The sequence below is a fragment of the Aythya marila genome (assembly GCF_965140915.1).
Source record: "Aythya marila genome assembly, chromosome: 7".
In the NCBI taxonomy this organism is placed as follows: Eukaryota; Metazoa; Chordata; class Aves; order Anseriformes; family Anatidae; genus Aythya; species Aythya marila.
Window position 1 is genome coordinate 32,072,302 of NC_139048.1, and position 120,414 is coordinate 32,192,715.

At 48.8% G+C, this 120,414-nt stretch overlaps 4 protein-coding genes across 8 annotated transcripts in view; 2 read left to right on the plus strand and 2 right to left on the minus strand.

Moving 5' to 3' along the window:
- MCU (mitochondrial calcium uniporter) overlaps positions 1–11,988 on the minus strand; it is a 71,984-nt gene extending 59,996 nt beyond the window's left edge. The window contains exon 1 of the mRNA XM_082765484.1: positions 11,779–11,988. Coding sequence (XP_082621610.1) covers positions 11,779–11,943 — 165 coding nt within the window. The 5' untranslated portion in view covers positions 11,944–11,988. The remainder of the gene's footprint in view (positions 1–11,778) is intronic.
- Positions 11,989–15,906: 3,918 nt separating this feature from the next.
- MICU1 (mitochondrial calcium uptake 1) lies at positions 15,907–103,669 on the plus strand. 4 transcript variants are annotated; one of them, XM_082765124.1, is made up of 15 exons: positions 15,907–15,921; positions 17,025–17,124; positions 19,525–19,613; positions 28,815–28,976; positions 40,926–41,109; positions 45,988–46,150; positions 54,348–54,391; positions 67,302–67,367; positions 68,579–68,693; positions 79,064–79,146; positions 83,410–83,607; positions 94,813–94,950; positions 99,718–99,826; positions 102,740–102,829; positions 103,448–103,669. In XM_082765124.1, the coding sequence occupies exons 4-15, from the start codon at positions 28,816–28,818 to the stop codon at positions 103,606–103,608; spliced, it is 1,512 nt and encodes a 503-aa protein (XP_082621250.1). In that variant the 5' UTR covers positions 15,907–15,921; positions 17,025–17,124; positions 19,525–19,613; position 28,815; the 3' UTR covers positions 103,609–103,669. The 4 variants fall into 4 exon arrangements, with proteins under 4 accessions (XP_082621250.1, XP_082621251.1, XP_082621249.1 ...); XM_082765125.1 differs by lacking the exon at positions 15,907–15,921 and adding an exon at positions 16,666–16,891 and having other exon boundaries at positions 17,025–17,141; XM_082765123.1 differs by lacking the exon at positions 15,907–15,921 and adding an exon at positions 16,666–16,891.
- A 211-nt stretch (positions 103,670–103,880) lies between these two features.
- DNAJB12 (DnaJ heat shock protein family (Hsp40) member B12) lies at positions 103,881–117,225 on the plus strand. Of its 2 annotated transcripts, XM_082765127.1 has the most exons (9): positions 103,883–104,107; positions 104,979–105,147; positions 105,759–105,904; positions 108,616–108,801; positions 109,506–109,585; positions 110,342–110,451; positions 112,089–112,261; positions 112,459–112,610; positions 113,878–117,225. In XM_082765127.1, the coding sequence occupies exons 1-8, from the start codon at positions 103,975–103,977 to the stop codon at positions 112,578–112,580; spliced, it is 1,119 nt and encodes a 372-aa protein (XP_082621253.1). In that variant the 5' UTR covers positions 103,883–103,974; the 3' UTR covers positions 112,581–112,610; positions 113,878–117,225. The 2 variants fall into 2 exon arrangements, with proteins under 2 accessions (XP_082621254.1, XP_082621253.1); XM_082765128.1 differs by having other exon boundaries at positions 103,881–104,107; positions 112,459–117,225.
- A 642-nt stretch (positions 117,226–117,867) lies between these two features.
- Positions 117,868–119,235, minus strand: DDIT4 (DNA damage inducible transcript 4). The gene is made up of 2 exons (XM_082765129.1): positions 119,075–119,235; positions 117,868–118,878 (listed from the first exon to the last, which is right to left on the minus strand). The coding sequence occupies exons 1-2, from the start codon at positions 119,169–119,171 to the stop codon at positions 118,385–118,387; spliced, it is 591 nt and encodes a 196-aa protein (XP_082621255.1). The 5' UTR covers positions 119,172–119,235; the 3' UTR covers positions 117,868–118,384.
- Positions 119,236–120,414: the final 1,179 nt, after the last annotated feature.

The window sequence follows — 120,414 nt, forward strand, 5'->3', positions numbered from 1 at the left end:
GTATTGCGGGAGCCTGCTGGATTACTGCTTTACTGACACTAAATCCATGTCATTTTTCTGAACTAGGATAATCTTAGCATAAGCACAGAATGACAAGAGGTATGGAAGCGCTTATCATCAACTTGGTATCCTAAAAATTGGTTTTAATGTATTTGGACAGAAAACTGCCCTCAGAAGTTATAGGCTCCTACTTCCCCCCCCAGCACTGCACTAAGAATTACAGCGCACATTTATTTCCTAAAATTATCAAAGCCCTAAACAATACGAGTCGATCAACAATGCTGTAAAACAGTTTGGTTGGTTGTGTTTTTTTTTTAACTTGTTTGTTTTAAAACAGCTCTTTGACAATTATTAATCAAAAATCAATTTGCAGAAACACTGATAACGGCAGCTATCTACAATGATCTTCACGTGCTGGTTACGCAGACATTGTGAACCACCACACGGACTGCTGGGGTTTCTCTGCCTTTCAGAAGCTAGAAGAAGAACTGTAAGTAGAAAACAGAAGAAAAGGGACAGGGAAAGGTGCAAGCAAGACATTTATCACTGCTGGCTCTGGAGCTTCAAGTCAGCACATTATATACAATTAGTCTTGCCAGCTACTGGTACTTAGCTTTTTCAGCAAGGCAGGTATTAGTCACAGCCGGCAGCTCCACAGATAGTCCTGGCAGCTCAGAAACCTCAGAACAAGTGGGAGAAAGGCAGAAGGACTGGTGCACAAGGTGAGATGTGCCTCGTTTGGCACGCACACGTTTAATAATGGCAGCCCCGAGGGTACCTGCAGCATCTCAGGGCTGGAAGGAGCTCCAAGAAACGGTGCTCAGTCAACCTCGTAGGCTGCAAGAGCATTGAGGAGCCTGTTTGGGAGGCAACTCTTAGTAGCAAAGTGTCACATTGCTCTGTCACATGTTTTTAGTTAGCTTTGCAATCCTAAATTATACCAAAGATGACTTAAAGTTGTTCCATACGTTAAATATTTATATTCATTCCTGCTGGAGCTAACAAAAAAGCGCACTGATTGCCCTGCCCCTCTTACCAGAAGTCACCATGAAGGCATGCCTCTCTCCTCTCCATGACACAATGGTTAACGTACTCAATCCTAATTGCTGTGTACAGAAAAGATAATTAATGGCTGATTGGACCTGTGGGTGGAAAAGCAGCAAGTGTCCAGCCCGAGTCCGGTTATTTTTCTCCTATCACATCATTTATCTGCAAAAGCCACATCACAATTAAACCTGAAACCAGCAATTGTAACGGCTGGAAGCTGAGGCATTTTATGTTGAGTTAGGTGCAAGGTTGTGCTCCTTCACGATTTATGTATTTATTTATTTTTTTTAAGTGCAACTTACAGCCCTGCAATGACTTGGTAGCCTCATTCTTACTGGAAGGAAGAGAAAAGCCTCCATCACTAGGCAATAGCCTCACTGCAGAAAAAGTGTTTCTCGTTATGAGTACGCTAGTAAACAGGGGGAAAAAAAATGATACTGCAGCAGCAGCACCAAAAAGACCAAGTCCCGGGTAACAACAGCATCTTTGCACAAAAGTTACAGAGTACAAGTCAAGAATATAACAGAAATTGCTGAAGCGCACTGACGTGCCATCAAAGTCTTGAACTATTATTATTATAATAGTTCTCAAAGTGGAATATGAACAGATGACAACAGTTCAACTGCATCCCATTCATCTTCTCTTCCATTATTACTGTTTTTTCTCTCTCTGGAGCTCTCCTTGCCCTGCAGCTTGGGACTTGGTGAGATTGATTTATACAGACCAGCAAGTTTTCAAGTTGACTTTCAGTGGTGCTCTACTCAGACTTCATTAACGGACTCGAAGAGGATGAAGGTATTACGCTTAAAATGTCCTTTCAGCATGCGTAATAGCTTTCAGTTCTGCAATCAATTATGTAGATATTTTTCACAGCAAGAAGTTGGAAGGTATCTACCTTCAGGTAATACATAACAAATAGAAATTTCTCTCGCAAGGAGCCATGCAGATTTCCAGCACTTATCTTGTGTCTACGCACCAGCAGTTCATGCATCTCAAGCAGCCTACAGGAGAAGTTGTAGGGCTCAGCAAAATACCACTGCAGTAGGAGAGAAGACACCGTAACAGCAGCAAGAAAATACAGCTTTTCCTCTAATTGGGAGAGTGCTGTTTCTGCAGACAACAGACAAGCTACACGCAGATTTGTTCATTCTTACAAGCTCCTGGCTGGAGAGCTTGGAGAGATTGCTAATGAGGAGGGGAAAGGCGCACACAACCCAGCGACTGGCGTGGCTGGCAGCTATATCAAGGTGCAAAGGTAAATCAGAGCTAAAGCTGTAAACACAGCCCATAAAACACAACTTTTAACCACTTTGGATTAAATAAGTCTCGTGTGGCATCAGAGCCGATCACTAGCGAGTAAATCTAACCATCTCCAAATGAAATGTTTCAGAGAATGCTTTTTTAAAGCAAATTATGGCCAAAGTAACTCATTTAATGTGTTTTCAACTACTTCACACTTACAAATGGAGGAAAACAGGGAAATACTTTTGAGAACTTAAGTACCATAAAATAAAAAAAAAACAATCAGGGTGATTTTTTTTGGTGTGCGTTCAGTGGAAGCGAGATAAGGACTTGCTTCATTTTTAAGCAAAGATAATTCAGTAATGACTGCTATAAGTACCAATAAGCACCTCATATTGTACAGCCTCTGTGGACTTCACGGCACCTGCAAGCCGTGTGCTTCCACGTCCCCAGGATTGCATGAAAACTCGTAAATATTCCTGAGTCAGAGCCCTCCTTGAAGCATCGTCGGCTCGAACGTGCAGCTCTAAAAATCACATCCCGAAGGAGGCAAGCAGAGCTCCGCTGCCCTCACGCCGTGCACTATCTAGTTTAGACACACAGCAGACACGGAGAGGCACCTATCAATTGTCACACAGCAATGCAGACTCACTCCATCCAGCAGAGAAATGCACACAAATTATGTAAATACTGCCTCGAGAAGGACCACGGCGCTTCGACACTAATTCCAAGAACAAACAGCCCTCTGCGGTGCACTCTGTTATATAAAATGTCAGTGTAATCACAGCCATTCTGCTTTGCGTGTTGCCAAATCTCCCAAATGAAAGTATAAACGTGGATAAAAGCGTTTAGGATGAGTCAATTACACACCTACCTCTCTTCAAAGGAGAAACTGAATTAATTACATCTGACTGACCACAGCAATGAAGTATTTGTTTTATATCCTGAAAGCAAAACTGACATACGCTTAGGTGTTCTTGTCTATTTCTCTTCTCCACCCATACTGGAATGATTTAGGAGACACCAGCTCCAAACCTCAAGGAGTAAGACTGTATGAACCTGATGGTTTTTAAGCCCAAGACCCAAAAAAGGGGCAGGATCTCTCATCTGTGTCACCAGGAGTGGTTTTTACTTTCATGCTTGCCCAAGAAGTAGGTCATGAAAGCAGCGGCTCCACCAACCTCACTGCTCTACATCCAAAGCCCTCAGTGTGTCCTCAACGTGCTTGGGACAGAAGAGAGGAGGATGTCCCGCAAGAGACAGGGATATCGCTGGCTGCAAACAGAGAAAGAAAATCATACTGCTCTAATTATAAGCAGACATTCAGCACAAGAACAGGAGCTGCTATACAGAGAAAGACTGAATTGTGTGCAAGAACAGTCAACAGAAACAGAGAACCCTTGGAGAAAGATTTTTAGAAAACCACACATCTGTTCAAAATGCTACTTACAAAACAATTTATTTCACGAGTGCCTGCATGGTATTAATGCTTTTCTCACAGTCCTTTCCTACAGCAGCCTTGCCAGCTCAGCAGACCATACCTGCGCAGCCTCACATCCTGCCCTACTCAATCGAGCTCCATAATGCAGAGGAGTACTTTGTGGAACTGTTTGTTTAAAATTACTCTCCTGAGCACTAAACGCCAAGAGGAAATATGGAAATGGTCACTCCTACACATCAGGGTGACTAGCTGATTCACAATTGTGATATCTTTTTAATAAATAACGTGTGCAAATCTGAGTCATGGTCTTTATCTTCGGATAAAATTATTCTGAAGATGAAATTAATCTTGGACTCCATAATTCTACTCAGCTTTGTGGTCAGAAACATCTCTGGCTTTCTGGCTTCCAACCAAAGCTCTGCTATGGACCCTCAGTTTCTCGTTTCTTGGCAGCCGGACTCGCATCACCCCATCCAGCAATTAGGAATGGACGTTTCTACCCATGCAAGTTTCCTTCAACCCCACTTTTCCAGGTGCTTTTCCCAGGCAGTTCATAAAGCACAAGAACAGCTCATTTTGAACTTGCAACAGGAAGGAAAAAATCTTGAATATATTCCTTTGATTCAGAGGGGAGTATTTAGAACTGGAATTATTATTAGCAATACATGTTGCTCGTAACACAACTCCCTGCCTAAGAGAGAGACCAGAGCAGGTTCTCTTGAATCACTTCTACCCAAGTCCAGATGAATAATCCCCTTCTCCTCTTCGCCCAGCCTTGGAAGAAACAACAGCACGCTGTATTAGGGTAATTACCACATCTACCAAATATTTGGACGACGGAATTTCTGTTACTGCTGCCTTCGAAACAAGTCCCTGGATAGGGGGAATAGCCTGGCAGCAGGCAGCAGCCTCCCTCGGGAGCCTTTTGCGCAGCAGATGCTGTTATGCATCACAGGCACGCCGTGCTCCATCATCCGGAGAAACGCTCGGCGGCTCCTCCTTCCCCCTCCGCAGGAAGCCAAGAGGATTTCCCAAGTAACGTGATGAATTAAAGCATTTTCATTCCAAAAAAGGAAACGCATTTTTCCCCCAGGAAATCTCTGCACTTTTCCCAGCTCGCCGTTATTTGAGGGACAAGCACTTTCTCCACTGCCCTTCACTCTCACTGCTCCGGCACAGAGGAACCTCTGCAACATGTCAGATGGGTCCCCGATTAATTTAAGTGACTTTAAGAAGGCTGCTGCTACCTTACATATTGCTTCTACCCACATTTTTTCTAGAAAACATAGATGGGAGAAGGTACGCAAACAGTTCCCAGTGGTAAGCATTGCATGCATAATGCCAACAGGGCCATCGTACATAATTAAGTCCCATACGGAAAAAACAAAAACATCCAGAGCTCAGCTCATGTTCCCTAATGCACAATTTGAGATATTCCTGTGTCACTCCTGTGCTGTCTTGAACAGCCTGTTTTCTCTAAAAAAAGTAAAAATCTTCATTTGTCACAAAATTCTTACTTTTGGAGGTACATTGCCTAGCAGAAAACTGTCATTTAATTCCAAATGTCCAAGAAAGATGACAAGTTATGAGAAGATAGTTTAAAAAAATGGTTTAAGTGGAGACATCAGCTATTTCCTTTTACAATAACCCATCACAATTCATCTCTTATTGCAGGACATACCTCAGAGCTCACTATTCTGATTAAATTTCTACAAACATCCAAATTCTGTCCAACAAAGACCCATTTGCTCTTCACTCTACAGGCATCACTTGCAAGAGGAACACAACATCATTAGGAGGCATTTTTGGCAAAAAGAAAATTAGGGTTTAAGACAATTATGTACAGTAATTTCCTGAGTCTTGAAATGCTTGCAGTGCCATGATGAGAAGAAACTGGAAGGAAATCCTGGAGAAATGAGCCTGGGAAAGCAGACCTGCAACAGAACAGCTACAACCATTGCTTCTCAAGAGGTTACTTGGGTGCGAACATGGGGCAGATTCTGACCAAAGTGTTCAGCAAGTTGCTGTTTGGGCCGTTTCTAAACACACACAAGTCTCAAGTGTGGAAACGAAACATTCCTGTTACTAAATTTAGGGAACGCATTTCCCCTTAGCAACTCCGAGGTACAGTAACAGTTAGCATGAGACCATCCAGATAAACTCACGACGCAGCTGAAGGAAACATGGCATTCTTCGTAACAAAATAAAACAATGAAAGATTCGCCTAGCTCGGTGCTTTTCAAGGTAATATGGTTATGTAGAACAGAGGAAAGATGGAGTAACTTCATCCTCCTTTCCAGCAGCAGGCCTAGAAATTAAAAGAGAGGCTGGAAGGCCTGCTCAGCCCTGAAGGAAAGGATGCTGTTTGCCAGCTGCTGGTGGCGATCACTTCTCTCAAGAGCCTATCGGGGAGTTTCCCTGTCTGAAATTAAATGTAGATTAATCCAATAAATCCAGTTATTTTGGGTTCCTCCCTGCAACCCATGTATAGCAATGAACTGAAGTGAAATCCTGCAGGAAAGGAGCCCTCGCCTACCTCCATACTCAGGTGCCGTGCAGCAAGAAGCACCTGCCTGTGGGGAGCTCAGATGTCCCCACCTCCTGCACGCATACAGAGAGATAAATCCTGCTCCCACCTACGTTTGTAAAGCGTTGGCTTTGCTCTTAGATCTGGAAACCCTTCTTCCTTGCTCCACTTCCGCAACCTCACATGTTTTGGGCCCTGCGCGATGTAAGCTGTGGACACCCTTACCACAGCGCGGCTCCAACCCAAATCTTCTCAGAACAGCCACCCCTTCCACAAGGCACTGCTGAACCACGGCCATCCTCCAGCCCATCCCCCAGAAGTTAGCCAACCAATTCCAGTTTTAATTACTCCAATAAACAGTTCCAGAGCTGTAACAGTTACCTCACTGCGTGGCAATCCCTTCCTCCCGGGGAAGCCAATAAAAGTGATTCACTGCAACGAGCTCGTCCTCCACATTTTTTCGTCTACTTATGCAAGTTGCTCTATGTTTCTTAATTCCTTAAGAGCTGCCAAGAATGCAGAAAGAGATAGCAGCCATGCTTCATATTTTACACGAGACACGAGCAATGTCCCGTAGGCTTGCCCTGCTGGAAAATAATTCCACGTCACATTCAAGTACTGCATATTTTTGTCTTCATTAAGATGACATATCATTTTGAGACCTTAATACCAGGAAGAAAACCCTTTGCCAAAACTTTAATGGAAAAAGAACAAGCCATTTTCTCTTTGTCGTTAACATGAAGTACTCAAGGACAGAACAGTCCTTAAAGCCAGCTCACTGGTTTGCCCTCAGAGAGTACGGAAACAGGATCAACACCACAACAGCAATATCAAAGGTGGTCTCTCACCTAGACAGCACTTATATTTGCTCAATAAACAAGTAATTAACACCAGAAAAAAAAAAAAAAAAGAAGCCACCTTAAACCTAAAAACGTTTCAACGCCTCCATGGACAGCAAGCGCTGACAAAGAGGAAAGTAATTTCGATCCCATGTTTGTCCCCTCTGCGTGCTATTTTATAGAAAGGCAAGCGGCTCGCAGAACGGGCCTGAAATCAAGTCATGGAAGTTCAGTTTCATCCTCAAGACCGCATGCAACCTAATCTCACAGAAAATCTTGAAGATGAGGCTAAAAACAGCCTCAGAAAATGAAAGCCCTGAACTTTTTTTTTTGTTTATATTTCTTTTTCAGGCCTGCCTCTCAGAAGCAGAGCTGTAGCCCTCCTATCTGAGGCTAGCTGAGAAACGCTCCCCATATGGAGAGAAATTTGTCCTGGCATTTTACATTAATGACTGGAGCAACCCAACCATGACCATAACGTCCCTTCCTACCACAGACCCTACATACACAGTCTCAATTATTCCCATACATTGGGCTATAAAAAAGTTATTAACATCACGTCATTGTCACAAAACAATCAAAAAACCTAACCCCTTTTTGAATACCACATCTTTTACATAAGCAGCCCCGGAAGGGTGTTCTCTGAACACGACCAACTAAAGCTTTTTTCCTATTCACTGAATGAACAGGATGCCACGGGCACATCAAAAGCTCTGAAATGCCTTTTTTTCTTTTTTTTTTCTTTTTTTTTTTTTTTCCTCCAGTTCAGCATCCCTTTAAAACCTATTTTGTTCCATAAGAATGAATGAGACTAAGAGAAGGTTTTCGCCACTTTCATACACTAAACAAGTCTCTCCGGTCATGCCCCTTTAACCTTTGGGTTGTGCAAAAAACCCCAAAGCAATCTAATAGAAAAGCTAAAGCAGTACAAGATTTCCAACTTAGCTCCACTGCTGTATAATTAACGACGGGCAGATTCCCTTTCCTCATTTGAGGTTAAAGTGCTGGGAAAGTTCTCTTGTACTTTTGTACCTTTCAAAATAGCATTTGGCCGTAGCCTCTGCTGTAACAGAGAATCTGGTATGAGGCAGCAGACCTCGGTTTGCCTTGCATTTTAATCAATTTAGGCAGCTCAGAAGTGGGCAAGTGGTAATGACAAGTATATGGAATTGTTACCTTTTAGCCACCCTCTGCCAGGGTGAGGAGAGCAGGGAATCAGCAGGACAACAAGTACACGTGTGTGGGAAGGAGGTGAGGAAAGAAGGAGAAAAGGGAGCTGTGGTGGAGAAACCCATTTTACAGTTCAGCCAACACTTGCTGGGGCTCTCTACTTCACCAAAGTGCTGCTGTGTTGGGATATATTCGTGTTTTAGTTCAAGCACATCCCATCTTGACTTCCAAAGTGATGCCAGATGCACCTCTCCTCTTGTCATACAGCACGCATGTCCCTGATGCTATGAAAACGAATGCATCACCCACCCAATGAGAAGGAAAAAATCAGAGACCACAGAAGCCAGTCAACACAAAACTGTTATCAAATCTCTACGTAGGCTTTTATAGTGAAGTCCTGGGGAAGGGTTTAATTTAGTGTTCTGCATCCCAGCATGGCAAACACTTGAGGTCAGGGTGGGCAACGATCCAGCGTCCATAATTGTTTTATGCCCCTCCAATCCATTGGACAGCCAACAGTTCCTCAGCTTTTTAATCTTTCATTTGAAAATTACGATCAGCAGTAGGCGAGATCAGGAAAACACGGGCCCAGTTAATTAACGAAGCCCTCTAGTTTCCCTCCTCAGCAAAAAACGCAGACACCACACCAAAATGTTCTTCCAGCTCTCACTATCCTGGCAGTCAGTCACCACCTCTGCATGCAGAGCCCCCAGCCTCACTCATTAATTAAATTGGTTCCAGGAGAGAGGGAAGCATGGCAATAAACCACGGCCTGTCACAGTGAGGGCACGAGGTGGTTACAGGGCCCACCAGGGACATTATGGTGAGCAACAGCTCCTCTGAAAGGGGATGCTGCAACAGTTTCAGCCACAGCATGGAAAATAGAGCCGAAAATTTTACCTACCAGCACCCATGGGGCCTGCTTCCCGAGACTTCCCACGCCCCAGGACACCTTTCCTTGGGATTTCCTCTGTGGGATTTCCCACAGGAGTGCCCGCACCGTGTAGGTGACCCCAGTCCTCATCTTGTGCAGATTTTGCAACCTGCCTGCTGTCTGCTAGCTCCTGGAAATCCAACTGCTGTTCAGTTCGGTCTCTATAGCCCCCCATGCTCCTTTTAAGGCCTCAGAGAAGTCACTGAGTCATTATTACTGAATAACGCTTACCCGCCCAGAGTCACTGGGATTAACTACCATAGGAACACCACATACAGCTGAGCCCTCGCCTCTCCACAGGTATTTTTCCTCCAGAACTGAAACAACTGATTACACACTAATCCAACACAGCCGAGCCACCTGGTTACATACCCTAAGAAACACAATGAAGATTAGTCCCTTGTTAGAGAAACAAAGCCACACGGATTAAGCGTTCAACATGCAAACACAGAGAATTTTATTTAAGCCCTTTGTCTACCGCCAGGTACCCGGAGAAAGCTTCCTAGCAGGCTTTTTTTTGGCACAAAAAGCTGCCTCCTACCCGCACTGCATCCCAGCCGTGCGGAGCTCGTACCTCCAGCAGCTGGCCCCCAGCACCCGCAGCGCTCGGAGCAAGCTTCTCTCACTTCACAGGGAGGTTTCCTCTCAGGAATATCCCCTTGGATTTTCCTGCCACGCTCCTGAGGGCAGGCAGGAAAGGAGCAGCGAGTTTTAAGCCGCAGAAGCTGGTGCAGGACAGCCGCCTTGTCAGCAGGGTGGACGTGGTCTGAATAGGGTCGTAATATCAGTCACCCTCAGCCCGCAAACCTTCCCCATCCCTCTCAGCTTCTAAAAGGCTCCAGCAAGCCCCAGTACTTCACCTGAGCCCCGTACCTCCCAGCACCACCATCACAAGCTTCACAACCAAGTATTTATCCAGGAGTTCAGACTTCTCTGCCGTTTGATGTTACCACCACCTCGTTCTTTACCCATGACACATTTAGTGAGGGTTTTCCCTTGGTTTGTCCCCTCACAGTGAAGTCATTTGGTGGCAGCTCTTCCAGCACAGAGTATGTTCCTTCTGAAGGGACTCTTCCATAAGGCCATTTACCATCCCCACCTTTTTACTAGAGAGCTCATTTATCTCTGCTAGAAACAAGCCTTTCTGAGAAGTAACTGAGCAGAATTTATTGTACTAAAAGCAACACTGCACAGACATACCCAGTAAAATCACTCTATTAATTATGCCCGTATTATACAAGTTCCTCATACCTATTTTCTAATATAACCTACAGACGCAGGAAGCTTACACGGCCCAGTCCTCTCACAGAGGAGGATCAATTCCTCATCATTCCTACCTGACTGCTGCTAGTCTGACCTGTCTGGTAACGGAGATTAAACAGCTTCCCCAGGAAATAATGCAGTCTTTCACTACTTTAAGCAATGAAAAGATCCGCAGCACCTAATAGAAGCCCTGTTCTTGCATTGCAAGCCCATTATCTCTTCTCTGACCCAACACAGAACTAAATTTTCTCCTCTGCTTTGCAGCAGCCTCCTGCTTTATTATGAAGTGCTCTGGTTGCTGTAATTCCTCCTCGGAGATCGTTTGTTGGACTGTGCAGCTCTCGGGTCTCTACCTTCTCCCAGTGCTCCACGAAAGCATAATTCATCTTCTCCAGGAGGAGATGAGCAGGCACGGTACAGCTGCTGTCAAAAGTCAGGGTTAATGCCCCAGTACCAACCTGCTCGGGGAAGCTTCCAGCTTACCACTACACAGCGGTGACTCCTGGACAAGCTCCCTGCTGAAAAGGGGCAAAAACCCCAAACCCCACCACCGCAACACCACGAACTGACAGCGGCAAAGCTGCCAAAAACCCACGACAAACACCTGGAGCAGTTTGTGATCAGTGAGCCACGGGACAGGAGCAAACCCTCCTCCTTCCCCCAGCACCTGCGGGAGGTGGCTTCGGGAGCACGATTGCTGCGCCCCCATACCCCGCGCTTCGGGCAGAGCCCTTGGGGCTGATGCTGAGCCCAGCAGCACCCCACACAAATCGGGGAGCCTTGGGGCGTTTTCACCGCTTACTTCTCAGCTGTATCGCCTGCACCCTGCGGTGCTGAGCCCCACCGCGGGGCCGGGCGTGCCTCCACACCTCCTCAACCAACCCCAGCGGCCGGGCGCGGAGGGGTCACTCGGCATTTTGGGGGGGTCCCCGCGTCCTTTCGGGGCCGGTACCCCCGGGAGGCTGCCGGGGCGCCACCTGGCGGCCCCGGGGCGGTGCCTGCCAGCGGGGCCAGGGAGCGGCACGGCCGGGGAGGGCTGGGCACGGCCGGGCACGGCTCGGCACGGCCCCCAGCACCGTCCCCGTAGGAGAAGCTGCCGGAGCCCGGAGCCGCCCGGCCGCCGCCCCGCTCAAGTTTCGCGGCGCTAAGAATAACGAGCAGCTGCCGCCGGGCCGGGCCGGGCCGGGCCGGGCAGGGCTGGAGGAAGGCGGCGGAGGAGGAAGAGGAGGAAAAAGGAGGAAGAGGAGGAGGAGGAGGAAGGCCGGGGGGCTCCTGAAGGGCACAGCCCCGCGGCGCCCACCCCCGCCCCACTCACCGTGCGGTGTCGCTGCTGCTGCCGGCGCCGCGCCAGGGCCGGGAAGCAGCAGGAGGAGGAGGAGGAGGAGGAAGAGGAGGAGGCGGCTGCAGGCGCGGCGGGGGAGGCGAGCGCGGCGCGGCGGCAGAGCAGCAGCGGCAGGGACCTGCCCGCCGCCGCCGCCATCGCGCACGGCCGGGCTCGCTGCGGCGGCGGCTGCACGCCCGGCGGGGCGGGGCCGGCGGCGGGGAGGGGCGGGGCGTTGGGGAGGCCGGCGGCCAATCGGGCGCCTCCCCTTCGGCGGCGGCCGCCGCGGGGAGAGAGGGGATTGGGTGGCGCCCGGCGGGGAGCCCCGCCCACTGCCCGCGGGAGGCTGGGCGGGGCCGGGAGGGGGCTGGAGGGCAGGGGGGAGGGCTCGGGGGGCGGGGCCAATTGAATGGGCGTGGCTTTGCAACAACATGGGCGTGGCTATTGTGTGGGTGGGCGTGGTCAGAAGGAGGGGGCGTGGCCTCGGCTCCCCGCGGGGCACCCTTGGGTGCTGCTGCCCTGCTCTGCCCCGCTCAGCACCCAGGCCTGGGGCTGGGTGGGGGCAGGGCACGCATCAGAGCAGCACGTGCGAGGCAAAGCAGCAGCGCCTCTGCCCCGAGCCTCCTCCATTTTGGCAAATATGCTCAGAATTTAACGTAGTTTTGTAAACGCACCCAAAGAACACGCTCAGAGCGGTTCCAAGAGTTCCCTGGGATGCGTTCTCCCTGCCCCGAGGGCCCCACGGGATCCTTCTCCTCCCATCTTTCAGGCTCCAGCATCTTCATTGCCTGTTTAGAGGCCCGTGCCCAGCACCAGTCTTCAGCCCCTGCACCACAGCAGCCACTTGAAGTCTCCCTGGCATCGCTGAAAGCCCTCCTCCAGGTTTGTCCTAGAAACTGCTGCCAGAGTTTCCTTACGAAAAGGGCTCGTTGGGATTTGGCAGCCTCCCGCATTCCTGAAGAGTCATCACTGCCTATTTATGCCTCTGGAAAATGTGTTTTTTAATGGGGGTTCATTAAAGTCTGAGGAGGACCAGCCTAAAGTGCATCTGGAAGCAACTAAAATTATCTTGAAGGCCTAAAATTAACCTCACCCACAGCAAGTCCTCCCTCCGACGGAGACGCCTGAGCACGCGCCGGGCTGAGTTTGCACATGAAGCAGTGTCACTGCCGCGAGCGCTGTGGAGAGTCACGGCTCTCCCCACGGCTGGTTTGCAAACAATTGCAAGTTGCAATTCCACACTCTGCCGGAGAAAGTGCCCCAAATGGGGTTTCCTGTTCAGGTACCTCCCTGGAGACTCTGCTGCGAAAGCATCGCTGCTCCAGCCACAGAGTGCAGCGCAGGTGCTCTATAAGTGCCACTCTATATAACTAGAGAGCCCAGCTGTGGTGCCACAGGAAGCATTTCTGCAGCAGCATTTCAGAGAGGGGCTGTGATTAGAGCAAAACTTGGCTTTTATTGCCCCCAAGTTCTCAAGAACACACCTCGTCGCCACTGCTCGTCTCCCAGGACAGCCACTGAAGAGCTTGCTGTGATGGAAAATGAAGCAAATAAGACCTGTGAGACACAAGCCTGCAGTTTCTCTGGTTACTTCTTGAGCCATGCTGAAGGACGTTCTGGTTTCCAAACTGTAGCAGCAGCATGGAGAGGCAAAGCCCATCTTGGGATGAAATCAGCTTCTGGGGGAAAAAGTCTATTTTTATAAATCAGCTTTTTTCCATCCAGGGTAGCAGGAAGCTTCAAAGACATGCCCTGGAGAAACACAGAAAATTATTAGATAAGGCTGAAAGGACAGAAAAAGGAAAAGAAAAAACTCCTCCTGCACCTTTCTGACCTAGTGGAGCAACGCCCACTTCCCCAGATCCTTGTCTCTGATGATTTATTTTCAATCTGCCTCATTTCCTTCCCAGCCAACAGGTAAAAGCTCCCCCTCCATGACATTTTTTGAATCATCAAGCTCACCATTGCTGGGGGAGGTTTCCAGGAGGTCCTGCCCTGCTGCTCCTGCTCTCCTCTGCATTGAGTTAAAGGTTTGGTTGATCAGAAAACATACAAAGATTTTAGCTGGTGTCCACAGTGCAAAAGCAGCCCGAATGTGCACAGGTCAACTAAACAACTTCAAATGCCTTTCTTCTTTCCAGGAAAAGAAAAGGGAGACTACAGAGCAGCAGCAGGAAAAAAAAATAAAAATGAAGAAATAGTAGGGTATCATTAATGTTGCACAGCCTGGCTTACCTCTGAGGGTGCAAGAGACTTGTAACGGGGCACAATTTCTATTTAATTCCTAATTCAGGAATTGCTGCACTGCAGTAGCATTGGCTCTCACTTCAGGTCTGGAGTAGAAGTACTCGTCTGGACCCTGAAGAGTTACCTGCTCGAGGGACACACCTCTCACTAGAAAACCACTTTATCTAAATTATTCTTGGAAACACATTGAAAGGCCCCATCAGATATGCCAGAAAAAGAAAAAAGCAAAAGAAAGCACTTTCACATACATTCACATACAACTAAAACTTTTGCACTTTAATTGAAAGTCAAATAAAAAAATATATATATATTTTAGATAGTACATAAAAATATAAAGATAAATTAATAAAAATTAAATGCTTGAAAACTAAACTTACACAAATGCTGAAGCCTCATCATGGACCTATGATTTGGTGTGGCAGTTCCAGTTACACACTTCTACAACAATGCAAGTGTTCAATTTCTCTTCACGGTATTATTCTTCTTTTTCTTTCTTGCTCTCGGATCATTTTTAAGCGCTGAGGCTACTCCTGTCATCCTTCTGGTCCAGGTGTGAATGCGTGTACATTAAAAATTCCTCCAGGAAAGGAAGGATTAGGGAGATGCATCATCTCAGGCAGGGATTTCTATTCTAAGAACACCAAAACAACAGATGCTCAGTCTGTTTTCTTTTCAAGAAGGTTGTTTCTAAACAAAATTCAACAAATTCTATCCCAATTTTAAAGATTTTTAATAGCCATTTGTCTAATGATTAAAAAAAACAAAGACTTCCACTGCAGTTTTTGGCACATTAACTAAATAGGTAGCAAATGGAGCAATAGTGGAGGCAGAATTTCCACACTTTTCACCACAACTAAGGAAAAAAGTTGCCCCAAATAAAGTGTTTTGAGACCAGGAGCACGATAAGCAGCTCAGGCACTGTCACACAACAAAATTGGGATTTTTCAGACTGCTTTCCCAGGAGCAGTTTTGGGGAGATTTAGGCCAATTCTCTCAGAAACGGACCAACTCTTTTGGGGGGCTGCTGCGACTTGGTACATATACACCTGAGGCCCTACACACAGGCTGTTTGGACCACGTGTACGGGTTCCTGAGATGCAACACACTGGCCTTTTAGGGCTGATATGTTAAAACTGTGTACACTATATAGTCCTTTAGGGGCTTATATACATACAGATATACACATAGCCCCTTTCAGGCCTTGTAACTATATATGTGTCCCTCAAAGCCTATACATTAGCTGCTTATATGACATTACTAGGCCTGTCAGGATCTATATGAAGTGGTTTAGACCTTATAGACACAGGGCATTATAAATATGCGTGCGTATATGTGTGTGTGTATATATGTATGTGTGTGTATATATATATATATATATGCCTCAGACCCCAGTGAGGGGTCTCTCAGGTCTTGGATATAAATCCCTCAGACCCTATATACAGTGACTTCACGGGATGTACGTAAATCCTTCAACCCCACACCCCCCCCTTTCCTACCCCACGTCTATAAAGATGCAGAATTAGCTGTATGTGTATATAAATGTATAAAAATACAGCCCTCAGGGCTCATGCACACGCCTTCCAGGACCTGCCCGTAGCCCCCTCCCCACATTCACCCGACGTTTTCAAGCACTCCCCCCTCCGCCCCCCCACACCCCTTCCCCACCAGCACCACCCAACCCTCCAAGCCCCCTCCCCAGCCCCTCAGCCTCCCTTTTCCCCCCTCCCACCCCCTCCATCCCCCCCCTTTCATACACCCCTTCCAGGACCTCCCCTACCTGAGGCGGGCGGGCGGGCGGGCGGGGGCGTGGCTTGGAGGCGGAGCCCCGCCCCCTGCGGAAGCGCGAGCGCGGGGTGGGCGGGGCCTGGCGGGGGGCGGGGCCGCGCTGAGGTGAGCGGGGCCCGGCGGGGCCGGGACCCGGGGTCTGGGGGGCGCAGCCCGGGCACGGGGCGCTGGGAGCCGCCCTCGGGCCGGGGCAGGGCTCTGGGGATGTGGCTGGGCCGTGCTGAGGGGAGTTGGGGGCGTTAGTGGGGTTAAAGGGGTTAATTGGGAGTGTTAATGGGGTTAATGGGGGGCGTTAATGGGGTATTTGGGGTGCTGGGGGGGTTCTCCCCATCCCCGCCCCTCATCGCGGCCCGGCGGCTGTTGGTGTGAGGGGGGATTTGGGGAGTGACGCCGGCACCCCGTGCTGTGGGGCGCTCCCATAGAGTGGGGTTTGTGGGCTCTGCAGCGAGCTTTTGGGTGCTTTTCCCCTTTTTTTCCTCGTTTTTTGCCCCGCTGAGATTCGTAGTTTTTAAAGTTTTGTGGTGCTTCGGGCATGTGGAGCTGCCTCCACCAAAATAGCAGAGGGTGAGAGCCTAGCGACACCCCTCTGCCTCAAAACAGGGCGAGCTGAAGCCCTAAGGAACTACAGCACCACTGAGACACCCCCAAACCCCCAGGGAACCGAGACCCGCCCTGAAACCCCGGGGAACTCAGACACCACCCCTTCAAACCCCAGGGAATTACCCCCACCCCCCAAAAAAACAACAAATAAAAAGCAACAGGACATCAAGATCCCCCCCCAAAGCCCCCAGGGCATTGAGACCCCCCCCCAAAACCCCAGGGACCTAAAGCCCCGGCCCCTTTAAAGCACATCTTATGAGGGGGGAGCCCCCTGAAGCCTCCTGTTTCCCCTCCTGACTCTGCAAAACGCTGTGGGTGGTGTCAGCCCTGGGCACAGCCTGGCTGTGGGCTCCAGGACGGTGTTTTCCTACTGAAAGTCCTCCAAGAGCACAAACTTTGTGTGTCAGTGAGCGTCTGGGTGCTGGATGGTAAAAAAAAGTTCCCCTGGGAGCCAGGCACTTGAGATTATTTTGCTGTGAGTTGGTGACTTGTGTCTCAAAAAGAGCCTGGGTGCCAGCAAGGAGGTTTTCTTCAAGTCCTTGCTGCTTCTAAAATTAGCTTACTTTCTCTCTCTCTTTTTTTTTTTTTTTTTTTTTTAATGTGATTAGGTATCCTGAAAGCTTTTAGCAGCCGAAACCTCGCTGCCTGCTTTTTGGCAGCTCCCGCTGTGCCATCGAGCTGGTAAATGCCTGTATCGACGGGCGAGAGGTAGGCGAAAGTGTGAGGTGAGCGGTTCTGGTGCTGGTGAGAGGCCTCTGGCACTGGTGCGTTCGGGGTGCATGGCTGCTGAGTGTTGTAGGGAAGCAGCTGGGTGCTGCGTGGGTGTTTATTGTGGATTTCCGCTGGTTTGAGGCCTTTAGGTGCAGTTGTAGAAGCAGCAGCTGGTGGTAGTGAAGTGACTCATCTTTGAGAGGTGGGAAAAAAGCTTTTTAATAGGGCTTTCAGTGTATTGGGGAGGTTTTATGGGATGGCAGCTGTGCTGGCGAAACGAGGCACTGGCACGCTGTGGCTTCTTCCCCTGTGCCCAGTTGCTAGTGCTGCTTGTAACTGTGATTGCGTCTTTATTAATAAACCATAGGGGTTATGCTTAGATAGAGTGCTCAGCTTCTCCTGCACGAAAAGCCTGTAGTGAAGCGAGCATCATGTCCCCGCAAGCGAGGAGAGGCTGGGAGATGCTTGTGGTGGGTGCTGGCTCAGGAGCCTGGCTCTTTGACTCTCCCACTTTGTCCCAAAGCATGACGTGAGGACATCCCGGCAGGCAGGACAGCTGGAAATCTCGTCTCCCTTTGAAGACACCGCGAGCTGGCTGGCTGAGGAGGAGTCAGGAGGTGTCCCCTTGCTGTCAGGTGGCTCCCAGCCCAGGCGGGCACGTTAAATGTGAGTGCAGCTCTCACGTGCTCAGCTGCTGGTGGCTTAGGAGCGACAGCTTGCTCAGAGAGTCACCTATCAGTGAATATCGACCTGTAGGGCCAGCTGAGGAACCAGGAATCCCTCTAAAAACCCCCCATCTGATGTGCATTTGGTGAAAAGCAAGGAACAGACAAAGTTTTTTGGGAGTTTGTCTGGTGACTTTGCTTTTCCCTACAGCCCCCTGCGGCAGAACTGTCTTAAAGCACCCTTGGTTAGCCCACAGCACTTGTGGACTCCTTTGTAGGGCGCTGGGTTGCCTCATCACTGCTGGGATTTGATTTTGTTCCACGTTGCGTGTGAGATTCTTAGAGAAAAAATAATTTTCGTATGGCAGCAGTCTTTGGGCTTCGCTGTGGGGAAGGGGCAGGGAGCAGAAGTAGCTCTGAATGCGCTGCGTCCTGCAAAGTGCGGCCTCTCTGCTCTCTAGTTTTGATTTATTTTTATTGTTGCTGTGAATAATTGCCAACGGGGTTGTTGCCAGGGCTACTGGAATTGTTGCTAATTTAGTTTTTAAAGCTCATGTCAAAATGTTTTCCTTAATACCTGTTCGTTAAACAGCTTCGATTTCACTGAACAGCCAAACTATTTGATGTGCACTTTGTCTTTTGAAGAACCTGCGAGGTGAATTTGGCTTAATAAACTGCTGAGAGCATAGAAAGGCTTGATTTTCATCGCAACATGATTTACCTGTGCTGTATTTCCCTTGAGTTTCATGAGCCACTTGGGAAAGGGGGTAAAACTGAGTGAGGGCAGCATCAAAGTCTATCCTGAGCTCCTTTGGAGGGGGTATACTGTGGCATACACCAACCAACTTTTTCTTTTTAGTATTTAATGATTAGGAAAAGTGTGTTCTGCTTTGTTTTGTTTTTCCCTGGAAGCAGTTGGCAGGATTTTCTATGCATCAGGGTGGAGGAAACAATTTTAGGTGCTGAGGTGTTGGAGCTATATGTAGGGAAGGGTTTTCTGTCTTTGGAGCCTTGTGGAGTGCCTGAACAGAATAGTGGGAGAGCATGCTGCAGACTAAGATCTTTAATACTGACTGCTTAATACGAATAAATAAGGCATGTCTGTTATATTTGAGAGATCTTCCTTAACACAGTGGGCTTCATGTTCCAAACAGTGTGTGGATTCCTTGCTCTGCAGGGCCCTGGCTCGTTGTTTGTACAGGGTTTATAGTCCTGACCATCAAAATACCTGTGTGTGTGGGGAAGCCATGTGTGTTTGGGCAACAAACATCCTGCCCAGTTACACCCAAAAAAGCCCAAGGTGTTGGGGAAGATCTCCAAGAAGGTCCTGATGTTGTTTTGGGGACTTTGCTGTGAGCTTCGTTAGCACTGATGAGATGGAAACTGCCGAGTGGCTCATCACAGAAAGTTGTCTTAGTCGGGTCTGCTGACTAGGGGTAGGGAGACCAGGCTAAGCAGGGCTTTGCTGGGCTTTCTCCTCTCGAAACCCAGGTGCCAGCTCAGACTTGAGCTAAAGCAAAGGCCTGGCTGGCTTTTTTTTTCAGCAGCATGACCATTTTTTCCTTTTCTGGCTTTGTTTGTCAGGCAGCGTGAGGTGCGAGCACTACAGCGGGAGTACTGGGGGTGATGTGTGTGAGCACTGCTATGCCGAGCACAACTGCCAGGAGGGAAACTACATGAAACCTGCTGCAGCAGAGAGTTTTAATCTTTACTGTGTTTCCTCTCTTTTTAGAACACAGCCCTACAGTTGCTGAGAGAACTTCCTGTGCTCTTAATGACTGCTTGACCCACCAACAGGGAGCGAATACGCTTACGAGACAGGTAAGGATGGTGCTGTTGCCTGTTGGGGCCCCTCTTTCCCTTACTTTTAATTGTGCTGAACTAATTATCTGGCTGACATTTACCCCTCAAGCTGCCCTGCTTGGAATTACTCCCATTCTGAGGGCTTGACCCAGAATTTTCCCCTGTGCTGCAGGAAGCAAGGTTTCCTTTCTGCAGGGTGAAGAGTTGTGCTGACATTTTTGTTGGATGCGGGAGGAGGAGCGAAGCAGACACAGGAGTGAGCGGTGGAAGAACTCTGCCTGGCGTTCCCTGCCAACCCAACCCCAGTTTTACCATCTTGATAAGACATAAAGGAGAAAAACAACTCTCTATTTGTACGTGCTCAGTTAAAACTTTGTGAGCATAGGGAGATACTTAAACACCTTCACTAAGCTTTTTTTTTTTTTTTTTTTTAAACCACATGCTCTGCAGCAAACACGTCCTGGCATCATCCCTGCCTGCTTCTTGGGGATCTGGAGGGGGTGGCCACTGGTTTCATGTGACACCTTTAGACTTGTAATCATCTGCTTGAATTTCTGCTGGTCAGTGGCATGCTAGTCTAATGAACATATTCAACAGTGTTTTTTATGCCTGTGTAACCCGTTGTCAACTCGTGTTTGCTCTCAGGACGAGGAGAGGTTCCTCTTGTACCTCTTAGGCTGGGAAGCCGACTTCCCCGATAAGCTGCTTGTTGTGGTTGCATTTTTGGAGGACAAATCAGACCGTTACCCTCAGGCAGTTTAACGGGACAAGCTGCAAAACCTGCGAACAGTTTGGACTCTCAGGAGGTCTGGGATAAGTGCTGCAGGTGTTTTTGGAGATTGGTGTCTTTTGGAAGGCATGTATCTGCCTTCTGCAGGGTTCGTACCAGTTCGTTCTGTTGTGCTTCTCCTCAACAGCCTATGAGTTGTTACAGGCTAGCAAAGTTGTTACAGGCTAGCGAAGTACTTCAGTGTTTGGTTTATTGGTACCTGTGGGCAGGTTTTTTGTCCATAAGAAGATAATAATATGTTTAGGGTGCAGGACCCTGTACTGAGCTTACAACCAACTCGATTCCACCTTCTGGCACACCCAGAGCCGTGGGGGACCCCACTGCGTGCGTTCAGGGCAGCCCCTACCAGCTGGCTTTCTTCCCCTTGGCAAGGGGTGTGCTCTGCCTAGAATAATCTTCAATTGCTAGCATTTAATATCACTACATTACTTTGAAAGGCCAGGATAAGCCTTGCTTTGAGGCACTATTCCATATGCACTACATTTTTCAGCTGATATTTGAGGGACCCGTCAGTTATGTTTAGATCCAGAATGTGCAAACAGCTATTCCTGTATTTCTCAAGCAAAATAACAGTCGTGCAGCAGTCGTGCTAGATCTGTTACAGAAATGTTGTTGGATGCTCTTCCATTTGCTGCAGTAACACTTCCTGAGATGGACTGGACCGGGATATAAAAATACTTATTTAATTCTTCCCAGTTTTCAGTGCCTTTGTTAGTGCACGGTGTTTTAACACAGTTCAGGGTGGTAGCTCTAGGAGAACACTTCTGCACCACAAAATGAGGCTGTAAAGTCTGAGCTGCAACAAGCTGTCTAAGCACATACCATCCAAAAGCCTTTGACAGGTTTGTCCTCAGTGGAAGAGATTTAAGGTGCTATAAAATGGAAAAAATAGGCAGTTGGATGGTTCAGATGATGTAGTGTTTCACTGCAACTTCTGCGAAACGGCCTGAAAAGTCCTTGGCTAGTAAATTTGGAGTTACCTTGGCCTGCTTCCTCATCTGTGACAGTGGTGACTATTTTTCCCCAAGGAAATCTGTTGTAGAGTTTTCCTTTGTGCGTTCTGGGTTGAACCTGTCGAGAGTAAAGGGGTAACTGGGCGTGCTGGGGTGGGAACGCACAGCCAGGGGCAGGCAAGCTGCTCGTGGTGGTGTGTGATAGCCATGGATGTGTAGCCTGCAAAGTCTTGTGTAAACGGCCTTTGTTTCACTGCAGGGCTTCCTCGCTGTCCCTGTGGCCTCTGACAGCTTGTCGCCCTTCTTCTGTCCCCCAGCAAACAAATCCAGGTGATGGGTTTCAGGTTTTGTGCTTTAAATAGGAGATAGCTGGCTTTTCTGGTGGTTTTAAGTCTCCATGGTCACGTAAGCTCAAACGCTTGGGATTTTCCTCTTACTGATAGAATTTATAGGCCTTTAGCACGAGACCCAAGACCATCAACTAGACAGTTTTGGTGGACTGTGAGGTCAAAGCCCTGCTGAGGGGTGCTAGGCTCGCCTGGATGTCATCCTGCAGTGCGGGATGTGGTGGGAACCTGTCTCCTTTTTCTCCTCTCATGTTTGGATTAATCCAATAACCTGTGTGATGTTTTTTTTCAGGAACTGAATGTGTGTCAGCAGGTATCTCATCTAAATTCACAGCATAGTGGAGCCTTAATTTTTTTCTGTTTCCTTTTTTTTTTTTTTTTTTTTTCTCCCAGCATCATTTTGTTTTGAAATGTTTATTCATGAAGAATTAACATCACTTTTCTTAGAGCCAAGCAAGCTGTAAACACCTCTTAAATCTCCTTTAGCTGCTCTGGGATTTGTTGTCCACGTGCTGTACAGGTAGGTGGCTGTCAGCAGCACAAGCTTCTGGGAGGGTCTCTCTGCTTGGTGTCAAAGTGAGGAATTCTCAGGAAAAAGGGGCAACAAGTGAAAAACAAGCAGTCCCCATGGGGTGCCTGGGGGACTGCTTCACTCTGTTCCAGTGTGTTTGCGTAGAGTTCACTTTCTCCCTGTCCCAAATATCACCTTTCTTGGTTGAAATTGCCAGCTCACATCCCATCAACACAAACTGCAAGGCAAGTTAAATCACTGGGGTCATTAAGCAGATGTTTTCCTGCTGGCTGTGATTTTCTGCAGGAAAATAAGGCACAAATGTTTCCTACCCCTGCACCAACAGCTCTCTGACAAACCTTTGCTCCTCTAAATCAGTTTGATTTTTTTCCTCCTGTGAAATGCCCCTACGCTGCCTGCTTCTGTGGCTGCTCAGGCATTTGCAGAGATGGCCTGATTATTTCAGAACAGTTATTTGGGAAAGAAAACCTCACTTTGGGCTGATAGAGGTAGAAGCAGCTCAATAAGCGGGGTCATTATTTTTAATAAGGGATGAGGTAAGATTGTTTTACAGCTCCAATAGTTACTAACTGGCTTCTGTGGAAAGGCTACTGAGAAGGCTTTCTTTTCTAGGGATTATAGTCATGTTTTCTGTGTAGAAAAGCCCCAGGAATGGGATAATTGGTTTATATGTGTCTCGGTGTGTTTTTCTTTCATTGCTTGGGAGTTGCAGTTCCTGGTGCCTGCCTCCATCTCCAAGTCCTCTTCAGCCAGGTTGGATGTTGCTGCTCAGCTCGCCAGGCAGCACTGCTCCTGCACTCTAAAATGGGGCCTAAACTAAACTTAGTTCAGTTTTTAATTAAACTAAAAGTTGGCACCGCGGCTTTTACCCTAAGGATGCCTTAGGTGTCTGAAGATGCCTGGGTAAAAATCTGTCCCCAGTGGGTAAATGCTCTTGCCTCCCTTCCCAAGGCAAGATCAGGACCTAGTTAATTACTGGATTACCTAATAAATAAACCTGTTGTGATTACTAATAATGCAGCATTAAAGCTAGATTGAAAATCTTGTGTGCTTCTCTACTCAGCACTAACAATCAATGAAATTATTTTCAGTTTTGTTGTTTTTTTAGAGCAGCTGATAGTGACAGAAACGTCCACTTCACTTAATTAACTGCTAACAGTGTGGATGTGCACATTAAATTGAGGGAGAATATGTGTAAAAGTGGTGGTAGTGTAGACTTGATTCCACCCAGCCATGGTTTTTTTTGCTGTTTTATTTTTTGCTTTGAGAACCTCTTAATGCTGAATGGATCCGTTTGACAGAATAAAAGCAACTTGTGAGACAGCGGTGCCGTAAATAATGGAATATTGATGGGTAAATGGGCGTGCTAAGTAAGCCATGTTAATGGCAGGGTGATTGCTGAATGCTCACATGTGTTCCAGTACAATGTTAGACTGAGATTTTAAACACCAAGAGCTTCATGATCAGCACCCAGGGCTTTCTGCATTAATTTTTGAGAGTTTAAAGCTACCAAGAGTTCTCTGTGCTGAAGCTAGAGGTTGGCCAGAGCAGGTTTGACGTGCACAAACAGCAAGACGTGGCCAGGAAGCCCTCGTCCTGTGCCTTTCCCACCATGGCAGGCTGCTCCAGAGTTCCTCCAGAAAGGAGTGCAGTCTTAAACAATAGCACAGGGGGAAATCTTTGAGCTCAGACCGTCTGATTTATTTCCTGACTGGTTCACTTTCAGGACCAAGGTGTTTAGGAAGAGGTGAGCCATTGCTGTAACGACAGTTAAAAAGAAATTGCCGAGCTGTGGTCTAGCTTTCTGTTAAAGATCTGGCAGTGTGAGGAATTGATGCTTTGTAGGCAATCGATCAGCCTGAACTGTGCTCTGAAGCAAGCGCAGTTCCCCTCCCTGCTGAAATGGATGTGATCAAGTGTTGCCCCAAACTCAAACCCAGGAAGAAATTACTTCTGCTATTAGATTTCATCTTCATTCTCAAAACTGATTTATGAGCCTTGGTAAGTTAATAACTTCAGTAACGTGAGTAATCCCTCATCTGAAAGGAGCACTAGGTAAGCTGGAAATTGGGAGTTGGAGGACGGAAAAAAGCAGGAGGAGTTGGGTCTGTCTTGGGGACAGGAGAAGAAATGGATCCAAACTCTTCTGTAGGTGGAGTTCACCTCTGGGGTGAACCTTTCTATGAGTTACACTTGTGCAGGTCTCTGAACAGTATGAGGGTCAAACGGGAAGTGAGGAGGAGTCAAAATAACTTGTGTTCAGGCTGACTTCATGCTGCAGAGTTTACAGAAACAGTGCTCATCAACAGGAGTGAAACATGCACACGCAGACAAGATTTTGAGAAACCTGCAGCTGAGGCCTGCTGCAAAAGTACAGAGCATGTTAATTTGCACCAAAGGCAACCAAAACGCCTTCAGCCTGAGTGGCCTTCCATATCCCGAGGGTGCCTTCGTATCTGGTTTTCCTGTTAGATTTTAATGCCACTCCCAGTTGGGCAGGTGCATGATTTGAGTGTTTGGGTGGGGACAAGTTTGGTCCTTCCTGTTTTTTGCATCTCAGACTCATCTAAGTATCTCAAGTCAGCACACTCGTGTTGTTAATTCTGTGATCTTAAGCTTAAATTGGTTAACACAGCTTCAGGGGACTGGCCATCCCTTCTGCCTGGCCCTTAGGATGAGAAGCATGGCACCTCCCCTGCTCCTTGTGACGCTGCTGAGCGATGGGCCTGCAGATCAAAGGCAGAGCTCGCTGCAGAGCTGTGGGCCCTGCCTTTAGCAGTATACCCAGAGGTGTTTTCAAGGCTTTTTGGACCCAGGTTTGCTATGCAGAAAGGTGCCTCCTGTGGGTCAGCTGCCCTGGCACAGCTCCCTGTAAGAGGAGGGAAGAGCTCGTCCTCCTGATGGCTTTGTGTGTTTTCTGCAGTGGGGCTGTTTCTTTAACACCACCCAAGTTGTGTGGTTTTTCCAAGTGCTGCCTGAAATCCTGCTGGGTTTTCTGCGTGAATCAGTTCTGGGTACCCAAAAACCCCGTCCCTTTGGGCTGTGCAAAAAAAAATAAATGGTAAAAGTGCCTGAGATGGAAATAGGTGAGGAACTCTCCTCTGGTGGCTGCTGGGTTGTCTTGGTGTGCTCTGACAATGTCAGATTTGGGTTTTTAATAAACACGTGGCTCAAGAAAGCCCTTCCAGTGGCTCTGTCTGTGCCAGTCCCTGCAGAAGACTTTGTGCTTAAGCAAAGCCTTGTAAATGCAAATCTTTTTTTTCGAGATGATCTTACTATGTAAATATTTTTCATTTAAATTTACAATTGACATTCTGCACCAACGCACAAGCTCGCCATGTCGTGGTGAAATTCTTCAAACACAAAGTGCCTGCGAACCCTTCCCTGATTAAAAATTAAACACCCATCAGCTTAGTCGGTTGCTGTTCTTCCTCTCACATGCTTGCACCACCGAGGCCAGCCTCAACACCAAGCAGTTGTTTGAAGCGTGCTCTGCCTTTCAAAAAGGACCACGCTCAGCTCCATGGAGCACACAAGTCCCCCTTCCCCAGGCTGGGCTCTCAGTCCTGAAGCCATCAGCTAACTGGAAAAGCAGCAGCAAGTCTTTTTGTTCTTTTCAGTATATATTAAAAAAAAAAAAAAAAAGAAGAGGTGAGATCCTGCATGCAAACATCCAGGGCTGGACTCCTGGTGCTCTAGACATGGCATGATGGGGAAAGCAGAGAGCCTGAGTTTCCATGCGAAACATGCTGACGGAGAGGGGGTTGTTTATGGAAAACAAAACATCCACGTTCAGCGGGAACGCATATAGCTGTTGAAATAATTTGCATTTCTTTTTTTAAAGCTATTTGCATGTCGTCCGCTTGAACGATGCCCGTTGTATCTGGGCTTGGAAGCGGTGCTTTTCTAGCGGGTTTGTGGGTTTCCTGAATTTCAGATGCCAGCACATTTCGTGTTACATTACAAATACAAGAGGATTCACTCTGCTGGAGCTGGGGCAGAAACCCGTTAGCTGCAGTGATGTGCGTGGGGACAGCCAGAGAGGGAGGTGCTTTGTCAGGTCTCTTAGCAAGGCAAATCCATTTCTGGCTCTGGGGTGTGGTGGTTTTGTTGGTTGGATTGGTTTGGGGCGTTTGGGAGTGGCTCTGAGGAGGGAGCTTTGAGGCATATTGAATGAAGTCACCAACAAACAACAAAATGACCTACATGTAGATCCAAAATAACCTGATTGTAGCAGTAATCTGAACAGGTTGCTAGCACATCAAGAAAACTTGTTTAATCCCACTTTTCATTGCTCTCAGGTTAAGGCTTTTCTGAGCTACTCTATACAAAAAAAAAAAAAAATCATTTCTTGTATTGAACCATGCAAAAACCGTGGGTCCATTTCTTACACCAAGCTGTAACCACATCAGTTCTTGGGGGTTTTGTTCTTTATCCCAGTTCTAGTCCTCATCCCACTGGAGATCGTGGTATTAAACTTCTGGCTGCTGTAGGGCAAGATGCTTCTTTTTAACCCCTTGGGAAGTTCTCACCTGCTTTTGAGTGATCTTGTCTTAAATGCCAGGAGGTTTTAAGAAAACCTACCTAATAGGATGGCGATCATGGTAAAAAATTGAGACTTCGTAAAATTACAGATGGGAAGCATGGAAAACTCAGCCTCCCAAGTGCTTTTTTGATCTACAGTAAGTATATTCTTCATTTTGGAGTTGTTAGGGAAGCTGTCTGCTGCGAGTCCCAGGCAGCTGCTACCACGTGGGCCCTGTCTGGGTGAATATCCCAGCACCAAGAGTGGGGATAACTTGGACAAAGCTGGTAATTCAGGGTTTCTTGGGGCTCAGTGCATTTATGGAAAATGAAAGCCACCAGGCTGAAAGCTTGTAAAATCTTTTACAGCTAAAGAGTCAGCACCGTGGGGCTCGGTTTCTCGTTTTGACTGATGAAATGATCCTGGCAGCGCTTCCTTATCCGTTACGTCTTGTGCATGTGGAGCTGTAATTAGGAAGGGGAACTCGAGCGAGGGCCACATTAGCTCCTCTGTGAAAATAACACTAGCAGATTTTTCTCTGCGTATGTAACAAATTCATCCCTGGAGAAGAGACGGGAACATCAGGTTTGTGTAGGATGGAAATAATCTGAAACAAGAGCTGGTTTTCATAACAAAATCTTCTATTGTTCCGAGCTGGAGAGGATTGGAGAACAGGCACTGCTGGCTTGCTGAATTCCATTAAAACTTTGATTTTAAGCCTATTTATTTTTAAAGGAATCAACAAAACGGTGATGCTGACTGCAGGCTTAGTCATTAACGTGTGCCCAGAGGAATACAAACTCTGCTGCTCAGAGAGGCCCAGCTGGGCGTAGCGTGCCCACGGGCTGGGACAGCGCAGACAGGGGAGCAGGGTGAATCTCTGCTAGCATTGTGTGTTGCACAAGCAGGTAGAAACCACCAGTTGTAACCTTATTTTTGTCTTCTGTGGTTATTTATTCACTGCCTGGCAATATTTGAGCAGAACAGCAAGAATGGGTAATGAAGGTGGAAAAAAAAAATCAGGCCACCGCTCTCCATTTCTGGTGTTTTCGCTGGCCCTGGGAATTCTTCCAAAATTCTGCTCGCAACTTTTTCTTACATCAAGGCCTTTCCATGCTTTGTCATGCATGGGTTGACCCCTGTGATCAGAAGACTGAATTTGCATCTGTTTAAAGTAAAGCCTTTTTTCCCCAAACAACCAGAAAAAAAAAAAAAAAAAAAAAAAAAAAGCAGCTTTCCTTTTTAAAATGAACATTTGCCCTCAGCCTTCAATTTTGTGAGCTAGCAAAAATTGCTTCGGCTCCTATAGCTCGGGTGTGTTACCAGGTCACATTTCTGCAGTTCAGATTTCTCCATTGTAATAATGTTTAGATTTGTGGGTCTGGTTTTTCATTCGTCTCCGAAGTGTTGTGTGTGTAACAGGGTACAGATTGTATTTTACGAGCTTTGACATTTTGAAAGTTGCCTGCTACTTAAAGTTGAATATAAATGTTTTGCTCCAGGCTAGCAAAAAAAAAAAAAAAAAAAAAAGTGGTTTAAGAACAGTAGGGTTTTCTTGGGGAAGCTTAAAATGAATGAGGTTTTTCCTACCGGGTTGGTTTGCTTGTTATTTGGTTTAACTTGCTTTCTAAAATCTGTCTGTCTTTCCCTCTGGCAAATAGCCATTACTCATTTAGTGTGGTTGCTTTCAAGATCTGCTTGGATCTTCTATGCCCTGGCAGTTGAACAGGGGCATACAAGTATTTCCTCCTGATGAAATCGGATGGGGAAAGGTTGAAGAGGAATTCAAAAAATGCTGTAAGGGCAGCTAAGTAGGATGCAACAGCAAGGTGTGTTAGCCAGGTGTGTGCCAAGATGTAATACTTCTAATTTGCTGCTTATTAGGCAGGTTACACCCCTATTTCTGAGCAGCTAATGATCAGCTGTGACAGTTATTTTGTGCCATTTTTCCTGTTTCAGGAAAACTCAGACTGCTGGTTGGGCGCTAGCATCCTTCCAGGCCGGGGGTCAGTGTGAGAGTGGGCTGCTGGAAGCTGTTTGTTCCTTAATAATGCATTGTTCTTGCTCGACAGGATGTTTCGTCTGCGATTTCTTCCTGTGGCAGCAGGGCTGGCAGCTGTTTCGCGGCGTTACCACGGGGCAGCACAACACCCCAGGACCAGGCGGAGGCTCGTGGTGGCGGCTTTCATAGGGACAACGGCGGTGACAGCAAGCGCCAGGCTCCTTTGGCAGAGGTAACATTTCTCTCCTTTCTTGCCTCGGGCTTCCTGCAGCTCTAGGTCCTGTGGTAAGTGCCTGCAGGCAGGCTTCAGATCTGCAGGAGACTTTGTGAAGTGTTGCTGCTGGTTCTGCGTCTGCTGCATGGAAGGAACAGGATGTGCTGCTGGTGACCCTCTGCAGAGCTTCTTGCTCTTCTGAGTCAGAGATAAAACAAAGCTCAGGGCTGCAGAGTTTCCTTCTGTAGCAGTCTCCCATGCAGGCTGTTTGCCCTTGGTGGGGTCTGCTGCCTGGTGATGCTGCCTGGGTCTGTGGTGCTGTGCAAACAAATTAGTTGCCTCAGCCAAGCTGGGTGACAACGCAGTGCTTTCAACTTCTGGCAGGGCTGCGAAGGGCGGTGTGCTGGGCCAGGGGATGCTACACTGCTTTTCTTTATATTCTGCTGGCTGCTTCACAAATAAAACAGCAAGGGGGAGCCGAAGGGGATGGCCCATCCTTCACTGGTAAGGTAGCTCTAAGCAAGACTTGTGGTTTATAAGGGGACAGTCTGGGTGTGCCTACTGCTTGGTTTCATAGCTGCAAGGAGAACGGTGAGCTCTGTGCCTGCCTGCGATGCCCCTCGCTGAACCCTGGGCCTGTGCCACATCTCAAGTAAATCAAGGACTCTTCACCTGTCTGGAAACATGAAAGCAGCGTAGCACCAGTCATGCCACTTGAGTTCTTGGCTGTAATTAGAGCCTGCAAGTGAAGTCACTGCTGAAAACCCACCTCGTTTTATTCCAGTATTAGGTGGTTTGTTGGCTCTCTGCAAGCCTCTTTGGCCAGAAGGCTCTAGTTCTAATGTAATGGGAAGAAGATGCTAATTGTTAATTGTTCTGGCCGTTCTTAGAGTTTTCAACAGTGATGTTGCCTTTTAAGAGCTGCTTGGATCAAGAAGAATGCTGCGATCCAGCAGCATCAGCTTATGCTACATTTTACAGGTAATCCACAGTTACCTCGCGCATCCTTATCTGCAGGACCTGAATGCGCAGCCGCGCAGCATGGAGGCTGAATGCCTCTGTGGTGATGGCCAAGATAACGCCCTTTGCAGGCAGGGAATCGAGCAGGTTTTCTGCTTGAAGCATCCTCTGTGTGATCATCATGTAGGTCGGGCGTAACATCCTACCTCAAGCTCTTCCAAAGACACTGAGGTGGCATCTCCCTCCTGCAGCAGCTTCACCCCTGCTTTTTGTACTCCCTGCAGGAGTGTTCTTAGCTCCAGGCTGCTCCTCTGGGCCCTGGGAGCTGTGACCAGGCGCAACCTTGCACAGGTGAGAGCGCCAATAAAATCAGATCAAGCAGACAGGCAGCATCTTTGCAGTGGCGTGGTCTGTGATCTCCCGAGTCCTGATCAGTCTGCAGCGACTTACTCTGAGTTTTTTTCCTTTCTTTGCTCTTTTTTTTTTTTTTTTTTTTTATTATAAATTTGTAAACCACTGAGCAGATCTGTATGGACTTTGAAGATCTTCTTTGAGCTATCAAGTAAACCCACAATGCCTGTAATTGTAAAACAGAAGTACGTCCAGGCACACGGTATTCATTTAATTACTCGACACACAGCTGTTAAATAAGGAAGAACAAAACTGATGCTTGTTATAGAAAATACTTCCTACTGGCACCCGTAGGACTTCTCACCAGACTTTCAAATAAGCATTTTAACACTTTAAATAAGTGGGAGATGATAATCTCTGTTTTCTTTCTTCCACGATATAAATCAGGCGATCACTAGAGATTAAGAATAAGTACAGGTGAATACAAAGCACTTATAATGATATCCTGGGATATTACAGTAAGGGGTAAGTATAATGAATTAGTTATAAAAGGCAAATACATAATACATCTAGCTGGGGCACAGGGATTAAATAAGCCAAATGTCAGTGAAAATGTTATTTATAAACTACAGAGCAAAACACGCATCCATCTGTTTGCTTGCCCATGGTTACATTAACGAAGGATTATGATTTATTAAGTGCTGAATTGGTGTGTAACAGAGGGGCAGGTTAGGGAGGATCTTTGTGTAACCTGGTGGGTTGGTGCAGTTAGTCTGCTAGACAGAGGTGACCTTGGTTTTCCTTCAGGTAGTTAAGCAACTCTGCTTTTGTTGTGAAACCTCTCTGCAGCACAGCTTGCCTCCCGAGGGCTTCCCCAGGCATTTCCTAAGCCTGGCTCTCTTAGCATCACAAAGAAGTAACGTCCCTCTGATGGTAGGTGACACTAATAGGGAGCATGTGCTTGCTAATACTCTGCATAGCCTGGGCTGGTCCCTTAATGGAGCTGGGTGCTTCCTTGCCCTTTGAGAGAGGAAGGTAGTAAGTGATGCTCCTCTGCAGGCTATCAGGGAATTTTCTTTACGATGACACTTTTGTGGGATGCTTCCCTCTTTTGGCTTTCCTTTATTATTTTTCTGAGCTAAAGCATTAGACATAGGCTAAATCAAGAAGCATCTGAGAATCTTATGCTTCTTGGACTAGGTAATTAGGAGGTAATGCAGTAGTAGAGGAGAGCAGTAATACAGGAAAGATGCTCTGTGACTTGTTCTTTTTGCTGCTCTGCGTGGAGCAGCGTGTCAGTGCCCTAACACTGCCCTACTGACCTGTGGGAAGCGGCGCTGCGACTGATCAGTACTGAAAGAAGCCACAGCTTCCTGCTTCAAAACATTTCTTGTACTTCTGGTGGTGAGGAACCTTGCAAAAAGGGATTAATAAGGCGGTGCCTGTACCTGAACTTGCCGTGCTATGAAGACAGATGGGACCCTTCAGGTGGTTCTTACGACAATCACGTGCAGCCTGAAACCTGTGTATGTCAGATTAATCACGCAGGATATGCTTGGAGCATCATCAGAAGCAAATGGTGGGATAAGCAGGCCCACACAGGGAGAAGTGAAGGGTGGAAAAGACAGACATAAACCCCAGCAGCTGCGGGACGTGAGACAGAGACTTCTTCTGTGTCCCCCTGGCTTGGTGGGATCTTCATGTTTGATCTGTGTCAGCCCAGGCACGCAGCGTGTAGCTTTCTGCGTAGCTGTCTGCTGCAGGCGTGGGGCTTGCTGTCCTCCAGGAGCTCTTGCAGCTGCTTTCCGTGGTAAACATCTCACCTAAATATCAACACGAGCGGCCAGTGCTGCTCGGCTCGGCCGTGGTGAAGCATAACCCAGCAGTGCAAATAACTACGCTTGGAAGACTAATGAAGTTTACCCTTTCTAAGCAATAACTTAGACCCAAAGGATTGCCAATTGGCAACAGAAGCAATTAAGCATCTGGGCATTAGCATAATGAACTGAATTAATGGGAATAAATCTTGGTGCAGTCAGTGGCTGATCTGAGGAAGGCATTAATGTATGGGAGCTACTGAGCCTTACAGTTTGTGGCATGCTCGGTGTTTGTAAGAGGATATTAGTGGTGCTCTTGTACAACTTGTATCTTCTATTTCAAGGTCCAAATACCCATTTGGCATGTTTTTAAATGGCCACAGATCTTCCTCTCATGAGCCATGCTGACTGAATTAATGGGCATCTGCAAGTGCTTAAGTTGGGATTTCGGTGTTGGAAGCTTGTCACTGATCAACCTGCCATTGAGCGACAGGAACGAGCGAAGGCACCTTCTGGGGATGCAGAGGGATCTCTGCAAGCAGCGTTACCAGTGCCGTTCCTCATTGACTGGAAGTATTTAGCTATGCTTGCTTTCTTCTCCTTCTCCAAACGAATTGGTGGTGAGGGTAAGGCACCTGCGTTGCCCTGGAACTTCAGCAGTGAGATCCTTTGCTTACCAGAGTGTTTGTTTAACGCATCCCCCTGGTTTTATTTGCTGCTCTTCTAGTTCTTTCCCTCATCCTGTGCATAAGTTGAAGCCACCAAGTGCGAGCTACCTGCCTCCCAGCTGTGAAGGTACATCCTCACGCTGCTGTAAGCTCTTGTTTTTCAGGTTCCGCTCCTTGTTGGCAAGTTGAGCTGTTTTGGTGCTGGCTGAAATAGGTTGAGAATTCATTTCATCCTCGCCATTCCTTCCTCCCTTCTTCCTCTGCCCTGTTCTCCTTGAGTTATCCCATATCAGTTCTCCAGTTGATTCCTGGAAGTTGCTGTGTAGGGGACACCCATTCCTCTTCCTTGCTTTGCTGACCTTCACAGCTTTTTGTCTTCCTCGCGTGGGTTTTTTCTTGATACTTCTGCAATTAATTTTGAAGCTTAGATCAGCCCTTAGCAAACTGTTTAAGAATGCATTGCTTTTTTTCCAGCAGAGTTGTGGGGACTTCAGAATAATTTGCTTAGAATACATTTTTAATGGCAGAATTGCTGGAAATAAGTTACGCCAGCTGAGACTGACTTTTATTGTTCTAGCAAAACAAAGGATACCACAACTCATCATCGAGAGGAGAGAGACCTGGTTTATAGCTGGATCAGGTGCTACTTGACATGGTGCAGGAGAGAAGATCGGGGGGGGAACAGATAATACCCACTTTAGGCTATTTATATTTTGAGCTCTGCTCCATTTTTTAATTCTCATTGTGAGAGGTGGCAGAATGAAGGGACTATCCTTGGGACTGCTGTGCTGAGGATTTTCCTCTCAGGCTGGAAGCCACATTGATCTATGAGTGGTGTGTTGAAAGAGCACTGTGTCCTTCCTGGTGGCTCTTGGCTTCGTATTATTTTTACCCATGAGTATCTCGGGAAAGGAAAGAATCTGATGCTGGGGAATGAGCCAAAGTCAGAGCTGGAGTCAATTAGGAAAACATCTGAACTGCTCCACGGGGAGTGACCTCGGCTGAACCACGAAGCTTGGAGCACAGGTATTGTCCTGAGCACGCAGCCGGGGAGTTGGATCAGGGCGTGAGCACGTTCACAGCAGCTTATTTAAAGCTTGCATCGCGAAACAGCTCTGGGCTTTGTGCAGAGAAGCCTGCTGGCAGTGCAAGAAGCTTCTCCCCGAACTGCCTTGGGACTTCGCTTCTCCTACAGGACCTCACTTTGAATCCTGTCTCATAACATGACGGGCACTGTTGGAGCCCAAGGTCTTTCATGCCACCCGAAATCGCGCTTTGAAATCTTTTTTTAAGCAATCTGGGTGCCCTTTGGTGGCCACGGCCCCACCTGCTGCCTCCCCCCCTTTAGACTGGAGACCTGGAAACGCCTGTTCACCGGGGGGAGGCAGCAAGAAAAGCTGGGGCTGGGCACATCGCTCGGGAACGGAGGCTTTAGAAGAAAAGTCAGGCTAACCTTGGGGTTTGTTATTTATTTATCTTTTACTCTGGCAAACTTCTACAGCTTCAGCAGTCTCCTGCAGTTGGCTGTGGCTGAGACTTGCTGGTGAAAGCTATAAGCTCTTTATTTGGCGACTGGACCACGTATGGGATGGCGTGGTGCTGCTCTTGGGGCCAGCTGAAGGGAGCAAAAGGCTGGTGAGGCCGAGGAGGCTGCGTCTGATGTGACACGGCCCCTCTGCCTCCAGCCTGCTCCAGCGGTCAGGGCTTTGCGAGAGGTGCTGCCTGGGAAGGGAGTAATGCTATGAAGTGCTCTGCAAAGATTTGTGCAGCAGCAGAGGAGTTGAATTGTTATTAACAGAGACGTGGTGGGAATTGCTCCCTCCTTGCATTGCAGTTGAAGTCGCTGCGACTTTGGTCCAGGGAGTGTGCGGCCGAACTGCCTGCAGGATGCAACTGAAGGTGTCACGAGCTGGGGAGCAAAAAGGGGTGCCAGGCCTGGCCTTCTAGATGTGCTAACCTCCTGTGGTCTTCCCAGGCTGTCTGCTTTCAGCCAAGAGCAAGAGAATGAAGCAACCTGAAGGGGTCTTGTCATCCCCAGCAGGGGATCTCGTGGCCCTCGCCCCTTTTCCAGTAAGTCAGTGAAAGATTTCACACTCCTTTAGGTACCCAAAGCAAGATTCCCTGCGTTTAAATAGCTCCATCTTGCAGTTAACTGTCACCGTCCAGATTCTTGAAGCGTTTTTCCTGTTATTCCCCACGGATTTGCTCCTCTTCTTGCTCCTTGGGGCTGTACCAGACGTTGGCACAGCAGAACCAGGAGCTGATGAGAATTCATATTCTGTACTGCCAACCAGGTGCTGTGGGGTCAGTCTCGCTTAAAACTTCTTCATGATGCTTAATTAGTAATGCAGGCTCATTAAGCTTGATGGAAAATAACGTGCTTGAGTTTAATCAGCTTGTGTTGACGTTTTTCCATCGTTATAGCAACCTGACTTGTCTGTCTGCAGAGAAACTCTGCTGTCAGGGAGCTATGATGAGTTTACTTCATCTGCATTTTGGTAGCCCGTGAGAAGTAAGCTCTCTGACTCTGGGAGAGAAAAAAAAAGCTAAATATTTGTTATTTCTGCCCTGATAAATATTTAATTTGTGGCTTTTGATTGGGTAAGATTTAAAAAAAAAAAAAAAAAAAAAAGATGCTGAGGAGGCTGATCAGTGACCTAGGAGGGGCTGCACTGGTGCTGTACAGGAGCAATGTTTAATATTGGGACTTTATCCTCTAGGTCGTTAATAAAAGGTGGCATACGGCCAGGAATTTGGCCTTGTCAGGGTTTGGGAGAAGCTCAGCCACTCATTGATGATCAAACGCTTGTATTTGGATTCCCAGTTTGTAATTGTTTGGCTGTGTCATGTTGGTTTTTGTTGCTCTGCTTTATTAATCACAGTATCACTTGGTAGCAAGAAGAATACCATATGGGAACTTGCATTTACGGCATGAATGTTACTGTGATTATCAAGAGCAGTGGTAATCTCATCCAGAAATGACATTTATTAATGTCGTTGTTTAGCATAAGGCTTATTTTCTGGATGCCCTTGTCACTAAATTCTTCTTTGCCCTCCTTTAATTACAAAGTCTATCAGGCCTGTCGTTACACCAGCAGCCCTGTTAACTTGGTGTTATTAATACCTGGAAAGAGGAGAGGATGACTGAACGCCAACAACAGCCGGGCAGGAGCTGGCAGCCAACTTTTATTAAAACTGAGCTTCATATTTTTGCAAAAGACTTTAGCAGTGACTCAAAGTGATGAGGTAGACAAATACGTGTCCGTAGTGTTGCTGTGCAATATAGTGAAGTGGAGAGAGCCTCTGGGATCTCTCTGGAGATGAGGATGTACAGAATATAAGCCATGATATTTCCGAGTGAACACTTCCTTTGTTTGTATAGCTCTGTTACTTCCAATAACCCAGCAAACCATCTCGATTCATTACGCATTCCTTGTTGCTTTTGCTAACTCTGGCAATAAAAGGCCCGTACTCTGCTGGTCCTTGCTTCCTGCTTGGGTTTTTGTGGCCCTTACCAGTCCTGCACGGTGTCTAGCTTGGAGTTCCTGTGGAGCACAGCCTTCCTGTGTCTTTTGTTTCCCTGTTTCTACGGGGGCTGCTTTTTCATGAACTGAAGTTTTGTTTTTTCACTTGTATCTCTTCGTAGTCTTGGCATCCTCTCACCCTTGCGTACAAGCTTTGAATATCCAACAAACCCATCTCAGCAGCTGGCGGTTGTCATTCCAAGTCTCACTTGTCTCTTCATCTGGCTCAGTCTGAGCTCTAAAAGCCAGGTTTGTGCAAGCCTCGAGTGTACTGCTTTGTGGTTATGAAGGCACCTGGAAAACTTGGCAGAACTGGAGTTGTCCTCCCTTACCTTCCCACCTAAGGTATTATTTTTCTTGAACGCGAAGGCTGGTGGCCGAAGGGTGACGAGCTTGCTGTCTTTAGGGAAGGCCAGGGATGGAGAATGGGATGCCAGCTCTGATCGTACTGAGCCCTCATGGTCGCCCCAGCTCGTGCTGCTTGCTGTCGCTGCCAGCCTTGCAGCCTTGCAGAATTGTCTTGCCTTGCTGGACCACGTTGCACCATCTGCGTGCCCAGGAGCAAACACGAGGGGAATTCTGCAGGTCGGCAGGAAGAGCTCTCTAAGGAGCAATGTTGTCCTGTGTGAGCCGAGTTAGCTGGGAAGACCGACCTAAAATGGTTCAGGTTTGCTTTCTTCAGAGCAGTCCACTCCAAGGGGCTCAGAGCAGAGGTGTCCTCGTGTCCTGTCCTGTCTTCCTGTGTCTGCGTGCTGGTACCAGTGCCTAAACTGGGCTGCGGTGGGGGGCAGTGGGAGGGAGAGTGAGGAATCAGCCAGCCTGCTGCCAAGGCAGGGCTGGGTGCCTCCTGCCTGCTCCTGGCAGGCAGCTGCCTCACCTATTTTTAGCAGTTAGGTGATGGAGAGAGCTGTGATGGAATAAATCCTCCCCAGCAGCTGATTTCAGTGCCTCCCTGTCCTCACATTAATCAGTCTCTGTGTGTGTGTACACAGGCTTCTCCCTCTTCCCCTTGGGTCCAAGTCTCCTCCCTTGTGTCCCGAAGCAAATCAGCTTCACATCGTGTCCTCACCAGTCCAAGCGAAGTCCTGCAGCAGCTGGTGTATGTCTGTTGTGCTTATCTCAGCTTCCTCTCCTCCAGCTTTCTCACAGCACGCTGACCTCCTTAGGTCAGCTTTCCTCACAGCATGTTCTGGACCCTGAACCAGCCCTGCTCTGTTTTTGTTCTGGCTGGTGCAGCTTTTCCTTGAAGGCACCTTCAGAGTTTTCTACAGGGCGTTTGTGCTGCTGGCTGGGTGGAAGGAAGGCCGTGCACATCTCACAGTTTATGCTGCTGTTTCCTTTTGTTCTTGGACCCGCTTTGGGCTGTGGCTAGTAACCACAGCTGTCTCCTCCATCTAAGTTTTTGTCTTAGTTTCTGGAATCTGCCTTAATTTGGGTGTGCTTTCCTTACAGCCCTGGCCACGAACTCTCTGTGCGAACTTATTTCAGGGCCAAGTTCTGCGAGAGTTAAGGAAGGACGGATGCAAGGGGCAAAGCCCTGAAAAACTGGGCTGCGGATCTTCATTTTAGGTTAATGTCTGACTAATCACTGATTGTGGTCGGGCTGAGGATGAGATGGAACTCCTTGTTCATCCTCCCCATCCTTGGAGGATGCGTAATTGTGCATCTTATCTCCAGACCAGACCAAATTTGCTCTCTCTTGCATTTCAGTATGAAAGCCTGAAGCTTTACATGGCTTTAAACCTCCCTGGGATGTCTCCAGAAGAGGTGTTTACATGCACGGAGCATTGCAGCTCCAGTCTACTGAAGAACACAGCTGTCAGAATTCCTCTCTCCTGCTTCTCGTTCGATGCAAGGTGTTAGACGACTCCTGGATGCCCAAGTCCTTGATAATTCCCTGTTTCCTTCTCAGAATAAATAGCATCTGGTAGTTAAATACTTGCTGCTGCCTTCAGGATTAGAATAACTAAGCACTGTGATCTCTGGCACAAAGCTTTGTTATTTTAGCACACTGTTCTGCTTCTCTCTCAAAGGAAAATACCTTAATGTGACGGATTGTGACTTCTTTAATGAGTAAAATCGTAGGCTATTTAGGCAGTCCATGGTATGAGTCCCAGGATGCTTCGTGGATGCGTGTCCTACGGTTGCACGTGTTTGGCTCTCTCAAAGACCAGTTAGCAAAGTGAGAAGCGAGCGCTGAGCAGCCAGCTGTGGGGGGTAAGTGGCTTTCTTTGGCAAGGATCAGTGCAGTCCTAGGCTCCGTTGTTGGCTTTCTGCAAGGATTAAAAGACGAGAGTTGGAAGTAGGTGGGAAATACTCTCTGCCTTCAACGCAGATCAGTATGGAGGAAAAACCTGAGGAGACCAGAAGGTTTGAGGCATGGCAGCTCGGATCCAGGGCAGGTGTTCTTCATGGCGAGAGGCTGGCAGCTTACCTTGGCATGCAGTGAAGCGAGTCCTTACTGTTTTCCTCTCCCTTTTGCCTAGAAGCTATAGCAGCAGGCACACCAGCCTCGGGGAGGGAACAGGGCTGGAAAACCCTTCTCCCTGCAAAGGGACGTGGAAAGCTTTCCCTTGGTGATGGAAGCCAAGAACTTAAACAGAGGGTGATTGTGCAGATGTGAAACACGTAGTTGTACGTGCAGAGCAGATCCTGCCGCGGTTAATTCAGCGAGGAGTTTGGAGTTGGGCCTGGAGGTGAGGAATAACATCCAGCTTAAAGCCTTGCTTGTGAAGTAGGCTCTGAATTCTGCTTTTATTCTCATCTCTCGTTTTGCTTGTGTGGTGGGAAGGTGTTCCATCTGCAGAGGAGAGTTAATTACCTGGATAAACTAAAGGGGGTGAAAAAAGCCAATTGTATCCACAAAGCCTGCGTCTGCGCCACAGCAGCCAACGGGTTTGACAGCATGATGAACTGAAGGAATGCGGAGGATTTGCTGGAAATGTTTGGTTTTGAAGTTTGATCTGTCCCTGCCCTGGTTTGCTGACTGTCAGTCAAGCACTGCAGGAGCAGATCTTCACCAAGACTCCAGCGTGTTTGATCCCGGGCAGTGTGGTTGTGTAGCCAAGCCACCTTTTCTACTGCTTTTCTGTCCCCAGGACCTTTTTTTGTGGGCCTCCTCGTGACTGGTGCCTCCCGTAGAGAAGGGCTTTCCTTGTCAGTGCTGCTGTGTTAGCCTCTGCTGGCAGCAGCTTCCTCGAGCAAACTGCCCTCAGCCCAAACCACAGCTCGGCGAGGATGTGCCAGTGCTGATTAAACTCCCAGGGAAGGCTTCAGGAGAAGTGCCAGCGTGGACTTCGTGCTCCAAGTGATGGATCAGCTGCCTGGCTCTTCTGGGGCGTTAATTTCTTTACTTCAGGGTGCTCACAGAGAGCACAGGCTTGGATCCTGTCTCTGAAAAAAGGGAGGTGGTTTGGTATTTGGTTGTTTTGGCCCTTAGCAGTTAATCCTGCAGTCGTGAGCTGGGGGTGAATTGCCAGGTGCTGGGGAGGAGCGAGTCCTGTTTGTCGTGGTGATGCGTAGGTTAACTGAAGGAGCTGGCTTAGCTTCTGGCTTTCTCTGAAGGCAGTTTTCCTGAATAAAGTCCCATGTTGACTTTGTGTTGTAAATACAACACAGGAGAACAAAGCATCAGCCCTCTCCGGAAGGCTGCTGAGCAGCGGGAGCCCTGTACGCTGTGACGGGCCCAAAATAAATCACCAGGAATGCAGAAGTGAAGGCACCTTAGCTGAAGTCAGAGGCAAGCCAGGATGATTGCCTGAGCTGTCAGAGGCCTTTAGCAAGCGAAATAATTTGTCAGTTAGCTTTGTGACATGTTAGCATATCCTTGGAGATGATAAATTCTCTGCTGGTGATGTCTGAGCTCTGTCTGCTCAGAAACTGCCTTACAATAAGACGCAGGAAAGCTGTGGCGTTGTTTGGCTGACGGGTTGATGGTGCTTTTAATTCAACCACCCCCCTGCTAGCTGGTTATTCTGCAAGTTGCGAGCAACTTCAAGTTTTGTCTTAGGCTATGGGTGGTTGCTGAAGGTTTTTGTATCTGAACAGCAGCAAGGGGTCCTTTGCTCTGCCCGCTGAGCCACGTGCCCAGGCGGGGGATAAGTAACCTCAGTTTTGGTGCTGCAAATCCTGAAGCATTGGGATTTAGAGAAGTCCCTGATGGAAGAGGGAGATAAGGAAATAAAACAGCCTGCCACCTGTTAGAAATTCCCCAAAAATTGCTGAAACAAAGAGCCTGTTGTGTTTGAACCCTGCAGTGCCGTGGTGGAACGCTTCTCTGTCATTTTTGTATAGGTCTTTTTTGGGGAAAAGTGGAATTGAAAGCTGGAGGGAGTACTGAATCCCCTTCCCAATCTCAATCTGTGTAGTTTTTGGGAGAGGGTACAGTAGAGGGAATTGCTCAAACTTTCTTGGACAGAGAAAACTTGCTGTGGCTATTAGGCTGGTTTTCAGTGTGCATGGGGGAAATCTGATCCGAGTGGGGAAATGCACTCAATAATCCAGGAAGATTGCTTTTTTTTTCTTTTTCTCTGCAGTCATCCACGCTGAACTGTAACAGGTTTCATTCAGGGAGAGCCGGGCAGGTTTCTGTAGCTTTATCACCCCTCTCAGCTTCCTAAACCACTGTTTTCTCTTTGCTTGTCACAGAGCCTATGCCGAAGACTCATCCTCTGTGAAACACGACACGAGGACGGAGCCGAGCGAGAAGGCGAAGCACCCTGAGGAGGAGGAGAGCAGCGGCGATGAGGGTGGAAAGGCCGTCACCTCGGGCAGCGAGGAGGCTCAGGCAGAGGGGAAGAAGAAGAAACGTTCGGGCTTCAGGGACCGCAAGGTGCGGGGCTTGGTGGTGCTCCACCTGCAGCTGCTGCTCTGCAGGGAGCGAAGGGAGAAAACGTGCACAACATGTTACTCGTGTTTGGTACAGCATGTGTTGAGCCTGGCTTGTGGTCTGTACCTGTCTTTATTTTCTGAGGGACCTTGGTATTTTGGGAACCTGCTTTCTTGGCATGGTACCTTGAGCTTCTTTGGGGCAAACCTTCTCTGTTGTTGAAATACATGCCCAGTTAACTTTCTGATCAGGCATGTTTTCAGGAGGAGAGAAGCCTGAGTAAGGAGTCGTACCATCAACTTGTGACCTGTGTTCACTCTTGGGTGATCCCGAGAGCTTTGGGCACTTCAGCAGTGCCCGACGACTCGTTTGGTGCTGTCTGTTATCCCTTATTACAAGATGTACAATTCAGCCTGATGGAGAGTCCTGTAACAGAGTTGGCAGGCCACAGTGTTTTATTTTTTTAAACCTGTCTGGACGTTGGTTTTATTGGGCTGTGCTTGATTTAGTATCTCTGCAGTGCCAGAGAGGAAAACAGGGAGTGTGTGCTCTTCCCAGTTCTTTTTCTGTATGGTTTGCTCCTGATGATTGTTTTTAAGACCGTATCCTGGAGGCAGCATCTCATTATGTGTTAAATTGTGGATTGTTGTAGGGTGGCTTAACAGCTTTGCATAAAAAGTAACTGTTTTGTTTGAAGTTGCTGAATCATATCCTGTTCTTAGATCACACAAGTTTCATTGTCTGGGGCTACGAACTTTCCCTGTTGGGACATTCTGGTGGCAACTCAGTGAAGTTATGTTGCAAGTTGCTACACTAAGAATTCAGAGTCGTCCAGGGAATGTGAGTTCTCAGCTTCTCATAATTTCCTTGGCAAAGGGGTGTCAGGCAGTCTGACGGCTTCAGCAAAACTTTGACTCTTGCCAGAAGTAGCCTGTTGTGTTTTTTTTTCAGCGTCAATGGATGGAGGCAGGCTGCAAGGAGCAAAGATACGATCCGCCTTCCTGCACGCTTCCATTTTTCAGAAAGAGCACTTGTTAATAGAGTGAGCATAATGATTGATTCGTCCTACATGGCTGGATGCTGTTGCTGGGGAAGCCAGGGAACATTTGTTTGCAAGCAAGGACTCTAACTCCAGTCGTTAGGAGACGTGCCTACACTGACCAGCTCTTTCCTTCCCATACTAGGCGGGGAGGAATGTGGCTGTGCTTCCCAAATAAGACACGAGCCAGGCGTGGAGGGTCCCTTCTAGTCCTTGCATGACTTGGGAGCAGCAGTTTCCACGGGAAGAACACAGATGAAAACAAATCTCCCCATCTTTTTCAAACAGAAGCCCGTCTCTCTCCAGCCCTAAGGCCAAATGTGCCTGTTCTGAACCAGGTGCTGGTCTTGCTTCTGCTTCATTTAAGGCAGGATGTGAGCGCTGGCCTGCCAGGTGCTGAGCTCTGGGTTTGAGCAGATCCGTTGCGGGTGGTGTTTAATCAGCAGCTGCCCTGGTGACTCAGCCCAGGAGGTATGTTTGCTCTCTGCTCTGCTGCAGAGCAAGGTGTGCCCTGGCTCCTGACTCAGAAGGGCGTGCTGCTTCCCCTGCCGTTCATGCGTGGCACCGAGGGAATTCCCGACTCTTCTCTGTTACCAAAAAAAGGAAAAAGACACAGCAAAACCCCTTCCAGATCTCCCTGTTACTAGCTGAAAACAGCGTGGGGTTTTCCTTGAGGACAAATACTTCCAATTAAGCTTAATTTTAACGCTTGTTTGTTATCCTAGTGTTGCTTTTAATGCAGTTGATCGGCGGTGAGGCAATAAATTAGATGTGACGTTGCTATTTTGGGCAGTGATTCAGCCAAGAGGAAGCCGAAATACAAATCACTGGCTGTCTGCAGGAGCTGGTGCTGGGCGGTGCATGGATGAGGCCGGGGCACGTGCTGTGACCCATGCTTGTATAGGACCTTGTATAGGACAGCCCGAGATCCCGTTCTCTTGTACAGTCAGGGAGCTGCTGCTCTGGCTGTGAACCGAGATGCTAATTAGAGCTTTATTTTTCATGTCTGCATGGGATTTTTTTCCTCTTAACACAAAGCTTAGCAGCAACACGACTGCAGCAGTGCCACACAACAGTGGCATCAGCTTTGTGTGGCAAAAGGGGTTCCTTGCTCATCTTCCTTCCCCAGCACGTGCTCTGTAAGAAATGCCATAATAATAATAACAATAATAATAAAACAAGTGATTGCTTGGTCAGGGAAGTGTCTTGGAGCCTCTTGAAGGCAAGAGGGCTGTGGAGGAGGGCTGCCCAGGATGGTTTTATCAAGGTTGGTTAGAATTAGCTTAAAAACCTTCCAAATGGGGGGGTGCTTAGCACTGGGTCTGAAACAGGCGAGCTGTTAGCACTCGGCGAGCCCCAGCCATCCCTTTCACGAGCTGCCCTTGTGTTCAGCTGGGTGCTGAAGTCAGGGGCTAGGTCGTGGGGTGGTTGCTAATTTCTGCCAGTTAGGAAGATGATGTTAGCAGAAATGAGGTAATTGTGAGTTCAGCTGTGGGCAAAAGGAGGCCGGATTGCTGTGTTTGCTCATCTCCCTGGGAAGTTTGGGAAAGTGTGATTTCAGTTGTGATGAGAGCAGCCTGCTAGAACAGGTGGTTTAGATCTGACTTCTTTCTTCCAGACTGAATTACTCAAGCTGCTGCTTCGTTATTGCTTTTGGGAGCCACCTCGTGCTGCCTGTGTTCCCTGCGGCTGGGGTGAGAGAATTGGCAGAGACCTTGCTGGCCCAGGAAGGGAAAACGGTTGGGCTTGGTACCTTTACTGGGAGAGGGACAAAAACCGAGAGCAGCACCTGACAGGCTGTCAAACAGCGTCGCAGCAAGATCTTGAAACAGAGGCAGAGCAGAGATCAGTTGTGGATGCCAAGTCAAGTGGGATGAAATGCAGTGTGCTTTTGCTGCCAGCAGTCCCAAGGGTAACGTTTCTGGTGCGAGAGCCGAGTTGTTGAGCAAAAGTGGTGCAACCCAGGTGCTAAATGAAAGCACTTGGTTGTGCCTTGCAGGAAATTATTCCTCAGGCTTGGGAAATCAGGAGTAATGTATGGTCCCAGGCAAACAGGAGAGCAGGCTGCATGGAAAGGGCGGCGTGGATGGAGGGAGCTGCCAGCCGTGTGCTGCCATGTCTGCTGCTGGCTCTGCCGTTGGCTTTGGGTGTCCTGCTGTGAGGCAGGAGCACTTCTCTGCGTTTGGGCTGATCAAGTCAGGTGTAGTTTTGCTCCTAGCAAGGTCAGGTCATGTTACGGGAAAGTCAGAGGCAGGCCTGGGAGCTCAAGTCTAAAGATCCCTTTGGTGTACGGAGGTAGCGCCCGTCAGGTGGGGATTTAAGCAAAAAGCTTTTGGAAGGAGCTGGGAAGGTTCATGGTGTCATTTACTGCCTCTGGCTGATAGGTGCTGTCTGGTAATTAGCGATAAAACAAGTGGTCTTTGCTCAGTCCCCATATCTTAGAGGACCTTGTGGACTGAGGCAATAAAAATGGGATTAGGTTTGTAGGTGCAAAGGCTGGGAACAGGAGGAAGAGATAACAAAAAAGTGTGAAAAAAGAAGAAGAGAGGAAAGAGGGAGCTGGCATAGGGGTTGATGCAAGGGTATTTATGTGGTCCTGATGGGCTTCATTATGAAATAAAAGCTACAGAGATGTTAGGAGGAGTGTGAGATGATGTCAAAGCCGTATCAGTGCCTCTACAGGTGCAGGTGGGACCTTTGACTCGTCCCCCAGCCACAAGCTGCCGGGGAGCGGAGCTGTACTGCGTGGTGGGAGGAAGGCTCTGTGTTCCCCCTGGAGGGATTAGAAGCCTCATTTCGTCCTAGAAATATGAAAAATGAGAGAGGGTGTTTTCTCCATGATAAACATCAGGGTGGAGGAGTTGTTCAAGTTAAAGGACAAGGCTGAAACAGGACCAAAGGAGTAAATTATTTACAGATGCCTTGGCAGCACCCTTGATCTTGCCTGGTCTCTTCCAGCTGATTGTTGTGTAGGGTTTTTTTTGTTGTTTTATTTTGTGGCTCTTGGCCAGGAGTACTGAAAGCTTCAAGAACAAGATGGACTGTTAAACAGGGCATGTAATAATGCAGAAACAACTAATAAGAGAAGTCGTCTGCTCTAACACATGATGAAGTGTAGGGCATGGTACCTTTTTCCCGCCTAGGTCGTGGTTTTGATTACAACAGCTTTGTTCTCTTTGATTAATTCTAGTCCTATGTTTTGGGGAAAATAGTTCTAGGTGCAAGATCACTGCTGGCAGAGGTAGCAAGTGGCAAATTAGCATGGAGAAGACTGGCTAACGAACACTTTTACAGAGTTTTGCCAAGGTGATAGGAAAGAGGACAGAAGAGGCTTGATGACTGAGCAACCAGCTGTGGCTCCAAGTTATTTTTTCCAAGGCCCAGCTTGAAGGGGAAGTACTTTCTCATCTCTTGATGGCTTTTTTTTTTCTTTCAATTCATATATTAGTCATGAACCAGACCGTTTGACACAGCGAATTTGGTTAGGAGCACTGAGACGCTTTAGATTAACCAATTTGATGTTAGTGCTTTTTTATGTTATACTTGGAAGCATCTTCAGGGTTTTTTCATTTGACTCTTCTTGGTGGCAGAGGAGAAACAAAACTCACCACCAGGGAAGGCTCGCAGTGTAATCCTGTGACACTGGGAGCCCTAATGCCAACTTTCGTGGTACCTCAAGGGCTGAGGATAGGGATTTTTGACCCTTTCAGCATTATTTGTGTTGCTGCTGCCCCCAGCCTTGTTGCAATGGGGCAAAACCTTCACAGACTAGTGGAGGCTCCTAGTTTAGGTGTCTGGGGTGGAACTGTGCACATCTCATGCTGGTTACGTTTGATTCCCAGGTGATGGAGTATGAGAACAGGATCAGAGCCTACTCCACGCCAGACAAAATCTTCAGATACTTCGCCACTCTGAAAGTGATAAATGAGCACGGCGAATCTGAGGTTTTTATGACGCCGCAGGATTTCGTGAGATCGATAACACCTAATGAAAAACAACCCGAAAGTAAGTGACGTATGTGTGTGCTGATTGCAGAAACTAACCCAGCAAAGGGGAGTAAACTCTGCAGTCTCTTTTTCCCTGATCCTCAAATTTCCCATCAAACACTTACGTTGTTGAGTATCATCTGTCTCTGTGTTGACCTGTACAGCACAAATTGGGGGGTTGCTCTCCAATTAGTGCCTGGGCTGCTGCCACAATAAAAAGGTGGTGTTCTCACCCCATGCATTATGCCAATGGGATGAAGCGCAAGAGGACAAGGGAGCTGCAATGAACAGAGGAGGAAGGCAGAAGGCTACTGATGTACGAGCCAAACTCATCTCTCCAGCAGAGTCTGCAGTGTGTCTGTGCAAGCTTATAAGTGGTTGTCTTGCAATGCTGCCAGATAATGTTGATAATTCAGGTTTGTAAGTGTTGCTCTGAGTTCTTGGGAGTTTTGAACCCAGGAGTGCTCGGGCTTAGAAAGCACCTCCTGAAGCTATCATGCATATTTAATAGAGAAAGGTTCCTTTCAACTGAAACACAGTAAGAACTGTTCCTAAACTTACAAAAGGAGGGTGCTCTGCCAAGGAAATTGAGGAATAGAGGAGTACAGGTAGCTTCATATGCCCAGCTGAGCCGTGATGCTGCTGGCCAGGGTGGGCCTCATCTCTACCTGCTTCAAATTCCCTGATGTCTGAGCTGGAGCACATCTGTCCTGGTACCTGGATGGGTCTGGGAGGCAACAGGCTGGAGAGCAGATGCTGCTTTTCTAGGATGAAAAACTGTCTTGAGCATTTGAGAGGCTGGGTTTTGCAGGGTGGTGGGAGGGGTTTGCATATCTTCTGTTTTGGAGGAGACTCGTATTGTGGGTGAGGTGTAGGGGATTGGATTTATTAGTCTCCCACAAAGTATCTCAAAGAACAAAGCACATTTTGTCAAACTAAAACTCCTCTTTGCAGGCATTGAGGAACCTCAACCCCCAAATGCCCACTTTCTGAGACTGAGGTTTATATACAAGCTAGGAAATGGTTTGATGTCTTGTGGCAGGTGCTGAATAAATACTGTGTACACTTGTGCTTAGAAAACAACCATGTGAAGGAGGGAAGGAAGAATAATCCCATCATTACCTTAGTGTTAAAACACGCTGGTGAATTGATATTAATGTCTTCAAGTCCTGAAAATGGCAGTAGTTCTTCATATTAATTACTTCATTTCACCTTCAGCGATGGAGTGGCTTGAGCAATGAACAGAAGGCAATGTTCAGAGATGCTGAAAACGCATTACTATTTTACACATGTGAAGCTCCTTGAGTTAGTACTTCCAGTAGCACCTGGCTGAGTGTGAGGCTTCCCATGTAAGTTATTTTTTTGTCAGCCTGCTTAAAAACAGAAACCATCCCATGCTTAATTTTAAGCCATTTGATTCTCCTCTTCTACGGTGTAATACCTCTAGTTGGTGCTTTTCAAAGTGTGCACAGAGAATGTGGAAGAGTGCCCAGCAATGTCTACTTCAGTGTCAAGCAAAGGTGAATAATTTCAGTCCTAGAAGCAGCTAACTTTCCCCCATAACTATTATTCAGGATAGGTGAGCTGCTTAAATGGCCCTGTGAAGCCCATCACGGCCTTTAAGTGCCTGCAAAAGCTACCAGTCAGTGCCACACAGCAACCTAAAAGGGAAATTACCTTCGTGATTGACGGAATCACTCTTGGAAAGTGGAGTGAGATGGAAGGCAGTGGGCCTTGGCTGGGTGTAGGCAGCGTTACAGCTTGTTGGCTTGAAAATCCAACCACCATTGCTGTTGTGGATTTGCTTGCGGACAAAACTAGCTTGTGTGTTCCTTATAAGCACTATAGATCATGCCAATCATGGTAAGTGATTTTTAAACACGTAATGAACTCAAAAGAATAAAACATTTAGTGCTACAGTAAAGTCAAACCAGCCATAACCTTGTTCCCAAATGTTTTAAAAGCTGGTAGTAAAAGAAGATAGGTCTAGCTTTAAAACCAGAAATTACATTAAGACAAAGACTGCTACCTGCTGGCTGATTTATCTGTGTACTTAACATCCGTTTTGTACTTTTGACTCATAGGAAAATCTGGATCATAGGTTATGGAGGAAGTGCTGGGGCTGCTTTCTCCCTTAGTCATGACTCGGGTGTGCCCTCCGCTGGGGCTGGAGCATCCTGCCTTCATCCCTGGGCGCTCCTTGGAAATCTCTGTCAGGTGGTGGCATGGCCTGCTGTGCTCACAGGTTAATGCTCAAACTGGCATACTGACTCCTCTGTAGCCCTACTGACCCCAAGGCTTTCTGCAAGAGGTATTACGTAGTGTTTTCCTACAGTAGACCTTAAATGTGGATTCATCTGTTCCTAATCCGTTCAGTTTTAAAGGACTCACAGCGCACAAGCTGCCACTCGTCAGCGAGTGCCTTCTCACTGATGTCTGTGCTATTTGATTGAGGGCAAATACCGTGGAATAAAAGTCACGTGGAATACCACAGTGCCTCTGAGTGCCTGCTGCACATAAGAAGTTTTAAACTGCTGATCTACAGAGAGGTCTTACACCTGACAAATTTCTACAGATTATGTATGGGAAAGTTTGGTTTATTGTCAATGAAGTGTCAATTTTAAATTCTCTTTTTTGTTTGGGGAAAATGAATTCTAACTCATTAGCTCGCGTAGGTTGCTTTCTCTTAATAGTTCAGAAAAACTTTCTGCCCTGGCTTTGGCTTCCTGTTTGCTCACAAGCAAGCAGAGAAGCTGTGCTTGACATGCTCCTGCCCAACTGGGAAGTGTCTGCCAGAACAGGCCAAAGAAGAATGGCATCTGTCTGGGAAGCTGCTTGAAGAAAAGTTGTTGTTGTGCTGTGAAGTCCAAGCGCCACTGAAGCGTGGGCAGTGATAGCTGCTCCCTGCAGTCCTGTTTTGTTTTTTTTTTCCTCCCACCTTCTCTTCTACCCAGGAGGTGGCTTGGCTCCCAGGCTGTGTGAGCATCCTGCCTGGTGCTTGTTCCAGACAGTACCAGGAGGTTTTGGTCTTTGTGAGAAGGATTAAAAGAAAAAAAGGCTTTGTGTCTTACAGCAGCACACTGTAACAAAGAGATGCTACACCCAAACTGGTTTTGTTCATCCATCCTTGTTAACGTCCTGAGTTAACCCAAACTCCTGCTGCATGAAAGGTCTTTCAGGATCCACCTTGCTTCGCAGTGGCTCAAAAATGTGAAGTCTTGGAAGTGCAGAACGTGGCAGGTTTCTCTCTTTTTGCTTGTAAGGAACCAGGAACACGCTGTCAAAGCTGTGCCAAAAGCAGCAGCTGTGCCCTGCAACCTCTGCGTGCAGAGCGGTGCTGGAGGAGAGGAGCTGCGAGGGATGGAGCTGATGTCTTCTGGCTGGATCTCTTCAAAGGAGTTGATTGAAGAGGCCACGTTGTTCAGGAGCAGGAGTGTGGCCCTGGCGTACATCTCTGTAGAGTGCAATCTGTGAAAAATATGTAGGTTTATGTAACAGTATGTAAAAATAACGATTTGATTTCAGCTTCATGCAGCAGCTCTTCAGGTATAGTAGCACTGGAGTACGCAGAGTCACCTTATGAAATGCTTGGTGCTGGACTTTAAAAAAAACTTCTGGTTTTGTATGACACATAGCAAAAATCTTGTGCTTCAGTGTGGATGCATAGGAGAGGACAGAGCTTCGGTGGCTGAACTGGAAGAATTCTGTGAAATTCTGCACAGAGCAAGGACAAAGGTGTTATTTGGACTGGGGAGCCTAATTCCAGGTTTTTAAGTGTTTTGCTTTTCCTACCTGGACTTAAAGAACAGCTGAGCACAAGGTGGCTTCTGAATTGCCACAATGCTGAGTAGTTTGGGGAACTCAGCTGTCTATGCTGTCCCTCTTGGGAAGCCAAGCAATGTCCCCGATTTCCCTCAGCATCGCTTACACTCAGCTGTGGTGGTTATTTATCTGGGGTTTGATTCCAGCCGGGGCACTTGGCTCCTAGCAGCCCTTTGCAAGAGTGGCGTGCTTGTTGTTTTTGCTGCAGAAATATCCTTCTTAGGCCAGGATCATCTCTGAGCCCTCATACTCATGCAAAACACAATGCTGGCGTACAGCTTCAGATGGGAAAACTCAGTCCAGTATTTTCCCCTTCCCTAACCTAGCGTGTTGTGTATGCATGGCCAGCAGGCTCCTCAGTCTTCTTAATTGGGCCTTTTGCTCATCTCCTTACAAGAAAAAGTCCATGCCCTAATAACCAGGGGGAAAGGAAAAGCAGTCGAGTAAATCTTACCCCAACTATGTGGAAAATCTGACAAAGGTATAAAGACTGGAGGGAGTTGGAAAGATTATTCCATCGCAGTGGAAAATCGTTGGCATCCCAGAGGAAATCATGATGGTTTCTAATTCATCTGAACTGTTTCCTTGGCATAACATTAATCGTTCTCCTGGAAGCTCGTTTGTTAAATAATTCTTAGACCTGCAATCTATAAACTGCTGCCTACAGCTTTCTTTCCCAGGTAACACGAGGAGCTTAGTAACTGGTACGTATTTAGCAGGCACGGTAATTAGTTAGCTTTGAGTGCATCTGTGGGACGCGCATTTTCGTTAATCAATAGAAATATAGCAAGCATTTGACTTCAGGTTTTTATTAGAGCTGAACAAGAGCAGCAGCAGGTTGTTCCGTGTTTTTTCCCTTTATATCTATTTCCTTTTCTCTAAACCATCCCTCCCGCCTCCAAATGAAAGAAGCAAGCACACAGAGCGAGGCTCTGCTATTGACCGGCCTCTTCCCCCTAGCATGGCAGGCAGTGAGTGTAAGTCATTTTGATTTATTCGGAAACTTTTTTTATTTTTAGTGCTGTGAAACTACCATCAAACAACTATGAATAGCATCCTGTATTCCTAATATTGGTGATGGAGGGGTGTCAATCTAACCTGAAGCACCACTTAATGGTGATGCCACGTCTTTGGCCTCTCCGTGGCAGCTCCTGATTGTATTTTAGGTACTGTCAATAATCGTAGCAGTAATACAACGTGGTACTTAAGGACCACAAATAAGCAGGCTATGGCAGGGAAATCTGGAAATCACTGCAAGTCGTTCAGGCTCCTGCAGAACCTGTGGCTGGGTAAGCAAAAGGAGCGCTGATAATCTGGGTGCGTGGTGAAAGGCGAGGCGTTGTGTGGTGTTTGATGGAAACAAAAGATGTGTTTCAGGATAGGTCATAGCTCTGGGTCTGTTTCCTTCAGGAGGCTGAAGGGGCTGTAATAAGATCACGCTGAGGAAGGCTGTGGTCTGGGCTTTGGCATGGGATGACTTTGCAGGAGAAATCTCAGCCTGCAAAATGAGTTTATACTGGGCTCGTGTTCAAGCGATACTGTGTGTTTCAGACAGTGTGCTAAGGAGCTGTTTCATTTCTCTTTGTAGAGTTCGAGTCCATTACCTCGGCTGAATGGCTTGCTGAAGGCTTCATACCAAAAAATTGTTCCCCATCTCGTGCCTTGGGTGCTCTTAGTGTTTTCTGTGTGTGGTGCAGGGGCTGTGTCACACCACAGTGAGCACCGGAGCCCAACTGGAGAGGCTCCCTCTACCGCGGGGAGCCTTTGTGGTGCACCTTGTGCCTTCCAGCAGCAGGGGCGTTTAATGACAGGCACTCCCCGAAACAATTTCTGGCTTTCATTGTCATCTCCTGGAAGAAATCCTTTAATCCTCTTCTGGGAGAATGGCACTTCAGCCCCTGCTTCGTAGCGTGTGCTGGAAAAGCACTTCTGCTGTGAAGTGTGCCTATTAGCTCGTGCTCCTGCAGCTCCTCAGTAACAGCCCAGCCGGGGGATACTTGCTTCGTGAACCCAGCCTGCATGTCGTTCACTGAATCCTGCAGAGGTCTTAACTTAGCACGCTGCCTTTTGAATAACAGAAATGTAATAAGTAATGTTCTTTGCTTTCCTTGTTCAGATTTGATTGTCGTCTTTCACACAGCGCTTCCATTTTGCTGGCTCCCACGTCGGCTTTCTAGCCTTATGCATACCTTGAGTTTCTGCTGTAAAAGTCTTTGAGGAAAAGCCCTTTTTTTTTTTTTTTGTATGTAATGTAAAGAAGGAAGAACACAGGTATCAGGAGTGTTTGGTTTCCTTTTGTTCACTTTTAAGATTAAGGACTTGCGGAAAAACACATAGCTAAACCTGTAAAAAAAAAAAAAAAAAGAAAAAGAAAAGGAAAAGGGGAAGTGTGTGCAGTAAAAGTGTGCCTTGGATGTATATATGCCTTTGTGGCTTAACTTTCACAGTTCTCATTAATTTGGTCAGGAGCTATTGCAAGGGGAATTTTATAGGTGAATTTAAGTGTGGGGCTTAGGTAATGCAGCAGAGAAGGGATATTGTGCATAGCCGCGAGTCAGGATGAGCATAAAACACCAACGCGAACTGACATTCCTGTGCCAGCAGTATGTAATGCTGTCTTCCAGTGTGCCCTGATACAGCGACGCGGAAAAGGACAGCAAAAGTGACACATTTTTGTGCTGCATTTTTGGGCTTTTTAGGTGTTATTTGGCTGTTTTTAATAACTTCCTATACATACATACAAAATCCTATAAGGATTTGTGTATATATCAAAGAAAGCACTCGTTCATCCTTGCTTCCTGCTCATCCCATGAACATCCATTCATTTTGGGTCATCTTTGAAACCTGTTTGCGTTCCTAATAGTGCCCAGTTTGAGGGGTTTTGCCATTAAGATGTACCTTCTGGTTTTGTCTTATGTCATTTTTTAGCATTCTGTGAGCATGTATATAATGCTGGCCTGCCAGGGATATGTTATAGGGCATCATCTAGTATATATGTATAAGCACATTGTATTAAACAAAACCTGCCTTGAAATGTGACAATATATATCCTCCTGCATTTATGCACACAACTTTGAGGAGGAACAAAATTCTTCCAAGGAAAAGAAGATTAAACTCAGGAAGTGCTTGAATATGCAATTTTCTGGCTGTTGTCAGGCGCACAAAATGGTGAGAAGGTGCTTTCTGGCTTGAATATTCACAAGTGCAGAAAGCCCTCTGACGGCTGTCTTGACCTCTGAAATTGGTGATGGGGGAGTTTTAGCTGCTTTGGTTCAGAAAGGTTGAGGAGGTCACCCTGGAGTGATGAGCAACTCCATTTTCTGCACTGCACCCATTATGAACCTTTTCAATAGATGAGAAGTGTTTTATTATCCTCCTCCACACGCAGGTGATGTGGCAGGCTGCTCACTGCTCCTCCGAATGAGATAGAAGAGGTTTTATTTAGTTTTTCCATCTTTTTTCTAATTTAAATTGAAACGAGCAATCGATAATTATCATAAACAGTGGCAGAAAATGCAGGGGATGTGGCTGTTCCTTGGGGTTTTATTCTTCAGAAAACTGAAAATTGGCCCTCGTGCTCCTGAATTACTGGAAGCGCTCGGTTTGAGTTCTGCTTAATCTCTTCTCAGGATGCATCTTGCTGAATTTGTATTGCAGAGCTCCAATAATTAATTTTTCTGATGTTTTTGTGATCTTGCTCATCTGTGCATTCATCAGTATATGTGCAGCCTTCTGGGCATGGCTCATCAGATGGAGGGCTCTGCTCCTTAACTCCGCAAATGCTTTTTTTTCCCTTAATAGGGGTAAGAAAAAATACTTTTGTGATGGTATGAGATCGAATTTACTAGTACAAATAACCTCCCTCCAAAATACCCTTCTAGCTAAAGCACTTACTAATACAGTTGCATCTCTTCACCTGACTGCTCATGAACAATTTGATATGAAAATACAAACGAGGCTTGGATTTATATGAAGAATTCCCAATTATGCAAACAATTCTGTTTTTCCATTTGTGAACCACTGAAAAAATGGTACTGAAAACAAAAGTTTTATCAATGTGCATTGACTTGGGGCATCGTGGGCAAAATCTTTACCTGTTACCAGCAGGAATCTCCCTGTTTGAGGTGGGTATTTCAGACTTGAGAGAGGTGCTGGCAGCCGTGCTGCTATTGTCCCTGCGAGATGAGGATTTTATTTTCTGATGCTATGATTTTGTCTTTTGTGATCAAAGTGCAGTGTGCAAGGAACTAAAACATTTCTTTCACCTTGTTCTTCCCAGTGATGGTATTCACACTGTTTTACTTCCTAATCCACATTGAACCAGAAAGCCCAAGAAATGCTTGCTTTTGTGCTCCAAGACCATTTTTTAAAAATAGCTTTCTTTTCTCTTTCAGATCTGGGGCTGGATCAGTTCATAGTGAAGCGCTATGATGGGAAGGTGAGCACATCAGACCAAATGTATATTGTTCAATAACCTCTGTAACCTGGAGTGCTTTATTATCTCAATATAAGTGTAAATTCAAGCATTGTCTAGGCTTCCAGTTGTTTGGTAGCATTGCAGTGTTTTTATATAATGACAGTGAATGAGAAATGTTTTTATGAAAGGTGACTTTACTCAATGTTGACAATCAAAACGTTTCTGCCCCTTTTAAGTACTGGTATGCCAGGAAATGTTATGTTGTAATCACATTTCCTCACTGCTGCTTTATGACCGAGAGCCCCATAAGCTATGCATTTTCAGGGAAAACTCACTTGACTCTTCCCTTCCAGATTTGTCTCCAGTTTCCTGGAGACGCTCGATTCTTCCTGCATCCCCAGCATGTATTTCTACTCCATCAAATCCCCTCACTTCATTCCCCTTTTGAACCCTAGGTCCTTTCTGCAGTGGTACACAACTGTTCTGGATGTTTGTGCTGTCGTGGTACATGTTGGTAAAATGCTGAGCATGCTCTGATGTAGTTTTGTCTGTGTAAATGGGGCACGTAGCATCCGACCTGTCGTTATACAGATGGGAGACTCGATTAACCACACCATAAACCCCACTGGTACAGAGGTAGCTCTGGCCCCAGGACTACCAGCCCATAGTGACGTGCTGCAGATGCCTGCAGGTTTGTTTTCCGTTATGTCATCGTGGGCACGTCCTGGTACTGCAGCTTTCAGCAATGTTTTCTTTTCCTCTGCGTCATCTGGAAATCAAACTTGTGTTTTTCCGAAGCAAAGTCAGCACCTGATCCCCTCCTTGCTGTAGTGATGTACCTGATGCGTCAGGCGCTTCCCGAAAGCTTCAACAAAGAAACCTGGCTTTAAAGATTAACATACAACGCAGCAAGGGCTGAATGCCTGCAGTTCCCTGTCTTCCTTCGTTTAGTAGGGAAAGGTGATCAAACACCTGAGGTCCCTGTCACCTGTGGTGTGCAAGTGTTCTGCTTGCCCAGGCAGCAAAGCAAATCTTGCGTGAAAAACAGGCACTTGGAAGGTGGTGGTTTGGCAGCTGGTTTTGATGCAAAAAACTGAATCACGAACACTTCTTGTCTTCCCCACCGCCACAACCACTGTATCTGCTTTTCAAGCTTCCAAAAAATAAAGCACGTATTTTCTTTGCAAGGTACCAAAAGTTTCTCTGTTCTGTGGCTGGTTTACATCAGCTCGCTTGCATCGCTTTATCTTGTCAAGCTATCATGTTCCTCCCTGAGGCTTTACATAAACAAGATTTGTTTGTAGGGCAGAAAAGCTGAAAGCCACACTTTTTCTTGCTAATAGTTCTTCTGTTCCTGAGCACTCTGCCATCAGGTCTTATCATATTGGGGATGAGATCAAGGCAAACAGTTTGGACTCCACTTTTTGTGACGTGTCTCAGCACTGAGGACTTGAATCACGACCCCATCGGGGTGATGGACGCAGTTACTGCAGAGAACCCCACTCGGTGGTGAGCATCTCTGAAGGGTGGAGCCCTTTGTCCTGGTAGCCTTACACACTAACCGTCCTCCTCTCTGACCTGTAGGCAAGTGAAGTTGTTTTATACAACTTGGAGGTGTCAGAGCTGCGCTTGGACATCCCCACACTCTGATCTGGGGAGCCTGGAAATGAGGCAGCAGGCTTAGGGTACTGCAGCAGACTTCATTATCTTCTCCCAGGACCTATTTTTCCATGCTCTAATAACAGCCTGGAAGCAGCCCGCTCTGTGGGAAGCGAAGAAATAAAGGTTCTTGTTTGGCTGCCTGGCTGCTTACAGCTGCCTTGGGACTGGCTGAGTGCCTCTGGCTGTTAGGGTCGTGGTGATGTCCAGGTGAGACAGGAATGTGAGGAGAGCTTTAAAAAAAAATTGGCCTTGGCTCTCCCTTGGTAAAGGAAGAAGCTGACAGTAGATGGATGTGTCTGGTAGCATCTTCTCCTCGCTTTATTGCTTGCTTTGGGTTTCAGCTTAAAACAAACAGCCTGTACTCAGTGAAGCACCACCTGAGGTGCTGTGAGACTGACCCTTCTCATCCAAGTTTGGCCGCATAGCGGCACCCAAGGGATAAAATCCTTTTGCATCTCTTCCTCCTTGCCTGTTTCCACCTGCTTATTCCTCCTGGGAGGCAAATCCTTCTTGCTCTGCCTGGAGATGACTTCCCCAGCTGCGGCTCTGCCTTGGTGGAGATGCCGTTCTGGCGCTCTCCTTTCATGCGTTGGCAGAGATGATGAGCTCGAGCAGAAGGCTGGGAGGTCTGCTGTTCCCTTAAGCATCCTTACAGATGTCCCATGGAGGCAATGGGACCTGTGGCCCAGGCATGCACTCAGAAAGTAATAGGCTTGTGCACTGGAAATTTCCTCTGCCTTTTTAAGGTGAAAAGATTGAGCTTTCAGACAGACAAGCTGTGCTGCGAAAAAGTACTGGGAATATGCAAGCTAGGTACTGCTGAAGAGTAGAAAGGATTAATTTTGTTTCCAAGCAAAGGTTTGTGCCCAGGGTTGCAGGTAAATAAACTTTTTCACTGATTCTTTCTATAAATCAACATAACAGCTGTGCAGCCAGTTGCATTTTACATGCATAGCACGGTACAGAGTTTCAAGTATTGGTGTGAATTTTGAGCATGAATGGTTGAGATGTGAACGCCACGCCACTAGGATGCAGGTACGAGTTGCTCTTTTCACAGCACAAGTCTGATTTACTTAAAACTACAATTTACTTAAAACTACAAGAACAAGTGAGTGGCTGCTGTGCAGTGAGTGGGACTGGTCTTGCCAAAGGATTTTCAGGGATGTGCCTCTTCTGTAATTGTGTGGGGCTCCTGAGGCATCTCGCTGTGCATGGGTTTGAATGCTATGCTGAAACTACAATATTTCTATATTTCTTTTTTTTTTCCCCCCTCTTCCTGCTCCTTTTTAGTGATAATTCAGAGAGTGGCTGGAGAGGGAGGTAAATGTTACTGCCTTATTAACGGGAGCTGGGCTCCTGTAATCTGAGCCTGGATAGTTTTCCTCCGCTCATTATGAGGCCGAAAACCCAAGAGACATTCATCCAGTGAATCCAGAAAATCCGTGGTCAGATCTGTTTGCCTACATGAACTCAGTTTTCTTTGAAACGCTGAGTGCTCAGGGAGGCAGCGCTGTCTCTGGCTCTGGTTTTGTTTGCTTGTTTCACCCCCAGGCAAGCAAGCCTCAGGAAACTAGAAGAGAAGAGGTATCGATCGCTGTTCATTCAGTAGGAGGGAGAAATAGATCAGTTTGTCAACATTTCAGAGCGTTCATATTAAGCCTGAACACCGTTTAAGTACCTTCCCGTGATAGTTTTAGTGAAAAGGCTGACGTGAGACCAGGCAAAATCTAACTTGCAGCCTTGGATGCTGTGAAGTTAAGACGCTCAGACTGCAGTTGTTCATCTGCTCCATTTTTAAACTGTTTCTTCTTCTTGCAGTCTGGCTGCGGAAAGCAAACGCTTTCCTTAACCCATCAGCTAAGCACTGTGCTCATCAGTGCTGCAGCAGCAATCTCTTGTCCCTGATGTTGTACCATCTTGAAAGGTGTCCCTCTTGTTCAGGGCAAAGTCCTGTTCAATTACAGATGTGCTGCTCCCCCCCGTTGTGTCATGTTCATCAGGGCTTCAGAGCAAGCAGTTTGGAGAGTGACGTGGAGGTTTTCTTCCTGCATCAGGCTTTAAAATCGATGTGTTGTTCTGTGCCACCACTAATTGCTTGCATCCTTGCTTAGCAAGATGATAGTGATAAACAAGCTCTCACGTTACTAAAGGGAAGTAAGTCTCATAGCACCCATCGTGTGGCATAAGCTTTGCTGGTGTTACACACATTGTAATATGGGTTTTGTTAAAAAAAAAAAAAAAAAAAAATGTCCTTTTTCATGCACTGTTTACTCTGTTCTCTTGGCTTATGCATTAATGATTGACAAGCTTCATCTTCTGAAGTGATGCTGTTAGCAGTGGTCCTCTAAAGTGAGCTGCACGTCCACCTTGTTCAGAGCAAAGCCGTGCCCTGTCTGTCGCCTGTGCAGACAGAGGAGCCGCTGCTTGCTGCGGTCCCCATCCTGCTGAGCCACAGGAGGGAGCTTTCAGCAGCACAGCCTGAGCTAAAGGGGTGAGTGGAGGCAGAAAATGGATGTGGTGGAGGCACAACATAGAAAAAAACCTGCCTGGCTTGTTAGTTTCAATACTGAGTAAACTTGACTTGCCCTTTTTGTTCTCCTGTTGGGAAAATGTCTTCCTGCTGCTTAATATGAACAAAAGCCCCCTGAGTTACCAGCAACAGCTTGCCTGCATGCAACCACTGCTGCAGGAAGTAATAAAGGCTTTCACTGCCCTCTGATTAAGCTTATGAATTAAGTATTTCCTGCCAGCAGTTGGATTTACATCCCTAGATGTTTTGGGATGCCCTGGAGTACCACACAGCAATAACAAAATGAAGGGAAGGGCAGATACTTGAGTTTCTGTGCCTAATCCTTGCTGAAATTTTCCCTCCCTGGATATCAAGAATTCAGGCCCTACCAGAGGTGGTAGGGTTGCCAGTAGCCTGCAGACATCCATTGCAGTCCTCACCACTTCACACAAGGGAAGGTGGTCAATTTTGAAGCATGTCTGGATGTTCTGGCTGCTCACTTACAATGTAAGTTTGTGTTGTGCTTTATGTTGGCTATTTGTTTAAAGTACACCTGTTTCCATGTTGATTTTCCTTGATGTTCTCATTGAGCTTGAAGTGTAAGGAGAGGAGAAAGAGGTAAGGACCACTGAAACATCTGAAACTCACTTCCACCATGAAGAGCCTCTCTGATCATAGCTCAGTCTGTTATGCAGGTGGGCAGGCTTGTGTAAGGGGCTAGGATGAGGTTTAGCTTAACCAAGGCCCTGTAAGTGCAGGTGTGGGTCCAGGGAAAGGGGAGTTGCCCTGCAAGTGAGCCTTTTAGGGCTGCTGGGAATTAATACAAGAGGAAGATTTCATGCCAGGTGACTTAAAGAGCGTCTCAGGTGCCAGGAAGAACCCCCCCAGAAAGGACTGGAGGAAGATGGATTATCCTTAGTATAGGTTTTTCTAGCGGATTGAAAGATCTTGCTGCTAATTTTGAAAATATAGAATAAAAAGGGGCCTTTATTCATTAGCTAGAATTTCTGGGCTCCCTTGCTTTGTGTATGATCTCAGGCTGGGACATGGGAGCCGGCAGAGTGGCGTGAGCTGCTGTAGACCCAGGCTTGTCATGAGGCAAGCTCCAAGTCCTGCTTTCATTCGGGAGCCTGACGCTGGATGAGAGCTCTGAGTTACTGTGGTGTTCAAGTGCCTCTGAAACCTCCCTTCAGAAGGATGCAGCGTAACGTGCATGTGCAGTTGACTTACTGAGCTCATTAGCTGAGCGAGATCCTCAGTACTTTTCCTTAGATGCAATGAAGCAGTCGAGGAGTTGTGTAAACTCAACTGTACGAGCTCCTGCCACTGTCATGCATAGGAGTGATTGAAATAAGCAGCTGGAACTGGTCACACCAGGACTCTGTCTGGTTTATGCCTTGGAGATACCTCGAGGCGTTCGCCTATCCTGCTCTGTCGTCCATGCAAAACATCAGTGCCTAATGTCAGATTTCCTGCTTTTACATTTCTTTACCTTCTGGCTTTACCTAGAGCCAGTCGTGCTTACATAACGAGCAGGGACATGTTATACAGGTAATAACCTCACTCTTCTGAACCTAAGTTCTCCACCATGCCCCAAAGTGTTCTGACTAGCTGGTGGAAGATGACTCCTTCCCATCACTTAGCAAAAGCAAGCAGAGACGCTGATCTTGTGAAATAGCAGCAGACCTGTGATTTGAACTAATGTGCTCCTCCTCCACCTCGCTGACACCACTGCCCATGTTTGTGGGTTTCTTTGCTCGTTAGCTTTCTTCTCCCAGCCACATGTGGCCCTCGACTGCTTTGCTTGGCAGCTTTGATTTACTTTTCTGATCCTCACTGCCACTTACTGTGTGCAGTTCACCACGACCTGTGTGGATACTAACCTGCAGGTTCTTCTCTTGTTTTTTGAAAAAAAAAAATAATCAAAGAGAACACTTAATTACATTTAACACAGGGTAATTGCACGGCACACAAACATCCCCGTAGACATGTGTGTTGCTTTACCTCCACATACAGAACACTTCATCCTCTCCTGCCTCCTACCAAGCGGTTGTGTCCTGTTCGTATGTCTGGAGCTCTACTTGCTGTTGCCTTGTACCACTAATTCTCTTGCTTGTTTTCACAGGGTTCATTGGGCAGATCCCTCTAACGTGCTCTGGTTGCTGTCTGTGCTCTTTTATTCTGGTTTCTAGGTATCCAGCGGGGTTTCTTCCAGATACTAATCCGTGATACTTGTGTCTTATTTCTAATGATGGCTTTGGTGTAACCAAGCGTTCCCTCGTTTTCTTCCCTTCTCTAACCCTCTCCCCTTCCACCAGGATTTCTGGCAGGTACAAAGCAGACAGCATGTGCTTTAATTACTTTGTGCTTCAGACCTCATGATACGCACTTTTCATGTAAAAGGGACAGTGTATGCTGCCCCCTTTTCCCTGCTCCTTTATGAAATAATCCTGAAGGCATTCTCAATACGTGGCCAAAAGGATTTATGTCCAATACTCTAGCCTGGGTTGCTCAGAACGAAGTCCTCAGGGTAACTTTTAGTAATAATGGAAGCATCTTCGAGCAGTGCTCCAAGGTGTATCTCCCTGTCCTCCTGTTTCCTTCCTGCCTTTTGAGGCCTCTGACTTGTTTCCAGTCTTATTAGCAGCAGAGGGCTGGTTGTGTTGGAAAAAGATGGTTTTTGCTTGAAGCCGTGGAGTTATTTTTGTTTTGTGGGAAAGGAGAGGCATTGCCCTGGCCAAAGCTTTTTACAAGCTTGAGGGAGATGTCAGGTACTTGAATACGTGTGAGTTAGATGAAGGTGATTTTTGCAAACTTGCCTGAGGTTTTCAAAGGTACAGAACTATGTAGGGTGAACTGCATTCAGAAATAGTTGCTCAGGAAGATATTTAGATGCTAGAGTTCATAAAAAGGCTTCTGGGAAGAGGAGCTAGGAAGCAGAGAGAAGATCTTTTAGTGTTAGTAAGTAAAGAGGGAAGTGTACCCTGAATATGTAGTTTTTGCTGACTTTCCCTCTGGTTTTCATTGATTTCACAGCATCAGAGGGCAAAGTAAAAGCATTCTGTGCAGAACTGTTTCCCCACGTGCTTTCACACTGGATTTGTTCATGGCAAAGGACATTTCTGAGTGTACTGCAGCCTGAGATGCATCCTGATATTCCATCTGGGGACCTGAACAGACATTTACATTCAAGGGTGTCGGAGGTCAGCTCATTTCAGAAGCATGGTTTGGGACACCAGAGACCTCATTTTAATCCTCGCCCACCAAATTTCCATGGCAAATGCTGCTGTGGTCCTACAGGCACCTTGTGTATGGGCTGGAGCACAGCTTCATTTCCCAAGCATCGCCTGCCCTTTGTACTTAACGGGGGAAAAAAAGAGTGTGATGGTGTAATAAAAACAGTCCTGGGCTGCAGCAGTGTGGGGAAGCTGCTATTGTGCAAGCAACCCGAGCGCTGCTCCTCCTCAGCTTGGATTATTTGACATAGAGAGAGGAACTTTGAAAATACAGCTCCATTTTGGGCAGAATCGAGGCGAGGGCTGAGCCAGCTGTAGGAAAGCAGCACAGCCTGTTGTTCCTGGAGAGATCTTCTCGCTCCTAATTAGCGCAGTGAGGAGGCCAGGAGGGCTGGGTTAGCTGTGCCGCCGTCGTGTGAGCAGCAGGATTAGGAGAGCTTCATCTCCTGTGGGTTTTGGTAGAAAATCTATGGGCTGCAGAAGTTTGTCTTCAGCACTGAGGATTTTTTTTTCTTTTCCCCTGTGTGAAAAACAATCCAAGCTTGCAGATGAGACCTCCTTTAAGCTCCTATTTGTGAGAGATTTTGGGCAACCTGAATAAATTGCAAATGTGTGGTCAACAGAGAACAAATATTACTCTGAAGGAGCTGTTCCTAAGCAGCCATTATGGCCAAAAATGACCTTACGTAAGACTCCAGTGGTTTGTTTGGAGCAGCAGAAAGCGAGTCCTGGATGCACAACCCTAATTCCTGAGGGAGCCCACCTTGTTACTCTGCCGAGGACTGCGGCACCGCAGCGGAGGGGAGCAGCAGTGTAGACTGTCCCTTTTCAGAGGCATTCCCTTCTGCTTTCCCAGCAGGGGTTCCTCCTGTGCATGACTGGTTTTGCTGCCTGTGAAGGGTCTGGGAAGTCTGTGTCTCTTTCCTTGGTTGTTCAGAATGCTGGCCTTGCGTTTCAGGTGCCCTTGGGTTGGAAAGGTGGTGAACATTCACAGCCTTGCTGGAAGGAGCGGATGCAAATGTCTCTTTCCAGTCCCAGGAGACCACCCGTAGGAATCATTGCTGCCAAATTTCTGATTCTGTATGTGTCCAAATTCAAATTTGGAGGGAAAGATATATGCAGAACAACTTCATCTATGTCCAGGTGTGAATTTGGGGCCCGCTGTGTATACAGATAAACAAATCACCCCAGAAGGAGACGGTTTTTAAAAGCTCTTTATTAAAATGCACTCGTGAGAGGTCCTGAGCTGCAGTATTTATCAGCTGCAGGCACATTATAAGCATCTTCCTGTGCTCTAACACCCACCTCCATTTGCCATGCAGACTCTGTTTGCATTTGCCTGTGTTAATATGTAGACTTCATAATAAATTACCTCGAGCTGCTCCTAATGCAAGCTTCTCCACTGCCAAAGGAGGCTTGGGTTGGTTTCCTGGGCTGTAATGACTTCCATCACAACCCTCAATTCGAAAATGTTTATTTCTTCAGCAATACAAAAGTGATATAAAATCCCAGGAGGGGTGTAAAATGACATTTCCCATCCCCATTATAAAGTTAGCTCTAAAGAAAGGAAATTAAAGCCAATTCTAAACCCCCTTATTCTCTCCCAAATCCCTTTTCGTCCCTGTTTCGTAGCACAGAGGGACCTGCCCTGCCTGTTTCTCCCCATAGGGCTTTTGAATATTTGGGCTGAAAAACTCCATGTTTTAGCCTGCTTCTGAAGGCCTTTTTGGGGTTATTTATTTGTAGGGGAGCTGTCTGCTGTGTTAAGCACTGAGTGTCAGGCTGTACACCAGCACCATGCACTAATAGTGCGTAATCACCACGTGCACTGCTCCGTGTTCTGTGCACAAGCAGTAATGGGTGTTCCCCCCCCAGAAAATTCCCTAGCTCATCAGTATTGGCTGTGTTAAGCTGGAGGATTTAACCAGTGAGTTTAAAACGCAGCCGGTGTTTATAGGGGAAATAAAAGTAGGCAGGAGATTTGCGAGATCTCAGGGGGTTGCTCTCTATAAAATCCATCTCAGGCAAACACGCTTTTAGATTACCAGCTCCCCTTGCTTCGTAGAGATACTTCATTTTTAGAGACGCGTATCCCCAAACTGCAATGATAGGGAAGGTCATGTTCACCTTATAAAGCCAGCAAACTCAGAACAAGTGAAGAAATTTTGAGCAAACGTACCCTACAGATATCATACAACCCCTACTGCAGGGTGACAAAAAAAAAAGACCATTTCTTTTCACACTGAGCGCTGTGTTTTGACTTTTCCTCTGCCTATTGCTACCCATAAAAGAAATGAACGAGGAGATGTCTTTAAAGAGCTTGTATAATTGAGGGTGGTCAGTTGGGACTGAAAGAGAACTGCTTTGCAGCAAGCTGGCTTCACCATTCCAAATATTCCTGGTTTTATATCAGGTAGTACTGGTAACCTTCAGGTTTGTTTTTAAAAAAGGGAACAAACGCAGTATGATGACGCTTGTGAATAGGAGATTGCTATGGCTCACCCCAAATTCCTCACTTATTTACAAAATCTTGCATGCACTTAGATTTTTTTCCTGTTGTTTGGGAAGGCATCAGTCACTGGTAAGTGTTCACACAAGGCAAGAAATTCCCGAAGCTCTGGCGCGCCTGAGCACAAAGGTGGTAGCGAAACACAGCCACGTTACATGAATAAATGTGCCACGTGCATGTTTTTTTCCTCCAGATTGAAACACAAACTGTCAATGTTAAGTGGCTCACCAAGAATATGCTCTTCCCAAAGAGGCCAATCAAGTGTTGCTCGTTAAGGAGCTTTGGAAATGGATCTGCGAGGGTTTTGCTGATGGGGCTTTTCTAGCTGCATGTTAGGAGCGCAGAGCAAGCACTGACACTGCACTGGGTGACCATCTCTGCCTTTACAGAGAAGGCAACTGTTAATTTGCAAAACTACATCTTTTTCTGGATTTGCTTAATTAAGCATTAACCAGATTGGGCATGTGCTTTGGTGCTTTAACCACAGCTTATTCCAAGTGATGGCACGTCTGCAGTGCTCGCCCTGTGCAGCAGTATTGGCGCAGGGCTCCATCCCTCCCCAACACGTTTCACTCTTCATTCAGCCCTGGAAAAGTCATTTTTTAACCCAAAGTAGAGGTCATGGTTAGCAAGCAAAGGAATGAACAAATGTTTGTGTTTTTTTTCCCCAAAAAATTGTTTGTACCTGGAAGCTTTGGTTCAGCTCGTGTATGTTTGCCCGTGCCTGGAAGCTGTATCATGTATTTGGCTTGAGGGATGCTCCAGTAATTCATTGGTTTTGGGGCAGAATATGTGAAGTTTGTGTTATATCTTTGGGTGCTTTGCCTGCTTGTGATCTCCGTTCATAAACACAAGTCTGGGGGACTGTCTGCATATGGCTTGCAACTTCATTTTCTGCAGCACAAGGATCTGGGGGAGGCTGTTGGCTGTTACTGGGTGCCACTGAAATGTATGTTTAACCCACATGGCTTAAAAAACTGGGGGCAAAATATCAGTTTTTTCATTAGAGGCACTTGTCTTTGAGCTGCTGATTGCTGGGCTTGGGTCTGGATTGGGAAGGGCAAAACCAAGCTTTGTATTTCCAAAAACAGCTACGTTTTTTTTTTTTAACCTGTTGTTGGTGTTTGGTGATATCGTAAGATAATTTGCCTGAGTATAATGACTTGTTCCACCAAGACTGGCAGCTTCTCACTGAACTTAGAGCCATGCTTGTGCTGAAATCAATGGTATATTTGGTTTTCTTTTCCTTTTTTTGTACCTGTTAATCTGGATGCTTGCTTGTGTGCTTGTTTAATACAAATTTACTGCCTGGTTAAAGAAGACATCATAACTGTTGACCCTTCCTGGGCCTTGCTCACCTGTGGATGCTGAGTTGCGGGCGTGTTTTGGGCACTGCTGAATGATTTTAATCAATGTGCTGGTTCTGGGAATGGGTTTAACAGGGAGAAAAAAAACAAAAAAACAAAAAACAAACAAAAAAAAACTTAAATTGAAGATGTTTGACTTGTCACTGAGCGCTTTGAAGATTAGATACAGATCAGACAGAAAAGGGCAAGAAATGTGAAAGCTGAGATGGATAACTGAACATGTAATTCATGAAGGTAACTCGTCTCCAGAAGATGGGAAGCTTTTTTTCCAGTTTCCTGCTGCCACTCATGACCCTTTTGGCGAAGGGCTGGTGTTCAGCGCTGTGGTGGCAGCAGGGCTATGGCCTGATAGCAGCCAGGCTCTGTGTACTGCTCCGCATCTTCCCTACAAATCTCCCCAAATGCCCATCACAGTTCATCTTCTATTCCCAGCTAGTGTTAAACTGTGAGCCAGGCTGGGGCATCCAAACCCTCGTTGTAATTCTGTGCTGAACTCCTGCTCGGAGGAGCGGCTGGGCTGTATCAGCTGATGACAGGATAACAGCTCGTCCCAAATCCACCTGTCAGTGAGTGAAGGATGGTTTTTAAATTCTTTTTCTGTAGGAATTTTAAGACAATTCAGGAGAATATGGTCTAAAACATAGGAAGGAAAAAGGATGGTGCCAGCCCTTGCTGTAGGGGGGAGAGCTTCCCCCCACCCCAAGCAGTAAAACACAGCATCCCAGTGGGCCAGGAGAAAATAAATGGGGAAGCTGTACATTTTTTTAAAAAAAAACTTTTGTCCTCCCAGCACTGGGAGCCTGGAAACCTTACTGATTGGGTCAGTTGTTTTGCAGCAGCTCGGGTGCACTTTATTTACCCCGTGAAGTTCAGGGGGAGAGATTCTCGCTCGCTGCAGGCAGGCTGAGCACCGCGGTGGCACTCGCCCTCCCCGGGTTCCTGGCAAGTAAGGGCTTGAAATTTGTTTTGCTTTGCCCAAAGTGAAACGCGAATGAAGAAATGCTTCTCTCTCCCATCTGTCTAAACCTTTGTATTTCAGAGAGCAGCTAATTTAATATCCGTTTTATTGTTAGTCTCTGGATGTGGGTTTTAGGCTTCTGGAGGCTGTTGGGAGCTGCTTGCTGGGTGTGAATTTTAAGTGCAGAAACAAGACCCGTGAAAATTAATAAACCAACCTCTGCAGCATCTTCACGGGCTCCTAAAGTGGATGAAGCAGGAGGATGCCACCAGCTAGTTGATGGTAAATGATGCTGAAGGTGATCAGAGGCAGTAAATCACGCACTAGCAGAAAGCTGCTCTCCCCACACATCCTTCCCTTAGCTCTAAGGAAAGCCAGCTGGTGCTGCCTTGTCCTGAGCTATGTGCCAGCCTGAAGGCAGTTTTGCCTGGGATCAGCCTTGATGGGAAGGGGAGGCAAAAGTCTTTTAGTAAATGATACTTCAGCCCGGTATCCCGCAAGCATAAGTCAGTTGTTTTGCATGAAATGAGTGCCATTAGTGTTGTCTGCTGTCAGTGATCCGCCTCTTACTCAATTCCTGACACTGGTAAAGGCAGAGGTGCTGTGAAGAGTTGTATAGGATCTATAGAGCTGAACGTTTTTCCTGAAAAACTGTATTTTTGTTTCTTTTTCTTGCGGTTTCCGAGCCAGATACGGGTTAAGTTTTCATCTAAATTATTAGCTGAGCTCCTCCCCAATCTGCAGCCCCACGAAATGGTGAGTGCTCTCCCAAACTGAGCCGGACGAGAGACATCAGCTGCAGGCAGGGGGCCTCACCCCGAGAGGCTCCGTGCTAACTCTTGCTGGGACGTGGCCCTAGGCTTCTTAGCAGCCTCTGGTCAAAGCAACCACCTGGTTGCTTCAGGACCTTCCTGCTCTTGGCAAGTCTAACTGTTCGACTTGATGTTGTGTTTTGCCTGCTTGTTTTACTGTTGGTTAACCAGTTTTCTTTCCTTTGTCTTGTATATGATGGGATCTCCGCTAGACAGAGGTAATGGTGGGGGACAGTTGTGTAGCTGGACCCTCGTGTGGTGCTGTTTGTTGGTGGTTTTTCCTCAAGCCGTTCCTAAATTCAGCCTGCTTTGACCGTGCTTCTGTGCCTGCATGATCTAGTTTCTATGAAATAACCTCATCCACGCCTGTTCTTTATATTTATTTGGTTTTCCTCTGTGTGTGTGTGTGCCTCCTCCTGTCTTGTTCTTAAAATGGGTCACCAGTGTGGAATTCAGCTCCTAACAGTTTCACGGATCCTTTTCAGTCTTTGAAGCTTCAGCGGATCAAAGAGACTTGGACTTTTAGCTTAGCAAGGGAGGTGAGGTGATCAAACACACGCGATATTTTCTATTAAACTTCAAGGCATTGGAAGTGAAGTGGGAGCAAGAGAGGAAGTTTAGGTATGGTTTTGGTCCTGGTCCTCCTTGGTGAGCTTGCAAAGCACACTCCTGAGTTGGATCCTTCTCATCACTACATATATCCAGTAACTTTAATCATACCTTATACTCATGTGAAATAATTCCTTCTTGGCTACTCCTGAAAAGTACAACTAAAGCTAAAATGCTATTAGTGAAATCTAATAGTTTCCTTTTTGGCTCCTATATTATAAAAACATGACTTTTATAGCTCTATATTCTTTCAGATCCAGACAGCATTAAGCCAAATTGACTTAGTTTATCTGTATTTCAGCTAAATTTAGCCAATTGTTGTGCAATTCCTCATCCCTGATTTGAGATAGGGAAGCACTGACCTTTGCAGGCTGTTTCTGACAGATTTGAAGGCTGGAAAAGGTCCACTGAATATCAATGGTGACAGTAGGGGTGTGTGTATGTGGAATGGCTTGGTGGTGAGGATACGAAGAAAGCCTTCAGATTCTGTGTTTCATTGATTGTTTTATTTTCTCCCTTTGGGGTTCGGCTTGGACAAATAAACAGAAGTTGTCCCAGGAGCGAGAGAAGTTTGCTGATGAAGACAGCATCTTTTATGCACTCGGAGAATGCGGACTCATTTCTTTTTCTGACTACATTTTCCTCACAACAGTCCTGTCCAGTAAGTAGCTTTTCTTTCTGCAGTCACTGCTTTTTAGTTTTGAAGGTTTACCAGCAATGAGCTTTCTGATGTATTCTGTGTGCCTTTCCCTAGAAGGGATTGTTGACTGTTTGAAACTTGAGCTGAGTAAACAATTGCTATTGCTACTTCATCTATTTTAGACTTAGCTTCGAGTAGTTTGGAAAGATAAGCTTATCTGTGATTTCCAAAGAAGTATTTCTTTTTAAAAAACGTGGCTTTTTTGAATGAATCATTGAACCTGCTGTTCAAAACTGTAAATAGAGAGATGTTCTTTGGTTAACTATGTGATGTTCTCGTGTTTGAGTGAATATTGCCTTCCAGCTCTTCACTGCTTGTTGCAAAGCTGTGCAAGCTCTTCTCCAGCTGCATTTGGTAAGCTTACACTCATGCTTGATGTAATCCAATGAGGAGAGAAGTTAAGCAGTTTACATTTCCACAAGGCTCATCAGATGCCTTCTGTCTTCACATGGCTGCGTTTGACTTGCGTTTGTGATATTTCGGTGATCTGCTAATCTGTCCCAGCAAAGTCTCTTCTCTGGAAGTGCTGGGACTTCAGTTTACTTTGTTGGCAAGAAACGGTGAAACTGAAGCCCTCAGTAATGTGGAGAGGCATTTCTGGCCTTTCTTCAGTGGGAAGGCAAACAGCCATCCTGGTAGATTCCCTCAGACGATGCTGTATCATCAACAGGAAAGTCTACAAATCTGTTCTTTTCCAGTCCTGCTAGAAGGAAACTTGCCACTTTTCAAATAAACCAAAGCAGTTTATTTTCAGACTTAAAAAAAAATATATATATATATATATATATATATATATATATATAAATTCTATACGAGAAAAGTTTGGCCCTCTAATTGTGTATGATGGACTGATTAAAAACCAAATCCAAGCTCTTGACATTTTACTCTAAGTCCCCACTACTGCCTTTGTGCTGTTCAGGGGGGTCAAGGGGGATAGTTCTTGATGTTTTGTAGAAACAGCGGGTGTTTTATGGTGGTTTGTTTTGTTTTTTTCCCTTGTGTTCCTGCCTGCTGTGACACGGACACATGAAAGAGGCAGCTCTTTACTGAACACGTTGCTCTGGAGTCTCTGTTACAGGGGAGAAGCCAGCTTCAAGGTCTTGTTTGTTGTCAAACTGACCTGGCGAGGGAAGGCTTCTATGTGACCTTCATGTCGCAAAAACAAACACGGATAGATAACACTCATTGGAGCCAAGGATTTTTTTTATTTATTTTTTTTGCCTTCTGACTCTCAGAACTGGCTCAAGATTTTTGCCATTCTGTTCTTCTCTTAGTCTGGACTGTGCCAGAATTATCTAAGGTATCTTCACGTTTATAGCAAGGGCTTTTAATCTGAGTCTCTGCAGACAGCCTCAAATCTTTCATATCACATTACCGAATGTGGCTTAGAAAACATCGATGCCCTTGGCTTTTTATGGCTGTACCAGTTGTTGCAAACAAGCTGCTAATCAAGTATGCACGATGCAAAATGAACTGCATGTGCTGCCACAGACAATAAAAATAGATAACTCCTTCTTGCTTTGGTTTAACGTCTTTGTAAGAATAAAACAAACTACCAGCCTGCATTAGAGTAGCAGCCAACCTTATACTGGAGTGTTTGGCAGGCAGGATGTATTTTCATTTATTCTCAGGTTTTTAATCATGGCCACAATTAGTGGGGAGTCAGACTAATGAGAGGAGGCAGAATTGGTGAGTTTGTGCTTTGAAGAGTGACGTGTAGGGTGGGCAAGGTAGGAGATTTCAAGACTGGGGAAAATAAGAATGTTCCAGGATTGCCTTTTAGGTATTTGGGGTGGTTTGTCCTTTGAGAGCCATGCTGGATCACGCTGGATGTCTCTGGAGCTACTGTTCACACTCAGTTCCCCCAAGTAAGACTCTCACTTTCATTTTTAAAGCACTGGCTTTTTTAAAATAAACAAAACCTGGCCCTGATGTAAAGGTAGGAAGCTCACTGTTGTGCTACCCTGCCTGTTTCATTACCCTGGAGTAATGATTGCCTTGCAGGAATCCAGTAGGTCTTGGTTATTCTTCCAGGAAATAAGTGAAATAGAATGAAGAAGAGTGTGTCTTAAACCTGACAGGTCGAGATCATTTTTCTTAATGTTTGAGTTACCTAAAGAGCATTGAGAATGTGTCTGGACAAGAGAGGGCTGTAGATTACATGAAACAGTTAAAAGTCCCAAAATATTGAAAAGGGAAGAGGGCTTACTGAGCAGTAAGGTCATCAGAAAGGGAGCATGAGCTTGGGTCTGTGCGGTGGGAGGGAGAGGTGCTCTTCTGCCATGCTCAGAAGCGATGGGGAGACATCGGTTGTGGTCTGGCCTGGCTTATTGAGCTCAGAATTGATCAGTGATGATCCCCTTTGAAAACACAACACCCAAGGAAGGGAAGGGGCTGCATCTCGTTATGCTCCTCAGGGAGGTGATGCCAAGTGAGCACCGAGATGGCTCGTGTCCATCCTGCGCTCCCTGTCCCCATCTCCTTGTCCTTACCAAAAGTGCTGCCGGGCTTTGATAGAGCTTTCCCAGAGCGTTTAAATTTATTTCCATTATCTTTGTAGCTGCAGTTGAAGCTCATTTGGGTTATTTCCTGTGAAATGTAGGCTTGAGTGCCAGCTATCAGGGAAGGAAAGCATGTGAGGGCTGAAGACTTCTCCTGCACGTTGCTTGCCGAGGTCTGTTTGCGTGTTGCACAGAAGATGAAGTCTGTCACCTCGTCCTATTTAGCAGTCATTTCTCACTCCAGCACTGTCTGTTCTCATCAGTTGCTGTGCTTCTGTGACAATGTATTTTTAAAAAGCTAATAAAAATACCATTCAGAAGGACAGCCTTCCGTTAAAGGCAATTAGAGCTTGAAAGGCCTTGAGGAGGCCACAGGGCTTCTGTTGCTTCCGCTGCTCCTCGTGATTTGGGGCAGAAGTAGGCAGATGAGCAAAATGCGGATGAGTTTCACCTTGTTCCTTCAAGTGCTAGAGGAAAGCAAGGGAAACCATAGGAAAACCAAAGAGGTTTTTGCTTTTGGGCTTGAAGGACAGCTGGAGGAAGGGGAGGGAGCTCTTCCATCACCAGCGACCACAATTGCAGAGTGAGCGCAGCCCGTTGTGCAGGCGTGCTAATGCCTGCTTGATTAACGGGCACTGAAAGGAGCTGGGCATTAGAAGAATAGGTTGGTCTTGTTTCTGTAATTGGACTGTCACTGTGTCTGGATTTACTCCGCGCGGAAGGAGGTTTAAATAACGTGGGCTCACGCCAGAGGAATTACTCTTTTGCCAGCACTCTTGGAGCTGCCCCACAGCTCCTTCCCTGTGCCCTGCAGGCTCTTTCCAGAGCACGGCGCGCCAGCCAGTGGCATTTCTGATTTCCCTGCTCTGTGTCCCTGGCTGTGACCCAAATTCCCAGCACCACTGCAAGTAATGGCCTATGAGAAGCCTCTCGTGTGGGACAGATTGACTTCTCTTTGTTTTTTCCCATTTAAAAAATAAATGGCAAGCCATTTTGCTCTGGAAGTGATTTCTGGACTGCATTGTGAGCATTCTCTGGGTCTCTGCTCAAAGGTGAGACCTGTGATATTACTGATGGTGTTTTAATTCTGCAGAGCAGCACCAACTTTCAAGCCCTTCGATCTCCTTATACACATATATGCAGGTGTGTCTCATCCACGGTGCGTGGTGCAGGGATGGCTTCAATACCGCAGCCTCAGGCTGTGCTGGTTTTGTACCAGAATAACGACTGAGGTGCCCGGGGGTCTGTCCAGGCTGATCTGGACATCTCACTGAGACAGCACGCAGGTTTGCAGCACAAGGGGTCACTGCGGTGCACCACTGTCTCAAACACAAGTAGTGCTGTTACTTGAAATTCAGGCATGGTGCAGGGAGCATCCCCCCTTCCCGGGGAGAGCTGCGGAGGAGGAGAACACTCCTGCTGTGTGGGGTCTGTAAGTCATACCTGAGCAGCACAGAGCCCCTCTCCCAAGGGATGGCCCAAGGGTGTTTGTTAGGAACACAAATCTGGCTGCTCCGTGTCAGACCAAGGGCTCTCTGGTGCAGCATTCCAGTTCTGGCAGGGGCTTGTAGCTGTGCTGAAGAACAGCAGAGCAGAACCAGGGCAGATTTCTCCCAGCTGGCAGCCCAGCGTCTTCCCAAGCAGAGCTTGACCTCTCTGCTTTGAAAAACTTGTCTTAAAACTGGACAGCAAAATATGATTGTAACACCTGTTAATGGTTTACCGTGCGACTGAGTCTTTAATGAGGTCTCAGCCGGCATTTTGGGAGGTAATTAGTGCAGGAGAAGGAACTGGGATGGTCTTGGACAAGATTGAACAGAGGATATCTTGATTTTTTTCTATGGATCAGGAAATAGAGCAATTTTCTGTTGCCTGTGGCAGTATCTCAGAACCCGCAGAGGTTTGGGATGTCCTCTTCCCCCGGGGGCTCCCTGGAGAGCGTGGCTTCGAATGGCCCTTGTGTGGAGCTGTGATTTCCACAGCTGGTTTCCAGATTCGTATTACAGAGGAGCATTTAAAGAGAATCTTGATTTCCAGCCATGTTTTGTCAGCCCTGTGGTAAGTGATGAAAAGCTCTTGAAAGGTAAGCCCTGTACTCTAGCCTAGGTGCTGTCAGATTCTCTTAAATCTCAGACTGAGGTGCACATCTGTCGTTGACATTAGAGCTGAAATGCAAAATTTTATGTTGCAGTAGGCTCCTTGGTTCATAAGCTAATCAGTAAAAAAGTGAAGTGGCAATATATTTAGTTTCCTTTAATGGAATATTAAAAATGGGGTCAGCTGGGACATGGCTCCAAGGGAGAGCACGCTGCGAGCCTGGAGGCAGTTTCTGTATCTGGAGGCAGCACGTGCTTCAGTTACTTTCCAAAAGGATGGATCATAGCAGGTGCTTGTGCTTCTGGTGGGTCTTCTGGCTGTTTCTTTTGGCTGATCCATGCATTTCAGTACAAAACTTACAAAACTACAGCTTAGTATAGCTGAGAGGTACACTTCTAAATACCTAACCCCTTCCTTTTGTGGGCTCCTCATCCCATGAGCCCTGCACTGAAGGAACTTGGTGTCAGCACAGGGAAGGTGGCAGGGTGGCTGTATGCAGCTGAATGGCTTTGTGGCTCAGTGCTCGAGGAGGGTTGAATCCATGTGCCTGCGTCCAGCTCAGATTTAGAGCAAGCCAGGCATGGCAATGCAGCCAGGCACTCAGCTCTTGTTGAGGTTTCAAGTCCGCTTTAAAGCTTAAATCTGTGTTTTAGTCTAGTTTGTGTACTAGGATAAACACTGATGTATTTTAGTTATTTCTGTCAGAGGTAACTGAGGTTCTTCCTTTGGATAAGAAGTAACCCTTCCCTTGTTAGAGTAGCACGAGGTCTAATGGCAGGTTACTGTAGCTGGGTCTCCAGGCTGTGGGATGATTACTTCAGTTCTGTATGGCATTTCCATTGTATGGCTGTATTAACATACAAAATAAATAAAATAATTGGGTTGGTGGGACTCGAGTTCCTTTTCAGAAGTAGGGAGTAATTCAAGAGGAAAATATCTGGAATATGAGGACATTCTGTTCTTTCTCCGTATTTATTGCAGCAGGGACTCAGACACCTATATTTTATGGATAGTTGCTTCCCCATAAGGCTGCTGCCCCATTCTCAAAAAATATTACACCATTTGGAGATCATTATGTGAAACTGTATCATCTAGTTTTTCCCTGCAATCCTGTGCTGTGAACTAGCTGCTGCTGGCTACAGTCTTGTCAGGGTGAGCTTTTCCCTGACCCTGATTCTTTCCTTCAGACAAAAAACGTTCCAATTCCAACACCTACAGAAAAGTTTCTTGGCTAAAAGACTGCTGTGCAGAGTCAGACAGAATAGTGGCCCTGCTGATTCATGTAACTTGAGGGAAAAAAAAATTGATTAATAGATCTTTTTAATGTGGCCTGAAAATTTATTATAGCTGCAAGGCTTGAGCAGCCACCTCTGCAGATGATTTCCCTCTGCTTTAGGAGGACAGTGTTAATTTTAGATTGATTATAGACTTAGATGTACTCTGAAGCTGAAGAAAAACACTTTTTTTTTAACATATGGATAGAAGGAGAAGAAGAATATTTAACTTTTAATGATTGATTTTTCCTCAAGAGTTCTCCAGTTGGAATCTTGATCTTTCTTTTCACGCTGGAGTTGCTGGTGGAGTTGCTGGGCTTCAGGATGGATGCTGATGTCCCGAGCTGCTTTGCACTGAAGTTCCCACCAAAAGACAAGATATTCCAGAAGAGTATGGAAGTAGCCAGGAGCTTTGCTTCCTCTAAGCAGCATCACCGATAAAACCTCCTGCCTTGACAGATAACTTTTTCAAATACAGCTGAAGGAAGCAATGCTTGTTCTCCTTGGTGGGGAGTGCTGCAGGTGGCTGTTGGGATGAGGATGCTCCAGTCCTTAACGCTACCCATTTTGTACCTGCAGGAAAGCATTCACGCAGAAATCACCATTCCTAAAACTTTAACTGTGGTCCTACTTGTTACTAATTTATGATTGTAACTGCTTATTAATTTATAATTATAATGGCTGGATGAGGATCCACTTTAAAAGCATCTCTCTCTTCTCAACGCTCTCTGTTCATCAAGCCTTTGTAGGGAGTCATCTAAAAGAAAACCACAATGCTGCTGCTTCTAGCAGAGTTTTTCCATTTGTTTCCCCATCAGTGTGCATGTATTAATTCACATTAACGAGTATAAATGACTACAGTTTGCTAAGGAGTTGCGAGTGCATGGAGATTGATCTTACCTGCATCAACTTTCAGCTTGCTGACCTTGTGAGCACAAAAGGGTGCTCAAAATAATTGCCTGACGTTTGGTACCTCCGAGGCAGATGCTGTACGATCAGGGGGCTGTAACCATGTGCTGCTGAGCTCCTGCAGCAGTCAGGAGGAAGGACTTGAGGCATCTCTAAGCATGGAGCATGGCTTTCTGGTGAAAGAGGAGGAAAAGAACATCCAACAAGTACAAAAATAGTGCAAGCTGGCATTTCTCATCAGCAAACATTTAGTGCCTTTCAGGCTGTGTTGCTTGTGGTGACAGCAAGTGGCAATAAAGAGCAATTGGGTGCTGCAAATCGGTCCCTTGAATAATTCAAAATAGTCCAAAATGACATAATCGGTTTACAGGTGCTTAATCAACCCATCTGATCGCTCAGAGGTCTCTTGGGGCTTCATACTGATGGTCTGGGCAGGTGTTGGTCTTCTCCTTGATGCTACTGCGTGTGCCTTCTGGTTTCCACGTCATGTTTTTGCTTCAAAATGCTTTATTTGAACAAACAATTCCAGACGGTTTTAAATGGTGAGCCAGTTATAAATGTTAAAATGTTCATGTGAGCAAGTAGTACTCTGTTGTATCCTACCGAACACGTAAAGACTAGAAAGGAAGCTGGAGAAGAAAACGCAGTTGCCCTGCCTAGCTGCCCAAGGGAAATCAGTTGTAATAAAAGCCCGTGGTTCTTAGTAATGTCAAAAAGGCTCGTGAGGAGATTCTTTGCAAAATGAAGAGCTGGAAATTCAGTGTAGCACCTGGGACAAGCCAGAAATCCTTTTTTCCCTATAAAGACAGCTATTAGGCTGTATTAAAAGCAAACAGTCCTCTAAATGCTTTCGGTGATTATTCCATGAGGAACGCTGCGTTCATTTTGAGCAATCCTAATTAAGGAGACATTGGGGAAATTTAGAGATGCTGCAATAGAGAACATTGGGGGACAGAATAAAAGAAGCTGAAGTTAGCCAGGCAAACGGAGAGCAGCTGGTTTTACGGTCTGCAGGCTTCTGCAAGCTCTAAGTGAAAGAGGAAGCCAAGCGCAAGTCGCGGAGGCTGATGTAACCACGAGTGATGGGACACGGTGTGAAAGGGCTGGGGTGAGCTCGTCTCAGGACAACTCTTCCCCAATAAATAAATCTTGATCAGAGCTATCCTGCCCAAGAGGAGAGGCAGGAAACCATCTCATTCGGGACCAATAAATTTTGGCTGCCCAGAGACCAGGGACGTGCGTCTGCGTGAGCCACAGGCGGGTGAGCTCATGGTTGCCGCTGCCCTCTGCCTTCCCTGATTCACAGCTGTGGGGTGGGAGAGTTGTTACAAATAATTGGTGTGAGGTGCACGGATCAGAGGACAAGACGGTCCGTCTCGCTTGTTCAAGGAATGAAGTCATTAGATTTACCAATTTGGAGACTTTCCTGTCCTTAGAAAATAATGACCTGCAGGATTTTGGTGCAGAACTGTCTGTTTTAATTTTGCGATGCTCTGAAAATGCCTTTAGAGAAGGGAGAAGAAGGGAATGGCCTTTGTGAGGGGTAAGTGAAGAACACTTTTCTCTGCTCACCCCGTGTCTGCCTGAATGGGACGTGCCATCGTGTTTTGCAATCTCAGCACACACGTTGTGTCCCAGCAGAGGAGATGGGAGGAAGAGAGACCTGCAAAATACTCTTCTCCTAGCATCTCGTAACTGGATTAGGTTTGTGTATTCCCCTATTTCCTTACAGAGCAAATGACTTCTAGTGCAGCACTAGATTTTGGGGCTAATGAGGAGAAATTGCCCACAGGCTTTCATGCAGTACTTGCAATTAGAGGGAATGAAATTGGATGCATTATTTAAACATTAAGAGGGGCGGGTGGAAGGTGCTTAACCTTGTCACTCTTCGAGGAAATGGGGAATTTGTGCGAATCCTTTCATTAGATAGCATTTTTGGAGAGAATGTGAAGTTGGCTTGTGTTAGGGATGAGAGGTTCATGAGGTCTCCCTCCCCTGGCACGTGGGACAGATCAGGCATCACTCCAGGACAGTGCAGGAAAGGGGAAATAACACGCGACGTGCTGCTGGTGATGGCTGTGGATGTAGGAGACATCTCATGTTTTGATGTTTGGAGTTTGAAGCCCAAGCAATGGCACGTAACAGGAGGAAACTGGAGATCATGAGCTGATTACTGCAGGGCTGTACGTGCTGCATAGATCCAGTGGTGAGTGACAGGTCATTCCTGCAGTCGAGTTTAATGGGGTTATGCGTCTTGGTAAGGTTCAAAGTGATTGGAAAGCTAATCTCATTAACGTGTTTGCTAAATCTTCTAGCCATAAAGTGTTCCAGTTTATTATGCCAAGGGGAAAACAACATAAAAATCTTCTGGCCTTAAATTCAAGCTGTAACTTAGGTACAAAAGCCAGTTCAAGTAATTTCCTATTAATTTCTTTGAATGATTCTTCTTTTCTGCCCCCGTCCCTGTCTGAGAGAGGTCCTAACACAAAGGTGGCTGCAGAAAATCTTCTCACTTCTTAGCATTTCAAGAGAAGTTTAAGTTGATGGAAACCAATGAGGCTAATGGGGGATGAGCCTCTCTGCACCCTGCTGTCAGATTTTTTTTGGGGGGGAAGAACCACATTGAGAGCAAAATGGGCTGAGTTTCAGCTGATCATTTTGGATAACCTGAGCACTCCTTACAGCCTGGAAGATTCCCTGGAAACCCCAGCAAGCACCATAATTCACGTAGGTGGCACGTATTTCAAAGTAGCAGAGCTAAATAAATTCTCTTGTACTAGCTGAATTTGGGGGAGAAAAAAAACACTGTGGCACTGTGGCGTGGCTTGAAATGTTGACGACTTACAGAGCCTGAAATGGAAATGCACTGCTGGTCCTTGGGATGCACGGCAAGGAGCGCGGTGTTGCTGCAGTGGGTGGCTCTGAAGCAAACTTGTCTGCGTGATGCATCTGCATGGCTCTGCCTAAACAAACCAGAACAGCATAGGCTAAATGTCATGAAATACAAGGCCCTGTGCTGTCTTGTTTGGGTTTCAGCTGGTGATCTCCAGCTTGTGTGTTGTCTCTGTTTTATAACTGGACTGAGACAGGGTTGGCAATGATTTGTTTAAATTTGCAGTGACAAGAGCTGAATCGGAAAGAAGTACCCAAAGTCCAGGGCTGCTCCTCGCCACCGGCTGCTTCACAAAGCACAGAGAGCGCTCTGCAGGCACCAGAGGGACATCAGCTGGCCAAATTTGTATTACACCACATCCAGAAGGCTTTAACTCTCACTCTGGAGTCACTTTCTGTTGATTTCTCATTAGAAATATGAGGTGCTGTCTTGCTTTCTTGCTTTTTCCATCTGTAAATGGAATAAAATTTGTTCAAGAAACATCTCCTTCCCCCTCAACGTCCTCGTCTAGACCTTTGGTAAAAGCAGCACCAGGACATTTGTAGAACTTGTGGAAAATTGCTTTTGGATACAGTCGTTCTGAACTTGTAACCCCTGCCCCCTTCTGTGCTTTTATTTTCTTTAACTGGTCTTTGTTATTGTGTGTTTTCAATGCAGCTCCCCAGAGGAATTTTGAAATCGCCTTCAAGATGTTTGACCTGAACGGCGACGGCGAAGTGGACATGGAAGAGTTCGAGCAGGCAAGTTGAACGGCGGGGTGATGACTTTGTGCTGCAACACCTTGGTTGTCTCTGCAGCACTTCTGACTGTGCTGTACATTTCTGGCTACTGCTGGCTTCTGGCTTTTCCTCCTGTGCTCTGCTGCTGTGCCTTGGTTTCTGCTTTTTTTTTATTGGTCATTTCACAACGTACTTTTTCATTCAGCCAGGACAACTTTAAGTACAAATTCCAGTTTCCTGAGATTTTCTCCCAGAGGTATCTTTACAAGGAGTCACCTCTGAAGTAGGCAAAGAATTTTTTTTTCAACTAGTATCAAAGGGCTCTGACCCTAATTTCTTCCATAGCTTTTATTTTACTGATTACTTTTGTGTTCAGAGGATAACCAGGACTGGTCAGCTTCAAAGAAGAATTTAGCCATTTATTTTAATGTGATCCAAAAACATATATTTATTGAGAGGATGTCCCCATTAGTTGTTTTCTCCTGCTTCGTGCAGTTTGCTTAGCAGAGAGCATGCAGGCTGACTTTTTAAGGAGCTTCATCTGCATGTCTGATGCAAGTGAGCCCCTCATGTAAGATGTGATTTGTGATACTGCTCTGGTGAGAATTTATCAAAGGCTTGAGCTGTCAGTGGGGAATAAAGTGGTGTCTCCAGCTGTAATGCAACTCAGCTTTCCCGTCACCAGTATTTCTAATAATGAGTCGCCACCTCTGTTATCTCCTGATCTACCAAATATTCATGGGGTCCCTGATGCTTTTCTGACCCCACGTATCGTGGAGCTGTGTGTTAAATGGGTGAGTGGAAGCTGTTGCTTGGGCAAAGGAAAAGAAGACTCCGTGGTCAGAAAAAATAACCTGCCTTTGTTTTTTTATGCTGGAGGACGTGTGTGTTGCAGTTTGGAGACAGCAGAAAGCTGTTTGGTGGTATTTGAGAACAAAGCAGCCCTGAATGATGAGTTATGAATTCTTACTCAGGCTGATTGAATGACTGCTTAACTTCAGGAGAGTCTGTAAGAGGTCACGCGTGGGGCATTTGCTCTAAATGGAAAGAACTAGTGGCAAAGCAGCTCTGGGAAATTTACCACCGCCGCTTCCAATCTTCTGCTGTCATCCTCCCTAAATTATTTTGGGTTTGGTGCTCTTAGTTTGCTCTGGAGCTGTGTAACGGAGCTGATTAACTGCATGTCCTTAGATACAAACTTCAGACAGTGATAACACTGGAGTGTGCTTATCTCCAGTGTGGTATACCTTGAAGCAATCACTCGTGTTGTAAATCTAGGAGCTGGTTCTTTTTTCCACTGAGTGCAGATTCGAATGCCCAGCCATGCCCAGGGCATGGTGCTGCTTAGCGCTGCCTCTCTAAACACAGATTTAGCTTGGAAAACAGGAAACCAAGTTCCTGTAGTCAAAAATACTGCTCTTCCTTCTATATTTGCCGAGTACATGGATATAGTACTGCACCACAGGCATCTCGTATTTAACTGTTCAAGATGTGTTTTACAGTAGTTGTTAATGGCCTAAAGAGAAATCAGTTGTGTAGATAAATGCGTTGAAGGAAAACGGGAAATTAGCTGCCTACTGAAATTGCAGCAAAGGCCAAGGAATTAACGCAGGTGTCATGCTTGGCTGTTTTATTACCTAGCTGAAGAAAGGATGCATATTTTGGAAGTGCTAAGAAGACGAAAGCACAAAATAGATTTAAGTAATCTCAAATCATCTGGTAGGCAACAGGAAGTTATCCGTGCATTAAGTCACACAAAAATCCTCAGGAAGGGGAACATATTTTTGTTAAGCTCGTTGGATGTGTCACTGCATCTATAGAAAGGAATAAAGTTACCGTTTAGCATCGGAATGTATTGAAGACTGATCTTCCAGAGCTTTTGAGTCAGTGGATGAAGGGACTGCTTCAGAAAGTGAGAAGAACCTGACAATATCGAAGCCTGGAAAAGTGTTGGAGAACACGAGCCTTTTGACCCAAGTGGTTAGTTGAAGCAAATTGCCACCATCTGCTCCTTGCAGGTAGCAGCATAACTGATTTGCTGCACTTTGCAAACAGAATTAAGGTAAACACGTAGCTTCACTGGGAGGCACGTGGATTTTTTTTTTTTTGTATAAGCACGTACACAATCATTTGTAAAATAAATATTTTCTCACTCCTTATGGAAATGCCTCAGGACGTTTTAAGGATGGCAGGGTTTGAAAACCTGTCCCATAAACATTGTACCTGGCAGGGACAGCCAGAATTGCCATTTCCTAGGGAATACGCCACTTGAAGCGACATCAGGTTAAAAGGGCAATGCCTTTTTGTAGAAAAGGGAAAGAAAAGATTGGGCTCGAGCATCCTACCATCACTGCTGGCTGTGGGCACGTGGGAATGAATTTCATACTCTGTTTTCACACATCGTCCTTGGAGAGAGCCAGCAGCAGGTCTCTCTTCTCATTAACATCTGCAGACCCTGAGTGTTCATCAAGGAAAAAAAAAATCACTTGTGGTAATGGAGCTAATATGCGAGTGAGAGGCTTTAACTACCCACCAGGAAGATATTAATTTCTTGTGCCTCGCTGAAGAGCCTCGGATTTTTTCCTGCTGATGCATATACAGAGTGCATAGTGCTAAATAGTTTGGTGCCTGCATCAGGATCATCTTTAGCTTCTCATTCTTCAGGATGTAAACCAGAAATTGTTAGTTTACACTCCTATTTTTAATTAAAATGCTGGATGAAAAGCAGTTAACTTGCAGGCAGTGTTATAATTTCTCTACAAACCATTGCTTTTAACTATTTTCCTTGATTTTTTCCCCTTGTCTGGTCCAAAAGCCAGAAGAGATCAAACGCTTAAGCTGAAATGCATTTAAAAATAAAGACGACAGCAAAGCATCTGTGCAGAGCCGTACGATCGATGAGCTGTGGGGGAGGACAGCACTGGCAGGACTGGAGAACAACTTGTGGCGGCTGCCTGCGTTGCTGGGTATTAGGAGAATTCCCGACAATAGGTACCAGCCAAATGGGTTTGGCTCCGGTGCCCACAGATGGATGTCCAGGCTGTCTGGGGCTTCTTATGGATGGGGAGAGAAAGAGAGAGGGCCACGGGTCTGCCTGGCCTAGGGTGCCGTGTAAATAACAGCCGGGAGGAGATGCTCTATCGAACCGTCTGCAGCGGGGTAAACATTTGCTTCTGCAGAAGCAGGGGCAGGTTTCCAAGCTGGTCATAAACTGCATCGCTTCAGACAGCTGATAAATATTTGCCTGAAACGTGCGTGCGGAGCTCACGGTTCAAGCGGAGCACAAAGCAAAAGAAGGAGCTGCTGTTTCCAGGGCTGCTGCGAACCAGAGGACAAGATCCTTCCTCACAGCACGGTGCCTGTTTCAAAAGAAAATTGGCAGGAGGAGGAGGAGACTGAAGGCGAAGCAGCAGGTTTTGCTGGAGCTCCAGAAAGCCCCTGGGAGCCTCTCCTTCTCTGGGAGCCTCTCCTTGCTCTGTGGCTACCTGTACAAGACACAGCACTATCTATCTGCCTTGGATTTTTTGAGCTGTTGCGTCCTTCAGTTTGATCTTTTGCCGTGTCTTAGGGGGCAGTGAGCTTGTCCTGGGTATCCTTACCCTGTCCCGTAGCATCCGTTCAAGTTGTGTGATGCTTTCTAGAAGTCATGACATGCTGCCAAGAGCTCAGGAGGAAGAGTTTTTTTAACTGGTAAACCTTGTGCCTCTCCTCTGCGGTCTCCATCCCTTTTTAAACACAGGACTGTGCACGATGTTCATGCACTCTTCTCTGCAGCTGCTCCCCCATCCCTGCGCATGACTTCTCACTTTCTGGGTGTTTTGTTCAGCTTCTCGACCACGGAACTTGACCAGGACATGCACACGGATGGTTTGCTGTGATTCCCAGAGCAGAGGCTTTTGTAAGATACCGCTGTTACAGTGCGTGACCTCACACTTGGCCGTGTTTGTGCAAATATCCGTCTGCTGATAACCCAGATGCGTTGTGGGGTGTGTTCTGCTGGGGGGTTGTTTGGGCTGATGCTGTCTGAGGAGCCCTTTGCTCTGTTTTGGGCAGCTCCTGCCCAAAGCTCGGGTGATAGAGGAGCTTACAGTCATGGCAGAGAATGTCAGGCAGTAAGAAGGGGTGCCCTTGGGTAGAAAAACCCCGATTTTATGCATGGGGCAAAGGAGATGCGATGTGAGCTAGCTGGAGCTAGTGCCAGCTAACCAGGATACTTGGTTAAAAGAAGTCCAATCCAAGTGGATTTGGTGCTAACATCCTCCCTCTTGTGGTTTTTTTTTTTAGGTCCAGAGCATCATTCGCTCCCAAACCAGCATGGGCATGCGCCACAGAGACCGGTCGACCACTGGGAACACCCTGAAGACTGGCTTCAACTCTGCGCTGACAACCTACTTCTTCGGGGCGGATCTGAAGGGGAAGCTCACCATCTCCCACTTCCTGGAATTCCAGCGCAAGCTGCAGCACGATATCCTCAAACTGGAGGTTTGAGTTACTTTTGTGTACGGGGAAAGGGCAGTGCAGCACGTCCGTGCCGAATTTGTGATGAGTGTGGTGCTCCCCAGGAACGCCTCCAGCTCCCTGCAGTAGCAGAGAGCTTTTTGGAGCTCTTGTGGAGCTGCAGCAGCAGGAGGCAGGTCCTGGTGTGTGTCCCTCCACGTGGGGCTTGCTTAGCCTCAGCACTGCCTAAGTGGTGATTGAGATGCTCTAGAAAAAGGCAAGAGGTGACCAGCAGGCTGTTGCTCCCTTACCAAGACAGGTTTGTCTCAGTCCTGGTGAGTGGGCTGTGCCTGGAAGGACCAGCAGTTATAACTTTCACAAAACTCTTTCCCCATTTGCTTCACTGTTGTGAACATTTCCGCATTCAATAAGAACTGTCCGTCTACTCTGACTCTTCTGCCTTGAATTGAACTGAATGCCTCCTTTTTAATTTGCATCACCATGAGTTAACAGCAGCACCCAGTCTCCTCCTTGCAGTTGCATAGCTTGACTTCAAGCAGCAAGCTTCAAAATTTGGTTTTTAAATAATGTGAGTGCAGGAATAGCAATGGGGATTCCTTGGGGTCTGTCTCGGCCCCCAGGTGGAACTGACTTGGTTTAATGCAACGCACTTCTCTGGAGCAGGTTCAAGCTGGTTTGTGTAAAGCCAGGTTTTCATTTGCGTCAGAAGTAAGGATTTTGTGCTCGAGAAGTTGTCCTCCCAGCCATAACGTGGTTAAGGCAGCATTCAGAGGTCACTAAGGCTTCTGCCTGGTGTGTGAATGCCCACGTGCTCAGGCTGTGGGATCCAGCTAATGAACGGCGTTTTATTAAGGTACCATCAAGTCAGCCACTGTGAACCCAACCTGAATTTATTCCCTCTTCTGTTTGGAGATTTACAAAGTAAGGAACTGACTCAAGGACTAGGCTTTTTGTGGGGGTAATTGTCCGGTTAGCTGAGTTCATTTAACTGCTCATTAACACTGGCGGTGTGCTGCGCGTCTGCAGGGGAATAGGTTGGTGGAGGAGAATGTTCTTTATGGGCTGGAAAGTGTCAGTTCCTTGCAGCTCCTCTACGAATGGAAAATGGATGAAATACTTTTTAAGGTTAAGAAACCTAAGGTGAAACTTGAACTCAAAAGGAAGAGAAATAGAGATTTCGTCCTTGCTTGCTGTTCTGCTTTGGCTTCCCACTGCCACTTTCTCTCCAGGGCCAGGCGATGAGCAGGCACTCAAAGGATTATTTCGAACTGTGCTGGAGTCGTGTGCCCCCTCCGTGGGTTCCCATATATCTCATTAGGAAGCAATGGGTTTTTAGCTTCTTGGTACTTTTTTGTTCTTTTCCTTCTGCAACAGTTCATTTCTAATGTAGTTCTTAGTGACTTCAGCCAATTGTCCATCTTTCTGGTGAACATTTAGCTGCCTTTCTAAGATGCTATTTGTTAATTTGGGGTAGTACAAGATAAGATGTCTTGGTAAGTTAATGTCCTAAAAGCATTGTTACTGAATTCACGAGGGCACCCTTGAACACAGTACCATGCTGTGCTTAGCATTTTTGATACTCATTTGAACTGAAAAATTGAGCTGTGGAAGGGGAACAGTTTTGTTCTGCCAAACTTGTCTCTTTTTCCTGAGTTCATGGCATTAAGGCACCTGATTTTTCTGTTCATAGTTCTCATTGATTTAGGCAAGAGACCTATTTCTGTCCTCAGCATTATGTAACGTAGCCGCTCTCCTCTCATGCTTTTATCTCTTCTGACATTATCTCCCACCTTCCCTCCTTGCTTTGCATGTGATGTTTTTGTTCACGTTAAGTGGCTTTTCACACAAGTGCCTAGCGAGTTCATGGCGTTCCTTTTCCAAGGAGGGCTCTAATGAACTCAGCCCCTTAAAAACACAGTAAGTCAGAGAGGGATGTTCCTCAAGTATTTACCCTGATCTGTGCGAACCAGAAGGGCCTAAGAGGTGGTATTAGGAGATAGCTGTACTGCAGAGCAACAGGTAGCTCTCAGGTATGTTTTAAGGCTTCCCTGGTGTTGTGTGTCTGTCTCTGGGTGATGACTCTGGGAGCACAGTGGTGTTGGATCCATCAGAAAGTGCCCGGCTGCCCTTGCAGGTCGTCTCTGGATCCTTGTCAGAGTAGCTGGGGCTACCAGTGGGCAGGGAGGAGCAGAACGGAGTTGGTGACAGCTCTGCCGGCCTCGTCTGCTGATTCTTGGCTGGCCTAGCAAAATCAGTACGCAGCCTGAAGGTGGGATGTTAATTTGAAAACCTATTTGTGTTCATTTTAAGTGTCTCAGTTCCCGAATAGGCTCTGGGGAAACGTACCATGAGCATGTCTGAAGATCTGTCCTGGGGATGGTGCAGCCTCTGAGTGGCACAGGACATCTGTTCTCAAACTGGGACTCACTTTTTCTTCATCCAAAAGATCTCTACCTGAAATAAGACTTTTCTTAAAACTGTTTTCCCTTCAGCTCAGGTTCCAGGTGTATCTGCAGTTAATACACTTAAGAATCCTTTTTTTTTGCTGCCTGTAAAGGTAGAGCAGTAGTTTCTGACCACCTAAACCCACTTTTCTCGTACTGGTCTTGGTTATTTTTTCTGCTTCCCAAAATATTAGTGCGTATTTCCAAAGATTGAGCAGAAACTTTCTCAGAGTGATTAGATGAGGCAAAGCCACGAACATTTCAGTGTCCCAGAAGGGTGAAGTGCTGCCAGCATGGTTAAGTAACCGTGGCCACTGCCTCCTTCCCTGTTGCTTCACTTTATGAAGACGTAGCAATCGGCTCGGCTGTGCAAGGAAAGGATGAGCAAAGTAACCGCAGCCGGAGGGAGAAGAGAAGCTTTTAACGGCTTGTTGCCACTTCTTGTGGTTTGGCTGCCTCGGTGATTTCCCTCCTATCTCGCTGCTTCCTTATTGTCTTCCAGACCAGAAATTGCATGCAAAGTGTGTCTGCTTCCTACAGGAGAGAGTTGCTAACCGGCGCCAACCCTGCTGTTGCTGAGTTTTCTATCTGTGCCATAGGAAATAATACTTTTAGGAAGCTGTAGCATGAGCAGACTGGGAGTCCTTGCTGTGTTGTGAGTTGCTGTGGGTTAGCTAGGGCTGTGTATTAGGAACCAACTCAGCCAGTGGGACAGGCTCCCAAAGTCCTTGGCGTTTTCTCTTTGCTATCCCAGACAGGTAACCCAAAATGTCCTAACAGCAGTGATTTCATCTCCGTGCTGAGTTGTGGGCTGTTTTCCCAGGTCTCTCTTTGCCAGCAGTGAGCTGGGTGCCTGTGGTGTAAAACCTCAGCCAAGGTTTTCATTTCCAAAGGGCCTGCAGAGAAATTTCTGGAGCACGTTGTTGCCCTGGAGGTTACTCGGGGAGGGTGTTTGTTCTCAGCTGAATGGGTGAAGCAGGTGCTAAGCCAACCCTACACCTCGTGGCTCTGGGCTGATGCCACAGCTGGACAGGCAAAGTTGTGCAGCACAGCTTTTCCCCTGGAAACGCCTGTTTGCACAAGGAGTGCTGATACCACTGCAGCTTGGCTTGTTTTCTTATCGAGAAGGGGTGATGGATGGAGTCAGGCTGTTCCGTCTGCTCATTTCTCATTAGAAACCTTAGGTTCTTTTGGATTTCAGCCCTGTCTTAACCAATATTCTGGCTTCAGAAGGCATTTCTACAGCTTCTCAACCTGATTTTAGTCCAATAACTTGTCCCAAAGTGCCTTCCTCTTCTGAATCCCTGTACTGGGTTAGTTGGCAGCTGAGTCCTGTACTAATCAACAAAAACTACCATGCAGCTTACTTAAGCTGTGGAGTTTTTTGTTTTGTTTTGGTTTGTTTTTTTTGCATTCAGCCTTGTTGCTCTATGGCCTTGCAGGCTGCTGCAGATTTTTGGTGGTGGTTAAAAACAGCTGAAAATGCACCTCTTGGAGCCTCTGCTTGTCACAGGGGAAGAGAGAACCAGCAGAGGATGGGGATCCACGTCAGGAGGAGCCAGGCGCAGTAACAGGTACCTCTGCAGGTGCTGCACAGCTTGAGAGTTGTGGCAGGAAGAGGTGGCCTGATCCCTCAGGGCGGTGAGAGGCAAGCAGTGGCTGCCAGGTAATGCACAGAATTAAAAACAGGCAACACACAGAATTGGAGCAGGGGATGGGACATAAACCAGCTGAAAGCAGGATGGAAATGGGAGACTTCCAGCAATGGTCCTCTGCCACCCAGCTGTGTGAGCTGGGGCGCTGGGAGTTTCTAGACAGGTGGCTGCAATGATTTGGAGCACTCCCCATGGTTTTGATGCCATTCAGAGCTGCTGTCAGTGTGCTTTTGTCCTGGCATGTGAGTGGAAAGGGTCCCGTGAAGTGTTCCAGCTGATCGTACTGCCTTCTTGGTTAGGGTTTGGGGAAGACTTGGCGCCCTGTCTTCATCCAGCCTAAGACTTGGTAAATTGGAGTGGGATGTAACTATGGGGAAAAATAATCTCAAAAATAATAAGTTAAGAGGTTGTGGCTTGGGTAGTTTATAGGGGAGAGATGGGAAATTGAGCTGTTTCAGTGAATGTGAAGAGTCACTGGAAAAGGCTGAGGGCGGTCGTTTTTATCTACCATTAAGCCCTTTATTGCTTGTTCTGCTGTTAAATGTGAGGCAAGGAAAGTTGGGGTGACTGTGTGTGCTTTGGGACGTTGCTCAAATGCACAGGGACAGCTTGGCCATCTCCTCCTTTGGGGTGGCTGGTGGTCCCAGCAGCTGTCACGATGCCTGGTTTGTGCCCCCCCGGCTGTGCAGTGCTGCTTTGTCGCTTGCACATGCACCAGGTGACTGAAATGTGCCTGATGCAGCAGCTCTACGGGGGAAGCTGTTTGAGGATTTTATTAGGATTTCTATTTATTGCATTGTTAGTGCCAGGAGAGGGCTTTGCTCTGTAACAAAGCTGCTTTATGGAGTGTGCATAAATCCGCTCCTGCCGGGCAGCACGAGGAGCCCTCCTCTGGTGCAGGCAGCAGAGCACTTCGGTGGAGCCTGAAAATTAAACCCCCGGAGGGGTCAGGAGTCTGACTTCAGCATCATCCTTCTGCTGTCTGAGCAAACGTTTTGGTCACCTTACTCGGGAAGTGCAGCAGGTTTATTTTCTCGTGGCAAATTGAGCACCAAGGCCAAGCAGAAGCAGCATAAATCTCACCAGCAGTGACAGAGACCTTTTTTAATAACGCTGTGTGCCAGTTCCACAGGTTTGTAGTCGTGTTTTCAGGCTGTTTGGCTTGGGTGCGTGCAGCTGGCCAGTGGGTCTTGCTGCAGGGAGGTCGGGAGCTCCTTGTGTTGGGATCTTTGCTTTCTTCTTGTTCAGCAGGCAAGCAGGATGGAGAAGCTTCTCCATTCCTCACATTTGGGTACCAGGAATGTTATCAAGGGCAGAGAGCAGCAGCGGGAGCTGGGGCTCATTCCCTTCCTTTCCAAGCAGTCAGGAGAAGGCTTCCTTCCAATTCAACCAACATGCCCTTTCCTGGGGTATTACAGATTCCTCCCCTTTACATTTTCTTCATTTCGTTCCCTCGCTGCTCGAAATTTCAAAATGCAGCTCCTTTCAGAGCTGGCAAGGAGTTACTTTGATTCATGAGGATGAAGTTAAGGTATGGCCATCTTTACATAACCTTTTTTAATTGCTCATTAAAGCGTAACAAGTTACTGGTGGCTAGAATTATTTTTTTTTCCCCCTTGCAGGCAGTGGTGCCGTGCCAAGGCCAGTGAAATGTCAAAAGCATCTTTCAACCACCTGGTCTGCAGGGATTTCAGTGCTGCTGATGGATGTAAATTTTTAACTTTGCTACTACATATTCACTTTAAGCTGCTCTTGGAGAGCGGAGGGAAAGGGAAAATGGAAAGTATTCAAAAATCGGATTTTGATTTTGTGGAAACAGCTCCCTTTCTCCCCCATGCACACATATATATGTGTGTATTTATAGAGGTGGAAGATGCTGGGAGCACTGGGAGCATTTCTCCTGACCCAGTCCAGCTGTACAACCTACACTTGAGTCCAGGGAGCTGCAGCCCCACAGCTTCCTTCCAAATCCCTTTTTTTTTGGGGAGGGACAGATGAGGTTGCTGGGTTTTAGGAAGATAAACAGTGCTTTCTTTTTTTTTTTTTTTCCCCTGTCATATTTGTATATGCAACTTGACAAGAGAGCCTGGCAGCCTGCTTCTTCAGAACAGTAAACAGGCCCAGTGCTGCAGCAGTTTGCAGATAAATAATGTATTACAGCCTGTCAAATAAAGCTTTGAGCAACTACTACTTTAAAGGGTCATACATTGTGAATCTGAATATTACCCTACAAATCACTGTCCAGATCCTTTTGACTCCTTATTACACGCACAGCACCGCCTTCAAAGCAGGTCACCTTTTTCAAGCACCCTTAATACTGGCAGAAATAGTATCAGCAATATTTCTGTTCTGGATGTTTGTTTAACCAATATAAATAAACTCAAAAATCATCCCTCAGTGCTCTTTTCTCCATCCAAAAGCCCTTGTAGATTTTTTTTTCTTTGTGAATGGGAAATAATAAGTGGCACACATACATTTCTTTTATAGGTGCTTTTATTGAGAGTTTAGGGAATTTATGGATTGTTTTTTCAGTCGAAGCCTTCCTAGAACTTTAGGGACATCACGCTGTCCGTGCAGCTCAGCAGTTAGTATTCCTCTCACAGGGTAAGTCAATGCATTATATTCAAGTCCCACCCCACAACCCCCGCTGATTTCTCCCTTCTGTCACCCTGGGGCTGCTCGTGGAAGTAATGCTGAGCTCCTGTGCCTGCTGGAGCTGGGAGTTAAAAACCCTGCGATATTTGTCAGAAAAAAAGGTGGGCTCCTGATGCTTGCAGTTACAGAGGACGGGGTTTTGGCACTGGGGGATTTAGGTAGAAATTTCCCACGTGTCCTTTTAATGCTATTGCTTCTGATGAATGTATAGAGGAGGAGAATCAGCCAAAACAAGAAACCTGCCCTGAGGTGTCTGGCACCAAAATTCGACCTTTTTTGGAAGGAGCAGTGTCTATGGGGTAAGCTACAAAGACACCAGTATCCCCTGAAGTTCTCTTTCCACCACACTGCTGTACTGCGGCTGAAGGACTCCTTCTGCCACGCTGACCCTGAGCAGGAAAAGCAGCAGCACAGCCCTGGCCTGTGACCTACAGAGCCTGGGATCTCAAAATCCATGCTGCTACAGACACGATGCTGCTTGTGCCTTGAGCCTTGGTATAAACTCTTATTCCTGGCTTCTCTGCTGTTTCTCAGACCTGACAAGTCAGCGCTGACAAGGTGAGGGGCCTGAGTCCGTGGTGGCATTTGCCATGTCCCATGGTTTTTGAGAGGACCCCAGGTGGCTCGTCAGCCCTCAGAGCCATCTCATTACACGGCAACGGGCACTGGAGAGGAAACCGATGGCCCTGCTTAAGAAGTTTTTTCTTGATTTTTTTTTAATAAAGACACTTCTCACAGTGCTGCCTCTGAATTGGTTCAGGCTGGGTGCTTCTCAGAGGCTGGCATTTGATTTCCCGCAGGAGCAGGTAGATGGGGCTAGTCAAAATAAATAGTGAGTGCTGGAAGCGTGGGCCTGTCGTTTGATGGTGGATCCTTGTACTGCCTTTCTCTGGGAAGCCCTGCAATTAAGGGTGTGCAGAAGCAGAGAAAACAGTCGCTTTTGATTTGCCTTCTGCTCTCCTCATTTGAAACCTTTCCTCCATGTACTGAAGCAAAAGTTGCTAGGCACATTTATTCAGACAGAAAGCCGAGTTAAAAGCTCGTAGTTTGAGATGTGTAACAAGTTTCTCTGAGAGAAACGTGGATGTGTTTTTTCCTGCATGATTTTTTGGAGGAAGAGGGGGTGTTGAACACACTTCTCAGATTTAGCTTAGTCATTTTAATGATTGCAGAGGGTGCCCTAAGGTGTGGTAACGATGCACCAGGCTTGGGAAGCTGCTTCAGGCTGGCCTTGGGAGCTCCTGGGGCTCGGGGCTGTGCCCCTTTCCCCTGTCTTCCCACCCTTCTGGGAGCACACTGGGTTTCCCCACGCATCACAGCAGCGTTAATGAATATCAAAACATTTTATTGCGAGTTGCAACTGTGTGGGTGTGCACATGCAGAATCTGCTGCTGGCACCAAGTGGCAGTGGCTGGGAGCTCAGCTCACCCAAGAGCAGCATTTAGTGTGGTCCTGACACAATAACCAACCCTCCAGAGCGAATAAATCCCTCCTAAGCCTCAGTTTGTAACTCAAAATGTGTTGTTAGTCGTGAGCACGCGTGCCCTTGGGCAGAGCAGGAGCTTCCTCCTGGTGTCCCAGTGCTTGGAGCTGCCCCTGCGCTGGCTTTGGCCGTGCTTTTCGTTTCTTTAGATGGATGGAAGGGAAAAAGGCCATCAGGGAACTTGTTTGCTGGTAATAGATCTCGGCATGCCCTGGCCTGCATCACCTCCTCGTGGGTTTTCTTTTCCTCCGAGTGATGGGAGAAGGAACCTGCACGGTAACGTCACAGGCATGAAGGCAAAGGCACGTGGTTGCCTGGGGAAAGGGAAGTTTGTCCTGTTTTGCAAAGTGCCTGTGGGCTTTTAATGCTGTTCACAGGCCGTTCATGGCATGTTGAAAAGAAAACCACTCCGGACTTTGCACCTTCCTTCATTTTCAAGTTGGAGACAGCAGGTGAGCGGTGTTCAGCAGTCCAGAAAGACACTCAAGAAAGGCAGGAGAAAACAAAGTGAGCACATCTGCTTCCAGGCAGGTGGCTGGGGAATGGGCTGTTCCAGGGGAGTATTTGGTTTTAGAAGTGAAAATCAGGCTTTTCTCACAAATCATTTGAAGCCAAAAAACTACCTTTTTTCTTCTCGCCAGAATTTTTCTTTAAGCGATCTCCTCTGCTCATCCCTCCCATAATTAATTTCAGCACCTCCAACGCCAGCTGCTGGCAAGCTTTGAACTTCCTTTACCCATTGCTTGGTGACTCGCTTTTTCTCAGCTCAGTGGTGATTATATTCGAGGTTGGAGCCTGGCTGTTGACCAGTGGTGCAGTTCAGCTGCTGCCATCCCGTCCCCTTCCTTGGCTGTCGAGCACCGCTGCGTTCCTGCCCATACGCGAGCGCAGTGCCTGCCTGCCAGCTATTGACTTCAGGCACCTGGGAGTGCTTCGGTTAAATGCTGGAGACATTCGTTTAAAGTAAGATAAACACAGGGTAATGAACGTTTATTCCTTGGTTTTCAGGCTTTTGCATTTAACGTGAATAATTTTCGGGTGGTGTTTTGACTTGTTCATGCACACTGAGCCCATAGGGCAGGGGAACGAGTTGGTTTGTTAACCAGGGCTCAGGACTGTCTTGTGCTTTAAAGAAATTTCAGTAAGTTATTTTTTCACATCTTAAAGAACAGAAACAAGATAAATCTAAAGCAATCTGCCAGCTGTGTGATAAATCAATCAATCAATAAATGAAGCTCTTTCATCTCCTGCAGTGGGTCTGCTGTGAGAGGCTCTCCCTGTGGGATGGGTGCTGATGGCAACTCAAGCACCAGGAGGCAGAGGGGAACACTGAACCCTATAGATTTTTTTAAATCAATGTAGTAAAAGTGGAGCAGTGGCCAAACGCAGAAGGTGCACGTTTGGCTGACCTCTGCCCAGCCTCTCTTTGTGCGAGAGGTGGTGGAAATGCCCCCAGCAGCACCTCATGTGCCAAAACTTGGGGTATTTGAAGGCTGCTGGTAGAAGGGCGCTGGTTCGTGTCTTTTAGGTTGAAATTAAGAGTGTTATAGAAGTTAGTGCTGGTTTTGAAACAGTGCAGACAGTTTTTATGCCTCTTGGTTATTGTAAAATTTCTTCATAAGCGTGGCAGAGACAGCTGCCTCTCCTTAGTAAGGAGGAACACACGATTTCCCTCCAGATGAGCTTTTTCTTTTCCCCAGCACGCGAGAAGGGCAGAGGCCAGCGTTTTGTGGTCTGAGTAAATGCCAAGGCCTGCGTCAGACAGCAGGCTAACGAACCATCTTTTTCCCAAATCCTGCCTGGGCCACTCAAACCAAAGTCCCTAAGGTCAGGCGGATCCTCCTGGCTGGAAACAGCTCTCGTTCATCTTCCTAAATCCTGGCTCCGTGGGCCAGGATGCACAGACCCATGCACGTGAGACCCACGTGTAGTCAGCGGTCTCTGCAGCTCTGCCTACACAGGGGATGGAAGCACCGCGGGCAGAGCTGCTGCCTCTCATCCCTGTGCTCCCGCCTTGATCTCAGCTGGGTGCCGTGCTGCCTTTGGTGTTAGTGGTGGAATTAAGTGCAAATAAGGCAGAAATGGCCAACGTATCCAGCAATGTAGTGTCAAATCAGCAGTGCTCTCGAGCTAAATGGGTTGCTCTGGAGGAGCTGGAAAACTAATTGTGGTGTTAAGTGGCATCCTCAGGCTTGTCAGCAGCTGCACGGCTCCTGACATGTCCTAAGGAAATCACGTAAGGGATTCTGAGTGCTGAGCTCTGTGAAAGTGGAGTCTGCTGAAGCCTGGTCTTTCGTGTCTGTAGAGCCACAGAGGAGGGAGAAGATGAAATCTGCGTTCTTCCTCGAGCAGAGACCTTGTGTTCAACGCAGCCCAAGCCCAGAGTGGGAGAGTTGCTCTTCCCTCCTGCCCTGCAGCAAAGGCCAGGAGAACACCTGTACAGGGCTTGGAGCAGAGAAGAGCTGCAACGTGGCTTAATTTTTTATTTTTTTTTCTTTGTCCTGGTTTATTTGCTACCAGCCCCCTCTGTAAGCAATCATCACACTTCTACCTGCACGCTTAGCTTAGCCCTGCACAGCTCTTTGAGCAAGCAGGAAAAAGTTGCTGCAACAACCCAGTTGTTTGGGTGTTTATCCCAATGTCCAAGCTGGAAGCTCGCGTGAAGAGCACCTTAGTATTTTCTTCTTGTTTTCCGCTCCTTTTGGAGACCTGCAGGCACTAGCTAAGTTTCAGGTTCAAATAATCATCCTGATTTTTCAAGTCCAGCTCTACAAATACTGTCCCCAGTAAGATAAAACTAGGAGGAAAAGATGCAAAAACTTCTCAAGAAGTTGCCCATGGAAAGAAAATGTTGACTCAGTGATGGAAACAGTCCCGGTGGAAGCAAATATTCAAACGTATTAGGATTTCTTCTATAAGCAGTGTTGTCTGTGGTGCTCATTTTTTGGTACCAAACCTTTTTAACACCACTGTTTTCTTTTCCCCCTTCCAGTTCGAGAGGCACGACCCGGTGGACGGGCGGATCACGGAGCGGCAGTTCGGCAGCATGCTGCTGGCCTACAGCGGGGTGCAGTCGAAGAAGCTCACCGTCATGCTGAAGCAGCTCAAGAAGCACTTCCAAGACGGAGAGGTCAGTGGTGGTAGCAAGTCTGAGAAGCTTTTTTTTGGGGGGGAGGAGACAGCTACCCCTCACCATGCTGAGAGATGAGCTCCGTGGGTAGGCTTGTAGGAGAAATGACACTGATGGTGTCAGACTGCGTGGGGTTGAATGATGCTTTGTGGCAGAGAGGGACAGAAACCCCAAAGATCTGGGGTTTGCCATGAACAGGGCTGAGTGAAGGAAATTACTTCTCTAAGCAGCAGATTGATGTGCAAGGATCTCTCCCTCTGCAGCAAGCAATCCGTCTTGGAGAGAGAAGCACCTGCGCCTTTTGAAGCAGTGTGGGGAGACGTGCTGACTTTGCAGGTGATAAATCTGATGCAGGAGGTGGGAGTGCGCTGCTTGGTGTCCTGATGAGGGTTTGGGCTTGTCCCTGTTGAAATGGATGCTGTAATTTTCAAAGCTTACGTTTGCTAAATGGCAGTCTGGGTCTGGAGCCAGAATAAATGCTGAAGAAGTGTACCTAGTTACTGGCTCGAACTTGGTTTAATTAGATGCTGTGACTGGGCAGTTTATTATTTAGTTTATGAACTTAGGTGAAAAATTATTTGAATTACCCGTGATTTAGAGAGGAATAAGGCTGCAGATTCTGTACCAGTTAAATTAGTGAGAGACCTTGGGCTAAAATCTCTGTACTAAAAGGCCGTGCTTTTATCAGGTAAGGCAAGCACGGGGTGCTGAGGTACTTCAGGACGTTGCTTTGGTGAAGATGGATTGCTCTTTTACCGATTAGGCTGTAAACATACAGTTAACCAAAATGAGAATAGAGGGAAGGTCTTTGCCGTGTTTTGAGTTGGTCCGACTGTTTTAGGGCCACTTCTTGATGACATTAGACCTGGTGTTTATCTTTTGACAGTTCTCGATGCAAAGCGTGTTACAGGACAGAAGTGTTGGAGTCTAGTCCTTTTTTTTTAATCCCTTTTTGGGGCTGTAAATAAAACTCTCCTAAACTCCTGTGATGTTCAGGAATCCTCAGTTCACACAAAGCTGCACCAGTGACCTTTTTTCCTGTTCTGCTGGGGCTGCAGAGGAGAACTTGGGCATCCTGAAACAGCAGGGCACAGGCGCTAAAAGGTCTCTGACAGCCCCTGAGGGCAGCTCCTTGTCACCCGTTGGTTGCAGGGACTTTTCCTGATGACAGTGCTCCAGTACATAGCCAGGTGAAAACCTCCTCTGGTTTATCTGAGGGCTTGTGTGTGTGGAGGCTTTTCCCTGTACCCAGCTGGAGGAGTTCTGAGTGAACATGGAAGCCATAAATCAAGATAAATCAAGATAAATCAAGATCCTCTGCTGCAAGCGAGTTTTCTCATCTCAAAAATTAATATTTATCAAAGCCTTTTACATTGCACTGGTCAGAAACATTAAGCTTTCGGCCTCTGTGAGCTCCAGGAAAGCTCGGGAAGTGCTCGGATCCAGATGGTGCTGCTGAGAGCTGCAGTGGTCGCTGTTACTTCAGGGCTGAACGTACAGCATCAAACGAGTTTTGATCTCTCCCTGCACAGCACAGAAGCTCAGCACTTTTGGACATCCCCAGAGTGCTGATTTCAAGCAGAACTTCGTCAGCAGTATCGGTATTTTGGAAGTGTCTCATTTGTCCTAACACCCCAGGGAGGCCTGAGCTCAGGTGCCTTCATGATGCATTGTTTCACAGCAAATGCTGCAGGCGAAGCCAAAAAGCGTCCAGTGGAAAAATGGAAGAAATTGCCTGCCGATACTGGGAAATCTCCCTTCCCAAGCTCTTTGACCATCGGTGTTTCCGAGGCTGCAGTTTTGAGTCTGTTGACTTGATTTTTGAGCAAGACACTGCAGATTTTTTCTCCTATACCTCTGTTCCCTTTGAGTTTTCGCAGGAATTAGTTGATTTCTCAGGGAAAAGTGCTTTGCAGCTTGGCAGCTGTGATGCCTGTGTGACAGAAAACATCAGCTCTACTGTTACATTCACAGACTGTCAAGTCTTTGCTGTGGCTTTATATATATGTACCAAGCAGTAGCCGGGTGTATGAGAAATTAGTCAGAGGACGTTATTTTTGGAAGGATTCTTCCAGCAGATGTTCCCTTCCTTCCACGTGTCAGTCAGACACCTGACATCTGGGGCAGAGGAAGAGCTTTTGTTTCCCCCTCATTCCTCATTCCCCAGGCAGCCAGGTCACGTTCCTATTTGTAGGGAACAGCCAGCTTCAGAGCAAGGCGTCTCGTCTCTCTAGTCCTGTGACTTTTTAACTGAACTCATGGGTTTCAGCAGGTTTCAGCTCACAGAAACCCCCAGCCTGCTGCCCAACCTTGCATCGTCTTTTACAGAAGAGAACCTTTTTATGCAAGCATTTCCCCTCCCAGGGTATTTTAACAGACCCGTCCCTTGCAGATTTGTGTGCAGCACTTTGCATCTAAATATGCTTCTGTGCTTTCATGGCACCACCCTGGTGCTGCTCCCGGGGCTTTTGTGTAGCTTCAGTTTCCTTTTCAGAAGTAGGACTGCCGTAGCCAGAGCCATGTTAATTGCCTTTTGAGCTTCCTAGCTCGTTTATCCGGGGCTGTGCTCGCGGAGCTGTCTCTGTAAATGGATGCAGGATTAATCTGGAGAGCAAGCTTCACTTTGAGCAGCAGGAGCTTGGTGGCAGCAGTGCTGCTTCCTCTGCGTGTGGGACTTAGCCCTGTGCAGAGCCATTGCAGAGCCTGCTCCTCGCCTGGGGAAAAGGGATGGAGCTGCTGCTCTCCTCTGCTCTCCCTTGGGTCCCAGACCTCGGAGAGATGTTAAGGCTGCTCGGCCACCTCGCCATTCGTCCTGTCCCTGAACGCCGTGATGCTCAGAGCAGTTTGATGTGTTTTGCAGGAAGAGTTGTTCTACCAAATCCTTTTGTTTCACACTTGCAGAGCAGCAGTGTATCATTATCCACACAGTTTATTACCCTGCTGCAACCCTGCTCTCTGTCAGCAGCAGCAGGGGCTGTGACGTGTTTATTTCTTTCAAAGCAGGCGGGAGGACAACGATTTGGATGGTGAATTGCCCCAAACCCACCTGGCAAGCCTCCTAATCCAGTGTTACCTTGCAAATACAGTTCAACGCTCCTGAGGAAGCAGGGAGGGAGCCCTTTGGCAGGTTAATGTTTATTGGGCTTTCAGTGGAGACACGAGTGAGTTATGAGGAGCCCAAGCAGCGCCGACAGACGCATCGACAGGGAACAGATGAATTCCCCTCCCCGGCTGCTGACTGATGGTGATCATCGCGGCTGGCAACTTGTCAGCACGGTTCTGCACCCCTTCCCTTCTCCGATTTTTTGTAGCTGGGAAGGAGTAGATGCTGATGCCAGCCTCAGCGATCGAATTCATCAATCATACATTGAATTCCGTAGCATCAGCTGGGTTTTTGCTGTGGAGATTCAGAATGTGTCCACACAGAAGCCTAGAATAGCAGGATGCCTCCGTGAGTCGTGGCTTTTGGTTTTTTAACTGGTGACAAGGACCAGGAATTTACATTTGTAAGGATGTAAACTTTTCGTGTTGCTGGCTGAAACAACAGGAACCACGGTACTAAACAAGGGACTTCTGCATGAGCTGCTTGGCCTTGATATTTGCCATTTCCTGCTGGAAAATCCAGGGAAATGCTGAGCTCTGGGGCCTTTTGCTGGCCTGAAAGTGGCCACAGGGATCCTGGTTCCCTCGGGGGTTCCAAATTTGTAGTGCTCTGCTCAGTCCCACGCTCAGCAGGGAGATGTTGGAGATGGGTGTCTGAATTGCAAAGATCTTTTCTCCTGTAGATACGTTGTTCAAAACAGGAATCTTTGCAATATCTTGTGCAAAAGTATGTGCTATATTGTCCTGGCAGAAGAAAAATATCATTTAATTCTGCTGTGCAGCTGTTAGCACACCGCTTGGAAAGCAGGTTTACATTTAAAGACAGTTCCCTGTACAGCAAGTGGGGATTTTTTCCTATACATTGTCCATGTGTGCACTTTGCACCCATGAATCCAGCTCCCAAAGCCTGCTGTTGCACTTGTTGGTGTGCTGTGCAACGTGTGTTGGCCGTGCTCTGCCACGTGCTCGGTTTCGCTGAGGACAGGGATGAGCTGGAATACTCCTAGGCAGGTTGCAAACTGTCTGTAGTTCTTCTGCTTACAATTCCAGAGGCACCGTGTCTGTAGGAAAAGATCGTAAAAAAACGTGATTTATATTTCAAAAAAAAAAAAAAAGACAGGTCGCTTCTGCCCTGATTGGAAGTCGTTGGGAACGGCTCGAGCAGGGTTACAACAGATGACATGAATTTATATTCGCAGCCCCAGCTGCAGCGTGCACTCTTCCATCCCCAGCACGGAACCCCGCTGTGTTATGCAGTCGGGACTTGCAGCGTCTCAATGCATCAGCCTCCCACTAGGTGGAACAGGAGGAGGCTGAGCCTGAATTCCCCTTGACAAGCTGATAAATCCCAGGCTGGGTGCTTGTTCCTGCCCACAAGGGCGCAGTTTGGGTGCTGCAGCTCCTGGTGGTCCCACTGAAGGGGTCGCTGCCTTCAGCTGCAGCATTTCCCAGCCTGAGTGCTGTGTGGGGAAGTAGAGCAAGCACATCCAGCCCTACCACCAGCAGCAAAGCTCACTCGGGCATGTGTGCCTACACGAACCTGCCTGTAGCAGTGTCTGGACCCCAGCTGCAAGCTCGAGCAGTTGATTCCCTTTGTCATTTGTTACCCGAGCAGTGTCACAGTCTGCTTTTCCCATCACCAAGTCCCTCTTTTCTCCATCCTAGGGGCTGACGTTTGAGGAGGTGGAGAGCTTCTTCACGTTTCTGAAGAACATAAACGATGTGGACACGGCGTTGAGCTTTTACCACATGGCTGGAGCCTCGCTTGATAAAGGTATTAAAACTCAAGAGGCAGGCAGCACGGTTCACAGCTTGTATTTGGGTTTAGGGAGGGGTCGAACAAGCCCAGTCTGATGGATTAAAAATGTCCTGAGACTGCAGTTCCTCTGTGATGAGAGGTTTAACTTCTGCAGTGCATGGATAAAGAGGGATTTCAGGTGTTATACTTCCCTCATTTTACATATAGAGAGAAAAATGGCAAAATGCATAGCCTGAACAGACCACAGAATCACCCAGGTTGGAAGAGACCTCCAAGATCACCTAGCCCAACCTCTGACCTAACACTAACCAGTCCCCTACTAAAGCAGATCACTGAGCTCTACATCTAAACGTCTTTTCAAGACCTCCAGGGACGGTGACTCAGCCACTTCCCTGGGCAGCCCATCCCAATGCCTCACAACCCTTTTGGTAAAGAAGTTCTTCCTAACATCCAACCTAAACCTCTCCTGGGGCCACTTTAGCCCATTCCCCCCAAAAAGAAGCACTCACACAGCCCCTGAGAATCGGCAAGAGCTGTTTATTGCCGGGACACCTTGCAGGCAAGCCTGCGGGATGTCCATGGTGTTTGGTGGCTCCAAGCTAATGCTTGCGATGGAGCCTGAGCTACGAGCAGGGGGCTTCACCGCACTGCATGGCTGTCCTCGCACACAAGGAGGCCTGCTGCTCGCCTTGCTCTTCTCGTCTCCTTCCTGCCGCTCAGCTGGCAGTCAGAGGGCCCAGATGCTCAGCGAGTGCTGGGCCAGCTGCAGGGGGCCTGTCAGGTGTGTGCAGAGGCAGAGCAGCCTGGTGGGTACACCACGGGCTCTGGTGCTGGAGCCCAGGCATTCAGGGGTTCTTAATCCCAATCTTGGGAGCAGTGTCTTTTCTTCTTCTACAATGCACTTGAAAAAGTTGCTGGAAATGACAAGCAGTAAGAAGTTTTGCAAATTCTCTTCCATAGGGGTCTCCATTACCCCATACGGTGCTGCTCAAGCCTTGTCTTGGCTTTGCTCAAAAACAAGGGGCTTTGTTTAGAAACGAGAGCCAGATGCTGCATTTCTGCTCCAAAACACGAGTAGTGGCACCTGAATTTTCTCACTGGCTCTGACCTTGGGAGCCCGTTAAGTTCCTTGTCTGAGTGTTGAAGTCTCCAGAGCAGCTCTGCTCGGATAACCCATTGTCCAGAGCGCGAGTGTGGCTGAGGAGCTGGCTGAATAACCTCAGAGCTGGGTGTTTCCCAGGCAGCTTGGTCGTGGCATGGTTGATTGACCAGCCCAGCCCTTGTCCTTCTTCATCTCACCACGCGTTTCCTTTGGGGGCTCAGCCATTACGGCTGTGTTTCCAGATTTGACGTGCCTATTAAAACAAACTTATTTTAAATGTGCAAAAACGTGGAAAAAAAGTCCAACTCTGCTCCTTGGGTCTTGCATTTTGGGGCAGTGGAATTGCAGAGGGAGCCAGACGTGTCACCTCTCTTCCTGCATGTGTCCACAGCCTGAGCTTTGACTTCTCGGGGAATCATCTGTGCTCTTTCCTTTAGATCATTGCATCTCAAGGCTGGAAGTTAAAAGAACCCGATGGGTTTTTCCTTTCGTTTAGAAGTAAAAACAAGCAAGAGATGCTGCACATGAAATATGGATGTGCTGCTGCTTCTGCAGTGTACTGTGAGGAGATAATAGCCTAGCAAAGCCAATTTTCTCAGTACCTACAGTAAATTAGCAACTGCCCGGTCATGGAATATGTATTCCTGGAGTATTTAGGTCTACACGCAGGTGGTAAATCAGCACGATTGCTGTTTAATTACTTGCGATTAATGAACTTGTGCTGGAGCCTCAGCCACTGCTCTAGGAGCCCTGTGGCTGGAAGAGGAAAGCCTGGGGAAGTTTCGGGCTGCTTTCTTCTTTCAGGAGCCCGCCAGCTCTGGAAAGCCTCAGGGCAAGGTCTGGTTGATGCTGACACTGCGTAAAGCAGGGGGGAGAAAGCCCAGCTGTGAAAAAGCCTCAGCGTGGCTGCTCCAGCAGCATCAGCCGCATGAAGGGCGTTTTCCTGGGGTCCAAATGGAGCTGCAAATTAACCTGTGGTGATATGCCTGGATTTTGCAGCAGGAATCTGTGCTCCCATGCTGAAATTGTCTGTGCACTGCACGTTGCCCACACACGCTCACCTAGCCTGGGCATCTCACCTGCAAATTGAACAGGGAATAAATGGGCTGCATCCCTTCCGAAGGACAACTTCTTGTAGGGTTGCGTAGTGAAAAGCAACAAATTGCTCATCTTATTAGGAGGAGGAAATAAAAAAAGGGTCGTTTATGTCAAATTGCTGCTAAGCTGATATAGTAAACTGATTATTAGGATTTTAGAGGTGCTGTTTAAAATGAAACGGGGAAAAATGGATGGCACCGAGCAGCTAGAGCTGGGCAGCTCGTCTTCTGTGATGAATTAAGCTAGCCTCTTCTAAAGAGGATGGTGAAAGTGTATTTTAATGACCCATAAAACAACACCCAAATCATATAGCTTTCAGGTTATAAAACTAATATTTAATGGCATCAAATCCTGGGGGCTTCCCTGCATGCAGCTGGATGCAGCCAGCACAAAATCCAAATGGGAAAAGGGTTTGTGAGGCGTTTTCCCCAGACAGCACCTGTTTTGTTTTCCAAAAACGGTGAAGAAATGGCACTCGTAGTTCGCTCAGGTTTTATTTACCTGGTCTGTGACACCTGGTCTGCAGTCGGAAGGACCTGCACCGCAGGGAAACGGTGTTGGGGCTTGGTTCAGCACCTCTGAGGAAGGTTTCTGTGAAATTCATGTTTCTATTTGAGGACATACAGACTGCTGCTGCTGGCTGAAGCTGCCCAGCCTGGTGCTGGGCGGGCTGGGGACAGAGCCGGGGCTCTGGGTGGCACTCACCGCCTGCCCTTGTTCTCTTGCAGTGACCATGCAGCAGGTGGCCAGGACGGTGGCGAAGGTGGAGCTCTCTGACCATGTGTGTGACGTGGTGTTCGCGCTCTTCGACTGCGACGGTGAGTGAGCAGCCTCCCGGCACGAGCTGAGGAGGAGGAATACAGAAAAAGGTCATCAGTAGCTGCCCGGTGCTGGTGGCTGGCTGAGCTCTGCTGCCGTCCCCGTGGCTTCAGCCCCACCTGCTGCCTTGTGCCTTTGCTGCATCTATTTTATTTTGCTCCGCGGCGTTTTCTGATGGGGTGATCACCCTGGAGCTCAGCAGGAATCCAGGGATCTCCCAGCCTTCTCCATTTGCAGCCACACGTGGGGTCTGATAAAATATTTTGATAGCAAGGGAGCTGAGGGTGGATTTGTCAGGCAACAAATCCACCCTCAGGTAGGCACTGGGTGGAAGAGCAGGCGCAGAGCTTGAGGCTTTCTGTGGCTGTTTGTATGCCTGCAGAGCTGGGGGCAGTTCTGCTCCCCTCCTGGTGTTTCAGGGGAGCTTCCCTGCCCCGAGTTGCATTTGGATGCAATGCAGGAATTAAAAATTAAAAGGAGAAACTTCAATAAATCCCCCCTGCCCTGCGTGGGGCCGGGTTGGGGCTGGGCTGCCGCCCCCCGAGCTGCGTGGCGGTGGGTTTGGGGCGCGTGGCCGTGGGTTTGGGTGCCCGTAACCTCGTCCTTGCTGCCCGCAGGGAACGGCGAGCTGAGCAACAAGGAGTTCGTGGCCATCATGAAGCAGCGCCTGATGCGGGGCCTGGAGAAGCCCAAGGACATGGGCTTCACCCGCCTGATGCGCGCCATGTGGAAGTGCGCCCAGGAGACCGCCTGGGACTTCACCCTGCCCCGGCCCTAGCGGGGCCGCGCCGCGCCCCTATTGTCCCTTTCGTTCCCTTAACGAGCTGCGAGTTAATTAACGGGCTGCGGCTGCCTGCTTTTTTGGGGGGCGCCTGGGTGGGGGTGGGGGTGGGGGGGGTGTTACGGGAATGCGCGTGTACTCGGGGAAATACGGGAGGGGGCGTGGCCTGGTGGGGGGGCGTGGTCTGGTGGGAGGGGGCGTGGTCTGATGTGTGGGTGGTGTGGTTGGGTGGTGGGTACGGGTCGTGGTGGGCGTGTCCTCGCCGCGGTGGGCGTGGCTTGTTGCTAGGGGCGTGGCCTGCGTCTAGGGGCGTGCCCCGTCGGTGACGCCATCAGGCGGCGCCGCCCGCCGGGCCCGGGCGCCATGGAGGGGAACCGGGAGGAGGCGGAGCGCTGCGTCGGCATCGCGCTGGCGGCCGCCAGGGCCGGGCAGCCCGAGCGGGCCCGGCGCTTCCTGCTGAAGGCGCAGCGCCTCTACCCCACGCCCCGCGGCCGCGGTGAGGGAGCCGCGCCCGGCGACCGGGGGGCGGCGGGGCGGCCGGCGAGGGGGGGAGGGGGGAGGCCTGCGCGGGGACTGCGCATGCGCCGTGTCCGGGCAGCGCGGGGCGTGCTGGGAAAGCGAGTCCGGGGGCGGGGGGCGGGGGGGGCGTTGAGTTTGGCCGAGTTTCGATAATTTTACCTCACGGTCGCCTGTTTTTCCCCGAATCCCTCTAATTTTTCCCGCGTTTCTTCTAATTCTCCCTGATTTTCTTTAATTTCCCCTGGATACTTTCAATTTTCTCTGAATTTCTCGATTTTCCCTGCGTTTCTTCTAATTTTCCCTGAATTTCTTTTATTTTTCCCTAAATTTCTTTAAATTTTCTTGTGTTTCTTTTAATTTTCCCTGAATTTATCAAATTTTTCCCCGAATTTCTTTTAATTTTCCCTGAATTTATCACATTTTCCCCAAATTTCTTTTAATTTTCAAGGGTTCTCTTGTAACTCTCCCTGAAATCCTTTTAATTTTCCCTGGATGCCTTTAATTTTCCTGCAATGGCTTTAATTTTCACCAAAATTATTTTAATATCCCTTGGGCTTCCTTTAATTGTTGCTGAATTCCTTTAATTTCCCCCCCCAAACGTTTAATTTTCTCTGAGATTATTTATTTTTTTCCCAAGTTTATCTAATTTATCTTATTTTTTTTAATTTTCCCCACAAAATCTTTAATTTTATTCCCCAAAATCTTTCATTTTCTCCCAAAAAGTCTTTAATTTTCCCCCGAAACATCCAATTTTCTCCCCCAGGAACGTTTAATTTCCCCCAAAATTACTTATTTTCCCCCGACCCCTTCAGTTTCCCCGTTTAACTCTCGCCTCCCTCCCGCCGCAGCCCTGCTGGAGGAGCTGGACAAGGAGCAGCAGGCGGCGGGGGCCCAGCCCGACCCCAGCCCCGGCCCCAACCCCGGCCCCGGCCCCGGGGGGCGGCCGGGCAGCGGCGGGGAGGCGGCGGGGGAGGCGCCGCGGGGCTACACGCGGGACCAGGCGGACGCCGTCAGGAGGTGCGTGTGTGCTCGGGGGGCCTCGGGGCGGCCGCTCCCCCTGTCCTGCTGCTCGGGTCACGCTGAGAGCCCAGCCGAGTACCAAACCCTCGCAGGACCACTCGCTCTGCTGGTGGAGATGCTCAGGATGCTCCTAAAGCTCCTGCTGCCGACTCCCAGGACACGTTTATCCAGCACCTTCTCCTGCTCAGCCCGTGGTAGTTTTTAAGCCTGAACTAACTGGGTCTGAAGCAGTGCAGGGGGACGCCAAAAACCCAGCGATCCTCCAGATCCTGGCCTGCCATTTGTGGTCCCTGCAGCCCCGGCTCCCTCACGCTCATGGTTTGGGGGCTGTGTTCTTCTGCCTGTGCCAGCAGTGCCCGAGGAGAGGCCCTTCCACCTTTCCTGGCCCAACCCGTTCTGTAGGAGTGTTTGTGTGCCAGCAGCACGGGCAGGCTGTGGGTGAGCACGTGAGAAAATTGGGTCACCTCTGAGGAATCCGAGATGAGTGAAGCGGAGTTCGCTGAGCGTCGGTCGAAACCGCGCCGCCTGCGATGCTGCAGAGTCGACATATCCGAGGCAAAGCAGTTCCCGTGGCCGAAACTCACTGCCCGTGTCTTTTCTCCCGGCAGGGTAAAGCAGTGCAAAGATTACTACGAAATTCTGGGAGTCAACAGAGAAGCTTCAGACGAGGACTTGAAGAAGGCTTACCGGAAACTGGCACTGAAGTTCCACCCCGATAAGAACCACGCGCCAGGGGCCACCGAGGCCTTTAAAGGTAACGCACCTCCCCGCCTTGTGACTTACCCACAGCCAGCAGGTGATGCTGCTGAGCTGGGCAAGCAGGGACTCCCTGAAAACAACCTGATGATTCAGGCAGAGTGAAATAAAGCTCTGGTCAGCAGAGTTGTTTCTTTCTGAGCTGGTTGTGTCACGGACAAAGTGTGAGATGAGCTTGAAACAGCCCCCACGGGCGGGTTCAGGGCAGGTGCTGGGTGCTCCCCTCCTGGGGACAGCCCCAGGGGGCAGCTGTTGTGTCTGCAGCCCCTTTGTCGTACAGACACATCTCCCAAAAAGCTCCCACACACTGAGAGCACAGCGGGGCTGCTGTAACTGAATCCCGTGGGAGGAAGATGGTTCCTGGGCAGCCAGGTAGCTTCAAACCAGTCGTTGTCCAGCAGCAATGAAGTAGGCTGCAGCATCTGTGTCTGTCTGGGAGTCGTGCCACCCTTCTGAGGCTGTGGGGAAGGTGGCTGATTCTCCAGCACTCGTGATTTTTTTCATTTCCTGTATTTTTCATCTTCCGCACCTTGCATGAGAAGTCCCAGCAGGAGGAGTTTGGAAGCCCGCTTAGCTGAGCTTTTGCCTCGTGGTTGTGAGCGCTCAGTAATTGCCTGTGGGCCAGGAAAATCCCCTCTGCCAGAATAAATGCGGTAGAGAGCCGTGGGAACTATGAGAACTGCGTTCAGCTGTGTGAGGGGAAATAAAGGAGCGGGCTGGTGGTTGAGGCACTGTGGTTGAGGCACTGTGCTCCCCTGGAATTGCTCCACTCATGAATAAAACGAGGCCTCTTCTGATGGTAATCCCCCAAAACAGCCCCGTGGGCACTTCCCTAGGTGCCCGTACCCAAATCCAAGGCTTTTCGCCTGGGTGGCGCCTGCCTGTGGGGTTCTGAGCAGCACGATGGGTGCAGCGGGGCTGGAGCAGCCCGAGATTTTTGCAGGAGCAGGGAGCAAGGCTAGCCTGCCACGAGAGCGGTGAGGGGCGAGCTCCGAGTGGGCAAATTTCGGCAGTAAAAGTCTTATGTAAGGTTTGTTCGAGCCTTTTAAGGCTTCAATCCGTGGCTGATAAGCGCCTTGCTGTTGGCAGATAGCGAGCTGACCCTCAGCTACTCTTTTTTAGCGCAGGGGCCAGGTTAGGCAGGGAGCATCTGCCTGTGCCGCTGGCTGATAGTTTATCTGCCAGCCCTCGCCCGGTGGCGAAAGGCAGGTTTCCTCACCTCTAATCTCAACCAACGATGTTTGCCGAGGGCTTTGAGAAGAGTTACGTGCTGGGAGCCCTGCGTTAGGCAAGGTGCCCTTTATCCTCCAGCCTCCTCTCGTTTGCAGGGCTCGCCAAAGTCCAGCTGCTCCCTGCCAGAGGGCGAAGGGGGAAACGTGCAGGGCTCTGAGGGCTTGAGTTAATTTTTTTCCAACGTTGCTGTGTTAGCTCAAGTCTTGACACTCGTCTTCCCAGTGACAGCTGATAAAACATCAGGTCTGGGCCCGGGACCTTGTCCCAGGCGGCTGCAGTTGTGTTGAACCTCGTTTGCATCACTGCCTTCGGCTGACGTTGGGCAAAGAGCTGAACCGAGCCGCTTGGAGCTGAAATCCTGACTGGGAATGAGGTGTTCCTGTGGAGCTTGGTCAGCAGAAGGCTAGACGATGAACAAGATCCTAAATTGCCCCATTTTCATTGCTTAATCACACGGTGTGAAAGGACGGCCTGGTGTGCTGGAGCCAGTCCTTGCGGTCTAGCTTCCTGCCCGGCTCGTAGAAACGTTTGCTGTGCGTGCACTAATTATAACTGAGGCTCAGAGCGAGCGTACTGACACGACATCCTCCGCTCTCCAAATCTCTAGTCCAAGAAGAAACCAAACACCTCGGTCTCACTGCCGGGAAAGTGTTGAATCTTGGAGTTAATCTCCTGCAAAGGGCACGGGTCCCCCTTTCCTGCCCTTAACGCAGCAGTCAGCCCCAGTCCTGTGAGCTCCTCACGTCCTTGCGACACGGGGAGGGGAAGGGACGTGCTCGGCAGTCACCTACAGAGGCTCCCGGGTGGGTCGGTGCCGAGGGGAAGGGGTGAGCTGGGATGTGCAGGGAGAGGAGCCCAGAAACAGGCGGGTGCCAGCGGGCTGCCTGCGTGGAAACCTTCCTGTGGAACCTGGAAGATCTGAAGTTCACAGCTTTCAGCCCACATCTCCTCACCAGCTTTTGCTTGGGATCTTAAAGTCTCTGTCAGTGAGGCACCCTGTACTTAAATTCTTCGTAGTTCTGGTTTCAGGCTACAGCATCAAGTGCACTTAATGCTACTTTTGAATAAGATTTATCGTTGGAAATCATGCTCTGCTGTGCTCGTGGCTGAATGGTTTGGAATCAGCTGTTCAAAAGAAGGAACGGGTTTAATGAAACAAAATGCATCGCAGCTCTGCTGCCAGCATTTGTGCAGCACCGGGTAGTTTCATTCACCTGAGGGGGTTTCTCTAGGAAGGCGCACAGAACCCACAGCAGCCACACCACAGCTTGGTTATTCGGGCTGATTTCAGGCTGAGTCTCTCGGTGTGGTTTCCTTCTGCCGAAGCAGCGTGCCAGGCAGGAGAGCTGTGCCGCCAAAGGCTGCTTGAGAACCTGACGTGGGTGCTGAGGGAGGCGAGCCGGGCCTGCTCGCAGGGCTCAGCGCAGCATCTGGGGCTGCAAGAAGCTAATTGCCTCCTAATTGTCCGTATTTCAGCCATTGGCAACGCCTACGCGGTGTTGAGCAACCCGGAGAAGAGGAAGCAATACGACCAGTACGGGGACGAGAAGCTCAACCCCGCTCGGCACGGACACAGTCACGCAGACTTCCACCGCGGCTTCGAGGCGGACATCTCCCCCGAGGACCTCTTCAACATGTTCTTCGGGGGTGGATTCCCCTCCAGTAAGCGCGTTAAACCTCGCTGTCCCGAGAGGGCCCCGGCCCTTCTGACAGTCAGGGTGCTGTAGGGTTTATTGGCAGGGCGAGGAGTGGTAGCAGAGCAGCTCCTCCCCACAGCTGAGGTCGGTCAGAGCTCTCCCTCACAACTGACCCAAGCACCTAGGGTTTTCTAAGTCATCCAGGTGGGAGCTTGGAGAACTCGGGGCCCAGCAGGTAATTCCAGCAGAGCTGGACTTCTTCCCCAGCTCAGCAGTCTGTCTGCACGCTGGAGACATTCACTGTTACTGGGTTGGATTGAACGTTAGAACAAAAACGATGCACAGGCATCACGCGACCTTTCGCAGCGTTCCTGTTCTGCCTGTCAGGAAGGCAGGGCTACTCCAGGAAAACCAGCGAGTTGCCATTCTTGCTCAGTCTTTTTTTTTCCTTTCCTCGCTGTCCCTTGAGAATCCAGGAGCAGTTTTGCAGCTGGTCTCCCTCTTCAGCTGTAGTTTTGCCATCTAAAACGAGGAAAAGCTGCTTTTAAGGTGGAAAAACTACCAAAATTATTTATTTTTCTTTTTCCGATTGGTGTTAATCAAAAGATAAACTCCTTTGTGTGAATGCTTCCATCAGTCTCCTGGGGAGCGCCGTAGCTGCTGCAGCCACCTCTGGTGAGCTGTTTGGGACATGCTGACCCCTTTGTATCCTTCTCCTTTTGCCCGCAGGTAACGTCCACGTGTACAGCAACGGCAGGATGCGATACACCTACCACCAGAGGCAGGACAGGCGAGAGCACCAGGGGGATGTAAGTGGAGAGAGAGCACGCAGGGGGCCGGGAGCCTGAATGTTTTTTCCAGCGAGCTGGCGGGGCTGCTTTGTGCACCAGCCCTGCTCGTTGGCACCTCCCCGTACAGAAAGCTGCGGTGGTGGGAAGTTAGCTGCCTGCAGAATTTCCACTCTAATTTACTGCGGGCGGCTCTCCCAGGACTCTCTTCCAGCAGGGTGAACGCTGGTGTGCCTTGAATCTGTGCCACCTCGATGTGAGCTGGCAGCAGTGAACCGAACTTGTTTTTAGCAGAGGATAAGCATTCCCTCTCTCAATTCATTCTCTGATTTTAAAAGGCAGATCCAGCTTTCAGATAATACTGATACACGTGGCTCCTCCCAGCATGTACCCCTTCCCCCTTTCATCTCACCATGCGAGATGGGGTGTTTCTAGTCTGTGATGAGTAATTAACCAAGGAAAAAGCTTTATGGCCTGAGCTGTTTTGGGGTTTTCCCTCACAGAATCTGCATATGTCTCCAAGCCCTCTGATCTGGAGAAATGAAACTGTGGGACTTAACATAACCCTGCTCCTTTAATAGCCAGTAAAATGCTTGAAAAGGAAAAGAAAGAAAGAAAGAAAAATGGGGAACTCCCCAAGCAGTTCTTCTCGAGGTTAAAGGGGGAAGCGTGCTCCAGGGGAATTAAGGCTGCGTTCGGGCTGGGAGGGAGGGAAAGCGATGCTCTGGGGTCTGGGCCTCCAGGATGGTGCTCCACTGTGCGTTTCTGTCCCCGCAGGGTGGCCTGGGGCTGTTTGTCCAGCTGATGCCCATCCTCATCCTGATCATCGTGTCTGCGCTCAGCCAGATGATGGTCTCCAGCCCTCCCTACAGCCTGAGCCAGAGGCCGTTAGTACCCCTTGCTCTGAGCCTATCCCCGCGGGGTGGGTGCTGGGGAGCTGGGCGCTCTGCTTCTCCTGCTGTTTCTTTGCTTTATCTCCTCCTGCTCCTGCTCCCTGCTGTCTCACAGCTCAGGGAAGGCCGAATTGTTTCCAGGCAGGTCTTGGGGTGGAAGGGGCTGTCGGAGGGGGCTCGACGGCCTGACAGACTGGGGCTCTGACGGGGAACCTCTGCAGCCTGCAGCTAGGTGGGAAGGGGACGGAGTGAAGGCCTTGGGGGAGCTGTAGCCCAATGGGGCTGAGATGTAGAGTTAAATCAGGGTGTGAAAAATGAAAGTCAGATCTGTTCGCCCCAACATGTAACTAAATGCTCCAAAACACAGCTTGGCTTTCGGGTTCGAGGTGAGGGCTCTGGCGTTAGCACTTAGAGCCAGGAGACGGAGCAAACTGGGGCGAGGCGCAGCTCAGGGTCGTCCTGAGAGGCTAAGGAGTGTTGGGATGTCACTTCTGTGGCTGAGGGCCACGAAACCAGGCACGTGTCTCTCTGCTTGTGAGTTTGAGGCTGGCGAGGAGGCGCTCTGTGAGGCGAGAGGGTGCTGGGTGCAGGGCAGCTCTGAGGCAGGCAGGGATTTGCTCCCAGCCTTGTCAGCTGGAACATCGCCCCCGTGCCTGATTTCCCACTTTGGCTTTGGACAAGAGGAGCAAACGAGCTGCCCCAGCCCCTCGGCTGTGTTTTTGGGGTGAGGCTGAAGGAGCTGGAGCAGCAGCGTGCTGTGCCAGCAGGCGGTGCTGCACTCTCGCTCAGGCAAAGGAAAAAAAAAAATGCTGAGCTCAGCTGCTCCTTGGCAGGAAACGAGCTCGCTGCGCCCAACCCAGTGTGCCGCAGGCAAGCTGCTGAACCTGGCGAGGTTTTATTGGCACGGGGAGGTTTTGGTGCCCCTTGCTTACAGGAGGCTGCTGCTGAGAATGGCAGAGTCGTAAAGAAACACGTGTCACGCGGTTCCCTTCGTAAACCTCTTCCAAAAATAAGGTTCCTGCTGGCAGACCCGCCTAGGTCAGTGCCTCATCGAATCTGCCTGCCCGAGCTGCACGCCTGCCTGTGGGTAGCAGGCTGCTGGCTTCTTCTGCCTCTGTTTTCTCGCTGCTGGGGCACCCTGCTGGAGCGTGCAGGGGTGTGTGACTCGCTCCTGCACACCCTGCTCGCAGGCTGAAGGGCGAGCCGGATGAGTCGCTGTTTATACCTGGCTCGGGAGGCAGGCTGGTGTTTGATGCAGCAGCCAGCTGGTATTTGTTATGGGAGACTTCGGGCACGGATCCAGCTGGAGCCGTGCCCGATGAATCCAGTGTTTGGGCACAGGTCCTGTGCTGCGGCTTGCGAGCACGCCCCGGTGAGTGTCTCTAGGTTTGCCGGAGCGCTGGGGAGAAAATAAGAACAAGGTTTTGTCTGAAATGCAAATCCGAGGGGGTAGGGGTAGGGTACGGCTTCTTTTCCACCAGAAAGGCTTCTCCTCTCCCGAGCTGTGAGGCGCTGGGGGCGGAGGAGCGTGGGGGCGATGCGTGTGGTCAGCGATCCTTGGCGAGGAGCCGCGGGGCTCTGGCCGTGCCCTTCAGGTGTCTGACGCTGCTCTGCCTTCTCTCCGGAGCCAGGTCCGTGGGTCACGTACACAGGAGGGTGACGGAGCACCTGAAAGTCGTCTACTACGTGGCTGAGAACTTCGCCGAGGAGTACACGGGCACCAACCTGAAGAACGTGGAGAGGAGCGTGGAGGACGACTACATCGCCAACCTGCGGAACAACTGCTGGAAGGAGAAGCAGCAGAGTGAGTAGCGTGGGCTCGGGGGCAGAGGGGTTTGGCTGCTGCAGAAAAACCCAGCCGAGCTGCGCTGAGGTTGCATTTCAACACCACGTAGGCACGCTTTGCAGCCTGCCGAGCGGCGAGCCTCGTGCTCGCTGGGACTTGGCCAAGTCCTGCTGAGGGGGCTCCGTGCTCCTAATGCCGCGCTTCTCCCGTTGCAGAGGAAGGCCTGCTGTACCGGGCGCGCTACTTCGGGGACTCGGAGCTGTACCAGCGGGCGCAGAAGATGGGCACCCCCAGCTGCAGCAGACTGTCAGACGTACAGGCCTCTCTGCACGGATAGCCGCCGCCGGCCCGCTCGGCGGAGCTCTAAGTACGAGCCGGTGGCGCTCCAGCAGTGCTCTTAATACTGAAATCTCTGAGGCACAAGGCTTCCCGAGTCTCCTCTGGACGCGCGCACGTAGCGGGGGGGAAGCAGCCCCCCTCTGCCAAGCCTGTGCTCCCGGCCGGGGAGATTGATGCTGTTTAGTTTGCATGGCAGCGCCCCGGCTCTCTCCAAGCTCGCTGTTTTTGCTGGCGGTGGTTCTCGAGGAACAAAGCGAAGCCCCGGGCGTGCTGGCGACTCGGCCGAGCTCCTGTCAACTGCACGCCTGGGCTGGCTCAAGATTTTTTTTTTTTTTAATCCTTATCTCGCCACGCCTTTCCCAGCCGTGGCAGCCAGCCACCGCCTCTGAATGAACCCTTTTTGTTGCTTTATTGTCTGTTTCATTGAAAAAGTCGTCACCTGTGGCACTAAAGAAGCGTGGTGACGGGGAACGGGCTCGCAGAAAACATGTTCCTTGCCCCCCTCTGCCTTCTCCTGACTCTGGAGGAGAACAAAGCAGGGCGTTGGAGTTCACGGCGGGTTGTGGGAGCAGCTTTGTGTGTCCACGGGGAAAAAAAGGGGCTGAGGTGGAAGACGGGTGGGTCGGGGAGCTGGGGGTAGGGCGAGCCGGATAGCGCAGGTGAGGGCGGGAGTGCTGGGCCACGGGGGAGCTGATGAAAGCCAGGAGCACCTGGGCAGAGCCTGGAGTGCTTTTTCTGCCCGATGATTGAGGCTGATTTCACCTACCAGACGCTCTGAGGGTGGCCCCATCTAGCCACAAAGCCTTTTGAAAGCAGTTTCTGTACAAAATAAGTTGAAGGGGAAGCTTCAAGCACCAAGTTTTAGTCGTATGGACACTACTGAGCCTTGCAAGGACTTCCTGGGGGCGCTGGGCATCCAGCTAGCTGGCTCCCAAACACGAGTAAAGAGGTTCAGCAGTGGAGCTGCTCTTTGTTTTCACCCTCCTTGCCTCACGGAGCATGTCTGAAAGCCTGAAGGCCCTCAAAGCAACTCCTCGGGGTCGCGTTCGGCCCTTTTTGCCTGCACCCCGTTCTTGGAACCGCTCTTTTCTCGCTTCTCCCACTCCTCTTCTCACAACTGCGCCTCCTCTCTCACGCCAGCCCGCTGCTGCCCCCCTGCCTCCCTTCCAGGGGAGGAATTTGGAGGAATTGGGACCCGCGGCCTGAGCAGAGCCTCCCGAAATGCGGGGCCGGGTGGGGTGGCGGCGCGCCGTGCTGCCCCCCGGCACTCACACCCTTACCGCTTTCGTCCCCAGACTGGACACGCCTGAAGACTCTCGGCGAAGCGCACTGAGCCCGGGTGGCGGACTTTGTGTTTAAGGAATCAAACCCGATATTAAAATGGAATCGGAGAATTAGCAACGCACAACTGCCCTCTTTCTTCTCTCTGCCCGTCTCCGCCGTCACGACGTCTCAGGCAGCAATTAGGACAGGAAGCAGCTGCCCATCCTCCTCCTCCCCGTCCAGCACCACCGGCCTGGTTGCTCCCAGGGTCCCACAACCGTCGGGACAAGCGCGTGGCCTGGAAGGTGAGAGAGCCAAAAAAGCAAAGCCACGGAGCAAAAGGAGACCCTGGCGACTGCGCTGGAGAGAGAAATCGGACAATTTGGTGATGAAACTTTCAACAAAAAAGAAATATAATCTATTTAGAATTAATTTATAGCTGTATATACGGTGTACTTTTAAACTATGCAGGGGTTGGGTGATTAAATTATTTTGTTCTCTGCCCAGCTTGGCCAACGGGGAAGCGGGCAGTGCCTCCTCCCGGGCGTCCCCCTCTGCCTGGCACACGGAGCTGAAATCACTTTGCGGTTACTGCACTTGGCTTTCTCGAGGACAGCGGCGCTCCGTGGCTGGGGATGCCGATGCCTGCCCTCTGGGCTGTAATAAAAGCATTTCCAAATCTGCAGGGGGCGAAAAGCGATTCCTGAAACTGCCCGGATTTGCACTTTGGGTTCGCAACGTTGGCAGAAGCTTCTGCAGGTCAACTGGAGCCGCATTCAGCGGAGGAAAGGATTGTCCTGGGTGGTTTTAGTTCATCTGTTGTTCGCTTGATGTCTGTGTGTAACCCTTTTTTTCTTTCTTTTTTTTTTTTTTTTTTTTTTTTCCCAGTCTGCTTTTAATTTTGCCTCGTAATCAGTGTGCAGCTTTCTGCCTGTAAGCAGGGCTTTCCACGAGCTGTGTCCCTTTGTGAATTACTTTGTCCCTCAGCCCTCGCCCAGCAGCTCTCCTGTTTGCAGCGTGGCCATGGCGCGCTGTCGCCTGCGTTTCTTCGGGGAGACCTGCGAAATGCTGCTGGTGGTACAAAACGGAGCCCTGCATCGCCTCTGCCGAAGGAAACGTTGCTGGGGGAAGGTCGGCAGCTGCTCCCCGTCCCCTCAGCTTCGCTGGCTTGGTCAGGCAGGACCTGGATGGGAGCGTGAGCCGTCTGAGAAGTGAACGTGGGATAAACTGGATCCCTTTTTGTCCCCGACAGTTAGTTTTTGCCTAAAGGCTTTGCCTGTGAGAGCCATCCCCCGGCACCCTGCGGTGGTGCGAGGGCTGGGAGCTCAAGCAGCGAGGTGGGCTCCTTTCTTCGGCGTTAGAAGCCCGCGTGCTCCGTCTTTGGCTCTTTGTTCTGCAAAGCATCAGCCCTCCCGCTAACTAAGCCTTATGCCACAGCCACCACAGCATGGACTTGATTTTAGAAGTTTTCTTTTTCCTCCTTTTGTTTTGTGTTTTTTTTTTTTTTTTTTTTTTTTTTTTTTTTTTTTGTAATGGTACCTCCGTCTGTGGAAGGCACGGGGTGGAAGCGCGGCGTGTTGAAATAGGCACAGCCACACGCAGCTCGTGGGGGTGGGGGGGGTACAAGAAAAATCGCGTGTGCAAGAGGTGCTGAAAGTCCTGCGGAACGGCATCCCTCGCCCAGGGCCTGCCCGCACAAACCTTGGGATGCTTCGAGTAGATTCCCGTGGATAACGCGAGCGGGAAAGCGCAGATCCTAACGGGTGCTCCTGGAAGCTGCATTTCTTGATTTAGAGTTAATTATCAAATTGTACATCTATAAATAAATGTTTATATCGTGAAAGGCTGCGGCTGTGCTGCTGTCGTGCAGATCCCTGGGCGGCAGTGGAAGCGGCTTGGTAGGAAACGAGGCCGGAGCAGAGGTGCTGTCCCCAGGAGCAGGGGGGCGGTGGCGTCCAGCAAACTGCTCGCAAAGCGGGGAACTCCCCAGTTATTGCCTGGGTTTTATTTCATTTTTTGACTACAGCGAGGCAGAACCGCCAAGCCCCAGCGCCTGAGGAGCACTGGGAGCTTCGTGCGAGAGGGAGGGGGGGCAAAGATGCTGGGAAGAAGTGGAGAGAAGGGAGAGGTCGGGAGGGGTACGGAGAGAGGGGAAGGCCGAAACACGGCCGCGGCCCCGACCCTGGCGGGAAGGGCAGCCTCGAGCTCTGTTTTGCCTCCCGGGGCTGCCTGGGTTGTATTTTTCTTTCCATAATTGTGCTTGGGAAGAGACTTGAGTCAACAGGAGCCTCCCTGAGCTGGCACACGTTCGTCCCCCGTGTGCAGACTGCAGTGAGCAAAGGAAGGGAAATCTCACCGAGGCTGACCAGAAAACGGCATTTTTCACCCCAGCCCCGTGCCTTCAGCTGCTCCTTTTCCTCCATCCAAGCCTGAGCTGGTTTTTGGGGGGTGCATCATTTTCCTCCCAGCGTTATCCTCTTCCTCCAGGCTTCTGCAGTGGGGAAAGCGGTCTTTTAGGCTTCTAAAATGCTGGGAAAAGCAGATGCAAGCCCAAAAGCTTGGCCCAAGCCCCTGCTTTGAGGCACATGGAGAAAAAAAATAAAAATAAAAGAAAATAAAAGCCCAGCATCACCCTGAATCCTCCTGCAGGAGCAAACTGATGCTATTTAGGATGGGATTATTGCTAATGGCTGCTAGCAGCTCGCTAACAGCCGATTCTGTGCAAGCAATTAAATTAATAACTTAATATCCCAATTTGTAGCCTCTCCCGGGTGGGTTGGAAGCCAGACCTGGCTGCCAGGCGCTGCGCACACACCGCTCTCCCTCCCAAATTTCAGCTCCTGGGGCTGACAGGGTCAGCCCCGGGGCTGTGCTGCGAGAGGGGAGGGGGGCGATTGAATGGGCGCAGGCAAATTTCACGCCTTCTCCCCGATTTTCACCAAATTCCGAGGTCTCTGTTGCTGAAGACCTGCGGGTGCTGCACCACCAGCAGCCCCGCCATGTCCTTGCAGGCCCCCAACCGCCCCGTCCCCTAAAAAAAGCCCCGCCGGGGCCTTCTGGCACCTTCCAGGGAGCCTCTCGCTGCCCGCCCGCCCCGGGGCTCACGGAAAGGGCACCTCGCTATAAATAGGGGCTGCAAACGGCTGGGCTGCGGGGCTGGAGCTGCGCCGGGGATGTTTGGGGTGGCCGCGGGGCGCTCAGGGGACACCCAGCACAGGCAGGTTTGGGTCTGTCAGGCTTTTTTTTGGGTGTTCTGCGAAGCTCTGGCTCGTTCCCTGTAAAAGCAGCTCTGAGAAGTGACACCGCGACAGCGCCGGGGGGCTGGCAGGGTGCGGGGTGAGCCCCTGCTGGCGCGCAAGGTGTAAAAATAGGTGGAAAAAGCTAAAGATAGCAGCCAGAGCTGCCGCTGGCACCGCGGCCGGGGCCATGCCTGCTCTGTCCCGTGACAGTGGGGCCAAGAACTGCCAGTTCTGCAGCGCCTCGGCCGCTCCAGCTGGGGTTTCGCGAGCCGGGGCACCTGCCAAAGGGATTTTGGGCCAGTGCCACGGCCTCCCTGACCCCAAAAACGGGGCTGCCCTCGCGTGGGGACAGGGAGGAGCGAGCCCAGCTCAGCAGCCCTTGGAAGCGCCCAAATTTTGGGACCTGGAGGGGGAAGATGCACTCAGCAGCGTGGCTGCGAGGAGGCTCAGGAGTGTCTGAGGGAAGCGCTGCCTGCGCAGAGCAGGGCAGGGCTCACAACCCCCCCCCACCTCCCTCCCACCACACCCCTTTTCCCAGACGCTCCCGGTTTTGTCCCAAATTCCCCCCCAGCCGCTTCCTGGTGGCTGCGGGTGACGGGGCGCTGCCACCCCGGCCTGACTCAGCCCTGCCTGAGTCACGGCCCCGTGCCCCGGGCCGCTGCCCCTTCCTGCAGCGGGAACCCGCCGGGATTCCCACGGCTGCGGGGCACGAGGGGGGTCGGGGTCACGGGGGAGGCGCTTGCATCATCCCCCACAACCCAGGGAAGACAGGGAGGCGGCGGGTTATCAGTTGGACCAGTTTTATTAGAAAAGTAAAAAAGAACACAATTGCATAGGAAGTCTTGCACTTGAACATCAAGTGTACGAGTGTCAACTGTAACCAACGGAGCGCACGCACGGCACAGGGTGCACTGGTGAGGGGTCCTGCCCTCCGTCCCCACAGCCCCCCGCACGCCCCTCTGCCCCCACACGCATGCCCTCCCCCAGAGACCCCATTGATTACAATCGCTGTTACAAAACACACACACAAAGAAGTAACCGGGAGGGGACCGCCTGCCCCCGCAGCAGCCCCGCTGCCGAGCCCAGGAGCGCAGTCACCGCCACCAGCCTACAACCACGGAAGTGAGGCGAGCACCGAACGGCCCCGCGCCCGCCTGGCAGGGCCCCCGCCTGCCCCGGCTCCGTCCACCTACGCCCTACTCCAGCCTAACCTAAACTACTGCGGCCGCAGGGAGATGCCGCGCTCCAGCCAGCTCAGCGAGCGTCAGCCTCTGAAACACTTGGGTGAGCCGGGTCCCCTTCAGCACTCCTCGACCAGCAGCTGCTCGGAGCTGTACAGCTTCTTCTTGATGACCCTGAAGCCCGTGCTCAGCTTCAAGGCCTGGCTGAAGCCCGGGGTGAAGGCCGGCCCCGAGGCGAAGAGTCCCTGGATCTTGGGCCAGAGGCGCGAGTCCAGGCGCAGCACCAGGGTGAGCTGGAAGGTGGGCACCACGGCGGGGTCCACGGCGATGTGCCCCACGTCGTGGCAGGCCTTGCCGTGCTCCACGCAGAGGTCGAGGAGGGCCCCGCGCAGCCCGCAGGGCTCGCTGCAGGCCAGGCGCAGCAGCTCCGTCCTCACCTGCGCCACGAGCTGGGCCGGCATCAGCAGGCGCGAGCAGCGCCGGGCGCCCAGCGGCGCCTTGCCCAGGGTGGCCTGCACCAGCTCCAGCAGCTCGGCGCACAGCACCTCGTCCTCGGGGTCGTGCAGCAGCAGGTCCAGGTCCGGCAGCGAGGCCTGGTCAGCCGAGTCGGGCTCTGTGGAGGACAACGGGTCAGCACCGGGCAGGCACAGGGGCTCCCCGCCGCAATGGGGGCTGAGGGGCGGCGTGCTGCTGCCCCTCTCCCCTCCCCCCACAGCGACCCCCTCAGGGCCTGTCCCCTCAGCGGGCCCCCGCCGCCTCAGCGGGCCCCAGCGCCTCAGGGCCCCCCCCCGCCGGCTCCCGCCGCTCACCTCCCTCCGAGCCGGAGGCGCTGCCCAGCGACTCGCAGTCGGAGCTCTCCATGCGGGCCCTGTCGCCGCCCGCCAGCCGCTCCCACAGCCCGGCCATGACGAGGGCTTTGGCAGCGCCGCCGCCACCGCTGCCGCGCGCGCACCCCTCCGCCTCCTCCCTCCCGCCGCACCGCTCTGAGGGGACAACCGCCGCCGCCGCCGCTTATATAGACGCGGCGCGGCAGGCCACGCCCCCCGACCGGCCTCCTCCGCCAATGGCAGCGCGGGGCACGTCCGCGGCGTCTCTCCTGCCCGGTGACAGCGGGCACGCGCCGCCCCCCTCCCCCCTCCCCCACCCTCCCGGCCCCTCGCCTCAGGGCCCGGCCGGCCGCGGGCGCTGGGTCCCGCCGGGCGCCGGGTCCCGAAATTTGCCCAAAACTCCTCGTTTTGGCAAAAAAACCGCCCGTCCTCGCCTTCCCAACCTCGGCAGGGCTCCGTCCCGTGCCGGCGGACCGGGTGCTGGCTCAGGGCTGGTGCCCCCGAGGCGAGGGGCTGCTGTTTTGTGGCGCCGGCTTGTCGCAGCTAAAAACCCTCCAAAATGTCCTGAAAAAAGTTTGTTTTTTTTTTTTTTTTTACCACAAATCGTGGTGGTGTTTCCTCAGCAGTAGGGGCAAACACCCCCCGGCTCCGTGTCCCCAGGGATTTGGGTGCTGTTCGTTCGCACCCCTCCACCACCAGCCCCAGGAACAGCCCCGCTAAAAAAGGGCTAAAAAGGGGCAAAAATGAGGTGGTCCCTGCCCCAGCTGACAAAAACAGGCAGTGGTGTTTGTGCAGTGCTGTGCTGTATGGCAAAATGGGCTTGGATGAGCCTGGAGACGCTGAGGGAAGCTGGGTTTTAACAAAATTCACCTCACGGTTTCCCCCCCTGAGGACTGAGGAGTCCCAAGCCGCCCGTCCAATAGACTGGGAACAAAATGGGGTCAAAACGGGGGAAAATGGCAAAGGAGTGGAAAAACAAAAGCGTAACAGGGACCACATCTTGCTAAAAACAAGCTTAGGTTCAAACACAGCCCCCCCCCAGCTGAGCATAAATACTTTTCTTTCTTTGGCAGAACACCCCCTGGTTTCTCTGCGACCCCCCCTGCAGCGGAGCCCCAAAAGCGGTGGTTTTGGGCCCAAAATCAGTGCATGGCGGCGCCTGCCCGCCCTGTTCCTGCGCACGTAGCGGGGAGCGAGCCTGGCCAGGAGGCTCCCGCGGGACGGGCTGTGCCGGAGCTTGTCCCGGACAGGCTGTTCCCGGGGAGCTGGGCTCCATCACGCCACAGCTCCACAAGGCGCTGTGCCGCGGGGGCCAGCCGGGG

What these genes read in the sequence shown, in the direction of transcription:
- MICU1 (XM_082765124.1), top strand. Translation starts at nt 28,816, where the DNA reads ATGTTTCGTCTGCGATTTCTTCCTGTGGCAGCAGGGCTGGCAGCTGTT. An exon ending in CGGGCTTCAGGGACCGCAAG is followed by an intron (nt 41,110 to 45,987) that starts GTGCGGGGCTTG and finishes TTTGATTCCCAG; the next exon opens with GTGATGGAGTATGAGAACAG. An exon ending in CCTCACAACAGTCCTGTCCA is followed by an intron (nt 68,694 to 79,063) that starts GTAAGTAGCTTT and finishes TTTTCAATGCAG; the next exon opens with CTCCCCAGAGGAATTTTGAA.
- DNAJB12 (XM_082765128.1), top strand. Translation starts at nt 103,975, where the DNA reads ATGGAGGGGAACCGGGAGGAGGCGGAGCGCTGCGTCGGCATCGCGCTG. An exon ending in CCCCACGCCCCGCGGCCGCG is followed by an intron (nt 104,108 to 104,978) that starts GTGAGGGAGCCG and finishes CTCCCGCCGCAG; the next exon opens with CCCTGCTGGAGGAGCTGGAC. An exon ending in CAGGCGGACGCCGTCAGGAG is followed by an intron (nt 105,148 to 105,758) that starts GTGCGTGTGTGC and finishes TTCTCCCGGCAG; the next exon opens with GGTAAAGCAGTGCAAAGATT.
- DDIT4 (XM_082765129.1), bottom strand. Translation starts at nt 119,171, where the DNA reads ATGGCCGGGCTGTGGGAGCGGCTGGCGGGCGGCGACAGGGCCCGCATG. An exon ending in CGCCTCCGGCTCGGAGGGAG is followed by an intron (nt 118,879 to 119,074) that starts GTGAGCGGCGGG and finishes TGTCCTCCACAG; the next exon opens with AGCCCGACTCGGCTGACCAG.